The sequence below is a fragment of the Zingiber officinale genome, chromosome 11A, assembly GCF_018446385.1.
Source record: "Zingiber officinale cultivar Zhangliang chromosome 11A, Zo_v1.1, whole genome shotgun sequence".
In the NCBI taxonomy this organism is placed as follows: Eukaryota; Viridiplantae; Streptophyta; class Magnoliopsida; order Zingiberales; family Zingiberaceae; genus Zingiber; species Zingiber officinale.
The window spans coordinates 17801689-17945867 of record NC_056006.1 but is presented as its reverse complement, the minus strand read 5'-3'; the positions used below and the strand labels follow the sequence as shown (position 1 = coordinate 17945867).

At 38.5% G+C, this 144179-nt stretch overlaps 4 protein-coding genes and 3 pseudogenes across 5 annotated transcripts; 2 read left to right on the top strand and 5 right to left on the bottom strand.

Moving 5' to 3' along the window:
• Positions 1-28699: 28699 nt before the first annotated feature.
• LOC122033049 lies at positions 28700-28854 on the bottom strand (annotated as a pseudogene).
• Positions 28855-30152: 1298 nt separating this feature from the next.
• LOC122033057 lies at positions 30153-30287 on the top strand (annotated as a pseudogene).
• A 7681-nt stretch (positions 30288-37968) lies between these two features.
• On the bottom strand, positions 37969-45734 carry LOC122032198 (probable E3 ubiquitin-protein ligase RHB1A). Its single transcript, XM_042591460.1, has 5 exons — positions 45576-45734; positions 44157-44315; positions 39384-39771; positions 38579-38688; positions 37969-38366 (listed from the first exon to the last, which is right to left on the bottom strand). Exons 2-5 carry the CDS (start codon positions 44220-44222, stop codon positions 38313-38315), a joined length of 618 nt encoding a protein of 205 aa, XP_042447394.1. The 5' UTR covers positions 44223-44315; positions 45576-45734; the 3' UTR covers positions 37969-38312.
• Positions 45735-85245: 39511 nt separating this feature from the next.
• LOC122032441 (putative pectinesterase 14) lies at positions 85246-86828 on the bottom strand. Its single transcript, XM_042591730.1, has 5 exons — positions 86424-86828; positions 86182-86353; positions 85906-86112; positions 85571-85830; positions 85246-85484 (listed from the first exon to the last, which is right to left on the bottom strand). Exons 1-5 carry the CDS (start codon positions 86813-86815, stop codon positions 85271-85273), a joined length of 1245 nt encoding a protein of 414 aa, XP_042447664.1. The 5' UTR covers positions 86816-86828; the 3' UTR covers positions 85246-85270.
• Positions 86829-115433: 28605 nt separating this feature from the next.
• On the top strand, positions 115434-116966 carry LOC122032821 (probable xyloglucan endotransglucosylase/hydrolase protein 32). The gene is made up of 4 exons (XM_042592134.1): positions 115434-115786; positions 115859-115959; positions 116036-116253; positions 116327-116966. Exons 1-4 carry the CDS (start codon positions 115579-115581, stop codon positions 116691-116693), a joined length of 894 nt encoding a protein of 297 aa, XP_042448068.1. The 5' UTR covers positions 115434-115578; the 3' UTR covers positions 116694-116966.
• Positions 116967-119096: 2130 nt separating this feature from the next.
• LOC122032417 (serine carboxypeptidase-like 51) lies at positions 119097-122956 on the bottom strand. Of its 2 annotated transcripts, none has more exons than XM_042591710.1 (13): positions 122761-122956; positions 122573-122667; positions 122385-122492; positions 122043-122283; positions 121918-121958; positions 121786-121853; positions 121595-121700; positions 121328-121524; positions 121157-121226; positions 121019-121069; positions 119814-119866; positions 119569-119710; positions 119097-119264 (listed from the first exon to the last, which is right to left on the bottom strand). In XM_042591710.1, the coding sequence occupies exons 1-13, from the start codon at positions 122879-122881 to the stop codon at positions 119193-119195; spliced, it is 1365 nt and encodes a 454-aa protein (XP_042447644.1). In that variant the 5' UTR covers positions 122882-122956; the 3' UTR covers positions 119097-119192. The 2 variants fall into 2 exon arrangements, with proteins under 2 accessions (XP_042447644.1, XP_042447643.1); XM_042591709.1 differs by having other exon boundaries at positions 121915-121958; positions 122761-122952.
• A 4773-nt stretch (positions 122957-127729) lies between these two features.
• LOC122031269 lies at positions 127730-140460 on the bottom strand (annotated as a pseudogene).
• Positions 140461-144179: the final 3719 nt, after the last annotated feature.

Genomic DNA, 144179 nt, shown 5'->3' with positions numbered 1-144179 from the left:
GACAAACAGTCGAAATTCAGCAGGTTGGCACGCCCTGATCGGTCACCAGACCGATCAGGCTCCCTCTGGATCGGTCACAGTGACCGATCCAGGCTCCCCTGGACTGATCAGAAACCCTTCTGATCGGTCCACAAACCTGATAAAGGTCTGATAAGTTCTGATTTCTCTCCACGAAATTCAGAAACTCCTAGAAAATTACAGGAAATTCGAAAAATTGTGAAATTTTGAGGATACATTCCTCATAACATATACTATCATGGAAAAATAGTTTTCTATGAAAATAACTTCCATTTTTCAATCTTGATACAAAGTTCAAAAGTCTTTGAAATAACTCAAAGTTAACTTATCTTTGTATCAACTTGTTCAATGATGAATGCTATTACTAGAAAAGCTTCATCAAGGTTTTTCAAATCAATTTTGAAATGATTTTAAACCATTTAATTTAGGACCACAATCTTTGGGCTAAATGTACATGACTTGTACACAAGCTTTCCCTATGATCCTCAATTTCGAATTAGGCTCATCTAGGCACAAGAACTATGCACCTTGATCCTAACTCATCATCCTAATATCTCACACACATCTAAGGTGTATCAAAAACACATCCAAGTCAATTTTGATGTGAGATATGGATTTAGGTTAGCTTATTCTAAGTTCTCATGCATTTTTCTAAACAACAATTTGATCTCCATATCAAATTATGTTTCTTATCCTTATATCAATTTCATTGATTATAAATGCAAGAAATGATGACATGGCATAAAATGATATCATAAATGAAAACATGTGCCAATGTCATGATGTCATGGCATAAAGTATGAAACTTAAATAAAGCATGACATTTAAACTAACCTAAGCATTATCATGACATTTTAAATGATCATAAAATAAATATGATGTCATGACATGGCATATGGCAAACAATATATAGCAAATAACATGTAAAGGTATAGAAAATACCTAATTCTAGCCTTAGTTGCCATTTTTGATAATTTTTATCATTTTACCATAAAATTCTATATTCCTAAGTGTAATAGACCTAAAGTCATATCCTCAAGACTTTTAGATCATTATGTGCCAATTAGATTGACCTAAGAGAACTCCTCAAATGTAGTTGGCACATTCTAATCACCTTAGGAATAACTCTTAATTTCATTTTCAAGGCTTGATCACACCTTGAAAATTCCTAAAGTGCCACCTTTTGCCATGATTAGGTTAACTACCTATTCAAGTAAGGTTGGCACACCCTAACTCATCTAGCGTGATGAAATCACGCTCCTAGGAACCCAATACCTATTTGAGCTCATTGGGTTCACTAAGTATTCACTAGGGATGACTTCCCTAGTAACCCTTCTAATGACCCTCCTAGGCTTTGAAGCCTTGGTCATTTGGGACTCATCAAGATCAACTCTAGGGGTGACTCCCCTTGTGACCTTGGTGATGGTCTTCCTAGCCCTAGATTTTGTTCCATAATCGAATAGAGCATTGTGATAAGTGGGCTTGACCACTTGGGACTTAGGTTTGTGACCTAAACCTTTCTTGTCCTTGGACATTGGTTTTTGACCCTTAAACCCTAGAGATGACTTCTCCAAGTTCTTAAGAGCCTTTTCCAAAGTATCAAGTCTTGACCTCAAGACTTGATTCTCCTTCTCTAATACCTCAATTTTTAATTTTTCATTTTTCTTTGAGGTATTCCTAGGCATGTGTCTAGTTGATTTGGGATTCCTACCTAGGTTTTCCTTAGCCTTAGATGGGTTAATTCTAGGGTTGGCTTTCCAAGTGTTATCCTTATCTAGGCTCACATGTTTGGCACCTAAGCATGTGTATCGATTTCTAATGTTATCATGCTTACCATTATTAACAATAACAATAAGGCTACTAGCATGTGTCTTATTATTATTGCAATAATGTGCCTTAGAGATTACCTTAGGGTTTGCCTTAGCTCCCCCTATCGATGTGCTCGTCCTCTTGTCCTTGTGAGGTTGCCTCCCCCTCGGACATTGGCTCCGATAATGTCCCCTTCGCTTGCATTGGAAGCACACCACGTGCTCCTTGCTCTTGCGTATCGGGACTCCGACTTCCTTGACTTTTGGTGCCGGTGGAGTCTTCCTAATCCTCCTTGGACACTTACTCTTGTAATGTCCATACTCCCTACACTCAAAGCACATTATGTGTAATTTATTTGAAATTAAATGGCTTGAGTTACCTAGGGTTGAGGATGGATGTGAGCTCTCTTCTTCATCCCTTTCGGAGATAGAAGCTTCTTCTTCTTGCTCCGATCTTGAAGAAGAACTCTCCTCCTCTTCTTCTTTAGATGTGGCTCTCAACTTCTAAATCCATTCCTCTATGAAATGAGCTCCTTGGCTCATTTGACTCCTCTTCATGGCTTGAAGTGGAGTTCCCCTCATGGAACTTAGCAAAGTTGTTCCACAACTCCTTGGCATTGTTGTATCCACCTATCTTACATAGAATGTCATTAGGTAATGAGAGTTCAAATACTTTCATTACCTCATCGTTGATTGTGGAATGGTGGATTTGTTCCCTTGTCCACTTCTTCTTCTCGAGTGGTTTTCCTTCCTTATCCATTGGAGGCTTGAAACCTAATTGAACACAACTCCAATTTTCAAGGTTAGTCATAAGAAAATACCTCATTCTTACCTTCCAATACGCGAAGTCGTCGCGGTCATAGAAAGGTGGAATGGTGATGTCTTCTCTGAGTTGATCCATCTCTAGATTGTGCTCCCCCGGGTGTTGATCCAACGAAGAGCGACCTCGCTCTGATACCACTTGTTAGGATCGATGATCGCGGCTAGAGAGGGGGGTGTGAATAGCCGACCCCAAAATCGCGTTTCTTTCTACAAATTAGGGTTAGCGCAGCGGAAATAAAACGAATAGAAACGAAAGCGGAGAATAGCAAACCTCAAACTCGTCGATGTAACGAGGTTCGGAGATGAAACTCCTACTCCTCGGCGTGTCCGTAAGGTGGACGAAGCCTATCAATCCGTCGGTGGATGAGTCCCCGGAAAACCGGCTAATATAAACTCCTTATGGGTGGAGAAACCTCGCCACAAGAACTTTGCAACAGCAATAAGGAGTACAAAGAAGAGCAAGAACAAAATACACAATAAATGTACAAATACTCGCTTGCCTTCTCGTCGACTGAAGTCCCGGATGAAGCACCAACTTCACGGACGAATGCCAACAAGCAACTCAGTCAAAGAAGCTCCCCCGAAGCTTCGGAGCTCAGCAAAGCTCAAGCACAGCTTTCAGAAGAACAGCAGCTCGAGGAGGAAGAAGAAGAGTAGTAGTCAGCAACCCTCGATCTCTTCTTATATCCCCTGATATCCTGGCTAACCTGCGAACCTGCAAGCAAAAAGACCAGAACACAGAAGCCCGAAATAACCTAGCCGTTGAGTCACAACGGCTAGGGCTGGACCGATCAGGCTCCACCCTGATCGGTCCAGAGTGCTGCTGATCGGTCATGGGGACCGATCAGAGCTTCCTCTGATCGGTCCAGGGACCGATCAGCATGCTTTTCTCCCGAACTTCTTGTCTTCTGATCGTTGTTTCCTGATCGGTCTGTAGACCGATCAGATAACACTCAGGAGGCTACTGTTTGGTTACTGATCGGTCACCGATCGATCCAGATACCCAGTGTATCACTGGATCGATCCACTGATCGATCCAGAGCTTGGTTTTTGCCCAAACCAAGTCCCAAACCTTCCAAACCAACATCCGGTCAACCTTGACCTGTTGGTACATCATGCTTAGCATCCGGTCACTCCCTTGACCTGCTAAGACTCCCCACCAAGTGTCCGGTCAATCCCTTTGACCCACTTGGACTTTTCTCTTCGTGTCAAGTATCCGATCACTCCCTTGACCTACTTGACCTTCTCAACACCAGATGTCCGATCACCCTTGATCCATCTGGATTTTCCCTTGCCCGGCTTCACTCACCAGGACTTTCACCTAGCTTCACTCACTAGGGTTTTCACAACTGCCTGGCTTTACTCACCAGGACTTCCCACTGCCTGGCTTCACTCACCAGGACTTATCCGTCTGCCTGGCTTCACTCACCAGAATTTCTCGACTGCCTGGCTTCACTCACCAGGACTTTCCGAACTGCCTGGCTTCACTCACCAGGACTTTCCGAACTGCCTGGCTTCACTCACCAGGACTTTCACTTTCACCTAGCTTCACTCACTAGGATTTTCACCTGGCTTCACTCACTAGAATTTCTCGACTGTCTGGCTTCACTCACCAGGACTTTCTGAACTGCCTGGCTTCACTCACCAGGACTTTCCGAACTGCCTGGTTTCACTCACCAGGACTTTCCGAACTGCCTGGCTTCACTCACCAGGACTTTCCGAACTTCCTGGTTTCACTCACCAGGACTTTCCGAACTGCCTAACATTCCAGTCTTGACTTCCCAGTCAAGTATCCGGTCAACCTTGACCTACTTGACTCTTCTTCATCCAACCTGATTAGACCCTGATCAGTATCTCTCCGCATGGACAGCTGCACCTGCATTGTCCATCTACATATCTTTCTGTATTGTCAAACATCGAAACCATGACCAAGGTTTACGCTTGGTCAACTAGGTCAACCTTGACCTAATGGAAATTGCACCAACATAAAAAGCTTCTCCGCCTTCAGCAAAGGAGATTTTTTTTACTGCGCTTTTTCTACTGCCCTGGATTAACAACCTCCTTGGTTGTAACCAGGTTAATTCTCCTGTGTCTTTCTTTTACTGTTTTATTTAACTATTGCACTAATTGAGTTGAAAGTACGAGGAGGGTATATTTATTTTTTCAGGAGCAATTCACCCCTCCCTCTTGCCGGTCTCCGCTGCACCAACAGTGGTATCAGAGCCTGATCGCCTCAGAAGGACTAACCGCCAACTGAAGCACTACGATCAAGACGATGGCCGGAGCGAGCATTCATCCCCCGAAGTTCGACGGAGACTTCGCCACATGGAAGCGCAAAATGGAGGTATTTTTTAAAACGGATTTTGATATTCTAATTACGATGAAATATGGTTTTGCAACGCCGAAAGACAAAGAAGAAAACACATGGAGCAAGAAGGAGCAAACCGATTTCGTCGCCAACAAAAAGGCAGAGTTCCACCTGCTCAGCGTTCTACCACCACAAAAAGTAAATCGAATCGGAAGCTACGACTCAGCGAAAGATCTCTGGGAAAAATTCCTGGAGCTACACGAAGGTACTTCCGAAGCAAAGCTAGCAAAGCGTGACATCCTCCGGAACTAGTTAACAAACCTCCGGATGAACCAAGGCGAGAAGGTAGCGCAACTCCAAGCGAGAATCAAGGAGCTGATAACGCAACTAACGAACCTTGGAGAAGAGGTAACCAACCGGGACTCTATCCGGTACGCGCTCAACGCCTTCCCTAGAACTCCAGAGTGAGCTTCCTTAGTAGATGCGTATTACATCTCTAAGGACCTCGAGGTAAGTACTTTAGAACAATTATTTTTCACTTTTGAACTTCACGAATCTCGAGTTTCAGAACCCATCGGAGCAGAGAAGACAAGTCAGAACATTGCCTTAAAGGCAAAGATGAACAATTCTGACTCCGAAGCCTCAGTCGACGAATCCGAAGCGGCACTACTGGTAAGACGCTTCAATAAGTTTTTTAGTACTAACAAATTTAAATCGCAGAGGCATCATCGAAAGAAGAGGACCGTTCGCTGTTACAACTGCAACGAAGAGGGGCACATCAAAGATGACTGCCCAAAGCTAAAGAGAAAGGAGAAAGAAAGGGAAAAACCAAAATACAAGAAGCCAGAACCCTCCAAACACAAGAACCTAAAGGCAACGTGGGATGATTTGTCATCCTCCGAATCGGAAGTCGAAGAATTCTCGGGACTAGCACTGATGGCCAACCATCAGCAAGAAGAAACGTCCAGCTCAAAGATGAGCATCGACGAAGGGGGAGGAACGTTAGAAGAAAGCAGCAGTGAAGGGGGAGCGCCACCTGATCAGGTAAGTAAGGTACGCAATCTAACCCCATCTCAGTCATTTCGATTTATTAAATCGCTTTCTAAAGATTTATTCGAATTAGAAAAAGAAAATAAAGAATTAAAAATGAAATTAGCAAAAGCATGTCCACTTGAAATGTACGATAGTATGAAATCAGAAAATGAAAATTTAAAATTAGAAATTGAAAAATTGAAAAATGATGCATGCTTAAAGAAATTTCCAAAGTCAAAAATTAGAATTTATGGTAAATTAAATTGGTATATAAGGAAGCATCAAGGACAACTTAGGAAAATACCAAGAAACTATGTACCCCCTAGATTTTTGAATAATCCTGTAGGAAGGAACCTCTATTGGGTTCCAAAATCTGTACTTAATTAATCTATCAAAAATTAAAAGCTTACAGTGAGAAAATTAAACATTGAAATTCTTTATGAAAGTTTTGTCTAAGGAAGTGGTTGTTGCTCCAATAACCAAGAAGGCCTAGTGCCTCGCCACGACCTGGAAGCTAAAATATTGAAAGAAAATGTTTAATTAACTTTCTGAAAAAGCATTAAACTAGAATTAAATAATGCTTTAAAAGTTTTTAAATCTTTTTAAAATTCTAAAAAGTCAGATTGTGAAAATTCAAAAATTTAAATTTGACTTAGAAATTTTTTTTATTGACTTAGAAATTTTTTTTGGGAAAAATTCATTTTGACTTAGAAATTTTTTGAAAAATACATATTGACGTAGAAATTTTTTTCTGAAAATTCAAAAATTTGACTTAAATTTTTTTTTTCATTTTTAACTTAGATTTTTTTTTTAAAATTCTATACATTTCACTTAACTTAAGTTATTTTTTTCATATTTTCTTAATCCCATTTTTGCTGTGATCAAAGGGGAAGAGAAAGGTACAAGTTCAAGGGGGAGTTAAACAAGGGGGAGATAAAATTTTAAATGTTTACTTATTGCAATTTTTTTTTTAAAAGGTGTTGTAATTTTATTTATTGCAAAATTGTCCTTAAACCTGTTAGTCAAGTAATTTACCTTTAAAATTGCTATTTATGTCTATGTTGTCCCTAACTTGAACTTGGATTGATGCACATCAAAAAGGGGGAGATTGTTGGACCCGTGATAGTTTTGATGTGATCAACCAAGTTGGTTAGGTCCTGCATTGTATTTGATCCCTGTGTCTGAGTGTGCAAGAGCTTAGGAGCACAGGAAGTCGAGCGGAAGACGCAGCTAGCGAGAAGGACGACACGGGAAGGGAGCCAACGGGCTCGGTGCGTCCGAAGGACGAGAGAGCTGCGGAAGAGTACTCCGGTGGGCGTGAAGAGCGTGCGCGGCGTTCGAGGGACGTTAAGTCGGGATGGAAGGCTGCTCGAGGAAGGCCGGAAATTGGGTTCGGGTGAGCCCTATTTCGGTTGGCCACAATCACCCAAAAGATCGGAGCATCGGAAGTCGCAACAAGCTGGAAACGAAGTCAAAGGAGCTGAGCTGCCAGCTTGGAGGCGCCTCCAACCTGATTGGAGGCGCCTCCAGCTTGAAGGCTCCTTCAACCAGGTTGGAGGCGCCTTCAGCCAGGTTGGAGGCGCCTTCAGCCAGGTTGGAGGCGCCTTCAACCAGTCAAAGTGACCATTCTGCGCGCGAATAAAGTTTTATCCGCTGACTCCCATAGAGGCGCCTTGGACCCTCGTTGGAGGCGCTTTGGAGCCTCGGGATAGGATTTTCATGACCTATATAAAGGCCCCTGGAGCTAGGAATTCATCATCAACTCAAGCATTCAATCTGTAGTGTTTCCTAGCAATAGTTCTGAGCTTTTAAAAGTGTAAAAGGCTTCTCCGCCTTCAGCAAAGGAGATTTTTTTTACTGCGCTTTTTCTACTGCCCTGGATTAACAACCTCCTTGGTTGTAACCAGGTTAATTCTCCTGTGTCTTTCTTTTACTATTTTATTTAACTATTGCACTAATTGAGTTGAAAGTACGAGGAGGGTATATTTATTTTTTCAGGAGCAATTCACCCCCCCCCCCTCTTGCCGGTCTCCGCTGCACCAACAGTTTCGGCCTCGAGATCAGTTTCGGCCCCCAAGACCTGGAGGGAGCGGAGATCCCTCATGACAACGTCCTGATCATCCGAGAGGTAATAGCTAATTATACTATTCATCAAATCTTTATTGATACAGGAAGCTCGGTGAATATTTTATTCAAGAAATCGTTCGACCAGCTATAAATTGATCGGAGTGAGTTGGAGCCCATGACGACTTCGCTATACGAGTTCACAGGCAATGAAGTATTACCGATCGGCCAGGCTTGGCTGGCCATATTGCTCGGAGAGGAGCCACTCAAGAGGACAAGGACTAAACTTCATTGTGGTGGACGCCCCATCCGCCTACAATGTTATATTAGGCTGACCAACCCTTAATGAGTTTTGAGCAATGGTGTACACTTTCTACCAAAAGATCAAGTTTCCTATGGATAACAAGGTGGGCAAAATTAAAGGCGATCAGTTGGCCGCTCTAAGATGCTACGTCGAGATAGTCAAATATGAAGTAAGAGCCGTGCGGAAGGCCCCGCACATGGAAGTGAATGCCATCAAAGAAGAACCTCTCGCTCTTGTCTACGAGGAAAAGGAGGAAGTCTAGATTCATCCTAGCCGATCGGAGGCCACCAATTTCATCGCTGCCGACCTGATAGAGGAGAAGAAGGCAGAGATGGTCACCTACCTTAGGTGAAATCAAGACGTGTTCGCCTGCTCGATTCACGAGCTCTCGGGCATCTCGCCAAGTTTAGCTCAGCACAAGCTTCACGTCCTACCGAACGCTCGGCCTATGAAATAGAAGAAGAGGGACTTCATTGCGAAGAAGAATTAGATCATCTGGGTAGAGATAGAAAAACTACTTGAAGCCAGCCACATCCGCGAGATTCAGTTTCCAAGCTGGCTCACCAACGTCATGCTGGTCTCCAAGCTAGGCAACAAATGGCGAGTCTGCATCGACTTTCATGATCTGAGCAATGCTTGCCCGAAGGACTTCTATCTCGTGCCCAGGATAGACCAGATGGTGAACTCCATGGCGAGTTGTGAGCTGATCTACATGCTCGACGCATATCAAAGCTACCACCAAGTGTCACTCCCCCGAGAGGATCAAGAGAAGATCAACTTCATCATTGTCGACGAAGCTTATTGCTACAATGTCATGCCGTTTGGATTGAAGAATGTCGGCGCCACCTACCAGAGACTGATGAACAAGGTGTTTCGATGACAGATCGACCGCAATATAGAGGTATATGCCGATGATATATTAATAAAATCCCTCCGAACTGTTGATCTTTGTACAAACATCGAAGAAACTTGCTGACCCTGAGGGCGTATGGAATAAAGGTGAACCCAAACAAGTGCCTGTTCGGAGTAAAGAGTGGCCGCTTCCTTTGATATATTGTCACCGAACGAGGAATCGAGGCGAATCCGAGCAAAGTGAAGGCATTACAAGACATGCCCCCACCCCACAACTTGAAGGAGGTTCAACTGCTGATCGGACAGATTACTGCACAATCCAGATTCATCTCCAAATCGTCTGACTGGAGTCATCCATCGAGTATGTTGTTGGCTCAGTATTGGTAAGGCAAAATGGCCATGAGCAACAACTTGTATATTTCCTAAGTCATATATTAAAAGATGCAGAATCCGACTACACTAGTCTCAACAAATTAGTTTACGCGCTAGTACTCGCCACTCAGAGACTCCGTCCGTACTTCTTATCACATCCGATCATCGTGATGACCAACAATGTCTTGGGAAGAGTCCTTCTTAACCCAGAGGCATCCGAATAGCTGATCAAATGGACAACCGAGCTGAGTGAGTTCTGTTTGTGCGGTTAGCACTAATGGTCTAACTCAAGTTTTGATGAATGACAAAGTAGGTTAAGTTAGTTTCATATTGATCTAACACTTCTACGAAGTGTGCAGGAGAAGCCCAGACGGGTCGACAGGCTGACCTGACATCTAGCACGAAGTCCAACTAGGTCGATGGGCTGACCTGATAGCTGACATGAAGTCCAAACGGGTCGACAGGTGACCTAACATCTGGCACGAAGTCCAGCTAGGTCGATGGGCTGACCGGATAGCTAGCACGAAGTCCAGACAGGTCGAAGGGCTGATCGGACGTCTGACAGGTAAGTAAAAATAAGTCATTGGAGGGGAGTGACTGTGAGGACGCGTTCCCGAGAAGGGAACATTAGGTGTCGATCCAACTTAGATCCATTTAGAAAATCTAAGTTGAGATCGTGATTAGATTCCGGTCTCAAGGAGACGGAATCTAATTACTACTTTTATTACTCTTATAACTTAACTGTGCTAACACTTTGTTTTGCAGGGTACTTTTGCATTTTGCCTCGGACTAATATTTTTTGCAGGTTGCTGAAAAAACAAAGGTCTGGGCGCCCGGAAGGGATCTGGGCGGCGGGAGGTCCGGGTGCCTGGAAGGGATCCGGGCGCCCGGGATGCAAAAAATTATCCCCAGCCGCGTCGTCACGTGGAGCTTCATGTGTGGACGGGCTACGTCACACTCCAGGCACCCGGAATGGATCTGGGTGCCTCGAGCCTCCTATATAAGGAGGGTGAAGCCCTGAAGCAAAGAACAACGAACAACAAGATCTTCCAACGATTGCTCTGTCGTGCTACGCTCCTGCGACGCTGCGAAAGCTCCTCCAAAAACGCGCCTCGTTCTTATGTCTTTTTGGTTGTCGGTATTCTTTCTTTAAAGCAACTGTACTTTTAATTGTAAAATAATTATTCGAATTGCTAGTGGATTACCCAACGAAAGCACTCGATAAGTGCGGGCCTTGGAGTAGGAGTCGACCAAGGCTCCGAATCAAGTAAAAAGGTTTGTGTTAGCATTGTTCTATTTTTGTGTTTTCCGCTGCATACTCAATATTCTTTTCGACGATTCAAATCGATATTCCCCCCCCCCCCCCCCCCCCCCTCTATCGAATTACATGATCCAACAAGTGGTATCAGAGCAGGTATCACTCTGACTTGGTAAAACCACCAATCAGACAGGGGTGAAATTTGTTTTATTTTTTGCTATAAATCCAAGCTAGTATTGTTGCCATTTTTGAAATTTTTTCCCATAATTAAGCTGAATTGGTGCAACACCAATTCGGTTTTTCTTTAACTTTATTCCGCACTACTAATCCAAGACCAAGTCTTGGGATTTTTTTTTCTTTTGTTTAATTATGTGTAGGACAAATATGTCTCAAATTGAAGGCTTCAACATAGTACGTCCCCCTCTATTCAACGAGGACGATTTTCCGTACTGGAAGAAGCAGATGGAGGTCTACCTGAATATTGATTTCAATAAATGGTTCAGTGTCACCAGAGGCTACAAGGTGCCGGTCGACAACTCCGGAAATTCACTGGACCCAGAATAGTGGACTTCGGACATGAGAAAGAAATCCTCTACAGACTTCAAGGCTCTCAACACGCTACAATGCGGGCTGACGAAGGAAGAGCTGAACCGAGTAGGACCGCACCAAAATGCGAAAGAATTATGGGACAAGCTGATTGAACTACACGAAGGAACGAGCGACGCTAAGGTAACAAAATGCGATCTCCTTTTAAATAAATTATTTAATATTAAAATGAAGGAAGGAGAAACAACGAGTCAACTACATGTGAGGATCAAAGACATCCTCAACGGACTTCATGCAATAGGCCACCAAATGGAGAACCGCGATCTAATCAGGTACGCATTGAATGCTTTTTCACGTAATACCTTGTGGGCATCTATCGTGGATGCCTACAAGATTTCAAAAAATTTATCTAAGTTAAAACTCGATGAATTGTTTTGCGAATTAGAATTACACGAGAAGATTAACACCGGGTCCGAGAAAGGTATCGCTTTGTTTGCAGGTCCCTCCAAGGTAAAGAAAAAGACCAAGCCTGAATCTGGAGAAGAGTCTGACCAAGATTCCGATGACGAAGAGTACTTGGTGAACCTGGTAAGGAAGATGTTTTCCAGGAGGAAGAAAAACTTCAGCAAGAATGACCTGCAGGAGGTCAACTCCCCATCCGAACCAAGGAACGTGACTTGCTTCGGGTGCAACAAGAAAGGCCGCTATAAGAATGAGTGTCCAAGATTGAAGAGCAACAAATCGAAGACATCCAAGAAGAAGGCTCTCAAAGCAACCTAGGACGACTCTTCCTCAGAAGAATCGGAGACCGAAGATTAGAAGCACCAGATTCACCTCGCGCTGATGGCCCTCGAAGAAGAATCGGAGGACGAATCGAAAAACGGGTCCGAACTCGAATCGAGCCACGAGTCCGTACTCGTTTCCGAAGGTCCCGAAGAGGTATGTTTTAATTTAAATAAGAAATTTTTTAGAAACATTGACTATTTGAATAAAAAATTAACAGCAAAAGAAGATGAAAATAAATTACTCCTTGAGGAAAACCAAAACCTCAAGGAACAAATCAAAAATTTCAATCCAACTCAAGATCTAACACTTGAGGAAGAAAATTTAACACTAAAAACAGAAAATCATAAATTAAAAAGTATGTTAGAAAAATTTACAACAAGATCTAAGAATTTAGATCTAATTTTAAATAGTCAAAAAGCAGTCTATAATAAAATCAGACTTGGCTACAAGTCAAATTCAAATAAAACATTTAAATTATTAATAACCCAACATAAACAACAAAACAAAGCTTAGGTTCCGAAAGCGTGTTTATCCACGCAAGTAGGAATTAACAAATATTTCATACCTAAAGATAAAATATATTATATAAAATCTGATAAACCTAAATCAAAATAAAAAAATTTTAGAACCCATCAAAAATCAGATTATCATCAAATTAAATATAATTATAACAGACATAAACCTATAACTAAAACTTAAAAATATAGACTAATAATTCAGGGGGAGGCTCCAGAATAGCTGACACCTCCAAAATTAACCTACCCGACAGGGTAATCAAAACCAATCTGCCCGGCAGGGTAATTAGGACTAGTTCAAAGGGAAAATAGTTTAACTTGACCAACGGTACTGGTAAAGTTTTGGATGATAGTACATTAGGGAAACTATGTCTATGCATGTCTAGGAAGATATGACTTTGACCTGGTGCATTTGGCTTAGTAGAACTAATCGAAGCTATCCTTTACGGATCCTAATAAGTTAGACCAAGGTTTTGTATTAAGTTCAGTGGATAGGACTATTTGGAAAACTTCGAAGGCATGGTTACTCTAATGATGTTCAAGTGACTCACCATAGCCCAGAAGTTTATTCAAAGAATGTCTATTTGTTGAGCTTAAAGCTAAACCTGAATCTAACATAAAGTTAAACCAAACCCTAAAAATGAACCTAATTCATCTCACAAAATTATAGAATTCCCTGATTGAAAACATAGATCGAGTGAGATGACTAAAGACTTAAATTAAATTAAATTAAAATTTATTTTAAAAATCCTCTTTAACTTAAAATTTACTTTTAACTTAAAATTTATTTTAAAAATCCTTTTAACTTAAAATTTACTTTTAACTTAAAATTTATTTTAAAAATCCTTTTAACTTAAAATTTATTTTTAACTTAAAATTTATTTTAAAAATCCTTTTATTTTAAAATCCTTTTTAAATTAAAATTTTTTTTTAACTTAAAAATTAAATTTATTTTTAACTTAAAATTTATCCTTTTTAAAGTAATTTTTTTAACTTAAAATTTCTTTTTAACTTAAAATTTATTTTTAAAATCCTTTTTAATTTTTATTTTTAAAAAACCACTTTTAAAAATTTATATTAAAGTAAAATTTATTTTAAAAAAATAAAAAAAACTTCTTAAACTTTAAAACTTCCAATCTAAAGAATCATGTTAAGTTAAGATTGAAATCAAACTAACCCTAACTTCTATCTATTGTAGGAAATCAAGTGGATCTTGGACAGTGGTTACTCCAAACATATGACTGAAGATTACACTAAATTCACTTAACTTACCTACAAGAGCTTAGGAACAGTTGCCTTTGGAAACAATGACAAACTCAAGGTAATTGGTATAGGTAACATTGAGCTTAAAATTGACTTCATTATTACAAATGTTTTACTTGTTGAAAATTTCAAGTATAATCTCCTTAGTATCAATCAATTGTGTGACACTAGATATAATGCTAGGTTTTTGTCTTCGGAATGCTTAATCAAGCATCTAGATAACCCTACGATAAGACTAAAAGGGTTTAGAAAAGATAACATCTATGCAATTAACTTAGCCGCTTCTTCAATTGAGTGTTATTTAACACAAAAAGAAGAAACTTGGTTATGGCATAGAAGAATGTCACACACAAATTTCAAAAATATAAGCAAATTAAATGGATTAGTTAGAGGATTACCAAAATTACCTAACTTAGACTCAACAATATGTAATGTTTGTCAACAAGGTAAGCAAACAAAATCTACTTACAAACCAACTAATCAATCTTAAACCAACTCAATACTAGAACTTCTATATCTAGACTTATTTGACTCTCATGGGGTCAAATCAATAAATGAAAGTTTATATTGTCTAGTAATAATAGACAACTATTCTAGGTTTACTTGAGTAAAATTTTTAAAAAATAAGGATGAAACGTTTGAAATCTTTACAAACTTCTGCAAACAAGTTGAAAATGAAAAAGACCTTAAAATTAAAAGAATTAGAAGTGACAATGGAGGAGAATTTAAAAATCACAATTTTAATAAATTTTGTCTTGAAAACGGATATCATTACGAGTTTTTGTATCCTAAAACTCTCCAATAAAATGGAATAGTAGAAAGAAAAAATAGAACTTTACTTGAAGCCTCTAGAACTATGCTGAATGAATATAATTTACCTAAGTACTTTTGGGCAGAAGCTATTAGTACAGCCTGCTATGTGTAAAATAGAACAATACTAAATAAAACACATAACAAAACCTTTTTTGAAATTTATTATAATAAACAACTCAATATAAAATACTTTAAAGTATTTGAGTGCCCAACCTTCATCCTAAACACAAGAGAACACTTAGGAAAATTCACTTCTAAAATAGAAAATGTAATTTTTGTAGGATATTCACTGAACAGTAGGGGTTATAGAATATACAATAAAGTTACATTAAGAATTGAAGAAACCACAAATGTAAAATTTGAGAAATCTAAACAAAACCTAGAACAAACCCAACTTCAGCCAATTGAGTTTATTCAAGGCAACAATAATCTGGAAGGAACCAACCAAGATTTAAATCACGAAGAGGAACAAGAAACTCAAGAAAATCAACCATCTAGAACCATAAGAGTCAATCCAAATCATCCTATTAACCAAATAATTGGTAATCCAGATCTAAGGGTTCAAACTAGGTCGTCCTTTCGAAATCTAAGTCAAATCTCTCTAATTTCAAAAATTGAAACCCAAAACCATAGCTGAATCTTTACTTGACCTAGACTAGGTCATAGCTATGCAAGAAGAACTAGCTCAATTTGAGCAAAATGAAGTTTGAGATTTAGTACCACCACCCAAAGACAAGAAAATAATAGAAACAAAATGGGTGTTTAGAAACAAATTAAGCGAAACTGGGGAAATTGCTAGAAACAAAGCTAGGCTAGTTGCTAAGGGGTTTAGTCAAGTAGAGGGACTTGACTATGATGAAACTTATGCCCCAGTAGCTATATTAGAGTCCATTAGAATGTTACTCAGTTATGCAGCCCATAAAGGGTTCAGACTGTATCAAATGGACGTTAAATCTACCTTTCTAAATGGACTGATAAAAGAAGAAGTCTATGTAGGACAACCACTTGGGTTTGAAAGTCTAGAACACCTTGACTATGTCTTTAAACTAAAGAAAGCCTTATACGGACTTAAGCAAGCACCCAGAGCATGGTATGAAAGGTTAATCTCTTACCTAATATCCAAAGGGTTCAATTAAGGTCAAATTGACCCAACTCTATTCATTAAATTAATAAAAGAGGATATATTTATAGCCCAAATTTATGTAGATGATATAATTTTTGGCTCAACTAACTCAGAATTTTTAGAAGAATTTACAAATCTAATGGAACAAAAGTTTGAAATGAGTTTGGTAGGAAAATTAACTTACTTTTTAGGATTACAAATAAAACAAACAAATAAGGGTAATTACATTTATCAACAAAAATACACCAAAGAATTACTTAAAAAATTTGGGATGGAAAATACTAAAAAAATAAAAACACATATGCCAGTTAACACAATCCTAGATGACGACCCCAATGAAAAACTAATTGATTTGAAATACTATAGGAGTGTCATAGGTAGCCTACTATACCTAACTGCAAGTCAACCCGATATTTTATTTGCAGTTAGTATGTGTGGTAGATACCAAACTTGTGCTAAAGAATCTCATTTGACTCACGTCAAAAGAATCTTTAGATACCTTAAAGGAACATCAAATGTAGAAATTTGGTATCCTAGAACTAATAATTTTGAATTAATAGACTATTCTGACTCAGATTACGCTGGGTGTAAATTAGACCGCAAAAGCACAAGTGGTGGATGCCAACTACTAGGCCTATCACTTGTCAGCTGGTTTAGTAGAAAGCAACACTGTGTTGCTTTATCTACAACTGAGTCAGAGTATATAACTATAGGAGAATGTGTTGTACAACTATTATGGATGATGCACACCTTAAAAGATTTTAATTTAAACCTGACAAATGTAAAAGTATTGATTGATAGCATTAGCTTAATTAGTTTAACAAAAAATCCTGTACATCATTCAAGAACTAAATACATTGAAGTTAGACATCACTTTATCATGGATCATGTCACTAAAGGAGACATTGAACTCAAATACATTGAGTCCAAATCTAACTTAGTCAACATATTTACCAAACCCCTCCCTGAAAGTGAATTTAACAATCTACATCGAAAGTTAGGAATGTGTTTAATAGACTAGGATTCTCAAAAAATGTTTTCAAAAATAGTTGGTTTTAAATTCTAGGGTAAAATAATTTTTTTTGTTTTCAGAATTTTCCATTTTTAGAATTTCAAAAACAGTTTTAGCCTTAGACTAGACCAATCCATTAGAAAGCATGTTCCTATAGGACTAGAATTTGAGCATCTCACCAACACACTAGGATTACCTTGTTTGTGATTGTTAAACATAGAAAGGAGTGAGATGCATAGGCAGATTGCCTTGACTTAAGATGCTTATTTTTAATGCATCGATATAAGTTTAGGCGTTAAATACAAAACACACATCAATCAAGTTAAGTAATTTAGCTTAGTCAAACACTAACTGATTACAATTGACTTAACCTGACCAACCATGTAACGACCCGGCTCTCTTGGCCCATTTGGCGGCCCATTTGGCGACCCTCGGGTCGTCGACCGTCGACCCTTATGTCATCGGCCCATTTGGCGACCTCTCATGTCGTCGACCGACGACCCTTGGCCGTGTCGTTACTCACTAGGACTTTCCACCCCTGGCAGTGGATTTTTGCCTCCCCCAGGATTCGAACTCTAAACCTCCAGGCTTATGTATTAGAGTTTATGAATCCTGGTAACCAAGTGAGTTCTTTCCCACCACATGCGTGCGTCTCCTGTCAGGCAGAAGGAGGCACACTTCACCTTCTCGTGTTCTGGCCAGTCCAGAAGCTCCATCGTGCTCTCCAGTGAACCAGATGTCATGGGCTGACTTCGAGAAAGAATTCTTCGAGGAGTTCTTTCACATACGGGTTACAAACCGCCACTACGACGAGTTCACTGAGTTTCGTCAGGGCAACCTATCAGTTGAGGAAGCCGTGAAGAAATTCAACAGGTTGGCTCGTCTATGCCCAGAGCTAGTCAGCACAAAAAAGGAACGAATCCGGTTGATGCTCAAGATGCTGAGGCCAGAGATAACAGTGAACGTGGCTGGTGGCATACATAGGCCACAAACCACAGAGGAGTTAGTGAGCAGTGCCTTGACCACAAAGCACTACCAGAACAGCATAAAGCAGCAGAAGCAAGTCTCCTCAGAGTCCAAAGGCCAAGGAAACTCTCACACTCAAAAACAGTAAGGCCACAGCTCTAACTGGAAAGGGAACTCCAACAGCAAGCGCAAGTCAGGAAGTGACCCAAAAGGAGGACCATCTAGCAAGCGACCCAGTTATCCAAAGTGTGCTACTTGTGGGAAATTCCACCCAGGGGTTTGTCGCAAGGGCACACGAGGATGCTTTGAATGTGGACAAGAAGGGCACATGGCCAAGCAGTGCCCGAACAAGACCGGTCTTCCTCAGCCACAGCAGATTCAGTATGCAGGCCAGTTATATCAGATGTAGGCCGCTCTAGAAGGTCCACTTATCAGCCAGGGCAGATTAGAAGCCCCTCCAGCTATGGCGAATGCGAGGATCTACTCACTCACCAGAGAGGACGTAGCCAATGCCTCGACAGTTGTCACAGGTCAGATTAGCATTTTACAGTATAGTGCTACTATTCTATTTGATACTGGGGCAACCCATTCATATATAGCCAGGATGTTCTCCGAAAAATTAGAAATACCCCCAGAGGTACTCAGTGGGCATTTTTTGATGGCACTACCTTCAGGAGAGATCATGGCATCCACGCACTGGCTCAGTCATCATAGCGGATAGAGAGCTCTTTTGTGATCCGATAGTGCTAGAAATGACCGACTATGACGTTATCTTTGGAATGAACTTTCTGATCAGATACGGTGCTACCATAGAGTGCCGTAAACAGAAAGTCATCTTCCAACCTGAAGCGGCAGTGCAATTTGAATACAGCGGAGAACCAAAGAGAAAGGCCAAGAAGTTTCTCTCAGCTATGAAAGCACAGAAGCTACTGGATTCAGGATGTACAGGATTCCTAGCACACGTAGTCAACGCCAGCCAGGACAAGAACCAACAGCTAGCAGAGGTTCGAGTCGTATGTGACTACCCAGCAGTCTTCCCTGAAGAGTTACCAGGCTTAGCACCAGACAGGGAGATTGACTTTGAGATAGAGCTCATTCCCGGTACGAATCCTATCTCCAAAGCGCCTTATCGCATGGCTCCAGCAGAACTGAAGGAACTTCAGGAGCAATTACAGGAGCTGCTCGACAAGGGTTTCATACGCCCGAGTCACTCGCCATGGGGAGCGCCTGTATTGTTCGTGAAGAAGAAGGATGGAAGCATGCGACTGTGCATAGACTACAGATCACTGAACCAAGTCACGATCAAGAACAGGTATCCCCTTCCCAGAATCGATGACCTGTTCGACCAGCTGAAGGGAGCAGCAGTGTTCTCTAAGATAGATCTCAGATCAGGTTATCATCAGGTGAAGGTTAAAGAAGGGGATATACCCAAGACAACATTCAGAACCAGATACGGACACTACGAGTTCGTAGTCATGCCCTTTGGCGTGACCAATGCTCCAGCTACATTCATGGATCTCATGAACAGAGTATTCAGGGAGTATTTAGATAAGTTTGTTATTATGTTTATCGATAACATTCTTATCTACTCAGGAACTCAGGAAGAACACTCAGAGCACCTGAAACTAGTATTGTAGACCCTTCAGCAGAACCAGCTATACGCCAAGTTCACGAAATGTGAATTTTGGTTAGATCAGGTGTCCTTCCTGGGTCACATCATCTCAAAGGATGGTGTCATGGTAGATCCCAGCAAGATAGAAGCAGTGAGTAACTGGAAGAGACCTAAGAACGCCAGCGAAATCAGGAGATTAGCAGGATATTACAGAAAGTTTGTAGAGGACTTCTCCGGGATAGCCTCCCCAGCAGCTCTTACCGGGAAGAAAGAAAGTATCGGTGGATCAGGAGAAGCAGTTTAGCAATGAATGAAAAGGAGATTGACCAGTGCTCCCATTTTGGCTCTACCAGACAACACCAGCAGCTTTGACATCTATTGTGATGCCTCTAAGTTGGGACTAGGAGCAGTACTGATGCAAAACGGCAAGGTGATCGCCTATACCTCCAGACAACTCAAGGATTATGAGAAGAATTACCCTACTCATGACCTTGAGCTTGCAGCAGTAGTGTTCGCTCTCAAAATTTGGAGACATTACTTATATGGAGCTCAGTGCAGAGTGTATACAGATCATCAGAGTCTGAAGTACTTCTTCACTCAGAAGGATCTGAACATGCGACAGCGCAGATGGCTTGAGTTGGTCAAAGACTACGACATAGACATCCTCTACCATCCAGGGAAAGCCAATAAGGTAGCCGACGCACTTAGCAGAAAATCCAGTGCTACCTTATTATCTCTAGCAGCCATGTCACCAACCCTACAGAAGGAAATCGTAGATTTCGGTCTTGAACTCATCGTTGGACAGCTCTCTACTATGACCTTAGAGGCTACCTTGCTTGGTGATATTGACCAGAGCGGGACCACGAAATTCGTAAAATCAAGCAAGGCTAGCGTAATCGAGAAAGTAGAGAATTGAGTGTCCGATAGAGGGTGTTGTATTTTGGTGACAGACTCTGTGTTCCAGATCAGGAGGAACTACGGAGACAGATTTTAGATGAGGCTCACAGGACTCCCTATGCGATGCATCCAGGTTCCACCAAAATGTATCAAGACCTGAAGAAACGTTTTTGGTGGCCCGGGATGAAGCGAGACATAGCCAGATATGTTAGCATCTGCCTCACCTGTCAGAGGGTCAAGGCAGAACATCAGCGACCAGGAGGAGTTCTGCAGCCTATACAGATTCCAGAATGGAAGTGGGAGGATATCTCTATGGATTTCATAGTGGGACTACCCAGAACCACGAATGGTTTTGACGCCATTTGGGTAATAGTCGACAGGTTGACTAAATCAGCCCACTTCTTAGCTATCAAGATATCCTACTCCATGGAGAAGCTAGCTCAGTTGTATCTCCAGGAGATCGTCGAACTTCATGGAGTCCCACGTACCATTATCTCAGACAGAGACAGCAGATTTACATCACACTTCTGGGAGTGTGTACAGTCAACATTGCGCACGAAGTTAAAGTTCAGCACAACATTCCATCCGCAGACAGATGGTCAGACAGAGCGAGTAAATCAGGTACTCGAAGATATGCTCCGAGCGTGTGCCCTAGACTTCAAGGGAAGTTGGTGCAAATATCTGAGCTTAGCAGAATTTGCATACAACAATAGCTATCAGGCCACTATCGGCAAGGCACCTTATGAGGCTCTCTATGGCCGGAGGTGTAGATCTCCAATCTGCTGGTATGAGAGTGGTGAACAGAAGGAACTAGAGCTTCAGACAGATCTAGTAGCAGATACCACAGCAGCTATACAGTAGATCCGCCAAAGGATAGAGACAGAAAAGCTATGCTGATACACGGCGCAGACCCTTAGAGTTTTCAGTTGGGGATTCAGTGTTCCTCAGGGTAGCTCCCATGAAGGGAGTAATGCGTTTTGGGAAGAAGGGCAAGCTAAGTCCCAGATATGTTGGACCATACCTTATTAGCAGAAGAGTGGGCAAGGTAGCATATGAGCTAGAGCTACCCCAGGAAATGTCAGCTGTCCACAACGTATTTCATGTCTCTATGCTGAAGAAGCATACCCCAGATGCCACCCAGGTGATTGAGCCCCAATCGGTACATATCCGCGAAGACCTCAGCTATGATAGTCGGCCTATTCAGATAATAGACCGAGCAGTTAAGAAATTGCGGAACAAGGAAGTACCATTAGTCAAAGTCATTTGACACAGTCACACAGCAGAAGAGGCAACTTGGGAGACAGAAGCCAGCATGAGACAGAAGTACCCAGAATTGTTCTAAGTTCGAGGACGAACTTTTTATAAGGTATGGGGGATTGTAACGCCCGAAAATTCTCAAACTTGCATTAGAATTATTCTAAGATAATTCTGGAATTTTTAGATATTTTTTCGGAATTTTCCGAGTAGCGGAAGTAGCAAAAATAATTAAAAGAATAAAAAGGGCTTAAGCGGGAATTGAACCCGGAACCTCTCGGGTCCGCTAAACCTTTAGTTAGCCTTAGTAACCGGTGAACCCAGCAGGGTCGTGCTGAGAGAAAGGAGAATCATATATATTTATAATTGAGTTTGGCGGAATTAATTACTTAATATAAATAGGAAGACATAAGTTGGTTTGGTTTATTTTAGAGGTTGGTTCGACAACTTTCTTCTCCTCACCCTAACTCACACTGATCCCCTCTTCTCCTCCCTCTCTCTGCGCCAACCACAAGGAGACCTAGGGTTCTCTCCCTAGGGTCCCAAGGTCACTTTCTGGCGACGATTTCAGCACAAGGACGTTCCCCTCCGCGAGTAGAGCACGTGGACGCGAGCGAATCGTCGAGAAGTCGTCTCCACCGGAATTTCTAGCGATTAGATTTGTAAGAAATCTAGCACACGAGGTAAGAAACCCCTCACCTGCAGTATAAGTAGCTTCCGTTTGGTTTCTATGCTCTAGTTTAGTTATATGCAGATTTTTCGACATATAGGATGTATTTAACCCTCCTCGCAGGTTTAGGGATTTAGTGAGTACCTTTAGATGGGTCGGACACGTCTTTTCCCCTTCAGTTGGAGGTTTAGATGCTGTTGGGTGCCTAATGGTAGTCTCCCTAATAGAGAGGGGAGTTAAAGCACACTAGGTGTTCGATAAATTAGCTAGTTAAGTAAAAATGCAAATTAGGCATTTTAACAGTTCAGTTGAATGCATTAGAAGCATCTAAATCAATTTATTCTAGCTTATATGGGACTACGGTCCAATGGGTGGGCTCTCACAGTCGCCTCTAGGTTCAAATAACCTAGCTCTAGGTTCAGATAACCTAGAAACAGCAAGTTAAAACAGTTAGCTATATTCAGTATTTTATTTTCAGTGGCACTGTACTGGATCAGATATCCATTGGGTTGGACTCCCACAGTCGTCCCTAGGTTTAGATAACCTAGTTAACCCTACTAAATTCGGGACTTGCAAACCCGGGTCTACCTAGGGATGCGCGCACAGCAAGTACAGTTGCCGGGCCCAAACAGCATGATTATGTATTTTCACTTATTATGAATTAGTTTTCAAAGCTCAAATTAGTTATGTTAGTTGAGTTGGAATTAAGTATCAGTTTAGCTACAGTTTAGCATATTATATGTTCAGTTCAGTGATCTTTATTGATTCATATGATTAGTTGCAATGCCATGTTCAGTATACATGTTCAGTTATTTCAGTTTATGCTTGTAACCATAGTATGCCATGCCAGTACATGTTTTCAAATAGCATTCTTTAAAAGCATGTTTGCATCGTTGCATGTTTTAGTGAGGTAGTCGGTTTCTTACTAAGCTTTAAGCTTACAGATTCTATTTTCCTTATACTGCAGATAAAGGTAAGGGAAAAATGGACTAGCAGAGGAAGCTGAAGGCCAATGCAGAGATGGTGTGTGTGGATGGAACTTGGAATAGAGATCTTAGGGAATTTCAGCAAGCTTGTTTAAGCACTATAACCTTTTAGCATTTTGTTATTTTGCACCTTAGCATGTTAAATGTTATGAACTAGTTAATCAAGCATCCTATCATGTTTAGAATACTGTTTTTGTGATGTTAGAATGTTTGGCATCCAGTTTAGAAATGTTATAAGTAGTTTTGGCACGAGCAAGTGCTGAAATCAGACAATTGGTCGAAATCAGAAACTCGAATCGATCAGCTGATCGATTCGAGGGTTTCCAATCGATCAGTGGATTGATTGGGCATCTGGTCTCGCGAACAGTAGGCGTCTGGATCAATCCGCCGATCAATCCAGCAATTTCTGTCGCGAACAGAAGGCTCTGGGATCGATCAATGGATCGATTGACCATCTTGGATCGATTAGCCGATCGATCCAAATTATCGTCCCGGGCACAGTAGCATGCTGGATCGATCACTGGATCGATCCAACCTATGTTCCGCATACAGTAGCCGGCTGAGTCGATCACTGGATCGATCCGGCTATTCCAATCGATTCGTGGATCGATTGGGAGGTCTGATAACAGCTGGAAAACATATATTTCAGTTCCTTGACCATAGGGGATGTAGTATATGTTAGGTATACTTTAGACTACACTCCTTAGTACATGTAGCACCAAGAAATGTTAACAGCTTAGCAAAATTTTAATTAGTCCAGCTTCCGCATATGTCTTTAGTAATGGTCAGGGAATAGTTTAGCACAACATAACTGTAGCGATCGGCCTTACAGCTCAGTTAGTAGAAGGCGGGTCGTTTATAAACCAAGTGAAAGTTGTTGTCCTCTGATAGTTAGTAAGTAACTAATTGGTTAGACAGTTCTTGATATGTCAGATTCAGGGGGAGGATTACCTATTTTCATACTTATTTTGAAAAATATTTCCTTAAAAATATTTTAAATCTATTTTAAATCCAATTTTTTTAAATTGGGTTTTACAAACTTAGTTTTGAAAAATAGATTTTTACTTAGTTTTGAAAATTAAATTTTATAACTTAATCTTGAAAATTAATTTTATTCACTAAGTTGAAATTTGGATTGTACAACCTCAGTTTTGAAAAATATTTTCTTAATTTGATTTTAAACTAACTTTTATAAAATTAAGTTTTTATTGGATCCAATTTTTTTTAATTGGTTTTAAAAATATATTTTTGAAAATTGGATTTTACAAACTTGGTTTTGAAAATAGATTTTACTTAGTTTTAAAAATTGGTTGGATTTTCCAAACATAGTTTTGAAAATTAATTTAAAAAGTTAGATTTTACAAACTTAGGCTTGAAAAATAAAATTTGACTTAGTTTTGAAAAATTGATTTGAAAATTAGACTTAGCCTTAATAATCTCCTTTTTGTAAAAAATGCTATATTTGAAAAATTATATTTGCAAAGCTTTTTTCGAAAATTAAGTTAAATTTTCAAATTTTATCTTTAAAAATTACTCAATTTTTTTTACAAAATTATCTTTCAAAAAGTTATCCTTTTAAAGTTTAAAACTTAGTTATTTTTTTTTTTTTTGAGAAAGCTAAATGCTAAGGTTTTAAGTAACATATTCTTTGTTTTCGACTTTAGACTCCCCCAAGTCAATCTGCCTTTGTGTTTCTTTTACTTCCCTAAATCACCTATTTTTCTGTGTAATTTTTGATGAATGTCAAAGGGAGAGGGTTAGATGGCTTAAGTTAATTAAAACAAACAACGAAATACCAAATAAGACTAACTTAAAAATCCTATTAATGCTTGTTTTACTTGCATAAGTTTTCACTAACTTAACTCAGGTTGTCATTGCATCAAAAAGGGGGAGATTGTTGGTGCGGTTAGCACTAACGGACTAACTCAAGTTTTGATAAATGACAAAGTATGTTAAGTTAGTTTCATATTGATCTAACACTTCTATGAAGTGTGCAGGAGAAGCACAGACGGGTCGACGGACTGACCTGACGTCTGGCACGAAGTCCAGATAGGTCGATGGGCTGACCTGATAGCTGGCACGAAGTCCAGACGGGTCGACGGGCTGACCTGACGTCTGGCACGAAGTCCAGCTAGGTCGACGGGTTAACCGGATAGCTGTCACAAAGTCCAGACGGGTCGAAGGGTTGACCGGACGTCTGGGAGGTAAGTTACTGGAGGGGAGTGACTGTGAGGATGTGTTCCCGGGAAGGGAACATTAGACATCGATCCAACTTAGATCCATTTTAGAAATCTAAGTTGAGACCGTGACTAGATTCCGGTCTCGAGGAGACTGAATCTAATTACTACTTTTATTACTCTTATAACTTAACTATGCTAACACTTTGTTTTGCAGGGTAGTTTTACATTTTGCCCCGGACTAATGGTTTTTGCAGGTTGCTGAAAAAACAAAGGTTCGGACACTAGGAAGTGATCCTGGCGCCCGGGATGCAAAAAATTATCCCCAGCCGCGTCGCCATGTGGAGCTTCATGTGTGGACGGGCTACATCACACTCCAGGCGCCCGGAAGGGATCCGGGTGCCCCGAGCCTCCTATACAAGGAGGGTGAAGCCCTGGAGCAAAGAACAACGAACAACAAGATCTTCCAACGATTGCTCTGCCGTGCTACGCTCCTGTGACGCTGCGAAAGCTCCTCCGACAACGCGCCTCATTCTTATTTCCTTTTGGTTGTCGGTATTCTTTCTTTAAAGTAACTGTACTTTTAATTGTAAAACAATTATTCGAATTGCTAGTGGATTGCCCAATGAAAGCACTCGACGAGTGTGGACCATGTAGTAGGAGTCGACCAAGGCTCCGAACCAAGTAAAAAGGTTCGTGTTAGCATTGTTCTATTTTTGTGTTTTCCGCTGCGTACTCAATATTCTTTTTGATGATCCAAATCGATATTCACCCCCCCCTCTATCGAATCACACGATCCAACAAGTTTGATATACAATATCAGCCCAGGATGGCGATCAAGGCCTAGGCCTTAGCTAATTTTGTCACTGAGGTCTAAAACGCCGAGTCGGACGCAACTTGAAAAATATATGTAGATGGATCGTTCACTCGGCAAGATAGCGGGATCAGCATTCTCTTGATTTCGCCATGGGAGGACAGGATGCAATTGTCCATGCAGCTAGATTATCGGGTAACAAATCATGAAGCCGAGTACCAGGCTCTAAGAGCTAGCTTGCAGGCGGCTTAGCATGTCGGAGCTACAAAAGTCCTCATCCACTAGGATTCTTAGTTGGCCGCTCAGCAACTATTAGAGACGTTTAAAATAAGAAACTCTCAACTCAGGCTATATGCAGAAGCATTCGAGAAGTTAAGGGCAAGCTTCCAAGAAGTTATTATATAGAAGATTCCCCGATCAGACAACCAGGCCGTAAATGAGCTGCCTAAGTTAGCCAGTTCATTATCGTCGATCTTGATAAGCCAGCCGATTGAGCAGGTCTTACTAGTGGCACACATCGATAGAACGGACGGAATAACCTTTCCGAGCAACTGGAGAACCTCATTGATAGAGTTCTTTTGATCGGGTAGCACTCCAGTCGATCAAGATGAAGCTCGCTTGTTAAAAAAGAGGGTCGGACGATTCACGTTGATCGGAGACCAGCTATATAAAAGAGCTTTCTCAAGACCGTTGCTCCAGTGTGTCAGATCAGAGGACGTCAAGTGCATCCTTCACAAAGTGCATTAGGGCTCCTACGGAAGTCATCCGAGGGGCAGATCGCTGGCCCGAAAGATCCTGTTGGCGAGATATTTTTGGCCTACGCTACAAGATGATGCCGCTCGGACAGTGACCACCTGCTTGTCATGTCAGAAATATCACAACATCCAGCACCGACCGACCAAGGAGATGAAGGCATCCACGATGTCTTGTCCATTCGACCAATGGGGCATGGATATCATTGGATCATTTCTAATGGTGACTGGCCAGTAAAGATTTCTACTCATCGCAGTAGACTACTTTTCAAAGTGGGTGGAGGCCGAGCACCTAGCCAAGATGACTGAACATATGGTCATCAAATTCATATGGCAGAATATCCTATGTTGGTTCAGCATCCCTTGCCAGCTCGTCTTTGATAACGGGAGGCAATTCACCGGACAGAGACTTAAAGAGTGGTGTGAGGGCTACGACATTGTGCAGGCTTTCACCTTAATGGCCTACCCTCAGAGCAATGGCTAGGTGGAAGTCACTAACCAGTAGATCAGCTTAGAGGCTGATCTACTTCATGAAAGACGCCTCTAATGGCTTGGGAGGCGCCTCGCATGAACAGTGTGAAGGCGCCTTCCAGCCACTTGAGGGTGCCTTCAATAGCTGTTAGCTGAAGATAAAACTTTATCTTCACCTTATAAACTTGATCTTCTTGGAGGTGCCTTGGACCTCCTTAAAGGCGCCTCCGAGCAACGGATATGTTTTTCCAGGGGCTATAAAACGACCCCTGGAGCAAGGAATTCAACAACAACTGAACTACAAATCTTGTAATCACTTCCTAGTCTTTCTTGTGAGCTGTTAAAATCTGTAAGTGGCTACTCTGCCTTCAACAAAGGAGTTTGTCTAGTGGAGCATTTTCAAAGCCTTGGATTAACAATCATATAGGTTGTAACCAAATAGTTCCTCACATCTTCTCTATTTTAGCTGTTTAGTTTATTTTTAAAATTAATTGTGCTTACTTAACAAAGTCCAAAGAACAAAAAAAAAGATTGTTTTGTTGCTGCAAGAAATCCACCTTCCTTTTGTCGACTGCACGAGACCAATACAAACTAGCACCATGCGCAACTCAACACAACGTTGGTGTTGGTTTACACAAACCAGCACCAACGTGGTGTTGATTTGCGTTGGTTTGCACCACTGTTGGTGTTGATCTTTGAAGACCATCACCAACATGGTACTGGTTTACACAAACTAGCACCGACGTGATGGTGTTGATTTTCACGTTGGATGTCACTCATTGTCACTCAGGATAAATCGGCCAGGATATATATACACATGCACACACATGTGTTGCGTGCACTAAGCCCCTTATACCAGGTGGGCTAATGCAGGGAGAGATTTGAGGGAAAAAGAATTGACCTATAAAAAATAGTTTTAATTTTTTAGAATTGCCCCTACTTTTATTTTTTTTAGTGTGGTAAAATTCAAATATTTTTATAATTGTATACACCTTTAAGGGTTACAAAAAATTGAGGTGCGACAACTATCCCACCAAAGTTATACGTGGCTCCGCCCCTGCTTGCGTATGTAATATAATCCATGAACGCGCAGGTAACATACTATCTTTTATAAAAAAATAATTTAATTCTTTATATCATATATTAAACTGATAAAAATAAATACTACACTTAATCTTAGTCAAAAGACCGTCCATAAATTAGGTAAGGATGCGCCAGACCCATGCAATAGTGTAATAGTGCAATGCTAGGGTGACACTCGAGAATCCAAGCAGCAAGTAGTTAGTATAATGGACTCCCCCTTATAAAAAATTAATTTAATATCATACTTGATCTTAGCCAAAAAGTTGAGAAAAGTATACTTTTTCACTTTGTCGACCCAAGGTATTTATAGAAATTTCTCTACTCGCAGTGTTGTTAATTCTAAGATATGCTAATTGATTAATGAGAAAAATTGTAAATAGTTCTCAACTTGTGTACATCACGTATATTTTTTTTATAGCTTAGGATTGAAAATTTAGGGTTTACTATTTAGGATTTAGAATATCTTATTTAACCTTAAGAAATTAAAAAATATATAAAAAATACACTTGATACTCATGAGATGAGATTTATATTTTTTTATTGAAAAGAACTTTGCTACACTATATTTAAAAAAAAACGTAAATCTTTAATTCTAAGTTAGAGCAGTTTAAAATTTTAAAGTAGTTTAGAATCATATTGACTGCAATATTTATAGTTTCATATTTATGGTCTCAGAGCATAGTTAAGTTGGTTAGTGCAAGATAAAATTTATATCATAAAATAAGAGTTTGAATCTTGGTAAAACTGAGGAAAAAAAGCTCTCCCCGTGTCAACTACAACTTCTCGATTTATTTCCTCATAGATAATCATAGGGTCAACCGTGTGGGGTCGTTGGATGGTGGATTCCACCTTATGCTAACATATCCTACTATTTTACTATTTTATTAAAAATTTGGACTCTTGACTAACTAACTTTGGTGAAGTCTAAAATGAAATTAAGTTAATTTTTATTTTTCTATTTATACCAAAAATAATTCTAAGATTTATTAGTAATTTTTACAGACGTATCAATCAAGGATCTAGAGTTCAAAACTCAGTTGTGGTTTATTATTGAGAATTTTTCTCATTGATCAATCAGGGATCTAAAGTTTGAAACTCAATTGCGGCATATTATTAGAAATTTTTTTCATTAATAAATTAGAGATTTAGAGTTCAAGACTCAACTATGACATATTATTTAGAATTTTTCTCATTAATCAATTAGGATTTTAGAGTCTCTTTAGTCACATATCTTAAGATTGACAAAGCTGCGAGCATAGAATCTTCTATAAATACATTGGGTCGGTGATATTAAAAAGCATACTTTTCTCGACTTTTTGGCTAAGATCAAGTATAATATCTTACTAAATTATTAAAAATCTGCACCCTTTACTAACTAATTTTGGTGAAGCCCAAAATAAATTTACGAATTTATTAGTAATTTCCACAGACACATCAATCAGGGATCTAGAATAAAATTTCTCATTAATCAATTGGTGTATTATTGAGAATTTTTCTCATTAATTAATTAGAAATATAGAATTCTCTTTAGTCCCACTAGAGAGAAACTTCTATAAATACCTTGGCTAGAAAACATATTTTTCTCGACTTTTTGGCTCAGATCAAGTATGTTATTAAATTAATTTTTTATAATGGGAAATCCGTTATAGTAGCTTGCTACTGGGATTGCAATATTTGTGGAGAGTTCACACACATTCATGTATTATATATTACACATGCAACTAGGGGCGGAGCTACGTATAGCTTTGGTGGGGTAATTGCCCCACTTCAGTTTTTTTATATGTACCCCTAGAGATGTATAAAATTATAAAAATATTAGAGTCTTGTCTCACTTAAAAAAATAAAAGTAGGGACAATACTTAAAAAGTAAAACTATTTTCTATAAATCAATTCTTCTTCCCTCAGATCTCTTCCTGCATTATTCCACCTGATATAAGGGGCTAGCTCACATAATGCGTGTACATGATGAGATAGAAATTATTAAAATTTAAGAGGGGTGCATTCAATGTTGGGCTTTTAATTACATTGAATCACTTTTATGGATTTTAAAAGTTTAGGTGTATTCAATCTAGATTTTTATAAACTTTATAAAAATCTTGTAAAATACCGAAAATAGGCAAATATTAATAAGAGAAATTTCCGAAATTTTTGGATATTTTTCGGAAATTTTTCGGAGCTCGTATGGACGAATTAACGGGGATAAAAATGGGGCCCGGAAAAGTCTGTTTAGGCTACCCATTTAAGCGAGGAAATGTTTATTTTTTTTATATTTCCTTTTTCTTTTTCTTTTTTCTTTATTTTCTCTCTTCCTCGCCGTTTCTTCTCTCCCTCGCGCACCCGAGCCGCAGCCTCTTCTCTTGCGCCCGATCCTTGCCCTAACCGGCGGCAGTTTTCTCCTCCCTCGCGAATAAGTCGTGGCCGCGTTCTCATTTCCTTCTCTTCTCCTTTTCATCTTCTACTCGGTCCCATCTCCTTCTCTGAGCCGCCAGCGCAGTCGACGTTGCTGAAGCCCTCCTCTGTCGTCACCACAGCGACGCCGTCCCTGCGCCCTAGCCGCCGGCGACGCACGGAGTAGCGTCGCACCCCCCGGTGCCCTAGCGCCGATCACTGCGCATCGCCCTTTCTTCCTCTGCCCTAGTTTGTGTTCATGGCTGATTCTCTTGCCGGCACCCGAGCCTAGCGCCGACGCCGCCTCCCGATTCCTCTCCCCTCCTCTGGTCCTACAAGACATTGTCGGCCCTTCCTCTGTGCTTGTGCCCTAGCGAGCCCGACGCCACTTCCTTGCCACTGCCGCTACACCCTTTGCCCTAGTGCTGAACCGACCCTTTCATCTGCCCTAGCCGAGCCTCACACTTGTGTGAGTTGCTACCCTGGAATTCTACCGAGCCTTGGGTTTAGGGTAAGCTGTTGATTTAAAACTGTGGAGGTAATGTTAGGGTTTAATTCACAGAGGTGGATGTATTAACTATAAATTTTGGGTGTTTAATGTGTAGGTCAGTGGCTCACTCTAGCTACGGCTACAGTTCCGGCAGCAGGTGCTCCATCGACAAATTTACGACGAAGTATACGAATTTGGGTGAGTTTGGATTGAGGTAAATGCATTGTTGTGAGTATAATTGATTTAGGTTTGAATTATTAATCTAATGGGTTAATTAGGGATTAGGTAACTAACCCTAATTAACCGTTGGATTTAATTAAGGTAGGTTGAGGTCTATGGTTTAGGGTTTTGCCCTAAATTGTTCATAAGGATTTTATTTAGCTATTTATGGGAGTGTAGCTAAATAAAATGTATATATATTCGTGACTCGGGGTTTTGACATGAGACGAGCATCTCGACGTCAGATTTGAACCAGATTGGATCATTTCTTATTGGAGGCGGGTACTTTTGACTTTATGTCTTTGATATGCATAGTAGTGAATTTAACAAATAGTAATAATTATGTTTATTATTTTGTTTCGGTTAGTCACTACCCGCTACCTGTTACATGCTTGGTTGATTGCTTGTTTTGCATATCATGTTATTGCTTACCTGATTATACATGATTAGGGGTAGTGATATAACCATGCTTCACCATGTTCAGGACCTAGGTGTGATACCTTATCTTATCTGTGTACCCTTGATATGATTTATTGACTATGGAGCACATCATATATGTATATAGATTGGTTCAGTATATTACCATGCTTAGTGTCATGCACCATTCGCATGATTGCATGCTGTGTGATAGATTGCTCCATTATTGTCGAGCACATCGCCAGTTTCATCACTGTTCGGTGCTCCGTTGTTGACGCTCATGGGTAGCATGACGCAGCGTGGTAGCACGTCAGTTTGCTCGTTCGGTGCTCCGTTGGTCCGCTCATGGGTAGTGTGATTGCAGCGTGGTAGCACGTCGAGACCCCTCCCCGTCATCGTGTACCGGGAGATGAGAGCATTGCGCTCCCCCATTTATGATTTGGGGTAGGAGTATGTGTGTACTCCGACAGCATCCCGTCTACTCGGTCACTCATCAGGAGTAGTGACGTCAGAGTGCACGGTTGTCACAACCCTACCCACTCGGTCCCACCATTGGGTGTGAGATGGCTGACTGGCGTCAGGGGTGACCATGACTGCATTGGCATCATACACATTGATGCATTTATTTCTTGTGATTGTGTTTGTTGCATTTATTTGCTGCATATTGGTTGGATGCCATGCTTGACATGCATACAAGATTTCTATACCTCTTGGATTGTTTATCCTTGTACCAGGTCCTGGTTAGTACAGTATTCTCCTGTTCATTTCAGATTGCATTTACCTTTATTACGTCAGAAGACTGTACACATGATTAGTGCTAGGTGTTACTTCCTTACTATGTATATCAGTTGTTACCCGCTGAGCGTTGGACTCACCCCGCCTCCGTTATTATTTTCAGGTTGATGCTGTCAGAAGAGAGTTCCAGTTGCTAGTCCCCTGCAGACCACGAGGGCTTATTGATCTTTTGATTTTTTTTTTTTCTTCTTTACTAGACTATGTTTTGAACTTGTTATGTTTTGGATACTTTGGATCTTGTATGGATTGTTTTACTTGTGGATGACTTTTATTTGGATTTGCTTTACTACATGCCTGCCTAGGTGGCAGAAGAGGTAAGTTGGTTTTATCGTCGGATTTGAACTTTACGAGTGTAGTAGAGTAGGATATCGGATTTGTGTTTTATGAGTGTAGTTGAGTAGGGTGAATTTTAAGTCTTCTTAGCATTTCTTATTAAACTGCGTGGTTGTGTTAGCCAGAGGCTGAAATTGATATAAACTGCGTGGATGTATGTGTGATTGTTTGTCTATTGTTGTTATTATTCCAGCCACATGTGGCTGAGGTATAAATAAAATAAAAAGTCTTCTCCTCATTATTGAGATTTCTATAAATTTCAAATCGCTTTCATTTTTTTTTATCTTAAATGCCCTATCCTTGTTCAACCTCTTGGCAGCCTATATCAACCTCTTAGCATGCATTTCATGCGAAGCGGAGAATCCTCTGAAATGACCTTCTCCAACGTTATAACAGCAAAAGAATGGATCGTAATGGCTGGAATGGAACAGCAGCCGCTTGCAGCCTTTTCTCCAGCAGCAACTCACGACGGCGGGCTGCAGGCGGAGCTTTTTTTTCTCCCGTTGCTTGTGATGGGAAACAATGAGTGTCATCCGATGAAGCCTGTGGTGCGCCAGAAAGGAGGAAAACAAATAGAAAAATTGTTTGAGGCGGTCGGTAATGCTTCCGTCGAATACTTACGAGCAGGTCAAAGTCAAAGTCTATTTGGACAGCGACGTTATGCGTAGAGGGAAAAGAAACTTGAAAAAGTAGGTTTTAATATAAAATATATATTAATAAATCAAATTAATTCTCAACTTAATTAATAGATAATTTAATAAAGTCTAATGAAATTCGACCTTAAAATATTCTATAAAATTTATTAAATTTTAAAAATTCCTTAATAAATTTTATATATTAATATTAATTTATTTTAAGAATATTATTACTAATCAAATTAATAATATTTTTATTACTTTTATTACTAATCAAATTTATCAATTCAATATTTTATTAAAAGTTTGACCAAATTAAAGAGTTGATCAACATTTCAGGTTAATTTGAATCAAAATTATAAATAAAAATATTTAAAATTATTATAATATTGTTGGATTTAAAATTATATTATTAAAGGTTTTTTTTTAAAAAATAAACCGTTATCTTCTCTTTGTTTTTAGCCAAAATAAGATAAAAGTATAGAAAGTTGAAAAAGTTTTTTATGGACAAGTATGTTATTTATTATTTTAATAAAAAAAAATTAATTAGGTATTTTAGGTTTTATTTGAAAATAAATATCGTACGAGACCATGACCGTCTACGTTTTTTTAAGATTGAATACACTCCCTAAATCCATAAGTTTCTGTGAAATTTACAAATGTCTATAAAAGTCTTACAAAAAAGTTTATAGAACTCCATAAAATTCTTTTCATAAATATATGAGATTCTATAAAATTAAATAAAAATTTATCAACTCCACAAATGTCTATCATTAAAAAAAAATCAATGAAAATTATTCAATCTCTTAATTAAATACACCCAGTATTTTTTTTATTATAATGCCTAAGTTTTAGAAGCATTGTCAATTATAGAAATAAATAATAGCAAAATAGTTTTGTAATGAAGAAATGAGATAGTGCACACTAATCAATATTAAACTTGGGTGTGTCCCCTTGGAAGGGCCCAGGAGCCCAGTATCCTTTAGTTGCGTGTCCCATTTAGAGAAAAAAATCCTACAAATTTATCATAATTGGGGCTCAAATCACGGGTGCCTAGGTGACAACCTGGATGCCCTACTGCTGCACTATAGTCCCGGAGACATGCCTTGGTCACTGTACTAATGACTAGTAGTTATTCTTGATTTACCTTCTCTATATTGACCTAAAGATAAATTGACGGAGATACTAGAGCTAACGAATCACCTTTTAATATAATATAAAAGTTGAATACCTTATATAAAAAAAAACTAAACTTAATTGATGTAAATTGAACTCATCCGGCTGAAATATATAACCAGACCGAAAAGAATAAGCTAAACTTTAAGTTAAAAAGAACTAGGCTATAGACAAATGAGAGATCTTGCGGGTAGCTTGAGGCCGCTTGGCCACGAAGTTGCGGTTGCATGGTCAGGTGACTGCAACAGCACAACCACTAGGCAATTTCACGGCCAACTCATTAGTCGACAAAGGGAGGAATATTTCGAAAAACCAATGAGTAATTTAGTAATTTTAAAAGTATGATACATAATTTAAATATTTTGAAAATTTAAATAAACACTTAATTGTAGGTAATAATGAAGGGAGGAAAATTTAAGTAGCAATATTAAAACTTTGAAATTTAATTTATGTGTATAAAATATTTTATACAAAATAAATAAAAATCTATAAGTAGTCTAAATTCCTAAGAATAATAGATAATAAAATTAGAATATTCAAATAAAATCAAGATCTATCTATATACTAAAATCATATGATCATTAAGTCTTATCCTACATTATAAGAGACTATTCCCTCGACTTGAATTCGTGACCATCAAATCACATGATAACAACATTACCGTTGCACTAAAACTTCCCTTTAACTATAAAAGACCTCTCTCTATTCCATTACAGCCTGGAGCATATATATGAGAAACAACACAGTTCACCTACACCCGATTACAGTTCAAAATCACTAGTTCCACGGTTCCTGGGAAGTCAACTCTTAATCTTAACCGTCTAAGACGATTATGCTTCATAGTTCAGAATCATTGGTTCATGTTTTGCCATGATTCGCCACGGTTCAAGATTATTATATTACAAAAATTATAAATTCATAAAATAAAAAAAAAATCTTGCACTTATTTAAGTTGTCTACATATCCTCTTAGGAGATAGGGAAATCAAAGCTCACGTAGTTCTCTTATATTTTTTACCCTTTTATCTTATGAAGTGACATTGTTACTCACTTTCATTTCCCGTATTTGTTCCTTGGGAATCAAATTATTTGACTTCGTCATTTGAAAGTTGCATTCTTTGTATTCTTTTTTTGGCTCTAGTTCAATCATTGAATAATGCTTAGGCTTCTAAAAAGTTGAGAGACAAAGTCAATCATTATTCATCCAATATGTTACCATCAGCACTAAATGTTTGTTCCATATCAACTGTTGACACTAGATAAGCTAAAATTTCTTTAGCGATTATAGAAAGGACGGAAAAACTTTGAGCTTTCTGTTACCATCACTTTAGAATATCAAAATATGCTTCGTTATATGCTTTATTAAAATCAAAATAAGTTAGTAAAATAATTCTCAAGTTCCTATGTAGAACTTGAGAATTCTCATGGACTTTTCATTCATTCTTGTAATAAAATTTATATTTTTGTAAATTTTAAATATGATTTTCTAAATTTTTTAATTTATCTGAAACATATAAATTTAAAATATGACATATACAGCGAATATGAAAAAAAAATGATCAATAATCGGTTGACAAATAAATTTTAGTTCATCAATACTATTAACATTATCAAATGATATTGAAAATATTTTATAAGTTAATTTATATTCTTCTAAAATTAAGCATAATAATTGTGATATGTTGTGAGCACTAAGATTCATCAAAAACTCTATATGATAACAATCTTTTTTAGAAATTACAGGAGTTATCGATCCAATGGCAAGCCACACTTATATACGAATGTATTTGCTAATTATCACTCTAAATATCGAAACATAAATAAATTTTATTATCTAATTTACTAAATTCTTCAATTAATTTTTTCTCTTATTTTACTAATTTTTTAATTGTACGAGTAAGGGTACTTTTAGGAAAGTAAATAGATTAAGAAATTCTTTATAAAAATCTTCAAAAGTGTATTTAAACCTAAAACTAAATGAAAGATGTTCTACGAAATAAATCTAGCTAATGATTCTCTTAATTTTTAATCAAAATATAAAAATAAATCAGAATCAATACTTTCACTAGTTGAAAATCTAGATAATTGTGATTCAAAACAGTTAATTCCATATTCCATTGAGCGCTTCACTTCTACGTATCGTTTCAATAACCCATAAGCGTCGTCGGCTTGGAATTTATAGGAAGTATTACGGTGCTTACATTTTGCACACAATTCTCTCGACAGAAGAGTGACATTCTCAAAATGTTTAGTATAAATAGAAGATTTTAAATAAGGAACTTCCTAAACTTTACAAGTAATTGTATTGCTACTTCTTTTGTGTTTCGAGTGTCGAAAGTTACTTTGTCTCATCATCAGTGGATTGAATATTGAGCTCATTCAGATTCACTATTTTCTTACCCCTCCGAGATCAAGATGATGAATCTCCTCGTCCTCAACCTCCTTCCATTGTAATCGAAGCTTGGAATTGGAGTTGAAAATGTGTAAAGATTGTGAAATTGAGAATGAGAGTAGAGAAGATTGGTGTGGAAACAATAAAATGAGTTCTCTACTTATAGAGTTTGGAGAGTAACGAACACTAAATCATAGTCATTGATCAAAAAACGATCAAATGATCTCAACTATTGAAAAAAATATAAAAAAAAACCCTCTCATTTATCCCTAACGGCTAGAACCGACAGTTCTAACAGTCGAAACCGACAGTCCAACATTCAAAAGAAAAAAAAAAACTTGAACCGACAGTTCTTTTAGGCTAGAACCGTAACTGGCCCAATTAACATAGGGTCAGCCCAGTTATGATTTCTGACCGGAACTAAGTCAATGGATACTCGACCCGTTGTCCTGGTTACAGGCCCGGCATGGTCAGGTCTAAGTACACATGCCTATTAACATATTATTGCTATTAGCAGAACAAAAATTATCATACAGCTAGCTACGGTTGATTATGAATTATTAATTTAGCAAGATGACAATGACAAATATAAAAATATTCACAAGGAAAATTTTTACAAAGAAGAGGAAAAAGGGTTGTAGTTATCAACAGGAGAAAAATGCAGAAAGAATTGCTGGACAAACATATATACCTGTTCTCCTGTCAAACGGAATTTACATCTTCTCATAGTGAAACACTAGGGGAATCAGAAAGGATTTAAATGGAATAGTTTGAAGAAATATCATGACCTTCAAATAAGGCAAGCGACTTCAGATGAATTTGACTGTATACATTTAGGATTCCACCCAAAAACTTCATTTGTATGAGAATCTACTCAACTGCATTGGGCGTTAGGGACTTTGATCAAGAGCCATCGTATTGTACATGTTGTCAATCATCATTATCTGCAAACAGAAAAATTTTAAGTGGCTCCATGAACAAGGAATAAAAGAGACAAGTCTTCAGATCCCTAGCTTGATCTGCTTTACTTTTGAAATGAAAAGTGAACAATGTTTGATGAGAATAAGTAGGCATCAAAATTAAAATCATGCTGTGACTCGATACTTTAGATAAAACATCTCCTAGAGATTGTCTTGGTTTATCTGAGTACGCCTACCTGATCACAGATGGCACAAGTATCACTTCTCTCCATCCATTCTAGAATGCAAGACAAATGGAAATGGTGTTCACATTTTGTTGAGATACGAGGATTCTCTGCATCATAATCTGAAAAGGAAGGGACAGCAAAGGAACTAATCGGATTATCAACACCGAGAATGTAGAAAGTATAGTTTCACACGCTTCCCTTGACACAAACTGAACATTTAGAAACAGTCATTCCACAGGAAATGTGTTCACATTTAATGCTTAAATATGGTTCCTTCATCCCAGAAAACTTAAACATAAGCATCTAAATCAGTCTAATTGCAATATCAAAACTCACTATTCTCATAAGCAAATCGAAGAACTGTTTCAGGATAAACTTTATTTGTAATAAACTATAATCAAATAGATGTAGGACAAAAAGAATAGCAAATATCATGGACCAGCATAAAAGGTCATATTTTTTTTTACTTTAACATGGTTCTAATATCTTCACCAAATAATACATATGGTTCATGGCATAAAACTGCATACTGTCGTTATACTTCATCAGATAAGGCATCTCAACTAGAAAAGCAGAGTTAAATGAGCATTGGGAAAGCCTATAATCAAGTATTTAAAATAACCAGGAATCCTAGGGTGATAACAAATTAGCACAAATGAGATGCAGCTGAAAGTCTAAAACAGATCAAGTAAAAGTTGTCAGACTTGAAACTAACTATAACCGAGTCTTAATCACTTAATATCATAACTGTGTTCCGATGTTGAAACATATACAGGAAAAATAATTCACTTCAAGCACCCCCAACAAAAACTACCTTCAAGACAAATAGGGCAAACATCCTCCTCATCTGAAATTGTGGCAGGCTTACTGATCTCATCTTCATTAATTTTAGGGGAATTTTTCTCACTGTCAGTTTTCTTCTTGCAGTCTGATGTTTCAAAACAATCATTATTCTGTCCTGTCGTCTGGGAATTCAGTATAGGTGTTTGATCAGTTTTGTTGCCACCAATCTCAACATCTCCGGGCAATGTTGATTGGCTCTCCAAACTCGTGTCATAGGGCAAAGGTGCAGGAGGTGATTGGTATGTATCAGGTGTTGAAGTGTCCAGATTAGTATCGACAAGCAATCCTAAAGAGGTTGCTGGCAACGTATCATGGTTGGTAGATGACAGTTGTTCATGCTCTTCTAAATCTCGAGGACACTGCAAGTTGTGCTAAGAAATTTAAAATATAACTCTTTTGTTACCAGATATTTCATAGGCAGTAATGATTATGAAGCCTATTATCACTGTAGAAATATGCAGGCAACAATATAAAAGAGAATTAAAAATTAACAAAAAGATAGAATTAAACTACCTAGTTGTTCCAAGCAGACTCAAAGGCTCACAATAAATCTGATCAGCTTATTTTATTACCAAAAAGACAGATCCATTACTATATGAAATTCCAACATAGATTTGCAGTAGATTGATAGCTCATGTTTTCATGCTTGCTTTTCAAAAGGCCACTAATTTTTGTTTAGGCGTTAGAGAAATTACAGTTGCTTCCTTGTGTCACTAGTAGGCAAAACATAACACAGATATACATGATGGATACACAATCACAAAGATGTTTCATTTGCCAATTGCCAATATTCATCATGATTACAACTGATCATTGCTTTCTACTTCTACACTTCAAATATTTTGCTCACCGCCATTTTCACTCTCTACCAAAACTTCTCTTCATATGTAGCCATGTTACATGGCAAGCCACAACTAAACTTGAGAAACACTAAAAATAAAAGCACAGAGTTGAACATGCTTCCAAGAATATCCACTCAGATCCAGATTAACTTTTCCATGGTTCTTGGAAAATGCTTTCCTCTATGGAACTACCAGAAAACTTTAGTTTAGAGCTTAGAACACAATAATCTCAGATCAAAAGATGTTTTTGTGTTGGATTAATCATTATAATTTTTTTTAAAAAAGTGAGAGGATCTAAATTAGTTGTGAAATAAACATACTAAGATATTTTTTGGTTCTTAATAAGAAGTCCAAATTATGAAAAAACCTTTCAGATGTGGACCAAGTACTGGATCATGAGTGAAACAAATTGGATCATGAGGGAAACAAGCCCAAAACATGGCTTGTATATTCTAGGAGTGATAAAATAAAAAGGTGGCTTTTTAGAGTCAGTTATATCTTTGTGGTAGTTATGTTAGCATGTTTTAGAGGATGTGTGGATATAAGTTTGTGGGAAGTTAGAGGGGAGGGCATCTAAAGAATTATTGTCATGAGAAAGCATTGGCTTTGGCTGGCGGAGAGAGTTTTCTTTACCATATTGTTTGTGTTAACCTTAATACAATTATGTGTTTTGTGTGTTCATTCTGAATTTTGGATTCCTAACATTGGTCCGACCTACCAAAAGTAAGAGGGGTTGTATGCTTAGAAGGAATGCCACACAAGAAGTAGGGAAGAAATCAAAGGTATTATGCAACGATTGATGTCTGAAGTACAACAACATGATTCTCTTTTACAAGTGATCATCAAGCAATTAGGAACAAGGGCTAAAGCAACACCATTTGATGAGGCATCCATTTCTGCTGATCAGTCATCTCAATCTAAGCCTCAAGAACATCAAAGTGATCAATTGGAAGAGTATAGGATGTCTGTTAAGAAAGTGGAATTACCAATGTTTGATGGTTGGGATCAAGTAGTGTGGATGACTGGGGTTGAAATTTATTTCGAAGTCCAGAATACTTCTAATGAAGTTAAGGTCAAGTTGGCACATGTAAGTATGAAAGACACTACAATTCATTGGTTTAATCTTCTTAAGGAGATTGAAGTTAATCTAACTTGAGAAAAACTTAACGCGCTCTCATAGCCCGTTATGGAAGGCGTAGACATGTGAATCCTTTTGAAGAATTGGTAGCATTAAAACATACTAGAAATGTGGAAGAATTTATTGAAGCTTTTGAGTTGATTTCTTCAAGTTCTACGTCTTCCAGAAGAGCAATATATTGGCTATTTCATGAGTGGATTACTACCTCATATTAGAAGAAGAGTTTGACCGTTGAATCCACTATCTAGAGGGCAGTTAATGTGGATGGCAAAGGATGTTGAAGCGGAATTGCTAGAGGAAGGGGAGATCCCACAAAAGACACTAGGGAAGGAGAGCTTATGGAGCAATTTCAGCCAAGGCAGTGCTGGTTTGGGCAGTTTTCGACCATATACAGGGTATAATTCAATTCAGAAGAAATTGGGTCAGTCTTTCCAAATGGGCAAAACAAATACAACAACATGATGGGGTTTTAACAATAGTCGTGACTCTAAGAAAGCTATTGGAGAGTACAATGTGCAAGCATATCTACTCAATGGATTGAAAGTAGCACTTGAAGATGGTGTGGAATCAAAATATGTGATTGCTAGTAGGACATTGTTCATAATGGTGAAGTGATTCGTCAATCGCTAGTTAAATGGAAGGGCAAGAGCACAATGGACACAACATGGGTGGATGATTTCACTCTTAGAACTCAATTTCCTTATCTTAGCTTTGAAGACAAGCCTAGAACTGCACTAGGTGGTAATGATAGGAACCAAGTTCCAGATGTGGACCAAGTGCTCGACCATGGGTGAAACATGTTGGATCATGAGGGAAACAAGCCCAAAACATGGCTTGTATATTGTAGGAGGGATAAAACAAAAAGGAGGCTGAACAAAATTAATATATAGTAGCAGTTATATCTTTGTGGCAGTTATGTTAGCATGTTTTAAGTATGTGTGGATATAAGTTTGTGGGAAGTTAGAGGGGAGGGCATCTAATGAATTATTGTTGGAAGAAAGCATAGGCTTTGACGAAAGCATTGGCTTTGGCGGGTGGAGAGAGTTTTCTTTACCAGATTGTTTGTCTTAACCTTAACACAATTTTGTGTTTTGTGTGTTCCTCCATTCTAAATTTTGGGTTCCTAACAAAACCAGAATCATCTCTAGTGATGTAATAAATAAAAAATGATCCAATTGAATTTATTCTAACTATACAACCTGCATAGGTGCAATAAACAAGATTAAAAAAACACTCATCAAGCTTAACTGAAATTTGAGGAAGAAAATATCTCTGGAAACTGGGAAAATTCCATACAAGATTCATGGAACAACAGTTTACTCATAAAATCCATTTTTTTGTTAGGCCTAACAAAGAGATGAGCCTCAAAATTAACCTATATAATGATAGGGCAGTTCAAGCTCGTGCAGAAAATGAATAAATTTGCAAGCGTCTTTAGTTTATGTTGCTGGGTCATTTCGCAGAAATTAATCTGCCCATCCTTCAGTACTATCAATTGAAGAGGCAACAGATTTTACTAGACAAGAGCTAGTTTTAAACACATGCAGGCCACCAGCCACACAAACTCCCAGATGGTCATCCCATTTATTACTGTAGAGATGCCACTCCCATTTTGAAGTTCTTGTTTCATAGTACATACTAGTGCTAGTTTCCTTTAAATCAAATGAGCTCTATGTTCATCAAAGATCAACCGAGTTTGGAGGAAGATAATTTCTCTGGAAACTGGAATGACTTTTAATCAGATTCATGGAACAATAGACTTACTCAAAAAAACCTTTTTTGTTTAGCCTAAGATCTGAATATTAGCCTATCTGATGATAGGATAATTTAATATAGTGCACAAAATGACAAATGCAATTGTAAGCATCTTTAGTTTGAGTTGTTCGGGTCATTTCTGGGTAACTAATCTGTGCACCCTTCAGTAGGTAAGTTGGAGAAGTAGCTGACTTTCCTACAAAAGTGATAGCTTTAAGTAGATGCTGTAGGCACCAAACACACATCCAAACTCCCAGATGGTCATTATATTTACGGCTCCTATGGTGTTTTAAGACTCATAATCTAGTTTCCCCCCTACGATTTTGAAGCTAATTTCATGCTATTAGTTTACTAGTAAAGTGAGCCCATATTTTCATTAAAGATCACTGAACTTGGCTGGAAGAAAATACCTCTGGAAACTGGATAACTACTTAAAAGATTTTGGGACAATAGTTTACTCAGAAAGCCCAATTTTGTTAAGCCTAACAAAGAGATGAACCTCAAAATTAAAATGAGCCAAAGGAATAAGGTTGGCGACAATTATTAGAGTTTATCCCTGCTTCAATGCCTTACTCTCATTTTCACTTGTATAAGTTGAATAGCAAGTATTGTATCTGACTGACTGGCCAGGAAAGGCAGTGACCAAATGATATAATGGTCCCCTTTCATATTAATCAAGTTCATAAGAAGTACTGGTTGTGCTATAAAAATGCTTATCACTAATCAACTAATGAAAGAAAGTTTTGTAATGCATGGACAGCCTTGAAGCTAAGTAATTTTTGACAAGGCCGAATCATTAAATAAAACAAAATAAATAAAAAAACCCTTCCAGCATAAACAATGAAATCTTGTAGGAATAAACTCAACAAAACAATGTGTGAAATACCAACCACTAAATACAGTTATATGCAGAAATCCTTGAGCAACTGATGTATGTAAGGGATATTTAAGTTTGCATACTAGAATAAACATGACAAACACAATAATCCAAAGGAAAAGGTCTACTCACGTAGTAGTAAGCTGGTGGTTGGCCTGATTCAACTCCTCTTGAAGAACAGCAACAACAACCGCCCATTACCAATTTATTTTTTGGTGTTAGTCTAAGTCAAAGTACAATCCAACTTAAATGTGCATCAGATCTTTACATAATTCTCTTTGAGTTTTCAATCTGAAATAAGAAGCATAAATTCATGTTAGATCTTTGACACAGCACAAATACCATGTAATAATCTGCACTCCTTAAAAGTAAAATTTGGCATCATACATACATAAGGATGCTAACTCATCAAACATAATTAATAAAAATCAGTCCGACTACATAAGCAGATAGAAATAAAGATAGCCTTCTCTTCTTTAATGAGACACTTCAACTAATTCCATAAATGAAGCACTTCAAACAAACCATTGTCGATGGGTATTTCAATCCTCAAGTAAAAGTTCCTGAGACATGTGCTTAAAAATGTGATGAGTAGCTCAATGGTCTTGCAAAGGGAAAACCAGGATTAGATTGGCTATCCAGTGTCCCAGGAAGAATTTACCAAGTCAATAGTCATTGTAAGACCTGATTAGAAACTGCCCATCATCAACTAATTTGGAATAAATGTTGCTCCACTTAGTAGCAAATTAAAGATTACAACAAGCAAACTCAAAGAGGTCCCAACATTGTCCTAGCTTAAACGTAGGAAAGCAAGAAACAACTCAAGTTGTCTGCCGTATTGTCGTTGAGAGCTGCAGTCAGTTGTATGTTTCCTTGATTGTGCTAGATTCTTCAAAGTTCAAACAATATCTTTACTGGGTGGCTTTATTATTATATACAAAATGTCAAATATTTACAATACATAAATACAACTGACCTTTAGAATGTAGACACGTTAAAAACTAGAAGTTCTAAAGCACAATCTTCAAAAGGAAACTATAAAAAAAAAGTATGTTAATAGACTATACTGAAATCTTTCCCACAATTTGTTGTCGTCTAATATAATTAAAAGCATCCATTCATTTAATAACTCTCATTAAAAGTTTTCTGTTTTATCCATCCTGTCCAGATATTAGATGCTAGAACTCCATTGACAAATAATCGAATTGTTATGGATGTTTAAGACATCGGTCTTATCCTATTCGAGAGTAGATACATCCATGCAACCGTGAGCCTTTAAGTTCTTTACTTGCGCATGATAGCGCGAATGATGCAAACAGCACCCGGACTCCTCATCATTAACCAAATCATCTAGACCGCAAGGTAGATCCAATCCTTAAATTAAATAAACAAAATAGAGTAAACTCCTTACAATTTCAGGAAGAAAGACGTGCACAGAGATCTAACTCAAACGCCAAATCGACGAAAGAACACGAAAATCGAACAGTCACTCCATTCCAATCAATAAGGAACGGGAAGCGGCGATGAAATAAGGGGAATCCAAGGGCTTACCGAGATGGCCGTGAAATTCCAAATCCTACCGTCGAAGAAATCTTTGTCGGACCATCGACGGAGAAGAAGCGAGAGGAGAACGTCGTCGGCCTTTTCCTTTAGCAGTCTTCTGCTTCCTCCAAAATTTCAGAAAGAACGGAGAAAATAGCTTAGGCTTTATTTATTTTTCATATACGGCTACGCCGCATATGTCCAGAATTATACGCAGACTTCTACGTAATTAACGACAAAATTAGTCACCTCGAGATGCCACGTCAGAATTGTCTGTCGTACTCAGTAATTAGTCACCCTGTTTGTCCGCGTCTGGGACCACCGGCAGGGATCGTTATTTCACATAATGATCGACTGGTGAACAGTTGAGTACGGAAACATAACTGATAACGGAGAGGGTGAACTGTGGAGAAGGCAGTAGGAGCGAATCGCTTCACGACTTAAGTCACGATATAGAGGGACCCTACGCGGGGAGCGATTTGCATATAGTGAGGTCACGTGGTGAGTTTAATTCGAGTAAAAAAATTTGATACCGTTTATCGTTAGCTCGGAAAATATAGATATAGATAAATCATGAATATATTTAACTCTAGTACAGTGATCTAAGAAGGTTAAGCCTTCAATGAAATATTTTACAGAAATGAATCTCAAAATTTATTAAAATAAATATTTAAGTAAATACCAACTACACGTGACCCTCATGGAGATATTAATTATTGAAGTCAGTTTGCATGCTTAACTTAAATCAGACTTTGTGAGAATCTTATTGAATAGAGCTTGAGATTTAAGCACTTTATGTACAAAATTTAAATAATTTTGTAAAAATCTTTATCTCGATGAGGAATTTTATTATAAGATGATTATTTTCATTTCAGATATTTTTCATAGTCTATTTTTAAATTATGTTAAAAAAGATAAATTATAGAATCAATTTATAATCGATCGTCAAATAATTGAAGAGTGGAAGGAGTTCCTAAGAGATTTTACTTTGGCATTATTCGGTTGGAGAAAACAAATTAACCGATACGGTAGAAATTGGATGTTCATATCCGAGTGCTTTTTTGTATTCTTCTAGTAGAATGATTTCTTGTCCAAGATTAACATATAATCATAGGGTAGTTGTCCCAACAAAACTCCTTTCATACTTAAATGAGATTAGTTATCGTCCACATACGTTTCATTGGACTGGGTAAGGGTGCGTTAGACCCATCCCTTGAATTTCAAATCTAATTTTTGAGTATTGAACTTAGAAACCAAGCTCCAAATCCTAAGGTAGAGCATTATCCAATTTCAAACTTGATTTTCGAGCACTTGCTGGACTCTAAGGGTGTATTTAGTTCAAGTTATGACATATAACCTTTAACCTTAATTATGTGATTACCAAATAATCACATAACCAAGGTTATAGGGAATGAAACATAACCATTGGTTGTTTGATTCAATTTAGATAATTCAATAAAATCTCGTTTGTTTGGAGGTTTTAGTACATAACCTAATATGATATTTTACCATATTATTCTTGATTTAATAATGATAATATTATATTATTAATAGTGATATATATATATATATATATATATATATATATATATATATATATATATATATATATATATATATATTTGTTTATTATTTTATGTTTTTTTTATTTTTAGATAGTTTTGAAAACTATCCGACCTGTTAACAGAATCCATGGATCAATATTCAATCTCATATACGAACAAACTAAAGAATCAAAAGACATATATACATGTCTACATTGAAGGTCATGATGTACCTTTCAACCATTGAACAGAGTTGTTCATGAATAATTTTGGCCTCAATTAAATCATTCTTTATTGGCAAGCAACCCAACCAAGCTGGAACAACCTGACAGATATGCAACAGATATACCATGTATAGAAATTTTTATTCAGAATGCCCTTTTCAAAGAAAGAGAAGGGAACAAGTTGCAATGATTATAAAATAGCCGCCACTTAGAAAATGGTGATGATGGAAAAGGTTGTAAAATCTACGGACATGAACATAAAAAAGGAATGGGAAAATGACTGATCCCTTGAACAAAAATCTATGCATATTCTGAACAAAAATCCATTGTGCTGTTCAGAAACAAGCATGAAGGCAAAAGATTGAGTGAAAATCATACCTAAGAGCTGCTTCCTGGCATTGTAAATGCTGCTAGTTATATAAATCATTCTTTCAGCTATGCTTACACTATAGACATTACCAAGTTGATCAAATGTAGATGCTGCTAGTTATAATACCACATAAATCTAGTAACATTGGTCTGTTACACAAATTTTGAAATAAAAAAAATGTAGGTATGGGATGAGTTGGAAAAAAGGCTACAGTTTGAGTTACGTGGAATGTTCATGATTTTCAAATAACAATCCTTTTAAGGAAAAGGAAACACAGATTTTATTCAGCAGAAAATGTGGAGAAAATATTAACTTTTTCCTTTTTACACATAATGCTTATGTATCTTCTTTTGTAAGCATCTCATATAATGGCAAGACCAAATGACAACATTTTTTTGCTAAGAGAATTCAGAAATAACATTTAGCTGCTTAAAGTTCAATCCAATAATATTCAAGTTTAATTAAAAAAAAGATTCATCCAAGTTCAATCTAAAATATATCAAAACATAAGTACCAAGAACCTAATTCGAATATTTAATTCAGTTTGGATGGATCTCATTGAGATGCTTTATCACATAGTTTCTCCTAAATGCCTTTGACAATGCAAAGAAGTTATCAATCTTGTATTCATCATTGAAAATATCCTGTCCGACATCCATAATTTCTTGCTCAGAGAATTCAAAAAGTTTTATTAGCTCATCATATATCTTCATTTTTCTATCACCACTCTCGATTTGTTTCTTAAAGTAGGTGGAAATTCCCTTCATCTCCTCATTAGCCTCATAACAGCAATAACATACTTGTGAATCTGTCTCACCAAGTCATCTAAAGCATCATCAGCCTTTCCTTTTCTCTTTCTAGTGGTTAACTTCTTGTTTGATAGACAAATTGATGAATCTAGAATCTCAGATTTCCTTATTGCTTGGTTGGCATGATCAGATTCTTCATCTTTTTGACATTCAGTATGTTCATCTTTTTCATGCCCAAACGTGTGAGTCTCTTCATCGCATAAATTCATTTCTTCTACTGCATCAGATGGGGTTTCTGCATTAGCTCTTGTGGCACGGTCTTTCTCCCACACAAACATCAAGTCATCAAGGTGGGGGAACTCTTTGTTCCTTAAACCAATAGCAGCTGGATGACTCTAAATTAAAAACATATCATTAGCAAAAAAAAAACCCACAATTATCAAAGAAATGGAAATACAGAAAGTAGAAAAAGTTACCTTAACCCAATCATCAAAGACATCTTTTGTTGTAATGATACACTTCTCAACATCGTTCCATCCAAATGCACTGCTATGATTCAACATCTCGATGATAGCATGGAACTGCCTCTTTAGTAGCTTATACCTTTACTCAATATGAGGAGTAGCCTTCAAACTGGTTGATGACAATTTAGCAGCCATGAGTTTCTCTAAATGTAGCAAGTAGCAAGTTCGAAAACCATTCTCACTCTTCCAAGTTGAATCTTTGCTCAACTCAATAAGGTAGTCAACTAATACAGCATCCTCTTGTTTTGTCCACAAGTGTTTGGTGCTTTGAGTTTTTCTTTTGAACTTCGGTAGAATTGAACTTTCTACTTGTTCAACTACTTTTGGCATCTTTTGGCTCTTTCCTTCCATTGAAAACTAAAATTAAACAATCCAAATAACACATTGTTCTTGCATAAAACATAATCAAATTGTTCAAATGAATAATATACAAAATGCAAATATAATCAAATAGTTCAAACTTAATCAAATTGTTCAAATGATTCAAATGGATAAGAAACTCAAATACAACATAATCAAACAGTTCAATACATGGAAATAAAACCTAAATTTCAAGAAAGAACATTAAATTTAACGAGTTGATGATTGCCAGCTCATGAACATATCATCTGCAAGCTTGTCTCTCCATTTAGTCCAAGCAGAACTCACAATGCCTGATCAACTCATCGTCATCATCATCATCATCAGCAGCAGCAGCAGCAGTAGCAGCAGCAGCATCAATTTCATTTGACTCAAGCTCAGTCTCTATCGGATCAATTTCCATTTCATACCTTATGAAATTATGGAGAATACAACAAGCAGAAATAATCCTACACCAAGTCTTAACAGAATAAAATGACTTATCTCTCAATATAGCCCATCTAGCTTTTAAAATGTTAAAACACCTCTCAATGCAATTTCTCGCTTGAGAGTGTTTCATATTAAAGTATTCTTTGGTAGTCGTTGGTTGGTAACCTTGCCTCCATTCAGTCAAGTGGTACCTTTCACCTCTATATGGTACCAAAAATTCTTTCCCATTTGTGTATCCAGCATCACACAAATAATAACAACCTATATATATTACAAGTCAACAAGTATTAATATATACAAAAACCAAATATTTGTTAACGGTATTATAAGTGACTATTATTTTACAATAATTATAACTTAATTACCTTGAGGAATATTCAAGTCATTCCTCCTACTAATAGCATCCCTTAAGACTCTACCATCTGCCGCAGATCCTTCCCAACTCGGTAGGGCATAGCTAAATTGCATACTCCCAAGACATTAGTTGCAATTTCACCTTTTCTGGTTCGATTCCTAGGATTATCATCTATTGGGGCATTGACATTAATATAAGTCCCATCTAATGCTCCTAAACAACCCTACACTCAAAGAAGTATCATAAAATCAAATTATTTTTATTATGCACATTAAATTGATTAAAAAACTAAAATTATAGAAATTATATACTTGTACCTTAAACCATTTCCACCTCTCATCCGTGTAATTTTCTGGGATTGGTTCTGGCTTCTTAAGTAAAATATTGTGTAACCGCAAAACAAAGTTCAAAACTAAATGAAATTGTCTACTAACTGTCTCATCGGATCTAGCTGTTTGGCGTTTTAGGATCCTATTCTTCACATTATGTGCAATAATGTGAAGAAAAGATATTACAAGTTCACTAATTGATATATTTATATTTCCTTTCAAATTTTCATCAGTCGTTAGCAAATAACAAAGTTTGGCTAAATACCTTCTATCTATCCTACAGTTATCAACACATTGTCGATCACTATAAAAACTCATCTCATTTAATTTTATAGACCTAATATTATATCTAAACAATGTCTGATAAGCATATGATATGCTCCTTCTCAATCTAGCACTCCTTCTTTTAATAGATAAGATCATTGCCAATGATAAAAGCATAAATAACTTGGTTTCCGTCATCTTCATTCGCATAATAAGTACATAAATCATCTTCATCTCTTGCCTTATTGCTAATCGAGTCATATCAGCCTATCATGTAAATAGGACAACGAACCAAACAGTAAATTAGCAAGGTGGAAAATCTCAACTTCTAATAAAACTGGAAAACTAATAATATTGAATAGAAACCTACAAATTTTGTTTCAAATAAGAATTCTATTTGCAAGTTGGACTTACAATAGGACATTAATCATTTTTGCAAGTTAAACCAAACATTAAACTAGCACGCTAGAAAATTCAAAAATATGGGGTAGAACAAGAGAGTTAAAGGTCCAACAAAACTAATAATACAAAACATAAATCTCTCTTTAGATCAAATACTACTGTTTGTCGTTTGCTAAATGTACAAATAAAGTGAGTCCTTACCTTGTTTTCCAAGTTGCTTATCCAGTTTTAATAGTTATTTACGTTAGAGAAATTGTGAATGATCTTTGTTCACCTATTGTTGATCAGCTAAGGAAATGGAATGAGCGTTGGGTTATTCTAGATCCAACTACAGGAAAAATGGAGTACAAGTATAATATCATAGAAGTTGTACAGAAATTGTGAATTTTATTTTTGTCCCAGCACAGAATTCGGAGAAATGAACCATGTATTAAGGGAACCATCATGTTTGATTCAAACAACATTATCACAAATTCACCAATAAACTTCCAGTAAAGCTTATATATGCACAATGATCTGGGTTTTCCATTTTTTCTTGGATGAAGTACCATGAAGACTTTTGTGATGTATTATTTTTCTTTTTGCAGTGGTTTGCTAAAATATGATGGCTGCTGTTTTTGTATCCATAATCATAGTCTATGTAATTTAGGTAGTGGTGCTAGTGTTTATAACAACCAATTTTAGAAACATATCACATCCTTAGCAACTGATATCTCAGTCGTATCACAATCTAAAAATACCTCTCGAGGGCTTCTTTTGGTAGATGAGATATCTAATTGAGAGATCAAAGAATACCCTCATGTAGACAAATCAGTTCATCAAACCATGCAAGAAAACCATGCAAGAATGGAAGTAAATAATAAAACAACTTAATCTAGCAAACCTGTTGAATCCCATGGTTGTTTTGATGTGATCAACTAAGTTGGTTAGGTCCTGCTTTGTGTTTGACCCCTGTGTCTGAGTGTGCAGAAGCTTAGGAGCGCAGGAAGTCGAGCGGAAGACGCAGCTAGCGAGAAGGACGACACGGGAAGGGAGCCGACGGGCTCGGTGCGTCCGAAGGACGAGAGAGCTACAGAAGAGTACACCGGTGGGCGAGAAGAACGCGCGCGGCGTTCGAGGGACGTTAAGCCAGGGAGGAAGGTTGCTCAAGGAGAAGGCCGGAAATTAGGTTCGGGTGAGCCCTATTTCGGTTAGCCGGAATCACCCAAAAGAACGGGACTTCGGAAGACAAAGCAAAGATTCAAGCAAGCTGGAAAAAGCTGCCAGCCAGCTTGGAGGCGCCTCCATCAGGCTTGGAGGCGCCTTCAGCTTGAAGGCGCCTTCAATGAGTGTTGGAGGCGCCTCGGACCTGGCAGAAGTGAACGTTGAGCTTTCGGATAAAGTTTTATCCACTCACTCGATGGAGGCTCCTTGGAACTCTATTGGAGGCGCCTCGGACATCCGAGATAGAATTTCCAGAGGCTATATAAAGGCCTTTGGAACTAGGAATTAGAAATCAATTGTTCCAGCAACTCTGTAATCAATTCCTAGCAATAGTTCTGAGCTGTTAGAGTGTAAAAAGCTTCTCCGCCTTCAGAGAAGGAGATTTTTTCTAGTGCGTGCTTTTCATCGTCCTGGATTAACAACCTTCTTGGTTGTAACCAGGTTAACTCCCGATTCTCTAGCTTTATTGTTTTAGTTTTATTATTATTGCTGTTGCACTTTCGAGTTGAAAGATCTGAAGAGGGTAGTTTTAATTTGTGCAGGCAATTCACCCCCCTCTTGCCGGCCTCCGCTGCACCTACAACCTACTTTAAGATGTCTCTCCATACAAATGTAGGTTGAAGATCATACCTTTTTCAAGAAGAGGAGTGGGGAATGTTCGCGAGTGGGACACCTTCCGAGGGGGAAGCCGCTAGGGCTCTTCGCGAAGGGGGAAAGGTTTGCAAGTGGGGATGCAGCTAGGGTGTCGCGAGTGGGGATGCCTTCACGACAGGGAAGAATGCTGCTAGATCGTCGCAAGATTGCCACAAGGAGGTTCGCCGCAAGGAGGATCGCCGCAAAGAGGTTCGCCGCAAGGAGGATCGCTGCGCTAGGGCTTTTCTATGAGTCGGGAACACGTGAACACGCTTGGGTTTTCGCTTGGATTTTCTATGTGGGTGGGAGGTTTTCGTTTGGGTTTTCTATGTGGGTGGCTTGATATTTGATAAACGTTTAGGGTTATTTTTGTCACAATGGGTAAAAATTGGAGGCTAATTTTGTCTAAAAAAAATCGTTAACCCTGAAATTAAGAAAAACCTCACTTTTCTAAGGGTTTTCGATTTCGGGTTGGATGCCCAAATTGCTGACATGTCAGACATGCGTCATGACTTGGGAATCGTTGATTACCTAAACCAAACAAAGGTTTTGTTGATAATCTTGGATAGATAACTAAGGCTATCAACAATAACCCCCAACCAAAGAGACCCTAAATCTAATTCCTTAACACTACAAGACTCTGAACCCTAAGTGCTCTTTGGCTCTAACTTAGATTCAGAGCACTCTCTGGTTCCCACTTCGTATAAAAACTAAGGAACTAAGCCCACTCTTCCTTTTCTTTATTGGTTCTATCCGAATGAGCCATCATTGACAATTGTAAATTATTATGGAGTATCATGTACCATTGGATTTCGAATCTAATTTCTAAGTAATGAACTAAGAAGCTGAGCACCATTTGGTCTCATACCCATCCCCTATGTGCAAGATTCTCAAATCGAACATTAATTACCCGACTCTTGAATACCAAATCCTAAGGCTGAGCACTATATGACTTTGAACCTAATTTCCAAGCACTTGTATGACTCTGAACCTAGTTCTCGAGCATTGTAAGATTCCGAAACCTGAGATTTCTTGGACTTTGACTCTTCTCGAGAACTCTCTAGCTCTGCCTTCAATTCCCGAGCACTCTCTAGTTCCTATTAGAAAGAGGAAATGTGAACAAGTATAAAATAATAATTTTTAATAATCTTATTGTTGAAGTCAAATGATCTTTTTATACAAGTTGTCTAAATAATAATGGAAAGATTAAATATGACATACAATTGTAATAATAATAATAATAATCGTAGCAGTGAATATAATAAATTTAAAAATATTATCTTTTACTATCGATTCATGTTAATCTTGATTATAATACCAAATATGATAAATCTTGATTGATTAAAATTAATTAGAGATTATTATCCATTATTACATCCTTTGTTGTTATTACCCCTTAACAAACTCAACGAAAGTACCTGAATGTTGAGTTTGATTGCTAACTTTGTAAAATGTTATCTAAATAATGGTTTAGTGAATATATCAGTAATTTAATCTTCTATAGAGACATAAGAAACTGAAAGTTATCGAGTTGCCGCACGTTCATGAACAAAATGAAAATCAATCTTCACATGTTTGGTACGAGCATGAAAGATTGAATTTGCCACAAGATAAGTCCCTACAATATTGACACACTAAATTTTAGGAGTAGGAGTTGAGGAAAGATGTCATTCTAAAAGAAGCTAAGAGATTATAGCTAAATAATTTCGGATGTCGCATTAGCTATAGTTTTATATTTAGCTTCAGAGGTTGCTTCTTTAAAAGTCAGGAAATAAGATTTTGCCCAAGAAATATAATATACCCACTAATAGAACGTCTATCTTCAGGAGATCCAACTCATCTACATTACTGTAGGCAATCAACTCTCGTGAGAATTGATGATATAAAAGAAGACTTGTAGAATGATGTCTTTAAGATAGCAAGAATTCTCTTAAAATATTTCCAATGGTGTTCAATAGGAGAATGCATAAATTAGCAAACACGATTGACAATAAAAATAATATCGGGTCATGTGATGGTGACATATTGTAGGACCCAACAATACTTTAATAGATCTGTGATTAACCATTGAAGAGAAGGATGAGGGTGTAATGAAACCACCTTCAATGATTGACGTGGAGATAAGACATGTACTATACATTTTATAACTCATTGTAGAAATCCAGTAATATATTTGTTATAAGAGAGAAGATAACCTTCAGAATGTGGAAGAAACTCTATGTCAAGAAAAAAATAAGCATTGCCAAGATCTTGAATATGAAACTCTTGATGAAAAAGATGAAGTAAAATGGCACTATTTTTTTATCACTATCAATTATTAAAATATCATCCACGTAAATTAAAAAATATAAAAAAATCTTCATTACATTTGTAGAATAGGGAGGAGTCAGTTTTTGAGCCAAGTAGATAGGCGATAAAACCATGCACGAGGTGCTTGTTGAAAACAATATATAGATTTCTGAAGTTGACACATGTATTAGAAGTTGCTATTGGATGAATCCAGGTGATTGCTCCAAAAAAAATAGTATCTTCAAGGTATTAATGAAGGAAAGCATTGGAAACATCTAATTATCGTATTGACCATTTGGAGCTAACAACTATAGATAGTAATAATTTGATAATTGTAATTTTGATGACTAGACTAAAAGTATCATCAAAGTCAATACCTATTTGTTGATTAAGGCCTTTAGCAACAAGATGAAGTTTGTAACATTTAATAGATTCATCTGCATGATACTTGATTAAGTAAATTCATTTAGAGCCCACAATATTCATAGATGGAGTACGAGAAACTAAGTTCCAAGTTGCATTGCAAAGAAAAACATCAAACTCCGTAGTCATTGCAGCACAACAATTTAGATTTTTGACTGCCTGTGTAAAGCTAGAAGGTTCAACAAATTTTAAAAAAGTAATAAGAGCATGTGGAAGAGGATAATGAGTGAAAACTAATGGACATCATGCATAAATATCGCTTAGAGGAAGCATTCGACAAAGAGTATATGTTAGTCTCGGTGTGGCCGATAAGAGGGGGTGAATTGCTTGAAATTACAAATGATCCCTTCTCAAAACTTTGAACTTTAATTAGACACACTTGTTATTATTGGTGCGATTAGTACTAATGGTCTAACTGAAGTTTTGATGAATGACAAAGTAGGTTAAGTTAGTTTCATAGTGATCTAACACTTTGACGAAGTGTGCAGGAGAAGTCCAGCTAGGTCAACGGGTCAACCTGATAACTGGCACGAAGCCTAGACTGGTCGACATGCTGACCGGATGTCTGGGACGAAGTCCAGCTAGGTCAACGGGTCAACCTGATAGCTAGCACGAAGCCCAGACTGGTCTACGAGCTGACCGGATGTCTGGCACGAAGTATAGCTAGGTTGGCAGGTTGACCTGATAGCTGACACGAAGCCCAGACGGGTCGAAGGGTTGACCGGACGTCTGGCAGGTAAGTTAAGGTAAGTCACTGCAGGGGAGTGACTGTGAGGATGCATTCACGGGAAGGGAACATTAGGTGTCGATCCAACTTAGATCCATTTCGGAAATCTAAGTTGAGAACCTGACTAGATTCTGGTCTCGAGGAGACAGAATCTAATTACTGCTTTTATTACTCTTATAACTTAAATGTGCTAACACTTTATTTTGCAGGGTAGTTTTGCATTTTACCTCGGACTAATATTTTTTACAGGTTGTTGAAAAAACAAAGGTCCGGGTGCCCAGAAGGGATCCAGGCTCCCAAAGGTCCGGGCGCCCGGAAGGGATCCGGGCTCCCGGAATGCAAAATTTATCCCCGACGCACGGCACCACGGGGAGCACTCCGGTTGGACAGGCTACGTCACACTCCAGACGCCCGGAAGGGATCCGGGTGCTCGAAGCCTCCTATATAAGGAGGATGCGCTCTGGAGCAAAGAACAACGAACAACAAGATCTTCTAACGCTTGCTCTGCCGTGCTGCCTTCCTGCGACGCTGCGAAGCTCCCTCGACAATGCGCCTCTTTTTCATTCCTTATTGTTGTCAGTATTTTTCCTTTAAAGTAATTGTAATTTCACTTGTAATATTTTGAATTGCTAGTGGATTGGCCAACGAAAGCACTTAACGAGTGCGGGCCTTGGAGTAGGAGTCGACCAAGGCTCCGAACTAAGTAAAAAATTACTTATGTTAGCATTGCTTTAATTTTATTTTTTCCGCTGCATACTCAATCTTCTTTACGATATTTTTTAGGGTGAATTACATTTTACCCCTTGAGGTTTGGTTAAAGTACGAAACGACCCTCGTGGTTTCAAAAGTAACAAAAAGCCCTTGAAGTTTGGCTAAATTAACAAAAAGTTCCTTGACTGGTCGGCGATAGTAGTCAACCGGCAAAGATAAGAAAAAGACATATATACCCTTGCGTTTCAGCGGGGAAAAAAGTAAAAAATTACCTTAAGCAGCTGAAAATTAACTAAAGTAAAAAATTACTGCAGCTTAAGAGAGTCATTCCATTGATCTATTGTGTAACCCTAAATCCACAAAGCCAGAATATCTTTGATTACAAATATCTTACCGAAATGTATCTATTGCAAAAATTCATTCTCCTCATCTTATGCTCCAAACCACCACCAGGCGTTCTCCTCGTCTTATGCTCCCAACCAGACTCCTCTTTCTCACGTTTGTTTCTTTCACTGTAAAGAGTAATCGATTACATTTCGGTAAGGAATTTGTAATCAAAGATATTCTGGCTTTGTGGGTTTAGGGTTTACACAATTGATTAGTGGAATGACTCTTTTAAGCTGCAGTAATTTTTTACTTTAGTTAATTTTCAGCTACTTCGGGTAATTTTTTACTTTTTTCCCCGCTGAAACGCAAGAGTATATATGTCTTTTTCTTATCTTTGTCGGTTGACTACTATCGTTGATCAGTCAAGGGGCTTTTTTTGTTACTTTAGCCAAACCTTAGAGACTTTTTTGTTACTTTTGAAATCATGAGGGTCGTTTCGTATTTTAAGTAAACCTCAGGGGGTAAAATGTAATTCACCCTATTTTTTAAATCGATATTCACCCTCCCCTCTATCGACTTTCACAATCCAACAGTTATAAAAATAAAACTAAATTGCATAAAATGAAATAAGGCTATCAGATTTACTTAGTTTGCAACTGAGGAAGTTGTTAATCCAAGACAAATGAAGTGTACTAGCAGAACTCCTTCTTCAAGTAAACTCTCAAAGGCGAAGAAGCCTCGTACAACGATTTACAGCTCAAACAATGAAAATAGAAAAAAATGATTCAAATACAAGTGTTGTTTTCAATCTTGAGCACTAGGGCTCCTTTTATAGGTTCACTGGTTGAAGTGATCGTTTGATGATGTGGCACGATTCGGGTGCCCGGACTCAAACCGGGTGCCAGCAGCTGGTTGCATAGTTGCCCATCTTAATTCGCTTTGCAACAGTAAAGGGATAAGCATTTATCCTTCCCCGGGTGCCCGGACCATCTCCGAGCCCCCTGAACCATCTCTGGGTACTTGGACCGCTACTGATGTGGACCCGAAGTTGATCCACTGCAACGAGGCACAGGCACCAAAGTGGTCCGGGTGCCCGGATCAATCAGCTACGCATCGATCGTCCAACGCCTTCTTCGGTCGTTGGCTTCTTCCCTGGTCGCTTGGGTGATCCTCCGCCTTCCAGAGTTGAGCTTATTTGAACCCAACTCCGACCTTCTCCTGGAGCAGTCTTCCGCTCCGACTTCTCGTCCCTCGGAAGCATTGCGCGCGTCCTTCTTGCTCTACCAATGTACTCTTCCACAGCTTCTCGTCCCTTGGATGCACTGAGCCAGTTGACTCGATTCCCATGTCATTTTTCTCATTCGCTGTATCTTCTGCTCGACTTCTTGTAATCTTAAGTTCCTGCACACTTAGACACAAGGATCAAAACACCACAGGACCTAACTTAATCCGGTTGACCGGTTGATCACATCAAAACTTATCCGAGGTATTTATAATCTCTCTCTTTTTTATGTGTATTAACCCCAATTAAAGTTAGGGTAAAATAGACATAAAAATTTATTCAACAGAATAAATTGACACGAATAAAGTAATTAAGTTCAATTTAACAGTTTGTAAATTTGTCCTAACTTTACCTCTCCAATTTCTCCCCCTTTGATCACATTAAAAATAAGAGTAAGCATCAAAAATAAATTTAGAAAAACTCTAAGGGACAAATAAACCGTACTAACACTTACGAAAACTCTAAAAATTATTTTTCGAAAATCTGAATTTTCATGACTTGAAAACTAGTTTTTGAACAAATGATTTTAAAATAATTTTTAATCTTTAAAAAATTATGAGAATTTTTGTCACTATCAAATACAATAATCCAGAATTATGATAAAATTTTCACAACTAAACTAGATTAATATCAGAAATTATAAATTATTTTCTTCATAGATATGTAATTTTCTAAAAAATATTTAAATATAGATTTTGAACTCAAAAAATCTTATACTTTTTTTTATATATATAAAACAGAGAGTCTATTTATAAAAAAAACAAAATTTTTGAAGATTATTTTTTAAGAATTTTTAATATTAAAAATTAATATTTTGATAAAAAATTTTGTAGAAAATTAATTAATGGTCAGAAAATTTTGAAAAACTTATTTTTGATAGAAAATATAATATTTTATCACAAAAAAATAATTTTTTTTAAAAAAATGAATCTACAAAATAATTTTAATTTTAAAAATATATCTTTTGTTGAGAAATTTATAAAAAATAATATAGCTATCAAAAAGCTTCAAAAAATTTTATGTTAGTAGAAAATATTTCTATTTTTCACAAATAAAATTTTGAGCTGAAATATGACCAAAAAGTTAACGAAATAATTGATTTTATCAAAAAATAATAAATAAATCAAATTAATTTTCTAGCATGCATATCAAATTAATTTATTGAGTTAAGCATGATTTTGATATCCAAAATAAATTATTTCCTACTGAATTAACCAAATATTTTTTGGAAATTAATTATCTATTTAATTTTATAATTTGATCCTTATGGTATCTAAAATACTAAGCCTAGCATAATTTCTAAACTTTGAATTTTGAATAGAACATAGATTTTGGTATGCATCATTCCTTTCAATATTTCTATTTGGTGTTTTAATTTTTTATTTTTTATTTTAACTTGTCAAAATCTTCTAATCTACAAATTTTGCTAATGTTATTTTTAATTCTGCATTTTCCTTTTAAAATTTTTTATTTTCAATTTCTAGCCGACAAGAATTTTTAGAAAGCATAATTTGTCAGGAGGTATAGATCGTACCCGACTTAGCTTATCATTCTCGTTATTCGATGCTCCCCTTATATTGTTGCTTCCATCTGAAGTGGCTCCCCCTTCGTCGATGCTTTTGATGCCCATTACGGATGAGCTCACTTATCATCTTCTTTGTGACTTGTCATCATTGCAAGTCCGGTGTAGGCTTCAATTTTTGATTCTGATGATGACTTTTCATCCCACATCATCTTTAGATTTTTGTGCTTCATCTAGGTCGGTCTTTTGTTCTTTTTCTTGTCCTTCAGTTTTGGATAGTGGTCCTTTATATGCCCGTTTTCTTGGTAGTTATAACATCTCATCTTTCATTTGCTTCATGAATGTTTCTTAGCCTATGACTTATTAAATTTGTTAGTTTTAAGGAATTTACTAAATTTTCTTACCATAAATGCAACCTCGTCTTCATCAAGTGATGTGTCTGAATCTGATTCGCCCTTCTGGTTAGCCTTCACTGCTAGGTTTCAAGCCATCTTTTCTTCTTTGTTTCGTAAGCCTACATATCCCGATTCATGAAGTTCAAAAGTGGAAAGCAAAGTTTCTAATGTACTAACCTCGAGGTCCTTAGAGATATAAAACAAGTTGACTATGGATGTCCACTCGGATGTTCTCAGAAATGCATTTAAAGTGTACCTTAATGAATCTCGATTTGTTACCATTTCTCCAAGATTCGTGAGTTCGGTGATCAATTCTTTGATCCTCGAGTATAGATGTGCGACTGTTTCATCTTCTTCCATCTGAAGGTTGCTTATTCGACAGCTGAAATTCTGCCTTGTCGTTTGCCACAAAGTCAGCTTGCTACTTATTCATCTACAAATATTCTTTTTTGTCGGCTCCTTGCTGATCCTTAGGTGCTACAAAATCATATTTCATTATTAATAATAATTCAAAATCAGTTTTGAATAATACCTCCTTTTTTCAAGTTACTAATTCCCCCTTGAACTTAGGTGGGTAGATGCTTGGTCCGACCATTTCTTGTGTGTTTTAGTAGGCGGTTAGTCCTTTTGAAGCGTCTTTACTTTGATACCAATTGTTTGTCCCGGTGCAGCTTACAAGAGTGGATGAATTGCCTAAAATTACAAATGCACCCTTCTCAGAACTTTGGACTTTAATTAGACACACTTGTTAGAAAAATAAAACTAAATTGCATAAAATGAAACAAGACTACCGGATTTACTTGGTTTGCAATCGGGGATATTGCTAATCCAAAACAAATGAAGTACACTAGTAGAATTCCTTCTTCAAGCAAACTCTCAGAGGCAAAGAAGCCTTGTACAATGATTTACAGCTTAGAACCACCACAAAAATAATCAGCTTTAGCGACCGAATATTCAATCGCTAAAGAGTCGCTAATACTCTTTAACGACCGATTAACGACGAAAAACAAAAGTCGCCATTTTTTCCGTCGCAGGGTGTTTTAGCGACTAAATTATTCATTCGGTAGTTAATTTAGCTACCGAAATTTAATCGGTCACTAAATTTAGCGACCGAAAATATAAATCCAGTCGTAAAATAATCAACAGAATTTTTTCCCTTAACAGGAATATAACGACCGAGGTTTAAATCACGGTCGTTATTTAACGACCGATATATAAACATCGGTCGTTAAATAACGACCGAAATATAAATATCGGTCGTTAAATAACGACCAAAATTTAAATCGCGGTCATTAAATAGCGATCGAAATTTATCGTTCGATCGCTGTTTAGTGACCGCTATTTAACTATCAGTCGGATCAAATTTCTTTTTCAATTGCAATTAGCGACTGAATTTATATTTCGATCGCTAATCCTACAAAAAAAATAGCATCTCCTATTTTATTCATTGTATCCTATTTACAACAAAATATCACACAAAAAATACAACCAATATCATACACGATACAAACACATCCAACTTCACAATCAACCATGACAACACAAACATTATCATAAACTTTAACATCAACCAATATTACAAACATATATGCACAGTAGAAATGTCAAACCATAAAGTGTACGATACATGCAAATCAAATCCAGTTAATACAATCCAAATCCAGTTGATACAAAACAAAAGCAATAAAGTAGACGATATCCAGACATTGATGATAAACATGTCAACGTGCTCAAAAATAAAATAACAACCTTCTTTATCCAATCCTGCATCAAATAAAATATAATATATTATTAATTAAAACAAAAATAGGATATAATATTATAATAATGGGCAAAGAATAATAGATAAAACAAACAAAGGAAGAGATGTTTAACAAAATATGGATCATGGAATACATGTTGCATATATATAGAGCTTAACTCTTACTTGCAATATATATTCACTTGATACAAGTCAAGTTAATTCTAAATCTAAAACTCTTTAAGATTTTTTTTTAATAACGGGATCTAAAATTTGAATAGAAGCTTACCGGTAGTGAAGAGGACAGAGAAGTTCAGCTGGACGATACGCCGCTTTGCATCTCATTTTGCTGCTGGAGTGATGGTAAATCTACAAAAAATCACAAATTAAAATTTATATTGGAATCAAGGTAAATGGCATGTTAAAAAACACTAGTGCTACGATCCTTACTAGATCAGGCCCAGCACACCTCATAATTTCTATTTATCAGGATGATTTAGGTCTTGAGTTTCTTGTGAATCAAAATGATGCGGTGTTGGAAAAGCAGAAGGACTCATTATTGAATAGCAATCAAAGAATTCTCGCATTTGTCGCTCAACAGCTGCCTTAACCATATCATCCATTGATTACTCAGATTGCTCTACTGCCGCCTTGAATCGATCATTCATCAATCTCTCAAATTGCTCTACTGTAGACTTGACCCGATCATCTATTGACACCTCTACTGCTGTGACCCGATCCCTCAAATGTTGATTTTCTTGGCGTAAGCCTTGAATACCAGTGGATGAAGAACTGGGTTGACCCCTGGCCCTAGGAGCCATCTCACGATCATATGCAACTCGTGCTTGAGAGTCAAGGTAATGAAATTGCATCAGACTCTATCATGCAATGTGACCATGCTAATTTACCAGCGGTGCTCCATCCTGACAACATTGAGTATGCTAGAAAATCACTCATCGTCCATAATAAAGCAACATGTAGGATAAAATTATTTTTACTTGCAATATCATAAGTCTTAGACCCTACATTCCATAATTCATTCAGCTCAGCAATCAAAGGTTGTAAGAAAATATCTATCTTATCTTTCGGATTCGTTGGACCTGGAATAAGCACAGTAAGGAACATGAATTCATCTTTCATGCACATTCATGACGGTAAATTATATGGTGTTAATATAACTGATCAAGATGAATATTGCTGTCGAGATTGACCAAATGGCTGGAACCCATCTGCTAAAAGTCCCAATCTTACATTACATGGTTCCATTGCAAAAGAGGGAAATACTGTATCCAGATGTTTACATGCAGGTGAGTCATAGGGATGACACATTAAATCTCCTTCATGTGCATGCTCATGAGGCCACTTCATATGGCTTGCAGTTGCGGCAGATGCATACAAGCGTTGCAATCTAGCAGTTAACGGGAAGTAGTACATAACTTTCCATGGTAACTTTTTAATCTTCTTCCCTGATATGCGACTATGCTGCTTATAATGAGGGTGATTACATATTCTGCACTCAACTAGCTCACTGTCTTCATTCCTAAAGATCATACAGTTATTTATACAACAATCTATCTTTTCAACAGGTAAACCTAAACCTCTAACCAATTTCTTTGTATTGTAGAAGCTATCAGTCATTATATTATCAAAAGGGAGCAACTCTGACATTAATTGACAAATGTCATCGTAACATCTTTCTGAGAAATGATGTTCCGCCTTAATATTCAACAACCTTCCAGTAGCTGATAGTTGAGAATGACCAGAAGGAATGTCTTTCCACTATTCTCTTTCACTAGCCTTTAACATGTCATATAGATGTTGTACTTCAGGTGTTGGTATTTCATCAACATTGTTATGATCAAACGCATTCATTATATCGTAAACCATTGATTGCATTGTATTGTCATTAAATGATAATTCTGGTTGACCAATAGAGACAGATGACGAAGCACCAGAATATCCAATTGGCTCGAACACATAAGGTTCTCCATGACAGTACCAGTTGTAATAATTAGGAACAAATCCTTTTTTATATATATGTACTTTCATAGTATCCTCATCACGGAAAGTTGTATTTCTATATTTGCAATGATTACACAGACATTTTAACTTGTCTCCATCTAAACATTCTGGATGACGCTTAGCAAAGTTGACAAACTCTTCAACTCCAACATAAAATTCATCGGTAATAAACCCATTTTCTAACCTATTGTACATCCAAACTTTATTCATATACATTGTAACCTAAAAAAATTTGCAATATTATTTAAACATGTAAAGATAAAGATGTATAACAATTCTATCAATAAAACATAATGTAATTCTATTAATAGTAATCAATGTTAGTATTAATGAAATATACCTAAAAATACAATATCACTGAAAAGGAAATAATAAAAAAAATTGTGCCGTAAATTTAGACAATGCACATACCTGAAATAAGATCTCAGACAATGCAGTATACCTGAAATAAGAAAAGAAAGGAAGTTGGTTAAGCAAAAAGCAATTTCTATTCTAAAATGATGTCACAGCAAGTACAGGACTCATCCTTTTATAGAAAATTACTTAGCATTTGCTCTATAGAATTGTAATCATGGTATTGTCAAGGGTGTCAAATACTTGTATTTTACTTGCCACGTTATCTTGAAACTGTGGGAAGATTTGGGATTATAGAGAGCAATTTCATGAATAAACAAAACAGATGTAAGGGTTTATTCTCCAATGCAAGAGAGATTCTCCTTGACCAAGAGCAAAGTATGTTAGTGTCCTAGTGACCACAGTAAGTTAAAGTTGGTAAGGAAAAAAATACACTAATGACTTGAAGTAATTAATAGTTAGATCATTATATACTAGACGTAGGGAAAAACTCCTCAATTTATTCATCTATGAATAATGAAGGCTCTCTTGAGTAATTGACAAACAAATATAGCGAAGGATATCAGTAAAAAAAATGTACCCAAGTCATACGAGAGTTGCAACGGGCAAAGCAATGCTCTTTACCAATGTTGGTAGTGTAGGGCCAACACCTTCTACTCGAATGAGTTTTACTACAGTTTTACGCTATATATATTGTTTAAGTCCAAATATGTTTTCATCATAGGATCACAAACAAAAGAAACTCAGAATTTGTGCATTCAGATTATTGTATTTTCATAACTTTGCATAGTAGCACATAGAGGAGGGCAAGCAATCTACACCGTCTCTTATGTCGAAAACATGAAGGCAAACCCTAACTAATCTTTACGGCCAAGGACAGGCCAGCCAAGAAAAGGCCGAGCTCAGGCCGGCCAAGCAATGTACATGTCAAGAAAAGGCCAAGCTCAGGCTGACCGAGTTCACGCCGGCCAAGGAAAGGCCGGCCAAGAAAAGGCCGAGCTCAGGCTAACCGAGTTTACGCTGGCCAAGGAAAGGCCGGCCAAAAAAAGGCCGAGCTCAGGCCGACCAAGAAAATGCCGAGCTCAGGCCGGCCAAGCTTAGGCCGACCAAGGAAAGGTCGGAGGCGACGTTTACGGTGAGGAGGCGGCACCGAGGAGGAGTGAAGGAATAGATGTTTACCCGCGTCGGAGAAAAGCTAACGCCGGAGGAGATCGTCGGCTAGAGAGTGATCACGTGTGAGAGATCGCAACGGCAGAAGGAGATCGGGCGGAGACGGGAGAAGGGGATCACGCGGAGACAGGATGGGAAGAAAAGTTCGAGATTTAGGGCTTGCGACGAGTTTTTTTTGGGAGATAATAGCGACCAAATAATTTATTCGGCCGCTATTTAGCCACCGCATATTTTATTCGGTCTCAATTTTGTGACCAAATTTTAAGTTCAGTAGTTAAAAATGCATAAAATTAAAGTTATACCCACACTTAAATTACAAAATTTATTTATTAATTTATTTTATGAATAACATTATTAACGGAATTCACTTAATAATTTAACAAGTAAAATAATTTATTTGCATCGTTAAATTAGAGATCGATATTAAATTTAATTTCAATCTATACAATTTATTAACCAATTAGCCATAAATAATCTTATTAAATAACAAATTAAGTTAAACGTTAATTATTCAACGCATTTGAATACCGTTATTTATAAATTAGCTATAGCAATTAATTTCGATCTCCTAATTTAACGAAATAATTGAAATTCATTCGTGAAAGAAGGGGTGAAACTTTAGACATTAGCGACCGCTATTTAGAATCGGTAGCTAATTAGCGCTAAAATTAAATTTCAGTCGCTAATTAGCTACCAATTCTAAATAGCGGTCGCTAATTACCTACCGAAGTTTTAATTTCGGTCGCAATAATTTACAAGACTCTCTGGTTGAGACCGAAAAATTAAAGCAGTCGCTAAATCGGTCGCTAATTTTACGTTTCAAATTTAGTTTGTCATTTCGTTGCTAATTTAGGGACCGAAATTATATCGGTCATTAAGTTAACGACCGAATTATATTCGGTCCCTAAATTTGGGGCCAACTTTATTGCGGTCATTATATTAACGATCGAAATTATTTCGGTCGCTAAATCTGTCGCTATTATAGCATTTTCTTGTAGTGAACAATGAAAATAGAAAGAAATGATTCGAATATAAGTGTTGTTTTCAATCTCGATCACCAGGGCTCCTTTTATAGGCTCACTGTTAAAGTGACCATTTGATGATATGCCACAATCCAGGCGCTCGAACCCGATTTGGGTGCCCCCAACTAGTCGTTTAGTTGTCCATCTCAATCCGCTTCGTAACAGTAAAGGGATAAGCATTTATCCTTCCCTAGGTGTCCAGACCACTACTGACGTAGACTCAAAGTTGATCCACTGTAACGAGGCACCCATTGGGCACCAAAGTGGTTCAAGCGCCCGGATCAGTCAGTCATGTGCTAACTATCTAGCGCCTTCTCCGGTCGCTTAGGTGATCCTCCAACCTTCCAGAGTTGAGCTCACCCAAATCCAACTCCAACCTTCTCCTCGAGCAGTCTTCTGCTCTAGCTTCTTGTCCCTTGGAAGTGACACACACCTCCTTCTCACTCCACCTGTGTACTCTTCTGTAGCTTTTCGTCCCTCGGATGCATTGAGTTTGTCGATTTGATTCCCATACCATCCTTCTCATCCGCTACATCTTCTGCTTGACTTCTTGTGTTCCTAAGTTCCTGTGCACTTAGACACAAGGATCAAAAACCACAGGACCTTACTTAACTTGGTTGATCACATCAAAACTTACTCGAGGTACTTACAGTATCATCATCAGAGCTACTTGGAGATTTATGGTCAGACTAATGGGAATAAGAACTAGGGAGTGGATCGCCACTAGCTGTTGAGTCTGTAAAAATTAATAAAGATGAAGCGGGACCCAAGATACCATTTGTCCTTGTACTTTCAATATGTCTTGTTGGAGCATTTTGTGGAGTTTCTAGTATATCACTCGGCAATAATAAAAATGTATCTTAATTATTTGAAGGAGGGTCCGAGGTGGTAGCTACAAATGGAAAAAGCGATTTATCAAAAAAAAACATATCGAGAAATATCTATTCGCATGATCGAAATATAGAGGCAATAGTACCCATGATGCAAATTATTATAACTAAGGAAAACATATTATTGAGAGCGAGGGTTTAACTTGTGTTTAGAGTAAGGTTTAACATGTGCAACCAAAGATATGAAAGAATGAGTAATATGAATGGTGATTATAAAGTCTTTCCGAGGGGCTTTTGTTTTGAAGTAGTGAAGTGGATAAATGATTGATAAGATATACTGAGGTTTGGATGGCGTCATCCTAAAATTTAAGTGAAACTGAGTCATGATTAAGAAGAGTTAAGACCGTTTCAATTACATGACGATGTTTCCTCTCGACAGATCTATTTTATTCAGGAGTGTGAGAACAAAGAGACTCAATGAAAAATGTCACAGGAGGTAAGATGACGATGAAGCATGTGATATTCTCCTCCCTAATCAGAATGAAGGGAGAGTATTTTACAATCAAAGTAGTGCTCAACATGATTTTAAACATGATAAAAAATATCGAAGAGATCAGACTTTATTTTTATAAGAAAAATATAAGTGAAATTGTTAAAGCTATCAATAAAAATAACATAATAAAGAAAATCCTAATTAGATAGTATAGGAGCAGGATCCCATACATCAAAGTAAATAATTTCTAAAAGAAAACTAGAGGTGCAAGTAGAGGACACAAAAGGTAGATTATGAGATTATGCTTTCATACAAGCTTCACACAAATGAAATGATTGTTGAATAAGTGTGAATGGAGAAGAGGTGGAAGAGAAGAAGCTCCATTGTGAATGGGACTTTAGTCCCACATTGGAAGTTTCAAAGCAAGTTTGTTGGTTTATATTGATTGACATACATTGAGGATGTGAACAAATGCATGGGGAGAGGCTCTCTCTCACGCGTAGATGCGCAGGGGGGGTGCAAATCCAGGGTCCAAATTGCACTGAACCAAGTTGACTCGTGCGCGAGCGCGACCTGCGTACATGAATGCCGGACCGGTCGGGGCAAAATTTGCCCAAGAAGAACAACCAATATTTTGCCATATAAATCTTTTTGTTGCTTGTGTAACGGATGCATTAAAGAAAGATTAATGTAGAATCAAAACGACCAAGTGAAACGCTGGCGTTGAGTAATTGATCATTAATGTTGTCCTTTGGTCTTGAGCTCCTATATAAGGAGGTTGCGACCACAGGCAAAAGGTTACGCAGATAACACAGTGAAGCAAGCAGAAGCTCTCCACCTTATTCCCCTCCTCCGTCATGCAATTCCTGCTCGGCAGAGTGCCCGTGATAGCAATCGGGTACCACTCAATTCGCCGTGACCACCAGTGCTTGGTGGAGTTCACGGTCGACCGTTGTATCCTGGGAAACATACGACCCGAGTAAACCTCGAAGCATAGCAGGAGGTGGGCAAATCTGTTTCAAGGAAACTGCTACTTGTAGGTCTCGGTCAGCTTGCCCGGTCAGGATTTTGCCCGACCTTACTGCTCTGTCAAGACCTGTTGCTCTGTCGAGACTGCTTTGCAGACCTGGTCTTCTGTTCTGCAGATATGCTCCAACAGACCTGGTCATTCTACTCTGCAGACACGGCTCTGGTCTGTCGCTCTGGTTTGCTACTCTGCAGACCTGCTCTGCTGCTCTGGTATGCTGCTCTGTAGACCTGCTCTACCGCGCTAGTTTGCCGCTCTTGTCTGCTACTCTGCAAACCTGCTCTGCCGCTCTGGTTTGCCGCTCTACAGACCTGCTCTGCCGCTCTGATCTACCGCTCTGCAGACCTGCTCTGTCGCTCTGGTCTGCTGCTCTGCAGACCTACTCTGCCGCTCTGCAGACCTGCTCTGCTACTCTACAGACCTGCTCTGCCACTCTGGTCTGCCGCTCTACAGACCTGCTCTGCCGCTTTGGTCTGCCACTCTGCAGACCTGCTCTGCCGCTCTGGTCTGCCGCTCTGCAGACCTGCTCTACCGCTCTGCAGATCTGCTCTGCCACTCTGGTCTGCCGCTCTGCAAACCTGCTCTTCCGCTCTGCAGACCTGCCCTATCGCTCAGCTCTACTACGTTACGGAAACCAGCCCCTGCCGGCAGCCTGAGATTATCCGCTCAGGTCATTTCGACCATAAGTTGAATTTAAAATTTCGTGTAAGTTTCAAATTCAACTAGGTCCCCTAAAATCTCTGGCAGATTGTTTGTGTTAAACAATGATATAGCTAGAAGTTGGTTAACCAAAGAGATTAATCATATCTTGAACAAGACGTAGAGACGGATGACCAAGACATGTGTGTCAAGAGAATTTGTCCATACATTCTCTAACAAAGGCTTTGAGATGGTTGGGTTGAAGATGATAAAGACCATTTTTAATGCCCCATTAGAGTAAAATAATTCATGTTATGGGATCCTTCAAAAGACAATGATGAGAATGAAATTCAAAGAGCACTTTATCATCAAGAGTAAATTGACGTGCGAAAAGTAAATTCTTAGTGATAGAAGGGACATGAAGAGTGTTATGCAAGCGAAAAGTACGGCCATATGAATAAAAGGATGTGTTTCTAAAGTGAACAATTTGCAAATCTGAGTCATTGCCTATTTATACCATTTGGGTCCATGATAAGGAAAAGCTTTTGTGAAAATATCATACTTCAGTATAACATGATGAGTCACTCTAGAATCCGGATGCCATCCTGGGATTCTAGGAGCCGATGACGTTATATTAGAAAGGATGGAAAGTAAGAATGCTCTAAAGTGAGATGATTGAGTATTAGATTGCCAAGATGAGATAGTAGGTTGATTTGATGATGCAGTCCTCCTAGAAAATTAAATCAAACCTTCTATAACAATTTTGAGCATAATGACCATAGTCGAGGCAAATCTGACAATGTCCTTAACCTCAACCTCGATCTTGACCTTGACCTTTGATACCTCCATTCTGATTTTGATGATCATGCCGCGAAGGAAGCTGATTATGTCGATCAAGTTGTGGTGCTTTGCTAGTTACATGTGATGATAAAGTCAGATAATCTGTCATTCTTTAATATTATATTTGTAGAAGTCTTTCATGAGATAATACATACTATAAAAAGTTTTGAGCGACACTTGATCCATGTGAGCCATCACAATAAAGCTATCATATTGAGGACCTAAACTTGCAAGAACATGCATTAATAATTCTGAATTAGAGATTGGTTGTCCAATTGTAGCTAAGTTGTTGGTGATAGTGTTGACTGATTGTATATAGTCATTGATAGAGGCATCTCCTTATTGTATAGACTGTAGTTATAGACGAACTTGGAGAAATTGTACTTGAGAATGTGATGCAAAAGAGTGATTGAGAGCTTCCCAAATTTGACTAGAGGTGTTGAGTCCATCGAGCATAGGAAGTATATACTCAATAATTGATGAGATTAATTAAGTCAAGATTAATTGGTCATTCTTAAATCAAATAACATAAGATGAATCATTCTTTTAAGGTGAGGATGAAATACTATCAATATGATTAAATAAGTCATGAAGACAAAGCAAAGAAGAAATTGTAATTTCTAAAATAATAATTTTCATAGTGAAGTTTGACGGAAAAAAGAAGGAATTGTATAAATAAAAACAAGAGATATTGTGTGATGATAGAAGGACCTCATTAGAATTCGAAGAAGACATGTATATTTTTTTCTCTCTGTTTTTTACGTTTTTTGCACTCTGTTTTTTTTTCTCCCATTTTTTCCCCTTTAACACAAATAAAAATACAAATAAAATAAGAAACGAAGGAATAACAAATCTAAATTAGAAGACAAGTATGACTTGCTATGGACGACTGCTATCGTAAGTGACTAGGTGTTGTTGTTGACGGAAAGAAGGTGCTGTTGTCGTCGTCGGTTAAAGTAAAAAGAGGCAAGTGGCTGGTGATGTTACTTGTTGGGAATAATTTTCGTGAGAGATGCCGGCGGCTCGATTGTGGACTACTAAGTTTTAGTACTCTAATACCATATTAGACAAGGAAATGTGAAGTAATATAAAATAATAATTTTGAATAATTGAAGCTATTTATACAAGTCCATCATTAATAATTACAGATTATAGAGCATCATCAACAATAAGACACTCAATTTTTTAAAAAAAAAAAATCTTCCTTTAATATTCCAAAAAAAACATTTTTATTTCTCAAAATATTCATTTATTGCATCATTCTTTTTTCTAACTGAACTACATTGAGCTAAAAAAATTACTCTAGTAAAAAAACTCCTGCAACCCACGGTCGTCTAGACCAACCATTGAAAGAAAGGTGATTGTGAGTGTGTAGCCAGCCGTGATTGTGAAATCACAATTAGCCAACTGAGGCAATCGTGATTTTGTGGTCAAGATGCAAAGCTCAGGAGTAGGAGTTATGAAATCGTAACCAGCCGACCGCGAGCTAACTGTCTAACCATGAACTCATTACTCATAGCCACAACGAGCTCTTAGGGCTGTAAACGAGCCGAGTCAAGCTGAGCTTTGGGGTGTTCAAGATTGTTTGATAGGATAATCGAGCCGAGCCGAGCCGAGTTTAAAATGAACCAAGCTTTTGAAATGAGTGTTCAAGCTTGGCTTGGTTTATTTTTTATGAGCTTGAGCTTGTTTGAAGCTTGGCTTGAGCTTGGTTCGTTTAGATGTTATCAAGCTCTCAATTCAAGCTTGACTTGAGCTTGGCTTGGGTTTGGTTTGAGCTTGGCTTGAGCTTGGTTTGAGCTTGGTTCGTTTAGATGTTATCAAGCTCTCGATTCAAGCGTTTTTGATTGTTTGAAACTTTTAATTGTTTGATTAGTTATTAAGATTACTAATTTAAATTTATTTATTTTATTTTATTATTTATTTAGCATATTGAAAGAGTTTTATTAATAAATATGGTTCGTGAACATTGTTCACGAACGTTGTTCACAAACATTGTTCACGAACGTTAACGAGCTGAACACATATGTGTTCAAGCTTGTTTGTTTAGCTTAACGAGCTGTTCAAGTTTGTTTGTTTAATTAATCTTATGTATATTGAACGAACATAAACAAGCTCTTACCAAGCTGAACATCAAGCTTGTTCACGAACGCTTGGTTCATTGACAGCCCTACGAGCTCTCTAGAGTCAGTAGCCATGAAATTATAGTAGTATGTTTGCGACCACTTTGCCGCGCGCAATTTTGTGCTCAGAGTCTCAGACCACTAGCATTAATGGGCAATTTTCCAAGAGCATGCATGGGTGATTTCGTGATCAACACGAGTAGACCTGACCTCAGGCCAGGTCCGGCCTAGACCCGACCCAGGCCCTCAACTAGGTTAACGGGTTGGTTACTTGTTGACATGGGTCGTCGGGTTGAACCGAAACCTACTGGGCAGGATGCCAAGTTAGTGCCAAACTGGAACCAGTCCGATAGGATGTCGGGCCGGTTTCGATTTCAGGCCCCCCAAAATCGGTTGATCCGTTGGTTCGGTCCACTGGTTTTTTTAGGACCGATGGAACCTAAGGTTCTTAGCTGTTGGAACTGGCGGTTCATAGTCATTGAGGGGATGGGGTATTTTTTTCAACAGTTAAGATCATTTGACCGTTTTTACTATCCAAACTTTATAAATAGGGAGTTCATTTCATCATTTTCATAGACATCTTCTCTACTCTCATTTTCAATTTCACATTCTCTACCCATTTTTGACTCCAAGTCTCTATTTATATGTATTTTCATTTCCAATTTTCAACTACAATAGAAGGAGGTTGTGGAGGTTCATCATCTCGATCTCGGAGGGGAAAGGAAATAGTAAATCCGTACGAGGACCCCAACATTCAATCCACCGATGATGAGACCGAGCACCTTCCGATTCTGACGCCAGAAACACAAGGAAGTACTGATGCAATTACTTCTCTAAAGTTCGGGAAATTCGTCCTCTAAAATCTTCTATTTTCACTAAACATTTTGAGAAAGTCACTCTTTCGTCAGGAGAATTGCATACAAAATATAAGTACTGTAATGCTTCCTACAAATTCTAAGTCGATAGCAGTTATAGGTCGTCAAAACTACACGTAAAAATGAAGCACCCAACAGAATATAGACTCAATAAATTTCAAACATAATTATCTAGATTTTCTTCAACAAACAATAGTATTGATTTCGATTTATTTTTATATTTTGATATTAAATTAAAAGAATTATTAGTTAAATTTATTTTTGTAAAATATCTTTCTTTTAGTTTTGGACTAAATGCGCATTTGAAGATTTTTATAAAGAATCTCGTAATCTATGTGCTAAATATGTTTTTAGGACTATTTACTCGTACAATTAAAAATTTAGTAAAACAAGGAAAAAAAGAATTTAATTGATGAATTTAGTAAATTAAATAATAAAGTTTCTTTATGTTCCGATTTTTAGAGTAATCATTGGCAAACACATTCGTATATGCGTGTAACTTGTCATTGGCAATAACTCTTGGAATCTCCAAAAAGAATTATTAGCTTATAGAGTTTTTAATGAATCACATACTGCTCATAACATCGCACAATTATTATGTTTAATTTTAGAAAAATATAGATTAACTCATAAAATTTCTTCAATATCATTAGATAATGTTAATTCCAATACTGCTGGTATAGAAGAACTAAATTTTTTTTGTCAACCTGTTATTGATGATTTATTTTTTTATATTCGTTGTGTATGTCTTCTTTTTAATTATGTGTTCAAGATGGATTAGAGAGTCTAGAAAATCATATTAAGCAAATTAGAACTGCAATTTCTTATTTATGGTCGCATCCATCTATAATAAAATAATTTGATAAGTTTTGTAAAACTAATGGAATGAGATCTAAAAAATTTCCACGTGGTATACCAGCACGTTGGAAGGACCGGGGACCCCCTTTGAGGGAAGTCAACGAGCGGGTAGCCCGCTCGGCCGAGGCATAAAGCAGTAATGCTGTGAACAGTTTTATCCGAGCACACGACCTGGAACCTCCCGAGCGGATCAGTACCTACGTCCGGTCGGACGTGATGGGACTGTCGAGCGGCCGGACGCTCGGCGCGGGAACAGGAGACAAAAGGACAAGGGAAACATCGGGAAACATCTTCTGACAATAGGCATGTCCAACGACCAAGTCATACGCTGACTTGAACCTTACGACAGAAGGTTTTGTCGTCCCATCAGAGAGGTGCTCGGACTGTAGCAGTATGGTGTCAGGCAAGCTCCTCTGACAAGCCCATACTGAGGTATGGTAAGAGAACACGTATTTCCCTCGGTATGTGTGCATAAGCCCCTTCACAGCTCTATATAAGGGTCCTCACACTTCGCCGGAGGTACGCATTCTCTGATATTCAAAGCCACTTCATAGTTTCCTCTTGCCTGATTTGAGCGTCGGAGGGTCGTCACCGGGAACCCCTTCCCGACCCGACTTCCTTACAGGTTCGCCGGAGATCCCTACGACCGGCCGGAGATCCACGTCATCAGTTCGGAGAGCACCACGTGCCCAGCGTCCGTTGATTCAGCGTTCGGACAGGATCAAATTGGCACCGTCTGTGGGAACGCACCTGCACCCGAGCGGAAGCAATAGACGAAGCTGGACGACCGCATACGGTGATGCTCTCCACGGAGGAACTCGACGCTCTAATCGAGGCAAGAGCAGCTAAGCTTGTGGAACAACAGAAACAAAAGGCGCAAGCCGAGCGCCTGGAGCAACAGGCGATGTCAGCATCAGCAGGCCGAGCGGCAGCAAAGTTCCGACCGGAGAATATCTCAACATGGGGCCGAGATAAAGATCCGGTCGACATTCAAGGGGAAGCACCACTTGCCCCAATCCCTTTTCACCGAGCTGGGTGAGAGGTGCGCCGATGTAATTCATTTTATGTATGTCTTGGTCGCCTGTGTCTTTTTAATGCAAGAAGCAAAGGGATAAAACACATTTGACATTATTCGCCGAACGGACGACTACACGAAGACCCCGTGCCGCTCGGCAGGGCGTATATCATCCGTGTTGAAATTAGCCTTGAAGGTCGTCGAGCTCCGACGTTAAAAATCGAGAGTCGCACCGGTGACTATAGACCCTCCGGCCGGAACCCCGTCGAGCTCCGACGTTAAAAATCGAGAGTCGCACCGGCGACTATAAACCCTCCGGCCGAAAGATCGTCGAGCTCCGACGTTAAAAATCGAGAGTCGTGCCGGCGACTATAAACCCTCCGGCCTGAAGACCGTCGAGCTCCGACGTTAAAAATCGAGAGTCGAACCGGCGACTATAAACCCTCCGGCCGAAAGACCATCGAGCTCCGACGTTAAAAATCGAGAGTCGCGCCGGCGACTATAAACCCTCCGGCCGGAAGACCGTCGAGCTCCGACGTTAAAAATTGAGAGTCGCGCCAGCGACTATAAACCCTCCGGCCGGAAGACCGTCGAGCTCCGATGTTAAAAATCGATAGTCGCGCCGGCGACTATAAACCCTCCAGCCGGAAGGTCGTCGAGCTCCGACGTTAAAAATCGAGAGTCGCACCGATGACTATAAACCCTCCGGCCGAAAGACCGTCGAGCTCCGACGTTAAAAATCGAGAGTCACACCGGTGACTATAAACCCTCCGGCCGGAAGACCGTCGAGCTCCAACGTTAAAAATCGAGAGTCGCGCCGGCGACTATAAACCCTCCGGCCGGAAGACCGTCGAGCTCCGACGTTAAAAATCGAGAGTCGCGCCGGCGACTATAAACCCTCCGGACGGAAGACCGTCGAGCTCCGATGTTAAAAATCGAGAGTCGAACCAACGACTATAAACCCTCCGGCCGAAAGACCGTCGAGCTCCGACGTTAAAAATCGAGAGTCGCGCTGGCGACTATAAACCCTCCGGCCGGAAGACCGTCGAGCTCCGACGTTATAAATTGAGAGTCGCACCAGCAACTATAAACTCTTCGGCCGGAAGACCGTCGAGCTCCGACGTTAAAAATCGAGAGTCGCGCCGGCGGCTATAAACCCTCCAGCCGGAAGACCGTCGAGCTCCGACGTTAAAAATCGAGAGTCGCGCCGGCGACTATAAACCCTCCGGCCGGAAGACCGTCGAGCTCCGACGTTAAAAATCGAGAGTCGCACCGGCGACTATAAACCCTCCGGCCGGAAGACCGTCGAGCTCCGACGTTAAAAATCGAGAGTCGCGCCGGCGACTATAAACCCTCCGGCCGAAAGACCGTCGAGCTCCGACGTTAAAAATCGAGAGTCGCGCCGGCGACTATAAACCCTCCGGCCGAAAGACCGTCGAGCTCCGACGCTAAAAATCGAGAGTCGAACCGGCGACTATAAACCTTCCGGCCGGAAGACCGTCCGGAAAATTAGCGCAAGTATAGGCATCGTCAGCTAATCGGAAGACCATCGAGCTCCGACGTTAAAATCGAGAGTCGGCGGCGACTATAAACCCTCCGGCCGGAAGACCGTCGAGCTCCGACGTTAAAAATCGAGAGTCGAACCGGCGATTATAAACCCTCCGGCAGGAAGACCGTCGAGCTCCGACGTTAAAAATCGAGAGTCGCGCCGGCGACTATAAACTCTCCGGCCGAAAGACCGTCGAGCTCCGACGTTAAAAATCGAGAGTCGCGCCGGCGACTATAAACCCTCCGGCCGGAAGACCGTCGAGCTCCGACGTTAAAAATCGAGAGTCGCGCCGGCGACTATAAACCCTCCGGCCGGAAGACCGTCGAGCTTCGACGTTAAAAATTGAGAGTCGCGTCGGCGACTATAAACCCTCCAGCCGCAAGACCGTCGAGCTCTGACGTTAAAAATCGAGAGTCGCACCGGCGACTATAAACCCTCCGGCCGGAAGACCGTCGAGCTCCGACGTTAAAAATCGAGAGTCGCACCGGCGACTATAAACCCTCCGGCCGGAAGACCGTCTAGCTCCGACGTTAAATATCGAGAGTCGCGCCGGCGACTATAAACCCTCCGGCCGGAAGACCATCGAGCTCCGACGTTAAAAATCGAGAGTCGCGCTGGTGACTATAAACCCTCCAGCCGGAAGACCGTCGAGCTCCGACGTTAAAAATCGAGAGTCGCGCTGGCGACTATAAACCCTCCGGCCGGAAGACCAATGAGCTCCGACGTTAAAAATCGAGAGTCGCGCCGGCAACTATAAACCCTCCGGCCGGAAGACCGTCAAGCTTCGACGTTAAAAATCGAGAGTCGCGCTGGTGACTATAAACCCTCCGGCCGGAAGAAGGCAACAAAGTGGATGTATTCCACCGAGCGGACTAGCTACGCAAAATACTTCGTAAAAAACCCCTTTAGAACACAAGATAGGTGGAATGAGAGGCGAATAACGAGGAGAAGTGGAGGAACATGAACAACAGTAGTTGGCAAGCCGAGCGGACAGTACTCATATTGATTAACAAAAGAAAAAGCAAGTAAAAGGATAGCATTAGAGAATTTAAGGCCGAGCGGCCGATTTACAAAAAGGATAGTCTTTGGCCGAGCGGCCGAATTACACATATACTTCTATTCCAGATAATCGTAAAGATTCTTCGGGATGGTGCTGAGGAGTGTCGCCCGGTCTTGAGCAGGGATGGTGGCTGAATCAGAAAGAAGACCCTTGGACTTCAAGTAGGTGGTGGTGGCATTCATAGCAAGCTCGAAGGCAGTGTACATCTGTTCGCAAACTTTTTCGGAGAATTCGACCGAACGGATGTAATTTTGCCTCAAGGCGGCGACCCGGCTTGGCTCAGCCTCCTGGTATTCTTTGAGGGCCGCTCGGGAGGTATCGGCGGCGGCCTGGTGTTCTTGCAGGGCAGCCTCAAGTTTCGTCACCACGTCCGATCAGGCCGCCTTCTCGCCGGCCAGCTAGTCTATCAGCTCCTTAACTTTTTGCTCCAGACCCCGAGCCTCGACATTCTTCTTCTCTAGGTCGGCGATGGCCGTCTTCTTCCGCTCGGTCGCCAGGCTTATTTTTCGGTCAAGTGATTTGACCTGTCGATCGAGCTCGGACAAAGTATGCGCCTGGTCGGCCGTTTTCTTTTGCTCCGCCGCCAGCAAAGCTTGGGTCTATTTAAGCTCTTTCTGTAGCTCGGCATATAATGGACCTTGTGAGCCGGAAGGGCCGCCCGGAGCCTTCAACCTCTTTAATTCTTCGTCCACCATGGCCAGACGGTTGCAGACGACGATCTCCTCCACCCATCTCTGGCATAAGCAAGAATTGTTAATGGCCGATCGGAAAGAATGCATAACAAACTTCGGAAGAAAACGCACTTACCCCAGTGTCCTGCTGCATGTGGCTATTGGCCAAATTGCTGAGGGGAATCATAGCGACGTGTGCCCGAGCGTCGGCCCACATTTCGGCTAAAGGCCCCTTCATTGTGATCATGTGCTCGGGCGCGGTTGGTCGATCGGCCTCGGGCATCAATTCTTCGGTTGGGAGGTGAAGTGAGACCCTAACGGTACGGCGCCGACCAGGAGTCGTCTGGGCGAAAGCCGGGGAAGGATCGGAGGCCAACGCCGAAAATTGGGACAAAATCGCCGAACGTTGGACTTGGCGGGGAGCTGGTGGAAGGGCACTGATCAGAACAGCCTCGAGGGGGTCCGCAGACGCGTCTAGTTGGGATGGCATCCGATCGGACGAGATCGCCTCCACCTCCGGCGCTTTGCCGCGAGAATCCGCGGTGGTCCGCTCGGATGGCTGGATCGCGGACGTGGCCGATCGGAGGGGTGTCTCCACTCGGCGTCTCTTTTGCCTGAGCGGGTGCTCTTCCTCCTGAGCCGAGCCTTGCTCCCGGACGGAAGGCTCTCGACTAGCAGTTGCGCCAGCCGCTGGCTCCGAGAGAGAAGCCGGAGCGGCTGACTCCCCCGCATTCGTATCGCTCTCCCCCTCATGCGAGCCGAGCGGCTCAATGCCAAGCGTCTCCATTTCTTTAGCAGCTGCGGCCTCGAGCGTCGCCGCCTTCCTCTTCAAAATTCCAGCCATCACCGACTCCATGACAATGTTCGCTGCAAAGGAAAAAGGAGAAAATCAGTTAGCAATCAAGGCAAATGTACAAGTAAAATTCTTATCGAAGCCGATCGGGAGGGGGGTCCTGATTGGACTCAAGCCAAATATGTACATGACCCCTTCAGGCAAGAACTTGTTGATATCAAACTTCAGACCGGCTAACATGTTGGCGGCATGCAGATAATCCGGTCGGGTCTTGAACCTTTTGAGCTCTGGGGAGATTGACTGTCCGACCTGCCACTGGGTTCGGAAAGTGACCCGCTCGGGCATACGAAGGTAGCAGTAGAATTCTTTCCAATGCTTATTGGAAGAGGGTAGCTTATTGAAGAAAACTAAACCAGGCCGAGCCTGGAACATATATGTGCCCAGCTCGGACTGTTTAGGGTAATAAAAATAATAGAAAACCTCTGGTCGGAGGGGGATGTTGTGGATTTTGAACAAGACGACAACGCCGCATAGAAGGCGGAAAGTGTTGGGGACTAGGCTTCCGAGCGGAATGCCGAAAAAATTGCAAACTTCAACAATGAAAGGATGGATTGGAAAGCGCAGACTGGCTGTGAAATGGTCGCGGAAAACACAGAACGCTCCGCGCGGCGGTTTGTGCGGCCGAGCGGAGGGGGAGGGTAAAATAAGTTCAAAATCAGAAGGGATTTCAAAAGAGTCCATTAGAATATCGGCGTCGCGCCGATCGAAGCGCGACTCCATGGTAGTATACCATGGGCAGAGGGCTTGGTCTTGAGGCTGAGAGGAGCTAGCCATTGGCCGAACGGATGAAACAAGAAAAGGCGAAAAAATGCAGATGATAGAAAGAAGAGGATGACAAACGAGATAGCGCCCAGAGGACCAAAACTCGGAAAAGAAAGGCAAAGAAAACACAAGAACCAAAGATAGAACAGAAAAAGAGCCTTACAGAGAAGAAGGAGGATCGACAAAGAATGAGGGATCGCCGGAAAAAGAGAACCGAAGCTGCCAGAACACTGAAACGCAGAAGGAAGCTTCTGGGCACGCGAGAGCAAAAATGCGGCGAAGGCGGAGAAGGCGAAGGCTTTATAGGGTTGAGCCCGAGCGGCCTCCACCGTCGGATTCAGGTCGCAAGAACCGGAGCACGCATCGCGCCGTCCATTTCAAACTAAGGCGGTCCCATCGAAGGTAACGCCGCCGTCGTACGCTGACGGCATCAGGGTTGCCACGTGGCGTCGCAACATAGGTCACATTTAATGAGCACGTGCTCGGCCTTAATGATGGAGATTGGCGCAAATGTCGAGGAGATCCGAGGAATGTTGGCGGTGACGAACGTTTTAGCTGCCCTCGTGTGGGCCGCTCGGCGCAACTGATGGTCCAGTCAGTCGGACTAACCGCCTCCTTCGACTAGACTTGAAGGGGAGACAAGTGATCCGGCAGTAAGGACGGGGGACCCCCTTTGAGGGAAGTCAACGCCACGTGGAGGTCAAAGGTCAAACGGCCGACCGGAAAAGGAGGGACCGACCGGCCGAACGGGGTATAAGCGGAAGCAAAGACAACCCGACGGGGAGTCGGGTCTCCGACGCTCATGGTGAACAAGGTCGCCGGGCCGAGCGGGTAGCCCGCTCGGCCGAGGCATAAAGCAGTAATGCTATGAACAGTTTTATCCGAGCACACGACCTGAAACCTCCCGAGCGGATCAGTACCTACGTCCGGTCGGACGTGATGGGACTGTCGAGCGGCCGGACGCTCGGCACGGGAACAGGAGACAAAAGGACAAGGGAAACATCTTCTGACAACAGGCATGTCCAACGACCAAGTCATACGCTGACTTAAACCTTACGACAGAAGGTTTTGCCGTCCCATCAGAGAGGTGCTCGGACTGTAGCAGCATGGTGTCAGGCAAGCTCCTTTGACAAGCCCATACTGAGGTATGGTAAGAGGACACGTATTCCCCTTGGTATGTGTGCATAAGCCCCTTCACAGCTCTATATAAGGGTCCTCACACTTCGCCGGAGGTACGCATTCTCTGATATTCGAAGTCACTTCATAGTTTCCTCTTGCCTGATTTGGGCGTCGGAGGGTCGTCGCCGGGAACCCCTTCCTGGCCCGACTTCCTTGCAAGTTCACCGGAGATCCCTACGACCGGCCGAAGATCCACGTCATCAGTTCGGAGAGCGCCACGTGCCCAGCGTCCGTTGATTCAGCGTTCGGACAGGATCACTGCTCATAACACCGCACAATTATTATGTTTAATTTTAGAAAAATATAGATTAACTCATAAAATTTCTTCAATATCATTAGATAATGTTAATTCCAATACTGCTGGTATAGAAGAACTAAAATTTTTTTGTCAACCTGTTATTGATGATTTATTTTTTTATATTCGTTGTGTATGTCATCTTTTTAATTATGTGTTCAAGATGGATTAGAGAGTCTAGAAAATCATATTAAGCCAATTAGAACTGCAATTTCTTATTTATGGTCGCATCCATCTATAATAAAATAATTTGATAAGTTTTGTAAAACTAATGGAATGAGATCTAAAAAATTTCCACGTGGTATACCAGCACGTTGGAATTCAACATATCAATTATTACGAGATTCATTTTAATATAAAGAATTATTATATTTATTTTTTTCACAAAATACTAATACTAATATATATTTATTTTCACAATAGTAAAATATTTGTAGTAATATTTGTGAAAATTTAAAAGTATTTAATAATGCAATCGAACAACTTTCCGGTGTTTATTATCCCACTACCCATTTAATTTTAGAATTTTTTCTAGTATAATATTAGTTTTAAATGAACATATTAATAATTAATCTTTATCTTCTTAGAGATCCAGTTAATATTATATATAACATTAGAATTTATTTATATGATATTTATAATCAATATTATGTAAAATATGGAGTACAACATAATATTTCTAAAACATAACAAACTACTAATATTAATTTTAAACTTACAAAAGCACAACTTTTATTAAAAGAACGGACAAAATATATACGTGGATCCTCAAGTTCCACATAGGAACTTGAGAGTTATTTTATAGCTTCTTTTGATTTTAGTGAAGCGTATAGCGAAAATCTTGATATCTTAAAGTGGTGGTCACAAACGACTCAAAGCTTTCTCGTCCTCTCTATGATCACCAAAGAAATTTTAGCTTGTCTAATGTCAAATATCGTTATAGAGCAGACATTCAGTGCCGACGGCAACATACTAGATAAATGACGATCGACCTTGTCTCCCGACTTATTGGAAGCTCAAGCATTACTCGACGATTGGATCAGAGCAGAAAAAATAATCCAAGGAATAAAACTTTATGATGACAAAGTCGAAGAATTTGATACCGAATAAACCAATACAACAGGAACGAAAAATGGAAGTGAATAACAACTTCACTTCCTAATGTAAAAGGGTAAAGATATAAAAAAAACTACGTGGACTTTGATTCCCCTATACCCTAAGGGAATACGTAAGCAACTTAAATAAGTGCAAGCTTTTTTCTTAAATTAATTTTAAGTTTAAAATTTTTTTTAATATAACAATCTTGAACCTTAGTGAACCGTGGTGAATCGACGGTTCCTGTAGGATCAAGGAACGTGAGAGGGGGTTAAGTCACATGTATTTTAAAAATGCTTATCTTTTTCGAAACTTAAAAGAAGGTGAGTGTGCAGTGGAATTAGAAGTAAGAACGAATACAGAAAAAATGAACACGAGCAATTTACTTAGTTCTAAGCCTTCGTCGACTCCTACTTCAAGATCTACGATCCCTCATATCACATCAATGGACAATCCACTAAAAAACTCTTCTAGAACATCTCGAAGAGTGAATCAAGTACAGAAATAAAGAACAGTGTAACAACCTACACTACCTTTTGAATAATAACAATGTAAATGACTTTAATTAAAATTTACCAACACTGGATTGTCGAAGTTTAGAGCTCGTGTATTGATGTCGGTCTATCGGTAATAGTCGAATGTCTCGAAATAGAAGCGTAGTAGTAGTATGGTGTATTCGGAGCAGTAGAAGAGTCGTAGTAGCTCAGGAATGAGTTGTCTTTAATGCACTGTTTGGCAGCTTCTTTTATAGATGATCTAAGGCACCTCCTTTCCTTGGAGGCGCCTCCGATTGATCTGATCTTCACCGAAGACAGCGGCTCTGATCTATACAGAGGCACCTCCTTCCCACTGGAATCACCTCGGTTTGCCGAGGCTCTATCCTTCACGGTCGCAATTCATATCCTCACGGGGAGGCGCCTTCTTCCTCTTGAAGAGCCTCGACGCCTCTAACACTGAGACACCTCCTTACCATTAAGGCGCCTCTGTGCCTCCAAACTAAGGCACCTCCTTACCATTGAGGCGCCTCCACGACTCCAATGCAGAGGCTTCAGCCAGCTGCTCCGAGGCATGAATAGTATCCAAGCTTCTAACTCTTGCGAGGCATATTAGTGCACAGAAATAAAACTTGCAAAATAGAGTTAGAGTAAACACAATAAAATACAAGGGATTATTAATTAGATTTTGTCTTTTCAAGACTAGCTTATAGTCATGATCTCAATTTAAGTTTCTAAAATTAGACTAAACTAGACCAGCATCTATAGTCCCACTGGGACTCCTCCTCACTGGATCACTCTCATCGAGTGACTTATCTCACTTATCATTTGCAGTCACTTGACTTGGCTCTTGACCTACCAGATCTTTCTACTAGTTGTCAGATCCACAGGCCTAATTGGACTTCAACCAGTTGTCAAGTCCTGCAGACTCAGCCGAACTTTTCGCCAGATATTGAATCACTCTTTAATCCATCTAGACTTCCCACCAGCTATCAGCTCCAATAAACCTAGCTGAATTTCAATTTGATGTCAGATCCTCCAGACTCATTAAGTCATGTACACTTGGTAATAATGTTAGATAACATAACATCTAACTTTAATCTATTTGTCATTCATTAAGACCTAAGTTCAATTATTGATGCTTACTGCACTAACAGTTCCGAACTATGAACCGTAATCATCTTGGATGGTTAAGATTAAGGGTCGACTTGTCAGGAACTGTTGGACCTGTGATTTTAAACCATCGAACTGATGATTCCAAACCATCGAATCGACAATTCTTAATCTTCGAACTGTCGATTTCGAATCATGGACATGTGTAAACATGAGCACTTGTCACAAATATGAAAATCAATATAAATAAATAAATGGAAGAATATTTTGAAAAATAGATATCTTTTTTAATAAATATAAAAATTAAATATACTATGCGCCTGATCTATGTCCTATTGTAGTAAATATGTAACACCCCTTGCATTTTGACAAATAATCAATGAAGACATGGTAGCAATCTTTTTCATTCAAATCATCTTTATTAATTATCTTTATTAAGTATTTGTATTAATTGTCCATGTTATATAAACAACAGATCTAATCTAACTCCTCACTGAACACATATAACTGCCAATTGCCAAATCGACAACTATAATAAATGCCCCTTCACCGTCATCTTCGCTCACATTTCCTCAATTTGATCTCCAGCCATCGAAGCTGCGCACGGGTCATTCCATCCGCCTGACTGCGGCGGCAGCACCCACTCCTCGCCGTTGATGTACGACGCGCCCATGAACCGAGCAGCCTCGCATCGCCCCAGCTGCTTCGCATACGCCGCCCTCATCGCGGAGCCGGCGCCTGGTCCCGTGCACTCGTACTCCCCGAAGTACACCCACCTGCAAACTGCTCGATAAAATGCCAACGAGAGAGAAAGGGAGAGGGAGAGAGCAAATGCATGCAATTGCAGAGGAGGACCACCGACTGGTCTCTCGACGGGTCGTTCCAGTCGTTCCACCCTTCCGGAGCTACGATGCCGGGCAGGTACGTCCGGGAGAAGACGGCGGTGGAGTAAGCTCCCCAAGCGCGCCCCAGCCAGATCCTGCCGCTGCCCTCCACGCTGCAGTTCACGAACGAGAACCCTGTGTCCTCCTCCATCGACGCCCTCCCCTGCGCCGTTATGCATCCCGTGATCCCTCCCTCGTCGGCCGGCGCTTGCTTCGCGATGGAATTGATCGTGCAGTCCTGCAACGAGAACTCATCATATACGAGAGAAACAGGAAGCAGATTCGAGTTATTTCTTCGTGATTAATTGTTTACCTCGTACAAGGATTTGGCGTTGCCGAAAATGAAGTCGATCGAGCCTTCGATGAAGCAGCCTCGAAAGTAATGTCTGCCGCGCTCATCGAGCAGCGTGTCTTGCGCGCCGTAGAACCCGCAGCCGTAGAACGCCGCCTGGTCTCCGGCGATCCTGAGCGCCACCGCTTGCGCTCCGACGTCTCCCGGCAGTGCCGGAGGAGCAGCATTCTGCCGAGAATGAGATCGTACGTAAATTAACTTGAAAAATTGGATACCTATCAATTCGATTCGGCTTGCCTGAAAACTGATGTCGTAGGCGATGAAATTGAAAGCGAAGATCGAAACAGAGGCGCTGTAAATCGTTCCGCCGGTGGAATTGGCAGTGTCGTTCCATGAAATGGCCGTGTTCAAGTAGCCTTTGCCTTGCATGGTGATGTTCGTCTTGTTCGCCCACACCACCACTTTCTCCCTGCCTCAATTTGATCTTTGTCATAATCAAAATTTTAGATTTTTCAAAGAATTTAGAAAATTAAAACCACCGGTAGATGCCGGAGTCGACGATGATAAGCGTCCGGCTCATGCTAAACTCCGGCACGGCGTCAACCGCCGCCTGCACGCTGCTGAAATCTGCACACCCCCGCTGATCCACGGTGAGCACCAGCGTCACGTTCTGCTCGGAAGCGATTGGCGACGCCCACCTGGAACTATCACACCACCCTGTCTTCCGCCGCCTCCGGTGGTGACTTCGATGCCGGTGGCGGCCGCTCCGCCATAGGAGTGACGGGCTCAGCGCATTGCTGGCGGTGTTGGCGCTAGGAAGTACCAGTAGACCGTGAGGGAGAACGTGGTTGAGGTGGAGGAGAATGGAGACGAGGGCGACGGCGACCGCTGAGGTCCAAAAGAAGAACGGCTTCATAATTGGAGTACTCATGACGGTGGTAGCTTTGACGCCGTCGGCGATGAAGCTACAATGTATTTATTCGCCTACTAGCTCAGGGGAATCGTAAAGGGGAAGCAAAGTGAGCTCCGGTGGAGGTTGGAGACTGCCAGTGGCACAGTGATGATGAAGCTCTAGAAGATCTCTTTTCCTTTGGGTGTAATCCATGACTTAAGCAGAAAAAGATCGAGTCCTAGATAATATTATGGAATTGTTTTTCTCTGAAATTCTTCGATGATAACTTACCTTCGGAATAATCCTTATTCTACCTACTCAATGGCTGTATCAACTCAAAATTGTTCCTTAAACCAATTAAACACTGATCAGTGGAGTTTGAATATCTTGCAAGGCAAAATTATGAAGTTGTATGGGTTGGAGGATTTAGGGTTTATTCTGCAGAGATGATGTTGCTTCTGAAAATGGAAGGACGGAAGTTGTTTCTTCAGAGTGCAAGATGAGAGAAGCTTGCAGTGATGTGATGATGCGAGCAGATGCTCTGGAGATGGAAGAAAAGGAGAGTTTTTATTTTTCAGAAATATTGTTTAATGCTTTCTGTTCGGATTCGTGCATCTTCAGAAATTTGATTTTGAGGCACCCAAGTTTTAGAATTCTCAAAAAGCACACTTAATTTGTATTTTTATTTTTTACCGTAACTATTGACTTTTACTCTTTTATTTTTTATATTTTCTCTTATTTACATATAACATTTACATTTAATAATTACTCGTCCTGTTTTCCTCTATCTTCTCTTTTCCCTAAAATTGAAATTAATCTGTTTAAACGACACTTCTTTATTGTTATTTATAATTTAAATTTTAATAAAAATTAAAAAATATATAAAATAAAATTAATAAAATATTAAAAATATTTTTTCTACTTTTAAATATCTTCTATTTTTAATATCTAATTATAAAAGAATAATAAAATAAAATTAATAAAACTAATTTATTAATAAAATAAAATTTACTTTAGGATTGATCTTCAGAAACTAGAACAATACCTTAAATATCAATACCATTATGGTATTGGTTTTCAAATACTAGTATCACAGCATAGTGTTATGAAAGTTTCAAATCATTTTGAATATTATTGTGAAAGTTTTAAAACAATAAATGAAGGCATATTTTGAATCAGATTCATCTAATAAACCAATAGGAGTTGGAATAAGTCTGATCAAAACTCTCTAGGTCTATCAATAAATTTTAACCAAAATCTATTGATATATCTAGGAGACTCGGATTTATGAAAACTTAAAATGAGATGGAAGAGGTGAGTGTGTAGAAGGGAGATATGATGAGAAATTTTGGTCTGAAGTCTCTTACACGATTCATTATCAAATCTTATGTTTGATTGATGAGAATGGAATTAAAACTTTAGAATGAAATCCAAAAATTTAGGTATTGATGAAACTCACCTTCCTCAGGTTTTGATGAGAATAAGAATTAAGTTTTGGATGAAAATACCCTTAATATATTTGTTCAAAATTTCTTTTATATCACTTTCTCTCTCTTTACTCTCTCTGATTATACTTTCTCTCTCGTCATTCTACTATCATACTTTCTCTCTCCTCAAATATCTCCCATTATATACTCTCTCTCCTTAATTTTCTCTCATCACACTTTCTCTCTCTTTATTCTTTCTTATCACACTTTCTCTCTCCTTATCCTCTGTCATTATAGTTTCTCTCCCATCACACTATCTTTCATTATTTTTCTCATTACACTTTCTCTCTCATCATACTTTCTCTCTTCTCAATTTCTCTTATCACACACTCTCTCCCCATTTTCTCTTATCACACTTTCTCTCTCTTCATTCTCTCCCATTTTCTTTCTCATCACATTTTCTTTCTTATCCTCTCTCATCATACTCTCTCTCATCACACTCTCTTTCCTCATTTTCTCTCATCACACTTTCTCTCTTTTCATTTTTTCCATGATATTTTCTCTCTCATTATACTTTCTCTCTCATCATATTTTTCTTTCACATTCAACTTTTTCTCACATCTATTTTTTTTCTCTAAAGGTAAAAAAAAAAAAAGAAATTTTGGTTTATTCTAATAGAAAATATTCAATTAACCAAACATTAAAAACCCTAAATCCATACTCATACAATTCTCATTTCACAATACTATGATTTCTATTCTAATTCTGATTCATAGGAAAGAACCAAACACCACCTTTTACTCTTTTATTTTTTATATCTTCTCTTATTTGCATACAACATTTACATTTAATAATTACCCGCCCTGTTTTCCTCTGTCTTCTCTTTTCCCTAAAATTGAAATTAATCTATTTAAACGACACTTCTTTATTGTTATTTATAATTTAAATTTTAAAATTTTAAAATTTTAATAAAAATTATATATATATATATATATATATATATATAAAATAAAATTAATAAAATATTAAAAATATTTGTTTTACTTTCAAATATCTTCTATTTTTAATATCTCATTATAAAAGAATAATAAAATTAATAAAACTAATTTTATTAATAAAATAAAAATTACTTTGAGATTGATCTTCAAAAACCAGCACCATATCTTAAATATCAATATCATTGTGGTGTTGGTTTTCGAATACTAGCACCATAGCGTGTGTTATGAAAGTTTCAAATTATTTTGAATATTATTGTGAGAGTCTTAAAAAAAAATAAATGAGGACATATTTGGAATCAAATTCATCTAATAAACCTATAGGAGTTGGAATAAGTGTGATCAAAGCTCTCTAAGTCTATCAATAAATTTTAACCAAAATCCATTGATGGATCTAGGAGACTCGGATTTATGAAACTTAAAATGAGATAGAAGAGGTGAGTGTGTAGAAGGGAGATACGGTGAGAAATATTGGTCCGAAGTCTCTTATATGATTCATTATCAAATCTTATGTTTGATTAATGAGAATGGAATTAAAATTTTGGAATGAAACAAAAAAATTTGGGTATTGATGAAACTCACCTTTCTCCTTAGGTTTTGATGAGAATGAGAATTAAGTTTTAGATGAAAATACACTTAATATATTTGTTCAAAATTTTTTTTATATCAGTTTCTCTCTTTGATTATACTTTCTCTCTCCTTATTCTACTATCATACTTTCTCTCTCCTCAATCTCTCTCATTATACATTCTCTCCTTAATTTTCTTTCATCACACTTTCTCTCTCTTTATTCTTTTTTATCACACTTTCTCTCTCCTCATCCTTTGATTTCTCTCCCATCACATTATCTATCATCATTTTTTCTCATCATATTTTCTCTCTCATCATATTTTCTTTCTCATCATACTTTCTCTCTTCTCAATCTCTCTTATCACACTTTCTTTCTCATCACATTTTCTCTCTTATCCTCTTTCATCATGCTCTCTCTCATCACACTCTTTTTCCTCATTTTCTCTCATCACACTTTCCCTCTCTTCATTTTTCCATGATATTTTGTCTCTCATTATACTTGCTCTCTCATCATTCTCTCTCATCATATTTTTCTCTCACATTCAATTTTCTCTCACATCTATTTTTTCTCTTATTTTTCTCTAAAGATAAAAAAAAGGAAATCTTAGTTTATTCTGATAGAAAATATTCAATTAACCAAACATTAATTTTAAGAATGATATTCATACTCATACCCATTTCCATTTCACAATACTATGATTCTCATTCTCATTCTAATTCTTAAGAAAGAACCAACTGTTGGATCGAGATCGCGCTAGAGGGGGGGTGAATAGCGCTCGCGGCTAAATCGTTCGATTATCAGAATCATAACACGTTCGTAGAGTAATTAAAGCAGCGGAATAAAAGAGATAAACACAAGAACACGGTCGTTTACTTCGTTCGGAGCCTAGGTCGACTCCTACTCGAAGGCCCGCGATCCTTGATCGCTTTCCGTGGGCAACAACTATAATTTCGTATGGATATTACAGATGAATTACAAAATGTAACTATAATTAAAATTATACCGACAACAGTAGTAGAAAGGAAATCTGAGCTCCGGGTCGTCGGAATATTGCAACAGCACTTTGGAAGCAGCACTAGAGCAGACCACAGCAGAATGGAAGCTTGTGAATTATTGTTCAGAGCTGCTGGTCGAGACCTCTTATAAAGAGGGTTCAAGGCGCCTTGAACGACAAGGCGCCTTGAACGAGCCGAGTCACCGCGTGGATCAGCACAGACCTGGTCGAACCTTATCTGGTTCAAGGCGCCTTCATCCTATCCAAGGCGCCTCCAACCTCGGTCAAGGCGCCTTGAACTCCATCCAAGGCGCCTCCAGTCAGCTGCGCCTTTTCACCCGAGGCGCCTCAAGCTCCATGGAGCGCCTCGGACACTATTCATCCGAGTTGTAACTTGCTCCTTTGTTCTGCAAAATGTGTTAGTCCCAAAACACATACCCCGCAAAACAAAGTTAGCATAGTACACATAAAATAAAGTATAGACAGTCTCTGGACTCGAGTTTCGACCGGAAACCCTAGGTCGACCGACGCCTTCTGTTCCTCTACGGGAAAGCGTCCTCACCTACTCCACTCGGAAGAACATTGTGTGATCCTCCGGATCGACTGGACTTTTACTCGGCACTCGATGCTTCCGGACTTCTGAACATCCGCTTCACCGGCCGATTCAGACTTTCACTGGTTTGCGACACGGGACTTTCCACCTAGGGTTACCACCCCAGGACTTTTGCCTGAAGCCATCGACCGACCAATTCCTAGGGTTACCACCCCTATGACCTAGGGTTACCACCCCTAGGGTTTTCACCTGCCTAACCGCAGCTAGGACTTTTGCCTAAGTAACACTTAGGACTTTCCTGCAAGCTCCATGAACTTTGTTAGATAACACCACCACTTAACTTTGAGCCCTTTGCCATAATCAAAACTCAGGTTCGATCATCTGGTCACTGCACCAACAATCTCCCCCTTTTTGATTATGGCAATCTTGGTTCAAAGTTAAGTAAACATAACATTTAAATAAAGGAATAAATAATGAAAGTTAACCAGAAGCATCAATGCATAAATAAAATTTAAAGTTTATGCTCCCCCTTTCATTCTTGATTTCTTAACTTTGACTTTTCTCTCCCCCTTTGACATAAATCAAAAAGAATTAAGAAGAGAGAAATAGTCTAGTTAATTTAAGCTCCCCCTAAAGGGTAGCATAGTTAAGTACTAGACTTAAAAAAATTTAGGTGAAGTACTTAGCTCAATTCGTAAGGTGTTTGAAAAGAATTGTTGCATAGATAATTTAAATTTTAAATTAATGCATTAATAAATTCTTTGAGTTTAGGTGTCCAAGCATGAGTCAAATTAAATTATTTAACTTGATTGGGTATCAGAGCCCTAAAGGAATTTGTTTAGCCTTAAAGTACTAGCATGACTCTGTTCATTCCCCCTTAATTAATGCCAAATTAAATTCTTAGGGTCTTAGAGTACAAGCATAAGAAGAACTTTATATTATCCTAATTCCAGCTCATCCATTCTAGATTATCAAACATGTGCAGCTTATGAATGAGTTTGAGACGAAATTCATATTTGAAAATATTGAAAATTTAAGTTCCAAATGAGAAAATGCTAAACTTTTGAGAATTTATTGAAAATTAATTAGAGTTAACTTTAGCAATCAGAATTTGAGAATTAAATATTTTTAAATCCTTTTAATATTTTGATAGTAATTGAATTAATTTTAAAAGATTTTGAAAAGAATTTTCAAAAGATTTTTGAAATGAATTTTCAAAGAATTTTTAAATAAGTTTTTCAAAGATTTTTCAAAGGATTTTGAAATAAGTTTAAAATGATTTTTCAAAGGATTTTTTATTTAAATAAATTTTTCAAAGGATTTTTTATTTAAATAAATTTTTCAAAGGATTTTTTATAAGTTTTTCAAAGATTTTTCAAATAACTTTTTTAAATAAGTTTTTCAAAGATTTTTGAAATGATTTTTAAATAATTTTGAAATTGTTTTTCAAAAGATTTTTGAAATGAGTAAGTTTTAAAAGATTTTTGAAATGATTTTTAAATAATTTTGAAATTGATTTTCAAAAGATTTTTGAAATGATTAAGTTTTAAAAGATTTTTGAAATGATTTTTAAATAATTTTGAAATTGATTTTCAAAAGATTTTTGAAATGATTTTGAAAGATTTTTGAAATGATTTTGAATAATTTTGAAATTGTTAATTTTGAAATTGTTTTTCAAAAGATTTTTGAAATGAGTAAGTTTTAAAAGATTTTTGAAATGATTTTTAAATAATTTTGAAATTGTTTTTCAAAAGATTTTTGAAATGAGTAAGTTTTAAAAGATTTTTGAAATGATTTTTAAGTAATTTTGAAATTGATTTTCTAAAATAATTTTGAAATTGATTTTCTAAAATAATTTTGAAATTAATTTTCAAAAGATTTTTGAAATAATTTTAAAAGATTTTTGAAATGATTTTTGAATAATTTTGAAATTGATTTTCAAAAGATTTTTGAAATGAGTAAGTTTTAAAAGATTTTTGAAATGATTTTTAAATAATTTTGAAATTGTTTTTCAAAAGATTTTTGAAATGAGTAAGTTTTAAAAGATTTTTGAAATGAGTAAGTTTTAAAAGATTTTTGAAATGATTTTTAAGTAATTTTGAAATTGATTTTCAAAAGATTTTTGAAATGATTTTGAAATAATTTGGAAATTGATTTTCAAAAGATTTTTGAAATGATTTTTAAGTAATTTTGAAATTGATTTTCAAAAGATTTTTGAAATGATTTTTAAATAATTTTGAAATTGATTTTCAAAAGATTTTTGAAATGAGTTTTTAAATAATTTTGAAATTGATTTTCAAAAGATTTTTGAAATAATTTTGAAATAATTTTGAAATTGATTTTCAAAAGATTTTTGAAATAATTTTGAAATTTATTTTCAAAAGATTTTTGAAATGATTTTTGAATAATTTTGAAATTGATTTTCAAAAGATTTTTGAAATAATTTTGAAAGATTTTGAAATAATTTTGAAATTGATTTTCAAAAGATTTTTGAAATAATTTTGAAAGATTTTGAAATAATTTTGAAATTGATTTTCAAAAGATTTTTGAAATAATTTTGAAATTTATTTTCAAAAGATTTTTGAAATGATTTTTGAATAATTTTGAAATTGATTTTCAAAAGATTTTTGAAATAATTTTGAAATTTATTTTCAAAAGATTTTTGAAATGATTTTTGAATAATTTTGAAATTGATTTTCAAAAGATTTTTGAAATAATTTTGAAAGATTTTGAAATAATTTTGAAATTGATTTTCAAAAGATTTTTGAAATAATTTTGAAATTTATTTTCAAAAGATTTTTGAAATGATTTTTAAATAATTTTGAAATTGATTTTCAAAAGATTTTTGAAATGAGTAAGTTTTAAAAGATTTTTGAAATGATTTTTAAGTAATTTTGAAATTGATTTTCAAAAGATTTTTGAAATGATTTTTAAGTAATTTTGAAATTGATTTTCAAAAGATTTTTGAAATAATTTTGAAATTGATTTTCAAAAGATTTTTGAAATGAGTTTTGAAAGATTTTTGAAATGATTTTTAAATAATTTTGAAATTGAGTTTAACATAATTTTCATTTGAAAATGATTCAAGTTAAAATAATTTAATTATTAATTAATTTGATTTAAGTTAAGTCAATTTAATTTCCTAGTCATCTCACCCGATCTAAATTTTCAATCAGGGAATCCTATAATTTTTGTGAGATGAATTGAGGTTCAATTTAAGGGTTTTAATTTAACTTTGTGTTAGATTCAGGTTTAGCTTTGGGTTCAACAAGTAAGCATTCTTTGGATAAACTTCTGGGCTATGGTGAGTCACAAGGTACTCATTAAAGTAACCATGCCTTCGAGGTTTCCCAAATAGTCCTACCCATTGAACTTAATACTAATCCTTGATCTAACTAGTTAGGATCCATTTAAGGGTAGCTTCGGTCAGTTCCACTTGGCCAAATGCACCAGGTCGAAGTCATATCTTCCTAGACATGCGATGCCCAAGGCTTCCCTAACGTACTATCATCCAAAAACTTCACCAGTACTGTGGGTCAAGTTAAACCTAGTCCGTTTTAAATTATCCTTAATTACCCTGCCGGGTAATCTACTCTTGTTTTACCCATTTCGGGTAAATTAGGTTCAGTTACCCTGTCGGGTAGTTCAGTTGGAGGTGCCAGCTAGTTTGGATCCACCATCTATTTTTGAATTCAGAATTTTGAATTTTAATTTCGAATTTGATTTAGAATTTCGAATTTTGAATTTTGAATTTAATTTTGATTTTTTAATTGAATTTTTAATTTTGAATTTAATTTTGAATTGAATTGAATTTTGAATTATGTTTTTAATATTGTTTTTCTATTAGCTCCCCCTGGATCATAGCCTCGATGTGGTCTATCGAGGTAGTGGACCTGATCCTTGGGGACCCAATATTGTCCAAGTCCAATTTGATTAACTAGGTTGGACTTGGGGATCCATGCTTGAATTATGTTCCTTTTATTTCTATTTACCAACGACAGATATGATCTATATTTAGTTTTGGGCTTGAATCCAAGTCCGGATTTGTTGTAAACGGCACACTGTTTTCCAAGAATCAGATCCAAATTCTTGGAACCCAACGTAAAGCGTTCTAACGTATCCTTGAGTTCTTTAATTTGAGTTTTCAAATTGGAATTTTCTTCCTCAAGTTGTTGGACTTGAGTTGAACTTCCAACTTGAACTAATTCAGTTAAAGAACTCGAGGTAGTCGCTTCCTTAAGGGTTGTTACTTCCTTTTGGAGCGACTTAACCCGGACGTTGGATTTAGCCAACTTTTTAAGCAAATAAGGAATTAAATTCTTTAATTCATCTATTTGAGTTTCAGCGAGAAAAGAACTTACAGTGGGGATCTGGCCTTCGGAAACGGATGCGGATCCGTGGCTTCGCTCGGACTCTGTTTCTGACTCGCTCTCGGCTTCGGACTCAAGTTCGGACTCGGTTTCGTCAATTATGTTAGCCTGCACCGGTAACGCGAGAAAGCTCGTTGGTTCTTCTTCATCGGACTCGGATTCATCTGAAGACTCGGACCATATCTTTTCCACTGTCTGACTTGTACCTGCAACCATCGTAACACCTTCCTCGGCCGAAGTAGTATTATTCTGCTCATCTAATTCAAATAAATCATTTATTAAAATATGCTTACTTACTTGAGCGTCGGAAGTGCCCTCGTGTAGTTCCATCAACTTTTGCCACAACTCTTTTGCACTTTCGAAGGGGCCGATGCGGTTCAGTTCTTCATTGGTTAGGCCACATTGTAGCATGCAGGTTGCTTTGGCATCGGCTTCAACTTTTTTCATTGTGCTAGAATCCCAGTTGATGCATGAGATAAGTTCTCCGGTGTCGTCACGTGGAAGTTCGAGTCCGGTCTGGATGATATTCCATCCGGTTCTTCCAGTATCCAAAGTCCTCGCCAGAAAAGAGCGGCGGTCGGACGGTGCAGAATCCTTCTTGGAATGCCATTTTAAGAGAACCTTGCACACAAAAAAAATAGCAAAAAAAAATGTACCAGGACTTGATCCTGGATTAGCAGTGTTGTATGGAAGGATAAAAATAGAAGTTTACTAGTTTCGAGAAAAAATAATAAAATAATAATAAAATATTCTTAAAAAAATATTTAAAAAAAAATATTATTTCAAATTTTGCCAAATTCAATATTTTATTAATACTTATAAACCGTGAAAGGATGAAAATGAATTTTTCGAAAATTATTTTGGAGGGAAAAAACGAAAGGCGTAAGGTTTATTTTTTTAACCTATAAACACGACAAAGCCACGAAAAATGCTTGAATGGTGGTTGCACCAGTTCAAAGCGACCCCGCTCTGATACCAATTGTTGGATCGAGATCGCGCTAGAGGGGGGGGTGAATAGCGCTCGCGGCTAAATCGTTCGATTATCAGAATCGTAACACGTTCGTAGAGTAATTAAAGCAGCGGAATAAAAGAGATAAACACAAGAACACGGTCGTTTACTTCGTTCGGAGCCTAGGTCGACTCCTACTCGAAGGCCCGCGATCCTTGATCGCTTTCCGTGGGCAACAACTATAATTTCGTATGGATATTACAGATGAATTACAAAATGTAACTATAATTAAAATTATACCGACAACAGTAGTAGAAAGGAAATCTGAGCTCCGGGTCGTCGGAATATTGCAACAGCACTTCGGAAGCAGCACTAGAGCAGACCACAGCAGAATGGAAGCTTGTGAATTATTGTTCAGAGCTGCTGGTCGAGACTGTTAGGATCCTTCGTACTCGGCTAGAGAGGGGGGGTGTGAATAGCCGCCCCAAATCGATCGCGTTTCTTCCTACGATTAGGTTAGTGCAGCGGAAATACAAATAGAAACGAAAGGAGAAGAAAATCAAACCTTAACACAGCGATGTACGAGGTTCGGAGATGATACTCCTACTCCTCGGCGTGTCCGTAAGGTGGACGAGCCCTATCAATCCGTCGGTGGATGAGTCCCCGGAGAACCGGCTAATACAATATACTCCTTGTGGGTGGAGAAACCTCGCCACAATATTTGCAACAGCAATAGGAGTACAAATAGGAACAAGAAAACAAGAACAGAAATGTAAACTACACTTGCTTGCCTTCTTGAAGTCAGCAGGAACCCTGGGGAAGCGGCGGCTTCTCGGATCCAAGCCTAGCTAGAAAACCAGCAGGAAGAAGCTCACGCGAAGCTTTAGCACCAACGAGCTCAACAAAGCTCAGCAAGAAGGAGGAGATTGTTGGTGGGAGAAACTTCGAAGGAAGAAGAAGAAACTCTGTAGAAGCCCTCGGCCTCTTTTATACGAAGAAACAGCGAAGAAACTAGCCGTTGCGTCGAGAGAACCCTGATCGGTCTACGGACCGATCGGGCCTATCGATCGGTCCCCCCGATCGATCGCACGTAACCATGCGTACTACGTCGATGCGTGGACCGATCGAGCCCTATCTGGATCGGTCCGGACCGATCCCAACTCAGGCGTGCCTGCGACGCCGTCTCTGATCGGTCCCGGCCGATCGAGGACCTGATCGATGCGTGGACCGATCACCTGCTTTCTTTCGCCTTTGTTTGGCGATCGGTCACCCGATCGAGAACAAGAGCTTGATATCGATCGGTCACGGACCGATCGAGCAACAGTATCCTGGATCGGTCGGTGACCGATCCGAGCTTGGTTTTGCCCAAACCAAGTCCCAAGACTTCAAACCAATATCCGGTCAACCTTGACCTATTGGTACTTCATCCCTAGCATCCGGTCACTCCCTTGACTGCTAGAACTCCACCAAGTGTCCGGTCAATTCCTTTGACCTACTTGGACTTTCCAACACCGAAGTCCGATCATCCCGATCCATCCGGATTTTCCCTTGCGCTTCACTCACGGGACTTTCACCTGCTTCACTTCAGGATTTCCCTCCGCCTAACATCCTAGTTAGGACTTTCTCACTGCTTCACTTCACTCACACTGCCCGGCTTCACTCACGGGACTTTCCACACCGCCTAACATCCAGTTAGGACTTTCCCATTCACCTAGCTTCACTCACCAGGATTTTCCCGAATGCCTGGCTTCACTTACCAGGACTTTCACCTTCACCTAGTTTCACTCACTAGGATTTTCACCTGGATTCACTCACCAGGATTTCCATCTGCTGGCTTCACTCACGGGACTTTCCCCTGCCAAACTCCTGTTTGGACTTTCCCGTCAAGTCTCCATACTTGGACTTTTCACGTGCCAAGCTCCTGCTTGGACTTTTCCATGCCAAGTCTCCATACTTGGACTTTTCAAGCTCCCTGCTTGGACTTTTCCGTGCCAAGTCTTCATACTTGGACTTTTCCCAATCAGGTCAACCAGGTCAACTTTGACCTACGGTTGCACCAATAATCTCCCAAACATCTATTCTTGTCCCACATCAAGAATAGAACTCTCTCACGAGTGTCAAACATCAACATGCAACACAACTAGGTCAACCTTGACCTAAGGTTGCACCGATAATTTTCCCAAGTCAAACATCAAAATACAACTCGAGTCACGTCAACTCGAGTCGGGTCAACCAGGTCAACCTTGACCTAAGGTTGCACCAACAATCTCCCCCTTTTTGATGTTTGACAAAACTCATAATCAAGTTAGGTTAACCCGATAACCTAAACTTGGGTTCTCCAATAATTCTCCCCCTTTTTGACACACATCAAAAAGAATTCCAATGTTCTACCTTGAACATTCCTTGACATTCTTCCCCTAGCTTAGGTTAACCCGATAACCTAACTTGGGTTCTCCAATAATTCTCCAATGAACACTCTCCCCTTTTTGACACACATCAAAAAGAAAAAGGAGAGTATCAAGGTCAAGAGTTTCTTCCTAATGAAAGTCCCATACCTTTCATTGAAACTCTTAATTTCCCCCTTGATACTAAACTCAACAATCAACTTAGTGATAACCCCATATCACTAATCCTCAAAAGTCTTAAGGAGTAAAAACTCCTCCTAAAAGTCAACTCCCCCTTGACAATTAGGTAAAACTCCCCCTAAAGGTCAACTCCCCCTTGACCATTGCACCAACAATGTCTTGGAGAGTTTCAAACCCTTAGAAACCTAAACCACAAACTTTCACAGCCGGAATTTCAGATATACAGTTGAAATTCAGCTTTTGGCACGCCCTGATCGGTCACCAGACCGATCAGGATCCCATTGGATCGGTCCCCAGACCGATCCACATTCACTGGGATCGGACTGCCTCTTACTGGATCGGTCTCCGGACCGATCCACACTTCCCTGGATCGGTCCAGTGACCGATCCACTCCTTCCTGGATCGGTCCAGTGACCGATCCAAGATCCCTTATCAGAATTCCTGAATTTTTACCCGAAATTCAGAAACCCATAAACAATTCCAGAAAATTTCAAAAATTATGAAACTTTGAGGATACACTCCTCATAACATATACTATCAAGGAAAAATAGTTTTCTATGAAAATAACTTCCATTTTTCAATCTTGATACAAAGTTCAAAAACTTTGAAATAGTTCAAGTTTAACTCAACTTTGTATCACAATGTTCAATGATGAATGCTATCACTAGGAAAGCTTCATCAAGGTTTTTCAAATCAATTTTAAAATGCTTTTAAAACCATTTGAATTTAGGACCATAATCTTAGGGCTAGATGTACATGACTTGTACACAAGCTTTCCCTATGATCCTCCTTTTCTTGAATTAGGCTCATCTAGGTACAAAAACTATGCACCTTGATCCTAACTCATGATCCTAATATCTCACACACATCTAAGGTGTATCAAACCACATTCAAGTCAATTTGATGTGAGATATGGGTTAAGGTCAACTTAGGCTAAGTTCTCATGCATTTTCTAAACATCAATTTGATCTCAATATCAAATTATATGTTTGTCCTTAAATCAATTTCATTGATTATAATGCAAGAGATGATGACATGGCATATAATGATATCATAAGTAAAAACATGTGCCAATGTCATGATGTCATGGCATAATGTTTGAAACTAAACTAACACATGACACATAGATAACCTAAGCATTATCATGACATATCAAATGATAATAAAATGAATATGATGTCATGGCATGACATATGGCAACCAATCATGGCAAGTTAGCACAAATAAAATATCTAAATTCCCTATCTAAGTATCCTTAATCATTTAGCTAACTTAAATTCTAATCCTAGATTGCCCAAAGTGCTCCAAGAAAATGTCGAAACCCAAATTGGCATTTCTTGATCTCTTGTTTGATTTATACCATTTAAAATTTTACAAGAGTAGCACTTCTAAATTAAGGCCCGGATTGCCTTGATTACCTAAGAGAATATCAAAATCCCAATTTGATATTTTTCTAGGTTTTTCCAAATTGTGCCAATTGAGATTAAAAATGAGATTTCCAATCTTTAGGCACATTTAACTCTTCAAAGGAGTAAGTGATAATTCATTTCATTTTCAAAGATTCACAAAACCTTGAAAATGCTCCTTGAGTGTCAATTTCCTCAAAGTTGGGTTAACTACCCTTCTTATTGGAGTTGACACTCTCTAACCCATTTATGGGGTAGAGAAGATGCTCCTAGGAACCCAATACCTATTAGAGCTCATTGGGTTCACTAAATATTCACTAGGGATAACTTCCCTAGCAACCTCCTAATGACCCTCTTAGGCTTTAAAGCCTTGGTCATTTGGGTCTCATCAAGGTCAACTATAGGGGTGACTCCCCTTGTGACCTTGGTAATGGTCTTCCTAGCCTTAGGTTTTGTTCCATAATCGAATGGAACATTATGATAAGTGGGCTTGACCAATTGGGACTTAGGTTTGTGACCTAAACCTTTCTTGTCCTTGGACATTGGTTTTTGACCCTTAAACCCTAGAGATGACTTCTCTATGTTTTTAAGAGCCTTTTCCAAATTATCAAGTCTTGACCTCAAGACTTGATTTTCCCTCTCTAATACCTCAAGTTTTAATTTGTCATTTTCTCTTGAGATATTCCTAGGCATATGTCTAGTCTTCTTGGGATTTCTACCTAGGTTTTCCTTAACTTTAGAAGCGTTAATCCTAGGGTTGGTATTTCTAGTGTTATCCTTACCTAGGCTAACATGTTTAGCTCCTAAGCACATGTATTGGTTCCTAAAGTTAACATGCTTATCATTATTAACAATTGCAACAAAACTACTAGCATGAGTTTTATTAGAATTGCAATAATGAACCTTAGAGGTTACCTTAGGTTTTGCCTTAGCTCCCCCTATCGATGTGCCCGGTCTCTTGCCCTTGTGAGGTTGCCTCCCCCTCGGACAATGGCTCCTATAGTGTCCCCTTTGCTTGCATTGGAAGCACACGATGTGCTCCTTGCCCTTGCGTTTTGGGACTCCGGCTTCCTTGAACTTTGGCGCCGGTGGAGTCTTTCTTACCCTCTTTGGACACTTACTCTTGTAATGTCCATGTTCCCTACACTCAAAGCATATTATATGTAACTTATTTGAAATTGAAATGCTTGAGTTACCTAGGTTTGGGGATGGGTGTGAGCTCTCTTCCTCATCCCTTCCGGAGGTAGATGTCTCTTCTTCTTGCTCCGAACTTGAACAAGAGGAACTCTCCTCCTCTTCTTCCTTGGATGTTGAGTAGCCCTCAACTCCCAATTCGCTCCCTCCATGATGTGAGCTACTTGGCTCACTTAGCTCCTCTTCATGGCTTGAATTTGAGCTCTCCTCATGGAACTTTGCTAAGTTGTTCCACAATTCCTTGGCATCGTTGTATCTACCTATCTTATGCAAGATATCACTAGGTAATGAAAATTCAAGAATTTTCGTTACCTCGTCGTTGATTGTGGATTGGTGGATTTGCTCTTTCGTCCACTCCTTCTTCTTGATAGGTTTTCCTTCCTCATCCATCGGTGGGGAAAACCCTTCTTGTACACAAAACCAATTTAACATATTAGTCCTAAGAAAATACATCATCCTTACCTTCCAATATGTGAAGTTGTCGTGAGACTCGTAGAAGGGTTGAATCGTGACATCTTCTCCATAGAGATCCATCTCTAGCCCGTGCTCCCCCGGGTGTTGATCCGTCGAAGAGCAACCTCGCTCTGATACCACTTGTTAGGATCCTTCGTACTCGGCTAGAGAGGGGGGGTGTGAATAGCCGCCCCAAATCGATCGCGTTTCTTCCTACGATTAGGTTAGTGCAGCGGAAATACAAATAGAAACGAAAGGAGAAGAAAATCAAACCTTAACACAGCGATGTACGAGGTTTGGAGATGATACTCCTACTCCTCGGCGTGTCCGTAAGGTGGACGAGCCCTATCAATCCGTCGGTGGATGAGTCCCCGGAGAACCGGCTAATACAATATACTCCTTGTGGGTGGAGAAACCTCGCCACAATATTTGCAACAGCAATAGGAGTACAAATAGGAACAAGAAAACAAGAACAGAAATGTAAACTACACTTGCTTGCCTTCTTGAAGTCAGCAGGAACCCTGGGGAAGCAGCAGCTTCTCGGATCCAAGCCTAGCTAGAATACCATCAAGAAGCTCACATGAAGCTTTAGCACCCAACGAGCTCAACAAAGCTCGGCAAGAAGGAGAAGCGAAGCTTGGGAGAAAACTTCCGAAGGAAGAAGAAGAAACTCAGAAGCCCTCGGCCTTTATACTGCGAAGAAGAAAGTGAAGAAACTAGCCGTTGCGTCACAGCAGCTAGAACCCCGATCGGTCTACGGACCGATCTTGTCGGTCCCGGGCCGATCGGTCGGCCTGACGAACCTTACATGCGTACTACGTCGATGCGTGGACCGATCGAGCCCTATCTGATCGGTCCACGACCGATCCCAACTCTGGCGTATACGCGACGCCGTCTCTGATCGGTCCCAGGCCGATCAGGGTCGATGCGTGGACCGATCGGCTGCCTCTTTCGCCTCGTTAACTGGCGATCGGTCACGGGCCGTCGATGCCAAGAAACTTGACCGATATCGATCGGTCACGGACCGATCGAGCAACAACATCCGGATCGGTGCGGTGACCGATCCGAGCAATTTTGCCCAAACCAAGTCCCAAGACTTCAAACCAATATCCGGTCAACCTTGACCTATTGGTACTTCATCCCTAGCATCCGGTCACTCCCTACCTGCTAGAACTCCCCGCCAAGTGTCCGGTCAATTCCTTTGACCTACTTGGACTTTCAACACCAGATGTCACTCACCAGGATTTTCCCTTGCCGGCTTCACTCACGGGACTTTCACCGCTTCACTCACCAGGATTTCCACACCGCCTAACATCCTAGTTAGGACTTTCTCCTTGCCTGGCTTCACACCAGGACTTCTTGGCTTCACTCACGGGACTTTCCACACCGCCTAACATCCAGTTAGGACTTTCCCATTCACCTAGCTTCACTCACGAGGATTTTCCGAATGCAGCTTCACTTACCAGGACTTTCACCTTCACCTAGTTTCACTCACTAGGATTTTCACTGGATTCACTCACCAGGTTTTTTGCCGGCTTCACTCACGGGACTTTTCCCGTGCCAAACTCCTGTTTGGACTTTCCCGTGCCAAGTCTCCATACTTGGACTTTTCACGTGCCAAGCTCCCTGCTTGGACTTTTCCAGTGCCAAGTCTCCATACTTGGACTTTTCCAGTGCCAAGCTCCCTGCTTGGACTTTTCCGTGCCAAGTCTTCATACTTGGACTTTTCCCAAATCAGGTCAACCAGGTCAACTTTGACCTACGGTTGCACCAATAATCTCCCAAACATCTATTCTTGTCCCACATCAAGAATAGAACTCTCTCACGAGTGTCAAACATCAACATGCAACACAACTAGGTCAACCTTGACCTAAGGTTGCACCGATAATTTTCCCAAGTCAAACATCAAAATACAACTCGAGTCACGTCAACTCGAGTCGGGTCAACCAGGTCAACCTTGACCTAAGGTTGCACCAACAGAGACCTCTTATAAAGAGGGTTCAAGGCGCCTTACACTGTTCATCAAGGCGCCTTGAACGAGCCGAGTCACCCGCGTGGATCAGCACTGACCTGGTCGAACTCTATCTGGTTCAAGGCGCCTTCATCCTATCCAAGGCGCCTCCAACCTCCGGTCCAAGGCACCTTGAACTCCATCCAAGGCGCCTCCAGTCAGCTGCGCTGGCCTTTTCCTCCATGGAGGCGCCTCGGACACTGTTCATCCGAGTTGTAACTTGCTCCTTTGTTCCCGCAAAATGTGTTAGTCCCAAAACACATACCGCAAAACAAAGTTAGCATAGTACACATAAAATAAAGTATAGACAGTCTCCGGACTGTCAGAGTAGATTTTCCGGAAACCCTAGGTCGACCCGACGCCTACTGTTCCTCTACGGGAACGCGTCCTCACCTACTCCACTCGGAAGAACTGTTGTCAGTCGATCCTCCAGATCGATGGACTTTTGCTCGGCACTCGATGCTTCGGACTTCTGCTGAACATCCGCTTCACCGGCCAGTTCCCACAGTTCGCGACACGGGACTTTCCACCTAGGGTTACCACCCCCTAGGACTTTTGCCTGAAGCCATCGACCTGCCAAGACTTTTCCGCATAGGGTTACCACCCCCTATGACCTAGGGTTACCACCCCCTAGGGTTTTCACCTGCCTAACCGCAGCTAGGACTTTTGCCTAAGTAACACTTAGGACTTTCCTGCAAGCTCCATGAACTTTGTTAGATAACACCACCACTTAACTTTGAGCCCTTTGTCATAATCAAAACTCAGGTTCGATCATCTGGTGCTCACTGCACCAACACCAACCATCACCTTTTACTCTTTTATTTTTTTTATCTTCTCTTATTTACATACAACATTTACATTTAATAATCACCTGACCTTTTTCCTCTCTTATCTTTTCTCTAAAATTGAAATTAATAGGTTTAAACGACACTTGTTTATTGTTATTTATAATTTTAATTTTAAATTTTAATAAAAATTAATATATATAAGAAAATTAATAAAATAGTAAAAATGTTTTTTCTACTTTTAAATATCTTCTATTTTTAATATTTAATTATAAAAGAATAATAAAATAAAATAAATAAAATTGATTTTATTAATAAATTAAAAAAATAAAATAAAAATTACTTTGGTATTCATCTTCAGAAATAAGCACCATATCTTAAATATCAATATCATTACAGTGTTGGTTTTCAAATACCAGCACCATAGTATTATGAAAGTTTCAAATCATTTTGAATATTATTGTGAGAGCATTAAAAAAGTAAATGAGGGTATATTTGGAATCAAATTCAGCTAATAAACCCATAGGAGTTGGAATAACTCTGAACAAAACTTCTAGATCTATCAATGAATTTTGACCCAAATCTATTGATGGACCTAGGAGATTCGGATTTATGAAAACTCAAAATGAGATGGAAGAGATGAATGTGTAGAAGGGAGATATGGTGAGAAATTTTGGTCCGGAGTCTCTTACACGAAGTTATACACCCATGCTAATTGATACAAAGTTTGAAACTTTCTAAACCTTCTAAATAATGTTGAAAATCTTTTACGATAATAACAGAAGACACCCTTGAACTCCTGGTGACTATAGAAACCTACAAGAGTTGGAATAAGTATGATCAGAGTTCTCTAAATCCATTAATGAATTTTAATTAAAACTTATTTATGGACTTAGATTACTTGGATTTCTATAATTGTATAATGAGATGAAATTATGGAGTATGTAAAAGGTATATATGGTCCCTAATATTGGTCTTAAGACATATAAGTAAAGTTATGATCGTGTGTCAACTAACACATATTATGATGCTAATTTTTGAAGACCAACACCATTATAATATTAGTCTTTATAAACCAGCACTACAATATTGATTGGGGGTGAAACAACTTCTGAGTAAACAGGGCCTAAAAGTTGAAGGTGCACACTATGAATAGCATTTTAAAGATTTCCCTAAATTTTAATCCTTGTTCTAATCTCGACTACAGTTGACTTTCATGTAGTTGAGTTGTTGATTTGCCAAGTCATGTGGCGAGTTGCATTGCCCCGATCACGGTCCACTAATCATCCTTCAAGATTCCCATGAAGAAAATCTACTTCACCTCTGCCACAGCCACCGCCACCATGAAGACGTTCTCCCTCTCTAGCCTCGTATCCGCCCCCCTTGAAATGGAACATTACCACCAAGTAGTTGTCGAACCACACTGGCATCCGATAGCACACGTGGTGTTGGTTTATAAAGATTAGTATGACTGTAGTGTTAATTTCTAAAGATCAACATCATAATCTATACTAATTGGCACGTGATCATAACTTCACCTACATGTCTTAGAACCAAGATTGAACACCATATATATCTTCTATACACTCCATACTTTCATCTCATTATAAAATTTTAGAAATTTAAGTTATCTATGTCCATCAATGATTTCGGTCAAAATTTATTGATGAACTTAGAGAACTCTAATCAGACTCATTCCAACTCCTGTAATTCTATAGCTCCCTCAAGTCCAAGGGTGCCCTCCGTTATCATATTGCTTAGAAGGTTTAAATTATTTTAGACTTTGTGTCAATTATCACGGGTGTATAACTTCGTATAAGAGACTTAAGACTAGGATTTCTCATCATATCTCCTTTCTATACACTCACCTCTTTTATTTTATTTCAAGTTTTTAGAAATCCTAGTCTTAGACCCATTAATGGATTTTGATCAAAACTTATTGATGAACCTAAAAAATTCTAATCGGATTCATTCCAACTCCTATAGATTTATTTAGTGAACTTGATACCAAATATGTCATCGTATACTATTTTAATGTCCTCCTACAAATGCTCAAAATGATTTAAAAATTTCATGATATTATAGTGTTGGTCTTCATAAACCAACACCTGATATTGGTATTTAAGATATGGTGTTGGTTTTTAAGACCAACACCAAAGTAATTTTTAATTTTATTTTTTATTATTTTTATTAATAGAATAAGTTTTATTAATTTATTTTATTATTCTTTGATAATGAAATATTAAAAACATAGAAGATTATCCTACCATATGTCTAACGCTTGTGTATCTATATTTACCTCACTTCATATCCATGGGACCGACGCTAGATGTCGTTAATGTAGCGGATCTATATTTTTTAAAAAATAGAAGTTATTAAAAAATATTATTTATGTTTTATTAATTTTCTTTTATATTTTTAATTTTTAGTAAAGTTTTAAAATTAAAATTAAAATTAAAATTAAAAATAAAAATAAACAAATTTAGAGTTCTAATTAAAATTTAAACAAATTTTGTCAAAGGGAATAAAACAAAAATTAGGAATTCTTAAACTTAGGTGTACTTTTGGGCAAAATCAAACTTAAAGTGTGTCCTTTGAGAATTTACCAAAAACTTATTGAGAAAGTTATTGAGCAAAAATAAAACATTCTGTTAAGTGTACATAAATTATACTTTAAATTTATTTAGTAGGTAAATCAAGGCAAGGCGTCTATTTTTTTTAGATTAGTCAGGCAATTTCCGAACACTTGAATTATAAATAAAAATATATATTCAAATCTTATATGTGAGTGCGAAAATAGATAAATCAGTATGACAGTGCTAAGGGTTTCTTCAATTGTAAATGAGATTTTTTTTATAGTTTTTAAAATACCATATTAAAGGCATAAAAACCTACTACTCTCTGCAATTAAAAAACTTTATTATAAACCATAAATCTTATTATTAATTAATTATTAACTCCACCACATGGTTAATTTTGAGAGAAAAAAAAAACTTTAAGTTTTCTAAAACTGCTCTTAAACTAAAACCTCAAACATCATGCCTATAATGATCAGCACAAACCTCTTTAAAAATATCTCCTAATACAAATATATAATAGGGTTGGAATACTTCGATTTTTGCAGCCCTTAAAGCATTTAGCTTGTCACCTAAGAAAAAATCGACAAAAAAAAAAAAATTATAGGAGACTCTTTTTACAATGATGGGTGTGGCTAGACATACAAATCATTGGTTAGAGGCCTATCTGTTAGAGATATTTATAGGAGAATAAAAATTATAGAATTTAAAATTATTAAATACAAAAAAAAGTTTTATTTAGAAGGTTGAGCTACTTGACATGACTAAGTTGTTGAGTAGCTAAACTATCTAAGTGTCAAGTACTCGAGTCATCCTTGTAACGACCCAAATTTTCTCAATTAGAGTCCTAAAAGTAATTTAAAAATATTTAAAAATACTATAGAAATATTCTAGGGATTTTTAGAAATTTTTAAAGTATTTTTATGTAATTTTTGGAGGTTGTTTGGTATTTTTACTAAACGAAGGAAATTTCGACAAAAAAATGTCCAAGCCGAGAATTGAACCCATGACCTTTGACTCGGTCAAAACCCGGCTGACCAGGTGTGCAAACGGATTTTTCTATTTAGAAAAGGTAGCGAATTTATTTAAGATAGTTAACAGAATATTGGATTATAAAAAGGATAAGTTAATCTTGGATTTGTTTGATTAGAACAGGTAGCGAATTTATTTAAGATAGTTAACAGAATATTATAAAAGGGATAAGTTGATGTTGGATTTGTTTGTTTAGAAAAAGTAGCAAATTTATTTAAGATAATTAACAGAATATTGGATTATAAAAGGGATAAGTTGATGTTGGATTTGTTTGTTTAGAAAAAGTAGCAAATTTATTTAAGATAATTAACAGAATATTGGATTATAAAAGGGATAAGTTGATGTTGGATTTGTTTGTTTAGAAAAAGTAGCAAATTTATTTAAGATAATTAACAGAATATTGGATTATAAAAGTGATAAGTTGATGTTGGATTTGTTTGTTTAGAAAAAGTAGCAAACTTATTTAAGATAATTAACAGAATATTGGATTATAAAAGGGGTTAAGTTGATGCTCTGTTTTCCCGTGACTTAAACCATTCTCTCCTTCTCTTCTGCGTACGATGGCGGAGCTCGAGCAGAAAATGAAAGGGAGTTAGGGTATCATCTCCGGCGGCCGGCCAAGGTCCTAGATGCCCTTTTTGTTCGGTTGTGAGTCCAAGAATCAAGGTAAGTGCTTCTCACCTGCAGTAGGAGTAGTTTCGGACCTTGTTCTTCTTGAATTCGAAGCATGAGAAGTGCTTATAGTGCAGATTTTTAATTAAGCCTATAGTGCAGATTTTAATTAAGCTTATAGTGCAGATTTTTATATAGGCTTATAGTACAGATTTTAATTAAGCTTATAGTGCAGATTTTTAATTAGACTTATAGTGCAGATTTTAATCAAGCCTATAGTGCAGATTTTAATTAAGCTTATAGTGCAGATTTTTAATTAAGCATATAGTGCATATTTTAATTAAACCTATAGTGCAGATTTTTATGTAGGCTTATAGTGTAGATTTTTGGTGGAACTTGTAGTACAGATTTTTGGTGGAACTTATAGTGCAGTTTTTAAAGAAAAAGATTATAGTGCAGTTTGGTTAAGTATTATAGTGCAGAATTTATGTTTGCATAGTATGCAGAAATAGTGTAACATAGAATGCAGAATCTTGATTAGTATAGTATGTAGAATTTTGATTAGCATAGTATGCAGATTTTTGTTTATGCATTTCAAAGTTAGAATTTGTTTAAACATTTCAGTTTCTTTTTAAAGAAGCATTCTTTTATTAGAGGTATTAACAAGTATAAGAAAGATAAAGAAAAGAAAGAAAAAGGCCAAGGCCTAAACTAGATCCCAAAGTCAAGACTTTAGGGAATTTTGGCACACAAGGTGCTTGTTAAAATGCCGAGGCATTTAAAGAAAAAGTAATTAAGATAATAAGATATTTTACTTTGAAGAGGCTAGTACCCGACTTCCGAGGTTGTCGTTAAACAAATCCAGATGTCCAATTCCGAGGTCTTGGGCATGGTAGACCGAGGTCTGCTCTTTTAGGATTGGTGGCTCGCTACCCCAACCTATTAGGGAACGCGCATAAGATGGTACTATGTCTGGGCCCAAAAGAAAGTTGATTATTATTTTGAAGTATTAAAGTATAAGTTTTCAAACAAAAAAAAATAAGATTCAGAAGGTGTTTAAAATCCAGCAAGTTTAGTTTTCTTTTATGCTAGCATGTTTGTTTAGATTTGCTTACATGTTTAGCTTTTCAGTATGTTTCTTTCACTAGTAGATGAGCATGAGTAGATTTCCTTTTGAGCATTCAGTTTTAGATTTCAGTATATTCTCATGCATATCGAGATTTTGTGAGTTAGATAGCGCTTACTAAGCAATTTTGCTTATAGATGCATTTCCTCTTACTGCAGATAAAGGAAAGGAAAAGCTATAGTAAAGGAAGGCGACAAGGAGGTGCGGATGGATGTGTGATGCCTGGACTATAGAAGCCTTGGAATTTAGCATGAGAATTTATTAACAAAGAGTTTAGTAGAATGTATTAGATGAGTCATTTAGTCCTCCGCTGCTGGTTAATTGTATGTTTTGAGTTTTTTTAGAGTTTATGTATTGATCTTTACATGTGAACAACTCTAATTAAGTAAAGTTAGTAGTCCAGTAGCGCTCCGCCCTCACAGTCCAGTAGTGAGGAGGGTGGGGTGTTACAATCCTAATGTGAAGCTAGAGGTATTAAAAATGAACTCGACCCGACTCAAGCTGACACAAAAAAATCAGGTTTGGATTGGAGATTTTCACATTCGAATCGGATTCAGATTGGAGATTTTAAAGTCGGATTTCGGTTGACCCTAGTTAACCCAAATTCAGGTTTTAGTGGACTTTTGGGTTAAATTAAATTTTATTTTAAAAATTAAAATACTTTTATATATATCAATATCAATGTTAGTATGATAATGATGTAGTATTGAGATAAAAGTAAAAAAATTATAGAGAAAATAGTAAAAAAAAAATATTTTTAATCGGGTTATTCGGGTCGAGTTTGGGTTGGACGGGTTTGAGTTCAGATTTAGGAGTTTTGAGTTATATTTAGGTTCGATTTAAGATTTGTTATATAAAAAAAATTCCAACTTGACTCAAACCTGACCCAATCCACCCAAATTGACACCTCTGTGTGAAGTTATCGAGTGTCGAGTGGGTCAAGTGCAGACTATCTACTACCGTGTGGGAATCCAAGCTGAGTTTTGTCGAGGCCTATGTTGGACATAGTTTTTTGGAAATAGATTTGTCCCCTCCAAAGGCAGTGCTTGTTCGTGGTGAACATAAATGTGCTCGAACGGTATCAGAAGAAGCAACAAATGGATTGCTTAATAGAGAGGTGGAGATGGGGGATGAAATTTTTCACACGTTCTTCTTCTTCTGCCTAAGGTAGGCTTCAATCCATAACAATATTAAATGTTAGGACACTTATGAGTTAGAGAGAAGGGGGCGAATAGCTCAGTTCGCTTATTCAAACTTGATTTGTAGTAGAAACTTGAAGTGAAGGCTCAACAATACTAACACCTTCAATTTTACTTGGTATCCACCCCCATGATGTGATTAATGCAAAGGTCCACTCCTCATTCACAACTTCAATATGAAAACCTTCTTCCCAGAGGTAGAAAAGTTTCGTACAATCTCGAACATGAGAATATAATGAAAGAATACAATAAGAGACACAAACAATATTACAAATGAAATAGAAAATGACTTTACAACAATAAACCTTACTTTACTTGCTCTTTTCTTATCTTAGCTAGCCTCTTAATGCTTGGAAAGTACAACAACACTTGTCGACAAAACCTCAAGAATTGACATCTCGAAAACACCACCAAACCCCATTTTCTAGGGTTTATCTGGGGTTAGAAAATGTCTCCTAATCGATTAGTCTTACCCCTAATTGATTGTTTTCTAGGGCTGGCCTACTCCGCCCCACCATATGGTTTGGTGAGTTAGCCCGCCCCACCATGGGTTGCCCTGTTTGATCGCACTAGCCGTGGAGGTGGGAGGTTCACGTAGATCATCACATGAGCCCTAAACGAGTTGAGTGGATGATCGCATGAGTGAGGCACCGCCCATCGACCAACCACACGAGTGGTCGTTGTGCCAGGGGCGACAACCGTCTATCCATACTATTGGTAATGTCTGGTCGTTAACCTAATGTCGCTTTCCAGGTAGGTAGCCTTGTTGGGGTTGATTTTACATAAGGAACTGTCGGAGGCTAGTGTTCGAGGGAGCCCGCTCAATCAAGATCCCTCATTATCCTATAACTTCTATGGCCACCGGGTAGAGAAGGTCAAGGCTTGATGGACCTTTATTGTTGTGAGGGACAATGATTGAGTATACAAGGTTTTGATAGGACGATGATCCGACTGAGTTCACCCAGGCCGCATCAGGGCCAAAAACACTTGGCCCAATAAGTTCATCAAAGGTAATAGTTATCAAAGAGTACCTATACATGTGTATTATTAAAGGACTTGCCAATGACAAATTGAGTTTGGCATATACCTACAACTAGGTACAACCCTTATCTATACGGCCCAATATTGAGTTTTGTCTCTCAAGGAAAGGAGTGAAGTTTCTTTAGATGAAATTTGCAAAGTAAGTTATTAGAGTGAAAACTAAGATTCGTGAATGCCCTAATGCTAGTAGTACCTTCTATTAATAATAAATTGGTCTAGTATATTAATGCCTTTGTTTAGACTTAGGGGGCAATATTAATGTAGCACAGTCTACTCATGACATATGTGTGGCATCAAGTTGTTGAGAAGTGCCCAATTTGGCGAAGGGTGCATAGGTTCTAAATCAAATTTGTTGAGAAGTTAACTCAAATGTTCATGGATTGAAGCTCTCATAATTTCTCTAATGTAATCATAACCAAGTAAATCAGTTTAGCATTTAGGGTTTAGACTTTAGGGTTTAGAAATAAAATGTTGACAATTAATGTTTAGTGTTTAAGCCTTTTAAAGTAAATTATTGATCATCTTAGACACCCCACAAAAAAAAGGGTTTTGTATAGTAAAAAAGTTGAGTAATAAATAGTTGTTGTAGGTCCAAATTGATCACTGAAGGAGTGGTTTGTCACTTTTCTGGTGGAATAGTAAGTGTCGGCAGATCTATTTGCCGACCAAGAAATCAAAAGTCAATTTGCATATAGATAAAATTCTTCCTCATCCTTTGTTTTTTTTTTCTCTTTTCTTTCCTTTCCATTTTTTGAAAGTTATCGCGTTTGGTGCGCTTGTCATTGCGCATCCAAGTCTTACTTGCCATGTCCGTCATTTGTGAGTGTTTCATGGCTTGTTACCGCACCTATTATCGTGCTAATATTGTAAATGAATCAATCATTTTGTTTAGTAATCTAAGTGTTGGATTTCACACAACTGACCCTAAAAGTAGATGATGTTTTCTTTAATCTTGAGTATTCATCTCATTGAAAATTTAAACTTAGTTCTTTTATAATTTCTCTAAGTGTTTTACCACTATACAATAAACAATCAGACATCAAAATTTATTTATATTTATTTAATATATTAAAAAAATCTATAAATTTTATATATCATTAATATTTTATGAAAATAATTGTCGGTGAGTTCGATAACACGTTTAAGTTAAATCTGAGTTCGATAAATTTTTTATTTAACAATATTGAACGAGCTAAATAAGAAAATAAATAGCATGGACGCAATCTCCTCATAATCAGAACTCTCCTCTCCGCTCCGCTCAAGTAAACAGTCCTAAGAGTTGCCAGCTTCCACGCGCTTTTGCCACGCGCTTTTGCCACAGGACAAATTATTAATATGATTATTATTATCGGGGTAAAACTGTCATTTTGAAGTCAAAATAAATACTATATATATCACAAAATAGGAATGCTGACAAAAACACATTGGAAGGGTGGGGCTCACGAGTCACGAGCCCATGTTGCACCACAGGACGAGCTGGACAAAACCATGTCATGTCATTACAATTATGATGATCGAATTCATCTTCTAATTCACATAAAACCTTTAAACTAAAATACTTACTATCGTTATACCGTAAGAAATCAAAAAAATAAGAGAGGGGTATTGATACGACCTCCGTGAGCTCACGAGAATGGAGTTTGTGAAGCCACCTGTGTAGTTGCTACGAGTTTGCAACGGTGTTAGTCCATTCATCACAAACTCATAAGGAGGTTACGAGCTAGCAATAGCCTAATCACAAGCTCATAGGAAAGCAACCTAGCCAAGAGCTAGCGATTAGGTGGCCTTTATGAGCTTGTGGCAAGACAGCTCAAGTTTGATTCTATTCATCTAATATAAAGATAAATAGAACAATTTTCATTCCTTCCCCCAATGATTAAGGTTATAAACAAGTCATAAAGTAATTAAGTCAAGTTAAATTAAATTTAAAATGAATCAAACTATTGAAATAGTTGTTCAAAGTTATCTTGATTTCTTTTTAATGAACTTTCAATTAATAGTTATATTTCTTTAGATGTTCTTTAATTGTTTAAAACTCTTGTGTTCATGAATATTGTTCATAAATATTAACGAGATTAATATATATGTATTCAAGTTTATTCATTTAATTAATCTTATGTATATTAAATGAATACAAATCAATTCTTATCAAGATGACAAAACGACGAATACATTCGTTCCCAACGCCTCCGTCAACTCATCCCAGGATCAAATTATTCATAAACGTTTGATTTATTTACAATCTACTAACGACTCATCAGAAGGATACGAGCTTATAACGACCTACCCACCAGCTCACGAGAAAGTAGCCTGGCTAAGATCTCCCAGGGAGGCCATGAGCTCGCGGCTGGTTCTAACATGCCAGACCTAATTTAAATAAGTTTAATTACATTCATCTCTACTTTAACTTCCACCTCTCTCAACTTCCCTTCCTTCCCCCAACGGCTCTCTCTCTCTCTCTCTCTCTCTCTCTCTCATCTCAGCTCATCTCATCTGCTTCTCCTTCTTCTTCGTCGTCACCTTCTCACTGCATGCACGACATTTGATGCAACCCTCCAACGGCTACCTGCTCACAGGGCTTCGATGGATCTTCAACGAATCCAGCCCCTGGCTCTCTGGATCCCCTGGCCCACCCACGAGATCTAAATTGGAGCAAAATAGCTGTTGGGTCAAACGAGTCAGACCTCAATCATTGGCCTGCTCATAAATTGGGCGACTCGACTCCTCCTCCTCCTCCTCAAGCTCACAGGACTGTTAAAAATGGTGGTGAGGGAGGTGTAGGCTGTGTAGAAGCACCGCTGCTGCTGCTGCTGCTCCATTTCTACCCTCAATCCATTAACTCCATTGTTCCCCACCAGAGCTCGAACCTTGCTATTTATTGCGTCTGCATCACGTTGTGCTACTGCCTTAGCATTTCCTCTTCATGGATCTCCTTCCTCTTCTTCTTCTTCTTCTTCTTCATCTGGTGGTGCATTGCAGCACTGCTCAGCCTTCCCCTGGCTACTTCCCCAGCTACCGGTACCGGCCGCTCAGGGGCTTCTACCGCGGGTTCAACAACCTGTGGGGCCCCGAGCACCAGATCGTCGCCGGCGACCAGCGTTCCGTCACCATTTGGCTCGACAGCCACTCAGGTTGCTGGTTGGTTCCTTCCCGTGCCTGAATCATTGTCTGAAGCATCAATGCCTCATTCTCTGCTTTCGCAGGGAGCGGATTCAAATCCATCAAGCCGTTTCGGAACGGATATTTTAGCGCATCGATCAAGCTTCAGCCTGGGTACACCGCCGGAGTGAACACCGCCTTCTACGTGAGAATCTTTGCTCTGTTTCAGTCAGAATGCTCTGTTTCAGGTTTAAAAAAGATGCGATTTTGGGGACTTTCAGCTCTCGAACAACCAAGCGCATCCCGGATTTCACGACGAGGTGGACATCGAGTTCCTGGGGACGACGCCCGGGAAGCCGTACACGTTGCAGACGAACGTGTACGTGAGAGGAAGCGGCGACGGCACGGTCATCGGCAGGGAGATGAAGTTCCACCTCTGGTTCGATCCCACGGCCGGCTTCCACCACTACGCCATTCTCTGGAATCCAAATGAGATCGTGTAAGTGGCCTCCATTCCTGCGATCTGTTTTTCTTGATCGAGCCAACTAAATGCGGCGGCGGCGGCGTCGCAGGTTCTTCGTCGACGACGTACCCATCCGGCGGTACCCGCGGAGGAACGCCGGCACGTACCCGATGAGGCCGATGTGGCTGTACGGATCCATCTGGGACGCGTCCTCGTGGGCCACGGAGGACGGCAAGTACAAGGCGGACTACCGGTACCAGCCGTTCGTGGCGCGGTTCACACGGTTCACCCTCCACGGCTGCTCAGCCTTCGCGCCGCCGGGCTGCCTCCCGGTTCCGCCGTCGGGGAGCGGCGCCGCCGGGCTCAGCCCGCGCCAGAACGCGGCGATGCAGTGGGCTCAGAAGAACTACATGGTCTACAACTACTGCAGCGATCCAAAGAGAGATCGTTCCTTCATCCCTGAATGCCGATCCTGAAAAAGAAGGATGTAATTAACTATTATTATTATTATCATCCGCCATTGTCAGCTTCTTCAAGCTGTAAGCGATGGAGAAAATAAAAAAGGAGAGAAATTCAAAGGTAAAGTAAGAAAAGTGCAGAGTAATAGAGTATAATGTTAGGGTTCCTGTTGTCTTCTTCTTCTTCTTCTGTTGTCATTTCTCAGTGTCTGACTGTTGGCTTGGTGCTCCAATCTAAATATTCTACCGTATCAGAGAATGAAAAAGGATTATCGATGAATGTTTTTTTTACCTGGTTAGAAAAATCACTTTGGAAATACTTCCAAACCGTTCAAATTGTAGGTTTACATTCGGTTCAAGATTATTTCCGGGATCAGGTCTAGCTGAAAACTGTTGTGTCCTCTTTACACAGGATGATAAAAGATGAATACAAGCTTGATAATAATATTTCATGTACTAATTACTAGACCATCCTAAAAGAACTTTGTCCTAGCTAAAGAGGAGCGAACTGTTCCTTCTCTTACGAGGTCCCTGACTTGATGCACCTGACTTGTTGTGTGCATCCAGTGATTGTAATTGCAGTGTGTTGTTCTTCGGCGATCTTCTACGTGAATCTTTTTCAGATGTTCTGTGGGTTTTTTTCGATGGATTGGAGCTAAAGCAATTGCAGTTACCGAATGACTTTGCCCTATCGTTAATTTGCAAATTTTAATTCGATCAGTTAATTCTGTCACGAATTGATGCTTACTTGTAGTGCAATAATAAGTTGATAGATAGTGTCCCCTCGGATGGGTCTAGTAGTTAGTATATGAGGTGTTGTCACCAATGAGGTCTGGGGTTCGAATCTCGGCAAAGCCGAAGTAAATGTTTCCCTTATGTGCTAGTCACTATTCCAAAGGCTAGTAGCCGTCCGTGATTTACCTCCTTTGTATTGGCTTTGGGACGGATTGGCGGGGACACTAGTAGCGTCTATTGCCACCAATAACAAGTTGATAGAAATCAGTATCCTATCTTATAGTAAATCGGATAAAAGAAGTATTGTAAACGAATCAAGCAAATCAAAATTTATGATGCTCAAATTTATTTGATAAGATAATTGAGTCAAGTTAAATCGAACCTAACCTTATGTTTAGATGGGGTGAGCGAAAATTCATTAACGGAAGAGGAAGGGAGGAGAAGAGAGGGAAAAGGAGGAGAAATAAAGTATTTATATTCTCCTTGTTTGGGAGGGAGGGAAGGTTCATTAACGTAATATGTGTTACCATGTTTGGGAGGAAGTGAGGGTAATGAAAGTTAAATATATAAAGTAACAAAATTATCCTTACTTTTATTAAAAACTTGGTGTTCAAGAACCTAATGCATTTTGCATACATTTATTGGTTAAGAATTATGCATTCAAACATTTATAGCTCATTTGTTAAAGTCGGCGTCGAAATCAATGTCGATGTCAAAATCCGTGTCAGCATCGGCATCAAAGTTGGCGTCGACATCAAAGTCGATGTCGACGTCAACAGAGTGCGAGCATCGGCCGATGCGAGTCGAACAGTGTGAGTATTTTTCATCACGACGCAAAGAATATCTAAAACAATAATTTTTGGAATTAATATAATAAAACATGGATAAAATTGGAACATAATTTTTTTAAATTTTCCTTACCCTTCCTTACACCCCAAATTGACGGGTAAGAAATTCTTTCATTTCATAGATAAGAAAGGTTAAAGCTTTACCCTTCCTTACCTTCCTTTCCGTAGCTCATTTCCTCCCAAATAAGTTTTCAAGTTTCCCCTCCTCTTCTTTATCCTTCCCTCATCCCCTCCCAAACAGTACTAAGTGAACCAAGTTGTTGAAATTATTGTTCAAATTTGGATTAGTTTCCTTACTCTTAATTTAAATTTGTTTAATTGTTTAAAACTTTTACATTTTAAACTTATTTGATTGGTTTTATAATTCAAATTTTTATTTATTTATTTATTTAACACGTGGATAAGAGTTTTATTTATGAACTTAGTTCACAAATATTATTTGAGAACGTTTACTCGAGAACGTTGTTCACGAATATTATTCATGAAAATTCACAAATATTAATAAACTCAATACGTATGTGTTCAAACTTATTAATTTAATTTAATGAGTTTTTCAAATTTATTTATTCAATTAATCTTGTATATATTGAATAATCAGCTCTTACCAAGTTGAAGAACAAATTTATTTTTATAGCCCTAATGTTGGTTCTGTTTTGTGGTTGATTCTTCTCATATATAATTCAGCATTGTTTGTCATTGATGCTGTTGTTTGTTGTCGTCCCTGAATCTAGTCTTTCATAAACGTAGTTGGTGAAGAACACACAGTATATATCAGGAATATTGTAGTTCTCCCACAATGATTTAGAAACACGTTGATCACTATAAACAAATCATTGTCTGATTTTGAACAATTCTTCTTATTTTCCCTTTTCACCGAAACAATTGATATGAAAAATAAAAAGAGCGACTTTGATCAGGAAACTTATGATCAATGCTAAGAAGCAGCTGGAGAATTAGTAATGTCAGCAATCATCTTTAGGGAAATGCAAGGTTGGTCCACTGGAACCTGCATAAAGAACAGGAATACACTCCAATTTTAGCTGAATTAATTTCAGAGAGAATTTTAAAATGTTTTGGTTAGCAAATTATTCAAAGTAGTCAAGCCATGGGCGATCGCAATGAGATAAATAAGTGGTTTCTTCTCCTTGAATTGAACTTAGCATTAAGTTCCAATGAATAGTCAGATGCTTTTTCTTGGCATCTGAGAGAGAAATCATATATCTAGAAAATAGAAAGATTTTTTTTTTAAAATAAAAAGATGCTTTTAGCCATTTTACCTGTAAAACTACCAACAAAGAAAGAGTACTTACAAAATGTCCTGCTCCAAGAATCCAGTAGAAGTGCAAATTCTTATAAGATTTCAGGAAGCCCTTGGTGGCTTCTGCTTCCTCACTAGAAGAACAATATAAAGGCGTTCGATCTATGTTGTTGAAACTCTTTAAACCATCCCATCTGCAAGTAAAAAGGTAGGAAATTTCTCACCAGAGAAATATTTCCATGTTGAAAATAAAGAGAATAATAGACTGAAATTCAAAAATTGTTTTATGCTTCTCACTTCAGCTTTTGAACCCATGCTTCAGTGCCCTTGGTTGCACAAATTAGATCAACCTATGCCCAGAAACAGAGCATATTACAATTTTCATATAAAAAAATGATAAATACTATGGCGCAACTATAGTCTCTGTTTTTAACAATGTATTTTGTTTATCAAAGGAAAGATTATAAATTTTGAATGATGTTTCACAAATTTACATTGTGTTATGATGAAGAGGGACAATGATGACTACATGTGTGAATTTTGAGGGCTCAATCTAACATCATATCAAAGATTGAGGAGCAAATTATAATCTGAAACTTGCTTAAACATGGCAGGCACTTTCCAAGAACCACAGAATAAACTAAAGCATCTAAGCCATTTATTATTATTATTATTATTATTTATTCACTTAAGATCACCTCAATACACTTTGACATGTGAAGAGAATCTGGATTCACTTTTAATAGGCTAGGTTCAGAATCCAGGACAGGTCAGGTTTTGTCTTCAATATGAGATGCCAATCGGCTATTGCTCATGTTCATACCCTAAAAACTATCAACTAGTTTCCATGAACAAAGTTTAGTTTGTGGTCCACTTGCATTATTATTCACCAGTACTGCTGGTCAACAACTTTGCCACCTTTCTCCTCATTACAGAGTCAATCTGACAACACATGCAATGGTAGGATAAGAGATCATTTAGTGTCCTTTTTTGTTTCAACGTACTTAGAGTTTCCAACCTAATTGGTTTCATAACTCATTGATCAAACTTAAAGAGACCACTAAATGTTATTTTAGCAAGTAGTATTTATGTAGTATTCTTGACTTCTTTTGCGTTATTAGTTGTATTTATGTTGAGAAATCTACTGAGCAAAGAAGAAAACCAATTCAGTCTGTTGAAGATAAAAAATAAATAGATCTCACTCCCACTTTTTACTTTTCTGCCTCTTACAAATCTTTTGGAAGCTATTTTGTCTTAAATAAGTGGTTTTGTACTTGGCAGTTGGCATGCCTGAAGCATCTTATTCTTATTTATGTCCTCTTCTTTATTCGAATAAAGAGCCAATTTATAGTGTTCTTTGGACCCCTACTCATTATTATTAGTTTGAAGGTTTTTCTGGATATGAGAATCTCAAGGAGACTTTCTAAAAATATGGGAAATCTATAATGAGTGGCGGAAATGATTTTTGAATCCTTCATATATGGTGAGATATGAATTCATACCTGTCCATTATAAACAGTGACATTGACTCCCAGGGAAAGGAGCTCATCAACCTGTAAAAGAACAGATCATTCAAACGGAACATGATCAGAACATGAACTTTCTCTGTAGCTAATTTTATTGCTCAGTTAGTGGTTTACCTCAATAATTCTTGGCTTCATGAAGTCATTAGAAAGATAACTAAAGACGAGACCAGACTGTTCTCCCCAGCTACATTTAAGACAACAAAAAGTTTATTACACCAATCTTTTCCAAGCTGAATGCTATGGACTAATTGTCTCTGAGTCAATTGAAGAGCATGTAAAATATACCTCACATTTCTGGGAATTATCTTGAGCTTGTTCCTGATTGGGCCGTTCATGAGGGTTGATATGTCACCATCTGAAGACGAAGCCTTGGAGCTCAGGTATGTCGTATACGTCTTCATTACCAACTTCCTTGCTGCTTCTTTAGTTGAAGCCAGTGAAACAGGATCGCTTGCAGAATCCAATAAGAAATTGTAAAAGTCCTGCAAATGTTCAGAATCAAGTCGAGTCATAAAAAAAAAATCTTTAACAACTGTTCCTTTTGTTACTTACGACATCATTGCTCTTAGAAATGATATAGCCTTCAAGACTACTCCATGCATCTGTTGCATCACTGTATTTCCCATTTGCAATCAGCTGCTTAATTTTTTCAGCCATGCTGAAATCAACAACACGATCATCCATAGTTAATAGTTTGGTAGAATTAAGTTTAATATTCTGTGATTGAGAACAGCACACATCACTTGTTCGATTCATCTGCAGATTTTTCATCGAGCCTTGAGACGTCCTTCAAGAGAGGCCCCCAAGAGAACTGCGGTGCAACAATTTGCATGAACAGTCTGTCTAATACAGTGGAAATCATGATGGCTTACCACATAATCTTCTGGTGAAATCCAGCTATCTCCCAAAGCTACACCTGTCAATAAGCACAAATTGAACTTGTTTCTTTGGCTGGGAGGACAAGGAATCAAGGGATGGAGGAAAGGGGAAGAAAAGGTACCTCCAAACTTAAGCTTCAGTTCCCCTGCTTTGATGGCTTTGAAAATGGCTAAACCAACAGTGACAGCAAACTTGCCTCCATAAGACTCTGCCACAACGAAGAGCGGGCTCTTCTGCCATGTCGCATTGCCGTTGTAGAGCTTCTTGAGAAGCGTCGTCAGGTCCGTGGCCGCCTCCACGTCGGTCTTCACAAAAAGGCTCTCGTCCTGCACGTAGCTGAACCCCGTGCCCACCGGGTTGTCCTGGCAAATCCAATTTGTTTTTCCCCTTTCTCATCAAGACGATCAAGATCGATCGAACGTTGATTAAAGAAAACTGCAGGAACAGCAGTCGAGTGAATCACCACAAAAAGGAGGTCAGCTTTTTGCAGCCATGTCGATTTCCGAGGCTTGAGATTGGCGTCCAGCGGCCCGACTTCTTCGAAGTTCCCGATGGCCACGCCGGAGGCGCCCTGGAGAGGGAAAACAGAACTTGAGATCAGAGTCGGAGATCTCGAAGTCGATCTTCCGAAGAGGAGGAGCGTGAACTTACAGGTCCGCCCTGGAGCCAGAGCACGGTCGGCCATGGCGTCGGGCCGGCGTCCGTCCTCTGCGGACTCCGGTAGAGCCACCAAAACAAGTGCGCCTCTGCATCAAAACAAAAACAAAAACAAAAACAAAAACAAAAACAGCGATTGAGGCGTGAACCCGATAGAAAACCGGCGAAGGGAGATCGATTACTTGGCCGGACTTGGACGTATCCCCACTGCTCGGATCCGTCGGCGGTGCCGTATGCGGCGACGACGACCGTGAAGTGGACGGCGGCGCAGAGGAGGAGGAGGAGTTGGAGGAATTTAGCCATGGAGGAGGAGGAGGAGACAAAAATGGGGAGGGAGGGTCATTCGATGTGGGAAGGCAAAAAGTGAGTATTTATTGGAAGTAGGCAACAAGTCGTGAAAGAGAGAATTCCTCGAAAAGGCCGTCTTTATTCATGTACTTAATTATAAAAGTTATTATTACGGTGAAATTCTATCACTTCATCCGAACTCGCTGACAGCTCTTCCCCAAACAAATCAATACACGTGTCAAAAGCACTCGATGCGAAGAGCTATAGTTATAATTTACTTTGTTCATCTATTTCCTTCGATAATATTCATAATCTCAAATATTAATTTAATATATTGTATTGAGAATAATAAATTTTTTTAATCATAGAATATTTTTTAATTTATTTAAAAATTTATTATTTTTAATATGTATGTAAATAATATTTGATATAAATTTTCATCCATCAATCAATTTTAAAAATATTATGGAACCTATCAAATATTTTTACAAAAAAATAGAAGGTATTATACGTGTGAGAAGAAAATTGAGAATATTGGATATTTTTTTTTATGAATTTGAGCATTTTAGGCAGATGTGTTTTCTCTAGCAAACACATTTGTAAATGAAATAATGAAATTTCCATGTATCTCGAATGAAAATATACATATAGTTGGGAAGGAATAAGAAAGTAAAAGTATAAAGGGGTAGAATGAATAAAAAAAATAAAATATTAAAGATGCATTTATAGATGCATTTTTTAAAAAATTTAAAAATTAGTCATTGAATATTGACCTTTTTATATATTTTATTAATTTTATTTATTTCAAAAACATAAAAAATAAATTATAAAATAATTTTAATTTAAAAATAAAAACAAAAGAGCAGAACCGTTCCTAAAGTTTGTAAAAGGAGCTCCCCCGACTGAGGGAGAGCTCTTTTTATTTGACACATCATCCACGCAGCTCAAGGAGCTCCGTTATAGCTCCTAAGCTAGGATTCATGTAAAAACATACTTCTACCAATCTTTCATAGACAGTACGTCCCTATGTTACATGAACAAAAAGATAAATTGTTTATTTGGATGGATCTAGTGGTTAGCATATAAGATGTTATTATAATGAAATCTGGGATTCGAATCTTGATAAAGCCGAGATAAATGTCTCCCTTATGTGCTAGTCACTATTCCAAAGGTTAGTAGCTGCCCGTGATTTACCTTCTCTGTGTTGACCTTGAGACGGGTTGACGGGGACACTGGGAGCGAGCGTATTCATCTTTTACCACAATAAAAAAAAGATAAATTACTTGATCAATTTATAATCAATCGTCAAATTAATTAGAAAAAAAGAAGATTTTTTTTTCTCCGAAAACATACACCCGTTAAGAAGTAATCTCTTGCTCCATTATACCAACTCTATCAAATCTCTTGTTCTATTGTATCAAATTTATCATCTTTTGATCAATTAGATCATGTGAATAAGGACGGATCAAAAAATTTTATTAAGAGAGTAAAAAAAGTTAATATCACAAATATATATAAAAAATTATCATATAATAAAAATTAATTAATTAAAACTATCGATAAAGAGCATGAAGAAAAATAATTTCTTTTAATTAAGATATTATATTTTTCTTTTAATTAAGGTATTCGGCTATAAATTAATGTAGAGTCTTTTGAAGATATTTTATTAATTATAATTTATATGTAAATTTTTTAAAACATAATGGTATTGTAGTAATAATTATAAATAATAATATATTAGTAAAACTTATTTAAAATATAAGGATACTATTAATATAACTCTATTACTATAGTACTCTATTATTTTATATATAAAAATATTTAAAGGATAACTTTCTCTTTCCCATAGTGGAGAGAGAGGAGATCTCTGGAGATCTCTGTTGCGGTCCATAAGTATTGAGGGAGATAGATAGTTCTCATTTATGAAATAGATCAGGACCATTTATTTATTTTTACTAATACATGTAAAGAAAAAATTTTAGGGGCACCTCCCCTTCAACTCCTCACAGGATTAACATGGAGGAGGTAAATCATGGACGCCTACTAATCTTAGTGACTAGTAAATAAAGGAGGTATTTACTTTGATTTTGTCGAGATTCGAACCTCAGATCTCATGATGATAACATCTTATGCGCTAGCCACTAGATTCATATTTTAGTTATGATATTATAAGGGAGGTTGTTTTGATAATTTTTAAAAGATGTATTATAGGATTATACATATATATCGAATTGAGAAAATGTTTAGATGGAAATTTTAATGTAGGAAGAAATGGCATTATATGGTGCCATGATTTGGTTTCTTTCTCTTTTTAAGAAAATGTGGAAACAAATTTTCCTTTCTTATGGAAACACGTCTGTTAAATTTGCTTATGTGATGTGATGAGTTATATTTCGAATATTTGTAGCTTCCTTACTTTTGATTTTTAAAAACTTTTTGATAATTCTTGCCTCAAGAACTATAACAAATTTGGAGATGGACAGGTAAATGATCTTGAATAATAACCTTTGAACCTTCATAGGTTAGTAGTCGTGACCTATATCGACCAAGACAAGCAAGAAATTCAAACTTGTGATCTCTAAGTCACACGATAATACTTTTATCATTACGCCAAGCTCTCTTTCTTTTAGCTTTAGAGGAATATAAATCAATTTGATGCAATAGTTTTATTGGCTTTCACTTACTAAGCAATATCCTCGAGTATTTTCATGTTAATTCACTGTACAGCTACTTGAATCTAGTTGCTAGCTAGTATATCTCCGCCTCTCGAATTTATCTAAGGTAGCTTAGTTTACATTTGGAGACGTTAATAACAAGAACATTGAATAAACAACAAAGATTTAGGATAATATGTAGAATTCATCAAGTTGTGTAAACACTAACATATTATTCACAATTTGTATAATCGCCCACCAACAACGGACCAAATTTCATTTTTTTTCCAAAACATTTGAAGTGCTAGTTTTTTAAATCTAGAACCACTGACACTCCTTTAACTTCTATCTTCGAAAATAGGATGGTATTGATTTTCAAAATACAACATCACCCGCAATGGTACTGATTTTAAGATTTATGTAGCACCACAGTGATGTTATTTTTTGAAATCTAACGTCAAAGTGGTGATGGTGGATTTTATAATGCAGCACCACAATGATTGACGAGAGAGATAAAATGAATAACAAGTGTATCTTAAATACGCCTTTTGATCAATTACGGATCTATTCAATGGGTTAGGTGTGCGTAAGAAAAGTCTTTCCATCAAACTAAAAAATAGACATCTATGTAACGCATTTACAATCAATATAAACCGAGAAAGTAAGAGTTGGTTATCTTTCCTCAATCTTCACATGAGAAAGTTGAAGATCCATTTATAGGGATCATTATTTCTCCGACTCTTACTATATGTGATATATATCCATGTGACCATAGGGTAGAAAACTCACGCAATTGATCATCCAAATGCTAAAAGTGTTTCATTCCATGTGATATCCATGATATTGATAATTCTCGAGTTATTAAAATGAGAGTATATATATTTAAATGATAAAAGATGATGAATAAATTTTATAATTACACAAGTTAAACTAATTATGCTATTTAAAATACAATATTTATTTAAGACATGGTAGAATCTTCACCTTCTTTATTAGAATAATCTAAACAAAGAAAAAAAGATAAAAATAATTGATATCACACTTTGCACAAAAATTTATTCATATTCCTTGAGCTGTTTTTTATCAACACTGAAAAACCTAAATTTAAACTCCATGAACACTTTGCATTTGTTCTCTAGTTCACAATTTCAAACAATATTCCAAGGAATCTAGCCTACTTGTTTGCTTATCTTCAACTTCCTTGGCCCCTTTAACCTAGTTTGCTCAGTCGAATTGCCTAACTTGATTTGTCTGAATTGTCTCATTCATTAGATTATTCACACCATTCAACCTACTAAACTTGTTTAATTCGCTGAAGTGAACTATCTTATGATTTTTCAAATTCTTTAATCAACTTGGATTATCCACTCAACCCTTCTAATATGTCTCAATCACTCATATCCTCATGTCTACTTAATCGCTCAACTCACCTAACTCACTTGTCATTTCCAAGTTAACTCATATACAGACTTGAACAACTCGTTATATAAGTAAACTTGAACACATATGAATTCAGTTCATTAACATTCATGAATAACGTTCGTGAACAATGTTTATGAACCATATTCATTAAAAAAACTCTTTTCAATATACTAAATAAATAATAAAATAAAATAAATAAATAAATTTAAATTCTCAAAGTCAATAACCAATCAAACAAGTAAAAATTTCAAACAATCAAACAACTTTGACTTGAGAGTTTGATAGCATCTAAACGAACCAAGCTCGAGCTAAGCTTCAAACAAATTTAAACTTATAAAAAATAAACCAAGCCCAACTTGAACAATCATTTCCAAACCTTGGTTCATTTTAAATTCGGCTTGACTCGGTTACCTTATCAAATAAGTCTGAACATCCCAAAGCTCAGCTCCACTTGTTTATAACCCTAATTATACCAAAAATATCATACATCCACTATCTACGCTACGTCCCAAGAGTAATTGTAGTATCTCCAGGATAACTCACAAAAGATTAAACTATCTAGTTCCTATTCAAAGTGTCTATGAATTTTTAATAAATAAACAAACAAGCTAAAACACAACTGAACAACACAGAACGAAAAAAGAAAGTAACACCAAGGGGAAAAAATCTTTAAAAAAACACCCAGCGAACTATGAACATATAAACATTAAAAATTTTAGAAAACTTACCATACACAAAATTCTGGAAGCAGAAGCTTTCTCCACTTCATCACAGGGGAGCTCTTACACTAGTTAATCGAGTAGGCCCTGACCACCTCGATAATGGGTGGCCGGCACAAGGGGCAGTTACCTCCAGTTTTGACTAAGTCACGAGCACACTTTGAGCATGTGCACATATGGCCGGCCACATCTGTTCAGTGCGAGGAAAAATAAATGTGAGCATAATGAGGTTTAAACTGTCTATAGAATAACGGATTCAAACCTGTATTATGCAACAGACACAGCAAACCCCTTGTCTAACTTGACTCCAATTGAATCCATCCACGGATGCTTCCCCACTGGAGCCTGCATGGTGCCGCAGCCTGACGTTAGATTTGTAAGAGAGAAAATTGCTGGTGCAGTAGAGGTCGATAAAAAAGGGGTAAATTATTTGTAAAATTAAATTATATTTTTCTTAAAATTTTCAACTCAAAAATATAATAATAATAATAAAATTAAAACAGAAATGAAAGAAGAGACAGAAGTTTAACTTGGTTACAACCAAGACGGTTGTTAATTCAAGACAGTCGAAGATCGCACTAGCAGAGTCTCCTTCACTGTAGGCGAAGAAGTCTATTTACACACTTAGAATACTCACTAGTTGCTATGAATTGATTACAGAGTTTAGTTCTGAGTTGATACTTAATTCCCTAGTTCTAGGGACCTTTAAATAGCCTCTGGAAATTTTATCTCGGAGGTCCAAGGCGCTCCAACAGGGGTTCAAGGTGCCTCCAACCGAGTCAGCGGATAAAACTCTATCCGCACACAAACGGTCACTTTTGACCAGTTGAAGGCGCCTTCAAGGTGAAGGCGCCTTGAGCAGATTTTCCAGCTCATTTACTTCTTTGCTTCAACTTCCGAAGCTCCGTTCTTTTGGGTGATTCCGGCCAACCGAAATAGGGCTTACCCGAACCTAATTTCCGGCCTTCTCCTCGAGCAGGCTTCCGTCCCGGCTTAACGCCCCTCGAACGCCGCGCACGTTCTTCTCGCCCACCGGTGTACTCTTCCGCAGCTCTCTCGTCCTTCGGACGCACCAAGCCCATCGGCTCCCTTCCCGTGTCATCCTTCTCGCTAGCTGCATCTTCCGCTCGACTTCCTGCGCTCCTAAACTCCTGCACACTCAAACACAGGGATCAAACACAAAGCAGGACCTAACGAACTTGGTTGATCACATCAAAACAACCACGGGGTTCAATAATTTATCCCTTTTGATGTGCATCAACCCAAGTTCAAGTTAGGGTAAAAGTAGACAAAACAGTAATTTTAAAGAAAATTACTAAATTAACATGGTAAACATAAATTTGCAATAAATAAAAATGGTAACTATTTAATTAAGAGTTTAAATACAATTTTTCAAAAATATTTTAAAAAACTCAGAGTTTTGAAAAAAATAAAAAATTCTCTTACCCTAAACTTGTATCTTTCTCTCCCCCTTTAATCACAGTAAAAACGGGGTAAAGATAATTTTATAAGTTATTTTGAAAAAATTTGCTAAGTGAAAATTTAATATTATTTTCAGAAAAATTTAGCTTAGATAAATCTAATTTCAGAAATGAGAATTTTTCTACGTAAAATTTTCAAGAAATATTTTTCTAGATAATTTAAAATTTTTTAAATAATTTATAAGGAAATGTTTAAAAATTTTTCAAAGCATTGTTTAATTATAATTTTAATGCTTTTATCAGAAAGTTAATTAAACATTTTTATTTCGATATTTCGGCTTCCAGGTCGTGGCGAGGCACTAGGCCTTCTTGGTTATTGGAGCAATAACCACTTTCTTAGACAAAGCTTCCATAAAGAAACTCAATGTTTAATTTTCTCACTGTAAGCTTTTAACTAAAAGAAAAGTTTAAACTAGCAAAGATTTTGGAACCCAATAAAGGTTCCTTCCTACGGGGTTGGTCAAAAACTTAGGAGGTACATATCCTTTAGGTATTCTTCTAAGTTGACCCTGATGTTTTCTTATATACCAATTCAATTTTCCACAAATTCTTAATTTTGATTTTGAAAATTTATTAAAGTATGCATCATTATTCTTCAATTTCAACTTTTAATTTTTCATTTTCTAATTTTAGATTATTATACATTTCTAGTGGGCATGCTTTTGCTAGGTTCAATTTTAATTCAACATTTTCTTTTTCTAATTTGAATAAATCTTTAGAAAGAGACTTAATAAATTGAAACGATTGAGTAGGGGTTAGATTACGTACTTGACTCGGTGATGCTCCCTCTTCATCGTCGCTTTCTTCGTCTGAAGTTCCTCCCCCTTCATCTATGCTCATCTCTGAGCTTGACTCTTCTTCCAGCTGGTGGTTAGCCATTAGCGCTAACCCTGAGAAGGCTTCGACGTCTGATTCGGAAGAAGACGAATCTGACCAAGTGACCTTCAGGTTCTTGTGCTTGGAGGATTCTGGTTTCTTGTACTTTGTCTTTACCTTCTCTTTCTCTTTTTTCTTTAATTTTGGGCAGTCATCTTTGATGTGCCCTTCTTCGTTGCAGTTGTAACAACGAACCGTTCTTTTTCTTTGCTGATGCCTCTTTGTCTACGATCTAAATTTATTAGAATTAAAAAACTTATTGAAACGTCTTACCATTAATGCAGCTTCAGATTCGTCGATCGAGGCTTCGGAGTCAGAACCATTTATTCTTGTCTTTAGGGCGATGTTCTGACTAGTCTTCTCTACTCCATTGGGCTCTGCAACTCGAGATTCATGAAGTTCAAAAGTAGAAAATAAATTTTCTAAAGTACTTACCTCGAAGTCCTTAGAGATGTAGTACGCATTTACTAAGGAGGCCCACTCTGGAATTCTGGGGAAGGCGTTGAGCGCATACCGGATTGAGTGCTGGTTCGATACTTCTTCTCCAAGATTGCTTAGTTGAGTTATTAACTCCTTAATCCTTACTTGGAGTTGCGATACCTTCTCGCCGTTGTTCATCCGAAAGTTCGTTAACTGGGTCCGGAGGATGTCGCGTCTCGCTAGCTTAGCTTCCGAGGTACCTTCGTGAAGCTCTAGGAATTTGTCCCAGAGATCTTTAGCGGAATCGTAGCTCCCGATCTGACATACCTCCTGGGGCGGCAACACGCTGAGTAGGTGGAATTCCGCCTTTCTGTTGGCCACGAATTCTGCCTGTTCCTTCTTTGTCCAGTTGAATTCTTCTTTGTCTTTTGGAACTACATAGTCATATTTCATGATTAAACAAATATCAAATTCTGTCTTGAAAAATACCTCCATCCGACATTTCCACGTCGCGAAGTCTCCGTCGAACTTCGGGGGAAGAATATTTGCTCCGGCCATCGTTTTGATCGTTGTGCTTCAGTCGGCGGTTAGTCCTTCTAAGGCGGTCTGGCTCTGATACCAATTGTTGGTGCAGCAGAGGCCGGCAAGAGGGGGGGTGAATTGCCTACAAAATTAAACTATACCCTCCTAAAGCTTTCAACTCAAAAATACAGCAACAATAATAAAATTAAAACAGAAATGAAAGAGGAGACAGAAGTTTAACTTGGTTACAACCAAGATGGTTGTTAATCCAAGGCAGTCGAAGATCGTACTAGCAGAGTCTCCTTCACTGTAGGCGGAGAAGCCTTTTTACACACTTAGAATGCTCACTAGTTGCTAGGAATTGATTACAGAGTTTAGTTCTGAGTTGATACTTAATTCCTAGTTCCAGGGGCCTTTAAATAGCCTTTGGAAATTCTATCTCGAAGGTCCAAGACGCCTCCAACAGGGGTTCAAGGCGTCTCCAACCGAGTCAGCGAATAAACTCTATTCGCGCACAAACGATCACTTTTGACCAGTTGAAGGCGCCTTCATCAAGCCTTGAAGGCGCCTTCAAGGTGAAGGCGCCTTCAAGCCATGATGAAGGCGCCTTGAGCAGATTTTCCATCTCATTTACTTCTTTGCTTCAACTTCCGAAGCTCCGTTCTTTTGGGTAATTCTGACCAATCGAAATAGGGCTCATCCGAACCCAATTTTCGGACTTCTCCTCGAGCAGGCTTCCGTCCCGGCTTAACGTCCCTCGAACGCCGCGTATGTTCTTCTCGCCCACCAGTGTACTCTTCCGCAGTTCTCTCGTCCTTCGGACGCACCGAGCCCGTCGGCTCCCTTTCTGTGCCGTCCTTCTCGCTAGCTGCGACTTCTGCTTGACTTCCTACGCTCCTAATCTCCTGCATACTCAGACACAGGGATCAAACACAAAACAAGATCTAACCAACTTCGTTAATCACATCAAAACAATCACGGGGTTCAAGAGAAATGAGTGGGACTTTAGCTTCAGGTGTTAGCATAAGCAAGATGCGGATATGCCCTGGGTTATTATCAAAATAAAACAAATGAAAATTCTTGCAAACTTACATTAGCTAGCTTTTTAAATACCAAAAAATGTAGATTGAGGTAATCCACTTGGATTAAGCTCAATCGTAGACATAGAGTAAGAAAAAGCTCTAAATCAATTTGGTTTTCATTTCAGAAAACATGTTTCACGCCAAAGAAAGGAACAACAAATAAAATAAAAGAGGTTGACTACTTAAATAAGTCAAGGACTTCGGCTTCAAACATCAACTGAAGAGAACAAATTAGGGGGGTCTACATCTAGACCTTGTAAAGCATGAGTTTATGCAAAGTAAGAGTTGATAATTTCATTCAATAGATAATATGCATAAGAGAAATAATAATATATTGCTAACCACAGACACTAAAAGATTATCAATCCATCATGGAAACTGTTGCGTAAAGAGAGGGCAACATCTCTCAACCTCTAAACCGCGGAAGAAGAGGAAGAGAGAAAAGAGATCGCGCGGAGCAACAAGACAAAGACGCACAAAATAAGAGCAAACACGAGGAAGGAGAAGAAGAAGAGAAAGAAGAAGAGTTACCGTGGTTCGATGACGTGCCTACTCCACAAAAACGGCTGAAACTTTATTAGAATTCTTTCTATACAAGAGAATCACATCTAATGATTCTTGTGTTTATTGTTGTACAATAGACTTACAATAATCCCTATAAATAATGCTAAACCTCAGACCCGATAAAATCGTAACAGAATTTTGTTATGAAAAATCATAACAAAATTCTATTATATAAAATCTTAACAAAATTTTATTAAGAAAAATCTTAACAGATTTTTCTTTCATAACATCCCTCATATTAACCTTTATCCAAATATGAGCCACCCCTCAATAATCTCCACCTTGGTGAATATTCACCCCTTCAAAGAACACGAGTATCTGAACAAAACTCCATCTGGATCTCTGGGTTTGGGTTTCCTTCCTCTAGCATCTAGAGATATGGATCAAGTTCAAGCAATGCTTAAACTTCTCTGTGGTCACTGGCTTTGTCAGCATATCTGCAGCATTGTCTGCAATGTGAACTTTCTCAAGTTGAATTTCCCTGGAAGCAATCAACTCTCTGATCTTGTGAAACCTCACATCAATGTGCTTGGTTCTCGCATGATACACTTGATTTTTCGCTAAATAGATAGCACTCTGACTATCGCATAACAACTTGACTCCACCTTGCTGAACACCCAGTTCTCTGACCAACCCTGTAAGTCATAAAGCTTCCTTCGCTGCTTCAGTTGCTGCATGTACTGAGACTCCATAGTAGATAATGCAACAATAGATTGTATCATAGATTTCCAACAAATAGGTCCTCCTGCCATAGTGAACACGTATCCTGTAGTAGACCTCATGTTATCTAGATCTCCTACATAGTCTGCATTTACGTACCTAGCAACTGAAGGTTCTTCCGGTTGTCTACTGAACATGATGTCATAATCAGTTGTATTTCTCAAGTATCTGAAAATCCATTTCACTGCATCCCAATGTGGTCAATCAGGATTTGAGAGAAACTTGCTTACCATACTAACTTCTTGCGCCAAATCTGGTCTCGTGCAAACCATGGCACACATCAGACAACCAACAGCACTGCATAAGGAACCTTTGACATCTCTGGGATCTCGTCATCCGTCTTTGGACACTGTGTACTGGATAACTTGAAGTGATGCACCAGGGGTGTGCTCACCGACTTTGCATTCTTCATGTTGAACCTATCCAGCACCTTCTCCACATAACTACGTTAAGACAACCATAATCTTCCTACAGCTCTATCCCTGTGAATCTCCATCCCAAGAATCTTCTTGGCCTCTCCCAAATCTTTCATGTCAAATTCTTTGCTCAGTAGTCTTTTCAATTTGTCAACCTCTTTCATCTTCTTCGCAACAATGAACATGTCATCTACGTATAGTAGTAAGAAAACCAGTGATTCATTTTCAAGACTCTTTACATATATGCAGCAGTCATACTCACATCTCCTATATCCGTTTTGAATCATGTATGAATCAAAATGTTTGTACCATTGCCTAGGAGATTGTTTCAATCCATAGAGCGATTTCTTCAACTTGCAAACCAACCGCTCTTGTCCGGGCTGACTAAATCCCTCGGGTTGTGGCATAAAAATCTACTCCTCCAAATATCCATGAAGAAATGTCATCTTCATATTCATTTGCTCAAGACGCAAATCGTGATGTGCCACTAAAGCTAACACCGCTCTAATTGACGTATGTCTTACCACCGGAGAGAAAATTTCTTCATAATCAATCCCCTTTCTCTGTGAATACCCCTTTGCTACCAACCGAGCCTTAAACTTCACTTCTTCTCCCTCTGACATTGCTTCTTTCTTCTTGAATATCCACTTGCACCCTATAGCTTTCTCTCCTTTAGGAAGTTCCACTAGATCCCACGTTTGATTCTTATGCAATGACTCCATCTCCTCTGTCATAGCACCCGTCCATCTATCCTTCTCAGAACTGTGTATCGCCTCCTGAAAAGATATAGGGTCTCCGCTACTAGTGATAAGCGTATAGGATACCAAGTTTTCAAATCCGTATCTAGTGGGTGGTTTTACGACTCGTCTTGTTCTACCACTAGCTATAGTGTGATGCTCCGTATGCTCTGAGCTAGAATCATCAGAGTCATGAGTCTCTAGCTCCACCTGCATAACATCTTTTTCTATGTTACTTTGTGGTGTTTCCTTTCCTTCTTCCTGAATACACTGTAACATAGCTTTCTCGTCAAACATCACATCTCTACTGATCACCACCTTGTTTGCCTTAGGATCTCAAAGCTTGAAGCCTTTAACTCCTTTCTAATACCCCAAAAATATGCACTGCTTTGACTTCGCATCTAGCTTTAATCTTTCTTCACTAGATATGTGCATATAGGCTGGGCATCCAAAAACTCGAAGATGAGAGTAATCTACTTGATTCCCTGTCCATACTTCCTCTGATACTTTGCCTTCTAGTGCTGCCCTTGGTGATCTATTAATAAGATAACATGTCATGTTAACTACTTCCGCCCAGAAATTCTTTGCAAGCCCTGCATTCAGCCTGAGACATCTTGCCTTCTCAATGATTGTCATGTTCAACCTTTCCGCTACCCCGTTCTACTGAGATGTCCTACGAACTAAGAAATGTCTCATTATCCCATGCTACTCACAAAATTCCTGAAACTTTGAATCTGTGTACTCAGTCCCATTATCTGACCTAAGACATTTGATCTTCCTTCTGGTATGGTTCTCCACTTCAATTTTCCACAATTTAAACTTTGCAAAAGTTTCTGACTTGTGACACATAAAGTATACCCAGACCTTTCGTGAGAAATCATCAGTAAAACTCACAAAATACAAGTGCCCTCCACGTGATGCTACACTGGCTGGTCCCTAGAGATCCGTATGTACGTAGTCCAGAATCCCCTTTGTCTTGTTTGCTGCCGTCTTGAATTGCACTTTACTCTGTTTCCCAAGAACACATAATTTGCAAAATTCAAGCTTACACGTCTTGACACCTTTCAACAAATCTCTCTTGTGAAGTTTTAACATCTCACGTTCACCCATATGTCCTAGCCGTATATGCCACAAGACAGTACTGTCTGATTCAAACTCTACTGAGGCGGCTCCACTTACAACTGTAGTCTCTATCAACTTGTAGATGTTTCCTGCTACCTTTTGTCCTTTCATTATCGTCAGAGCTCCCCTGCTGACCTTCATCACCCCACTCACTGATTTGTAATTGCAATCAATACCATCTAGTGTGCCTAGTGAAATCAAGTTCTTCCTTAGCTCTGGTATATATCTGACATCACATAAAGTTCTGATCACATCATCAAACATCTTGATTCTAACGTTCCTTATGCCGATAACTTTGCATGACACATCGTTTCCCATCAATACTGAACCAGAATCCACTGCCCTATAGGTGTCAAACCACTCCTTGTTTGGAGTCATGTGATATGAACATGCAGAGTCTCAAATCCATGCATCCGTCAACTGCTCCGAACTTGACATAACTGATAGTATATCTCCATCACCGCTCTCTGAATTTTCTTTTTCAACTATGTTTGCAGACTTTGTCGAACTATCTTTGTTCTCTGCAACATATTTCTTTATCTCTGGGCAATCTCTCTTGATATGACCTTTGCCTCCACACTTGTAGCACGTTATCACCTTCTTCCTTCTCGACTTAGAACGAGTCATGTCGTTGTTACCTGATCCATGTCGAGATTTATTTCTACCACGCTCTTGGTTGCTATTTACCACAAGTCCTTCTCCCTAGGAAACTTTATCGCTTGTTTTCTTCCTTTGGTGAAAACCTAGCAACGCACTTGTGATCTCCTCCAATTTGAGAGTTTCCTTTCCCCACATCAAAGTACTAACCAAATTCTCGTACGTAGAAGATGAAGGTAGAGAATTCAACAACATCAACGTCTTGTCTTCGTCTTCGATCTTCACATCAACCCGCTTCAGATCACTTACAATCTGGTTGAATACGTTGATGTGCTGGCTCAGATCGGTTCCTTTTGTCATCTTCAGCCCGAATAATTTTTGCTTAAGATACAGCTTATTTGTCAATGACTTTGACATGTACCGATTTTTCAACTTTTGCCAAACTACCACCGGTGACTCCTCGTCCATTACATGGTACATCACGTCATCTGTAAGACAAAGTCTGATTGTTGCTGCTGCCTTCGCCTGAAGTTCTTCTCAATCCAATCTCTCTATGCTTTCCGGCTTTCTTTCTCCTAACACCTTCACCATGCCTTGTTGCACCAACAAGTAACAAGTTCTTGACCCTTCTCTGCCATAATCTAAAGTTTTCGGTTTCGTCAAACTTCACCATATCAAATTTCGTAGAAGTCGTCCCCGACATGTTGAAGAAATCCGTCAAAAATTTGTAGCTCTGATACCAATTGTTGCACAAAGAGAGGGCAACACCTCTCAATCTTTAAACCGCGAAAGAAGACGAAGAGAGAAAAGAGATCACGCGGAGCAACAAGACAAAGATGCAAAAAAGGAGAGCAAACACGAGGAAGGAGAAGAAGAAGAGTTACCGTAGTTCGGCGACGTGCCTACTCCACAAAAACGACCGAACCTTTATTAGAATTCTCTCTACACAAGAGAATCACATCTAATGATTTTATATTTGTTGTTGTACAATAGGCTTACAATAATTCCTATAAATAATGCTAAACCCCAGACCCGATATAATCGTAACAGAATTTTGTTATGAAAAATTACAACAAAATTCTATTATATAAAATCTTAATAGAATTTTATTAAGAAAAATCTTAATAGAATTTTATTAAAAAAAATCTTAATAGATTTTTATTAAGAAAAATCTTAATAGATTTTTTTTTTCTAACATCCCAAATATTAATCTTTATCCAAATATAAACCACCGCACAACATAAACAAAACACCATACAGTGGAAAGAGCTGCAAATATGCAATAAAGAGGTTTGGGATAATGCTGGGTGCAAAATGCTTTAAACTTTGATATCAATATCTTCACAGGGGCTTCAAGAGAACAAGTGTTTGCAGTAATTCAATGACAAAACTTAGAATAAATAAAACTGACCTCCAGAAGACCGATTCAACGCTGCAGAGATTTCCTATCTAACTGCACGTTGCAACTCCACTTGCATTTCCATGCAAGCTTCCACCATTCTTTGCATATTATTCATTCCCTGTTGCATCCTAGCCATTTCTGCCTTTAAGTCATTGAGAGCATCCCATTTCTGCACAAATTACCATTATGTTTAGCTTGGATGCTAAAACACGTGATATATAACAATATTTCTAATACCCTTAACGTCACACTTAAAATGACATCAGTGATGCCCATCCAGGAAAATGGCAAAACACTGTATTTACCAAAAATCCAAGACAAAAAGTCGCATGACCACTAAAAATTTAAAAATAATGGAAATCATGAGATAAGGATACAATTGAAATGGAAGGTATAATGATGAAACCAACAAATTTCAGAGTACAAACCACAAAAAAAGTGAGCAGATAACAATAAATAATATTTGGAAATCAAGTACAGTTACAAAACACTAGTTTCATGGTTGTTTATATTGACTATACTTATTGTGTAACTATAGAAGAAAGGTTGCACACAATTTCTGAGCAATGCATGTTTTGCCTCACCCAATTGTTTAGATGCATCCCAGAGTGCCACAGTGGTGATCTTGGAGGCAAAAATAGTGGTGGAAACACATTAGACCTCCTAGTAGCTTGATTTGGACCATCCCTTCTCTCATCCCCATCTTCTACTGGTGTAAGTGTAAGCAGTGGTCTGCCCATATCCCAGTTGAATGGAGTTGTGCCTTGTCGTTGAACATAGGATTGTATTAATTGATCTAAACTTTCACGAAATCCGCTGTGAAGAAGGTTAGAAACACTCCTCCTGCAACAAAGTAATTCAGCACAACAGTAACAGAAGTGCAGTATCCAGTGATGGTTAAATACAAGGAGCTAAAAGAATATGCCGTACCTACTAAGGAGTTCCCTAAGCTCCGCACTGTATACACGTTCATCGTCAGGAGGGATAAATATGTTGGCTCTTCTAATTGGACTAGGCCTTCGATCTGTAGCTGGTTCTTCCTGTTCGTCCTGCCAGTTTTCTGCAGTATCAGAAGGCTCATCCTCGTGCCATTCTTCATGAACTTCAAGTAGAGGACTATCTTCTTCAAAATCATGCCCAGCGGTTTCCAGTGGCCAATCCTGTTCCATGTTTTCCTGCCAGTTTGCATTGAAATCCTCATTAATTTCCCCAGTTGATTCAGGCCAATCAGCTATAGTAACAACAATATTTGGTTCCCAGCCTAATCTATCTTGTCCTGTATCTTCTTGTTGCACAGCAACATCAGCAGGAGTTTCATGAATATCATGAGTATCATGACGATGACTACTCTCCAGCTCAAGTATCTCCTCTCTCTCTACAGTTTGGTTAATGTTAACATCCTCACTAGGTTGAGCCTCGACCTCAGTGTTGATGCTAAATAAATATGTTACACTACTGGCTTGAAAATTGAAATTGATCCATCACAAAAATGCGATCAACTGAAGAATCAGGCTGGCTTGTTGCTTCATCATGAATGGCATTCTCTAATTGAAAGTAAATACCAAGGACGTCCGTATAATTTTTGAAAGTAAATAGAAAGAAAAAAAACATTTTACTCTCTTGATCATTATTACCATTATACATTCAATCATACATCAAAATTAGAATGAAAAAGGATAAAGGAGAAAGGACATCAACAAAGTGACTAATAGAACAACTACAAAGCTTGACAATTGACTGAATTGACCATTGTCGACTATGCAACATTAATCAAGACCAATGTCAAAGATTTCAATCAGGTGTTCAAGGTGCCATTTGATTCGATAGGGAGAGACTATCTTTACCAGGTTGATAGAAGTCCATCTAAGCTTACTATTTGTACAAGGTTGACAAAAATCAGTTTTAGGTTCTATCACATGAAACACAAGCACTTCCAACCTAATTGTTGACAGATTAATAAGTACCTTGCTGTTGCCAACTAACTTGCTACTCTAGGAAAGATGTGTTTATTCGTGTTGGCCCTAGGACGGATTGACGGGAGCCCTTCACATTAATCACCAAAATGAAGTAGAAGACAAGAACTTTGTCCCTTCAAAAGAATGATACATAAAACCTTTTTTATACAAAGGAAAAAACAACTTGACAAGAAATAAAATAGCCCAAACTATAAGTTTGACAAACAAAGGGGAATTAAGAACTAAACAAAATCTAGCCTAAAGAAACTAAACATAATGCTTACTTATCCTATAACCTAAAATCACTATACTGATTTTGAATTAAAGATCTTAGTTTTTCAATGCATATATCAAACAAACAACATGCTAATAACATGCAATTTACATTTATGATTTACAGAATTTTGGCACTTTAATCATTCTTTTATAACAGAATAGAAGTCAACCATTTCTGTAAAGTCATATGATTTGGTTGTTTCTTTTATTGAAGTAGTTACCCTTCAGAATGGTTCCTGCTGACAGTCAGCTCCTTACTGCCCAAGTGATGCTATGTAATTTGTACAAATATATAACATGATCAAATTACTTGAATGTGATTGCGGTGGGGGATGCCCCCTCGGATGAGTCTAGTGGTTAGCGCATGAGGTATTGCCATCATGAGGTCTGGGGTTCGAATCTCGGCAAAGCTGAGGTAAATGCCTTTCTTATGTGTTAGTCACTATTCCAAAGACTAGTACCCGCCCGTGATTTACTTCCTCCGTGTTGGCCCTGGGACGAGTTGGCGGGGGCGCTGGGGGCAAGCGTATTCACCTTTTGTCACCTTGAATGTGATTGCGGTGAGAGAACTCTGAGACTGCATGATGCTCTGATAATGCTTGGAGCTCGTTCTGGCTTTCCGATGCCATCCTTGTGATTAATTCGAGTCGAGCTTGTCAGCCTCTCAAGCCCAGCAATTCCCTCCTTACACACTCAGGTTGGCTATCTATCACAAACTCATTTCTTTCCCTCTGTCGTTCCTCCCTCCGACTAGCACGGATGTCTCTCGGCTGCTGACTAGTCATCACCCACTCTCTCACTAATCTCACTCTCTCCCTTTCAAGATCCCCTAGCCCATGCGCCCCATGAGTGTCAATACTATGGCCAATCCTAGTTGCTGGTTCTGCAATCTCACTCTCCATCATTCAACCGCGAACTATCTGTCGCACCCTCTCCCTTACCTCGTCATGAAGGTCAGGAGACTGTTCCCTACTTGATCCCCGATCATCCTCATCCATCTCACCCTGTTTAGAAGAGGAGTCCATATGCCCATGAGCCCACTGTGCACAATCGATAAGTACAAGGTCAGATTGGTAATCAAAGAATACTGACATCTAGAAGGCCTCGATTACTTTGATACATATTCTTTGGTGTCAAGCATAACTTCCATTAGAGTACTGTTGGCTATCGTCGCTATATGAAATCTCAAAATACATCAGATGGATGTAAAGACAGTTTTTCTAAACAGGGATTTAGAAGAGAAAATCTATATGGAACAAACTGAGGGGTTTTTTATGCCAGGACAGAAAAACAAGATTTGTAGATTGGTGAAGTCGTTATATAGCTTGAAACAAGCACCGAAACAGTGACATGAGAAATTTAATAATGTCATGAAGGAATATGGATTCAGGATTAATGAATGTGATAAATGTGTCTATATGAAAGTCACAGAGAGTGACTATGTCATCTTGTACCTCTATGTAGATGACATACTTATCATTGGAAGTAATGATAAGATAATCAAATCTACTAAAGATTTGTTGAACTCAAGATTTGACATGAAAGACATGTGTCAAGCTGATGTGATTCTAGGAATCAAAATTCTTAGAACCACAGAAGGACTTGTTCTTAGTCAGTCTCATTATGTGGATAAAATTCTTGAGAAATTCACTAAGGGTGAGACTGCGTTGGCACGAACGCCGATAGATACGAGTCAACATCTATCGAAAAATCGAGGTGAAAGCATCTCTCAACTAGAGTACTCTTGAGTGATTGGAAGTCTGATGTACTTAATGAGTTGTACACGACTAGACTTAGCCTACGCAGTAAGTAAAATGAGTAGATACATGAGTAATCCCGGTGTTGAGCACTGGACAAGGATAACAAGAGTACTGAGGTACTTAAGGTATACTCGTGAATATGGTCTGCACTATACAAGATATCCTACTGTGATTGAATGATACAGTGATGCGAGTTGGATATCTGACATAAAAGACTCCAAGTTTACGAGTGGATATGCATTCACTCTTAGCGGTGCAGTCATTTCTTGGAAACCTTCTAAGCAAACCGTAATAACTAGATCCACGATGAAATCTAAGTTTGTAGCTCTTGACAAATGTGATGAAAAGGTTGAATGGTTACGACAATTCTTAGAAGATATTCCACGATGACTAAAATCTGTGCTAGTAATTTGTATATATTGTGATAGTCAATCAATAATTGGTCGAGCACAGAGTCATCTGTATAATGGTAAGTCTAGACATATATGTCATAGACATAATATCATTAGACAACTACTCTCAACGGGAGTTATCACTATTGACTATGTGAAGTCAAAAGATAACCTAGCGGATTCGATAACCAAAGGGTTAAATTGAGAGTTAGTTGCAAGCTCATCACGATGAATGGGCTTGATGTCGTTGACAGCGATCAGTGAGAGGACACCCAACCTATGTTGACTGGGGATCCCAAGAACTAGGTTTAAAGAGACAACTAATTTGTACTGACTAGACACACTGTGGGGGATATCCCAATGAAGCAGTGACTAGACCAGGGTAAGCCGATGGACTTTTAATGATCAAGAAGACTAGATGACAACTCTTGAGTGATCACCTATGTGAGAAAGAAGTGGGGCCGCTTCGAAGAGAATTGGAGACACAATTCTTAGAACTTCTCACAGAACCTAGTGTGTTCATGACCAAGAATGAACACACTCATGAGAACTGAGTTGTATCAGGGAGAGTCTTGGGGTGAGATTTGTCACTGCTTACACAGACGACAGTATAGTTCAATGACATCGTGTCTACTATTAGCCAGTAAGCAACCAGATCTTCACAAGGGAAGGTTCAAAGGGTAAAACCTACCTATCCTATACTTGACTCAACTGCTAAATACTATGACATACCCCATCTCCATTCATGTGAAGGATTGTTGAATATATGTGAATGGAGAAGAGGTGGAAGAGGATAGAAGCTCTATTGTGAATGAGATTTTAGTCCCACATTGGGAGCTTCAAGGCATGTTGGTTAGTTTATATTGATTCACATGCATTGAGGATGTGAACAAATGCATGAGGAGATGCTCTCTCACGCGTGGGTGCGCAGGAGGGGGGGGTGCAAATCCAGGGTTAAGATTGCACTGAACCATGTTGACTCGTGTGTGGACACGACCTGCGTGTGCTGAATGCCTAACCGGTCGGGGCAAAATTTGGCCAAGTGGAACAACCAACATTTTGCCACGTAAACCTTTTGCTGCTGTCTACTGGATGCATTAAATTTGAGATTAATGCAGAATAGAAACGATCGAGTGATAATGAGTGAAACGGTAGGCGTTTCACTGCTCGACGAGTAATGGTATTTAATCGACCATTAACGCTACCATTGATCTGAGATCCTATATAAGGAGGCTGGGATCATAGGCAGAAGACACACAGAAACTAACAAAAGCTCTCCATCTGTGTTCCCTCCTCCTCTGTCGTGCAACTCCCGCTCGGCAGAGTGCCCGTGATAGTAATCGGGTGCCTTTCAGTTTGTCGTGACTACCAGTGCTTGGTGGGATTCACGGTTAGTCGTTATATCCTGGGAAACATACGACCCTAGTAAGCCTCGAAGCACAGCCGAAGGTGGGGTGAATCTGTTTTAAGGAAACTATGACTCTCGTAGGCCTCGGTCAGCTCGCCCGGTCTCTTCGTCCGCCTGGTAGGCCCCTTTGCTCGACCAACCTCTCCACTCGCCCGGTCGGTCTCTTCGTTCGCCCGACTGACTTCTCTGACCGCTCGGCCTGTCGCTTCACCCGAACGCCTGGCCTGTCGCTTTGCCCAAACACCCGGTCTGTCGCTTCGCTCGGCTTGTCGCTTTGCTCGGCCTGTTGCTTCGCTCGGCCTATCGCTTCGCCTGCCCGACCTTCCTCTCACTAGGTCTGTCTGCTCACTTGACCCACCTCTCGCTAGGCCTGTTTGCCCGCCCGATCGGCCTTACTGTCCGACCGTACTGCCCGGTCAGCCTTTCTGCCCGCTCAACTGTATTGCCCGGTCGACCTTACTACCCGCCCGACCATACTGCTCGGTTGGTCTCTCTGGTTGGATGGCTGCTCTGTCCGATCGAACTCTATGCTCTCGACTGCTCGGCTCGACAACACAAACCTGCTGCTCAGCAGATCTGCCCACTCGACGACTGAGTCCGATCTGCCACTCTTCGACACGTAGCAGAAACTAGCCCCTGCTGGCAGCCTAAGATTATCCACTGAGGTCATCTCTATTGTAAGTTGAATTTAAATTCTCTGTAATTTTAAATTCAGCTAAGTCCCCAAAAATCTCCGGCAATAGATGTTGGTGCAATCGACCTCCAAGGTTTTAATATCAGACAAATAT

Excerpts from the sequence above, each read along its gene's own strand:
- LOC122032198 (XM_042591460.1), bottom strand. The coding sequence starts at position 44,222 with ATGGGCGGTTGTTGTTGCTGTTCTTCAAGAGGAGTTGAATCAGGCCAA. Across the intron at positions 39,772-44,156 it reads AACCACCAGCTTACTACTAC|TGTCCTCGAGATTTAGAAGA; the intron begins GTGAGTAGACCT and ends CACAACTTGCAG. Across the intron at positions 38,689-39,383 it reads TTGCCCTATTTGTCTTGAAG|ATTATGATGCAGAGAATCCT; the intron begins GTAGTTTTTGTT and ends CTTCCTTTTCAG.
- LOC122032441 (XM_042591730.1), bottom strand. The coding sequence starts at position 86,815 with ATGAGTACTCCAATTATGAAGCCGTTCTTCTTTTGGACCTCAGCGGTC. Across the intron at positions 85,831-85,905 it reads ACGCCAAATCCTTGTACGAG|GACTGCACGATCAATTCCAT; the intron begins GTAAACAATTAA and ends TTCTCGTTGCAG. Across the intron at positions 85,485-85,570 it reads AACGACCCGTCGAGAGACCA|GTGGGTGTACTTCGGGGAGT; the intron begins GTCGGTGGTCCT and ends AGCAGTTTGCAG.
- LOC122032821 (XM_042592134.1), top strand. The coding sequence starts at position 115,579 with ATGGATCTCCTTCCTCTTCTTCTTCTTCTTCTTCTTCATCTGGTGGTG. Across the intron at positions 115,787-115,858 it reads TTGGCTCGACAGCCACTCAG|GGAGCGGATTCAAATCCATC; the intron begins GTTGCTGGTTGG and ends CTGCTTTCGCAG. Across the intron at positions 116,254-116,326 it reads TGGAATCCAAATGAGATCGT|GTTCTTCGTCGACGACGTAC; the intron begins GTAAGTGGCCTC and ends GCGGCGTCGCAG.
- LOC122032417 (XM_042591709.1), bottom strand. The coding sequence starts at position 122,881 with ATGGCTAAATTCCTCCAACTCCTCCTCCTCCTCTGCGCCGCCGTCCAC. Across the intron at positions 121,227-121,327 it reads ATAATTCCCAGAAATGTGAG|CTGGGGAGAACAGTCTGGTC; the intron begins GTATATTTTACA and ends TCTTAAATGTAG. Across the intron at positions 119,867-121,018 it reads TCACTGTTTATAATGGACAG|GTTGATCTAATTTGTGCAAC; the intron begins GTATGAATTCAT and ends TTCTGGGCATAG.